We start from the raw sequence: 136,738 nt of genomic DNA on the forward strand, positions 1-136,738 counted from the left end.
AATTGCAAATATGCAAAATATCAATAGACATAGCACAAATGTAAAAAGCTCTTCAGGGTCCCCTACAATTTTCTTTTTTTTTTATTTTTAGAGACAAGGTCTTGCTCTGTTGCCCGAGCTGAAGTGCAGTGGTGCTATCATAGCTCACTGCAACCTTGAACTCTCAGGTTCAAGAAATCCTCCCATCTCAGCCTCCTGAGTAGCAAAGACCATAGGTGTGCACCATCATGCCCAGCTAGTATTTTAATTTTTTTTGTAAAGACGGAGTCTCAAACTCACGGCCTCAAATGACTGTCTCACCTTGGTCTCCCAAAGTGTTGGGATTACAAGTGTGAGCCACCAGCTCTTTACAATTAAGTGTATGGAGGGATCCTGCATTCAAAGGTTTAAATGCCGATGCTGTATGTCACAGAGTTAGTAAGATTTACCTAATTCCTCTAATGACTATGTAGTGGTCCATTGTAGAGAGGTAATTTATTTGAACAATACACTCATTTTAATTATGAATTTATTTATGTATTTATTCTTAATTTTTAATTTTTTTCTATCTCAAAAATTTTTTCTATTTCTATAATAAATTGATTAGTTTACTTGAGATGGAGTTTCACTCTTGTCACCCAGGCTAGAGTGCAATGGCACGATCTCTGCTCACTGCAACCTCCACCTCCCAGGTTTGAGTGATTCTCCTGTCTCAGCCTCCGGAGTAGCTGGGATTACAGGCGTGTGCTACCATGCCCGGCTCATTTTTATATTTTTAGTAGAGATGGGGTTTCGCCAAGTTGGCCAGGTTGGTCTCAAACTCCTGACCTCAGGTGATCTGCCCGCTTTGGCCTCCCAAAGTGCTGGGGTTACAGGAGTAACCATGCCTAGCCCTGAAATTTAATACTCAGTCATGATTTAAAAGTTTCAGCATCAGAGAAGGGTATAAAGAAAGTAGCTTTTGGCCGGGCATGGTGGCTCACGTCTGTAATCCCAGCACTTTGGGAGGCCAAGGCAGGTGGGTCATGAGGTCAGGAGTTTGAGATCAGCCTGACCAACATGGTGAAACCCTGTCTCTACTAAAAACACACACAAAAAATTAGCTGGGCATGGTGGCGGGCGCCTGTAACCCCAGCTACTTGGGAGGTTGTGGCAGGAGAATCATTTGAACCCAGGAGGTGGAGGTTGCAGTGAGCCAAGATCACGCCATTGTACTCCAGTCTGGGCAACAGGTCTAAAAAAACAAAACAAAAAAACCAAAACAAAAAAAACAGATATTTCCTTTTTTTTTCTTTTTTGCCTTAATTTTTATGGACACAAATGGGATTTTCCTAAATTGATTCATAAGCTATAATTCTTTTTTTAATTTTTATTTTGAGACAGGGTCTCTCTCTGTCTCTTGGACTAGATGGGGTGCAGTGGCACAGCCTTGGCTCACTGCAGCCTCAACCTCCTGAGCTCAGGGCGTCCTCCCACCTCAGCTTCCTGAGGAACTAGGACTACGCTCCTGGTTAATTTTTTAAGAATTATTTTTTGGCCAGGCATGGTGGCTCATGCCTGTAATCATAGCACTTTGGGAGGCCGAGGCAGGTGGATCACCTGAGGTCAGGAGTTTGAGACCAGCCTGGCCAACATGGTGAAACCCCGTCTCTACTAAAAATACAAAAAATTAGCCAGATATGGTGGCGGACACCTGTAATCCCAGCTACTCAGGAACCTGAGGCAGGAGAATCACTTGAACTCGGGAGGCGGAGGCTACAGTGAGCTGAGACTGCACTCCAGCCTGGGCAATAAGAGCGAAACTCCGTCTCAAAAAAAAAAAAAAAAAAAATTATTTTTTGTAGAGTCAGGGGTCTCACTATGTTGCCCAGGCTGGGCTCAGCTTCTTGAAGTGCTGGGATTACAGGCATGAGCCACCGCGCTCTGCCAGCTGTGATAATTTGCAGGAGAATAGGGACCTCTTTGAGAGACAGATAAAAGCTACGGACCCCCAGAAAAAAAACACTCATACTCACACTATTTTGTACATAATTTCAGGGGCTTCACTGACATCCCATTAGCTCTTCCAGAATGCCTTGGATTTGTGATTTGGAATCACAATCTCAACAATAGAGAGATCACTGTGTCCCTCCTCCCCTTCTACAGATGAGAGAATGAGAGAAGGAAGGTGCAGAGAGAACCAAGGTTTGGCTCCGGGTTCCTTGGGGAGGCAAAGAAGAGCCGGAACTGGAACTCGGGCCACCTGGCTCCCCAGCGTTGGAATATTTCCACTTCACCCTGAATGAGGACGTTTAAGAAACGCTGATCGACGCTTCCTGGTACAGCAGGAAGACATGCCACCACCACTCTGTTCCTCTTGAGGAAACACAAAGGCCCCAGCTGTTGTTGATGAGAAACACTCGAGCACCTGGGAAAAACCACACACTCAGGATATGAGGCAAGGAGAAGGGTTGGATAGGGACAAGAGGTTGGAACTGGCTGCATAGAGGGTGGAGACCCTAGAATATGTATCCACTCATTCTGTGACTCATTCATTTATTTGTTTATTCGTTCATTCGTTCATTCATTCATTTGTTCAGCAACCCTGGACCGAGGACTCCTGTCCATCAGAGCTAAGCTGGGATCTAGGGGACACGGAAGTAAATCAGACCCGTGCCTGCCCTTGAACAGCTCCTGCACTAGTGCGGAGAAGACCGACCGCGTGTCAATCACAAAGTAGCGTTGCTGTGGCTTAAGGGAGCCAGTGCAGGCAGGGTGGAAGCACTGATGGAGACCCTGATGCAGGCTTGGGAGGTCAGAGAGGGCTTCCTGGAGGAAGGAGTGTGTAAGTTGAATCTCAAGAGTGGATAGTGCCAGGTGCGGTGGCTCTGTAATCCCAGCACTTTGGGAGGCTGAGGTGGGAGGATCACTTGAGCTCAGGAGTTTGAGACCAGCCTGGGCAACATGATGAGACCCCGTCTCTACCAAAAATGCAAAAAAAATAGCTGGGCATGGTGGGGCTTGCCTGTGGTCTCAGCTACTGGGGAGACTGAGGTGGGAGGATGGCTTGAGCCTGGGAAGTCAAGGCTGCAGTGAACCAAGATTTTGGCACTACACTCCAGCCTGGGTGACAGAGCAAGACCCTGTCTCAGAAAAAAAGAGTGGATAGAGGGTTTGCCCTATGACTGAGAGATGGAAGGGAATTCAATGGAAGGAGACCACCCAGGAAACCCTCAGCACAGGAAGGAGCTGGGAATGGTAGGGAAGACGACTTCGGTCTGCTGGAGGCAGCAATGGGGGTGGCATACGATGAGACTGGTGCTCTTAGCAAAAGGACATAGGTGAGGAGCTTAGATTTGCTCCCAAGGGCAATAGGGAGACATAGGAGAATTTTATTTTATTTTATTATTATTTTTTGGGAGATGGAGTCTTGCTCTGTTGCCCAGGCTGGAATACAGTGGCACAATCCCAGCTCACTGCAACCTCCACCTCCCAGGTTTAAGTGATTCTTCTGCCTTAGCCTCCCAGGGAGCTGGGATTACAGGTGTGCGGCACCACGCCAGGCTAATTTTTGTATTTTTAGTAGAGACGGGGTTTCACCATGTTGACCAGGCTGGTCTCGAACCCCTGACCTCAAGTGATCCGCCTGCCTTGGCCTCCCAAAGTGGTGGGATTACAGGCGTGAGTCACTGCACCTGGCGAGCTCTGGGTCTCACAAGGCTGAATTTAAGATGCCGGCTGGCTGTGTCCTCTGCCGGGGATTTGGCTAGGGAGAGAACCACTTCTAACCTCCCACAGGTTGAGCCGAATTCCCTGTAGTTGTTTGACTGACGTCTTTGTTTTCTAGTTAGCAGTAGCCACTCACTCTCAGGTCTTTGCCATGATAAGACAGTTTGCTTCCTCAAGGTTCTCAGGAGAATCTCCCTTGCTTTGGTTCTTTCTGATGTCTTGATCCTTTCCTAAGAGATCACCTGATTAGGTCAGGTCCACCTGGGATAATTTCTTTATTAATTAAGTCAACTGATTAGGGACCTTAATTATATTTACAAAATCCCCATACCTTGCCATATAATGTCACATAATCACGGGAACAGCATCACCTCCTAGCGGCAGGTCTTGTCTACACTCAAGGGAAGGAGATTCTCTCAGGGCTGTACGCTAGGGGGTGGGAATCTTGGAGATTATTTTAAAATTCTGCCAATCACAGTTGTAAGTGAGGACTGAGGACCTTCTCAAGGGAAGGGATTAGCAAACCTATCTCTAAGTCTGCAGGCTCTAGGTCTCTGGGTCAAGCCCAGCAGAGGCCTTGGCTAATGTAAAATGAATACATGAGCAAATGTAGAAATGAGATATTATAAAAGCTCACAACCTGCTTCTTTTGTGACACCCCTTCTGAAGGGGCCTTCCATGAGGTGAAGGAGTGATCAGTGGGTTCAATACTCCCGTCTTCTCTTTTCCTTTCTTTCTTTTTTTTTTTTTTTGAGACAGAATTTCACTCTTGTTGCCCAGGCTAGAGTGCAGTGGTATGATCTTGGCCCACTGCAACCTCTGCCTCCCAGGTTCAAGCGATTCTCCTGCCTCAGCCTCCCACATAGCTGGGATTACAGGCAGGCACCACCGTGCCCAGCTAATTTTTACATTTTTAGTAGAGACAGGGTTTCACCATGTTGGCCAGCCTGGTCTCGAACTTGCGACCTCAGGTGATCCGCCTGCCTTGGCCTCCCAAAGTGCTGTGATTACAGGCGTGAGCCACCGCACCCAGCAATACTCCCATCTTTCAAAATGAAATCAAGAGATACTATCTCATTCCTTAAACTCATTCCACAAGTTCACTGCTAGGTATGTGCCCAAGAGATATGAAAACTTATGTCCACACAAAAATGTGCACACAAATGTGCACAGTAGCATTATTCATAGTAGCCAAAATGTGGAAAAAACTCAAATGTTCATTCACGAATGGATTAATAAAATGTGATATCTCCCTCTATACCATGGAATATTATTCTGCCATAAAATGGAATGAAGTACTGACTCATGCTACAACATGGATGAACCTTGAAGACATTACTTACTTAGCCTGAAAGCAGCCAGACACAAAGAACCATAGGTTGTATGATTCAATTTCTATGAAATGTCTAGAATAGGAAAATCTATACAGACAGAAAGTACATTAGTGATTGCCTAGAGCTGGGGTGTGGGTGCTTAGATTGGGGGCGAAGGCTAAGGAGTACGCAGTATCTCCTTGGACTAATGAAGATGTTCTAAAAGTGATCTGAAGTTGATGATTGCACAGCTCTGTACAACTAAAAGTCATTGAATTGTACACTTTAAGTGGGTGAATTGCATGATATGTGAATTCAATCTCATTAAAGCTGTGAAAAAAAGGGATATACTCTTTAGTTGTTGAAATAAATCATGATTTAATCATGCATGACTTAGTGTCACAAAATTACCAATAGAAGAACAAACACTTGGCCGGGCGTGGTGGCTCATGCCTGTAATCCCAGCACTATGGGAGGCCGAGGTGGGCAGATCACAAGGTCAGGAGATCGAGACCATCCTAGCTAACACGGTAAAACCCCATCTCTACTAAAAATACAAAAAAATTAGCCAGGCGTGGTGGTGGGCGCCTGTGGTCCCAGTTACTTGGGAGGCTGAGGCAGGAGAATGGCGTGGACCCGGGAGGCAGAGCTTGCAGTGAGCGGAGATGGTGCCACTGCGCTCCAGCCTGGGCGACAGAGCGAGACTCTGTCTCAAAAAAAAAAAAAAAAGAAGAAGAAGAAGAAGAACTAACACTTGAGGAAGAAGGGAAGGAAAAGTGAGGGCTGCATGAATCAATTTGTTATCTATTACAGAAAAAATATCTGTACATAATGTATAATTTTGATACATCCAAAAGAAAATCATTATTTAGGGATGTCAAGGCAAGTAAGATAAGAAATAGCTAAGAGTGTTAATAGACAACCGGGCACGGTGGCTCATGCCTGTAATCCCAACACTTTGGGAGGCCGAGGCTGGCGGATCACGAGGTCAGGAGTTCAAGACCATCCTGGCCAACATGGTGAAACCCTGTCTCTACTAAAAATGTAAAAATTAGCTGGGCATGTTGCTGCGTGCCTGTAATCCCAGCTACTCGGTAGGCTGAGGCACAAGAATTGCTTGAACCCGGGAGGCAGAGGTTGCAGTGAGCCGAGATTGCGCCATTGCACTCCAGCCTGGTGACAGAGTGAGACTCCGTCTCAAAAAACAAAAACAGAAACAAGAGTGTTAATAGACTTTTCCAATAAGGAACAGGATTTGAGGTGGAACAGGCTACATTATTTTTATTATAGTCCCTTGTGTACCATTTGATTTTTTTCTTTTTTCTTTTTTAAACCATGAGCCTATATTGATTTGACTAGGAAATATATTTTCATTTAAAATAAAATAAAGAAGTTCCCCCCCGTTGCTAATTCGTATAATTTAATAGTTCTCAACCAGGGGAGATTTTGTTCCCCAAGGGACATTGAGCAACGTTTGGAGACATTTTTGGTTGTCCCCAAATGCTATTTTTAGGGTGCTATTTGGAGGTGCTATTGGCATCTAGTGGATAGAGGCGAGGAGTACTGCTCAACGTTCCACAATGCACAGGACAGCCTCCACCACACAAAATTATCCATCCCAAATGTCGAGAATGTTGAGGTTGGGAAACCCTGGCTTTAAAAAATTATCTTCATAGTCATTCTTACCAGTGCAGTTATATCAGCACAGGCTCTGGAATTTGATGTTCTGACCAATTTCCTCCAATACAACTGACCCCCCAACCTCAGTTTTCACATTTTTAAAGTGGGGGCTGCTAAGAGAACCCACTTCTTTTGAAGATGGGACCAATGCCCTCAGGCTCCTTGGAGTCTGTAATATTAAATGTCCCGTTTATTTATTTTTATTTTTATTTTTATTTTTTTTGAGACAGAGTTTCACTCTTGTTGCTCAGGCTGGAGTGTAAGGGTTCGATCTCAGCTCACTGCAACCTCCACCCCCCCGCTTCAAGCGATTCTCCTGCCTCAGCCTCCCAAGTAGCTGGGATTACAGGCGTGCACCACCTTTCCCGGCTAATTTTGTACTTTCAGTAGAGGCGGGGTTTCACCATGTTGGTCAGGCTGGTCTTGAACTCCCAACATCAGGTGATCCACCTGCCTTGGCCTCCCAAAGTGCTGGGATTACAGGCGTGAGCCACTGCACCCGGCCTAAATGTCCAGTTTATATTGGTTATCACCATTGTTTGCTGATGTATCTCCCCCTCCCACTCTCCAGCAAAAGAGCAGAAAATAAACAACTTTCCTCAAACGAATTTCATTCCAGGCCTCTTCCCTTGGGGGCTGTTTCTTTGCTTCTAAACCAGGAGTGTTGGAATGCATGTCTAAACTTTCTCCCATGGGCGGGGTGAGAATTAAGTGAAATGACCTAAAGAAATTTCAGTAGGAATGTGAGATGCTGGGGACTGAAAGATATCACCCCTCCAAAGATATCACCCCTGCAGCAGGAGCAAACACTAGGTAAATAGATGTAGGGAATTTCTGTTTCTGCCAGCCCAGGAGGGAGCCGTAAAGGTGTGTTGGGTTACATGACTATGAATTTCACCTATTGTTGGCTGCCCTCCTCCCCCATAACCCCCTATTGTCTCAGAGCCTCAGGTTACTCATGGATCATATAGGAACATTGGTGTCCACACTGTAAAGATTCTGTAGGAATTCTGTAAGACAGTGAAGCTTGCCAACAGCCTCCAATCAGCCATGGGGCTAGTTCTTAGTTTCTGATAACATTTCTATGAAGATCGGTTCTTGAGTAAACGGCTTGCCTAGAGCCACATACAAGCCCACTTCCCTTCCGTGGTCGTACTTGATTGGAGGCAGCTTCTATGCCCTTTATAACCAAGAGCAACTGAGTTTAGAGGAGAAGAAGTGTTTTGTCCAAGGTCACACGATGCCTAGGGGGCATCCGTGAAATGTGGACCCAAGACCAAACTTTCAGACTCTCATCTCAGACTCTCCACCTCCAATTTTTCCACTCCCCCAACCTACTAGCTAGTTCTAGAAGGGACAGATCCATGCTTCTCAAAACTGTTGCATAGACCCCTACCCAGTCCCAGACGGGTTTCTTTAAGACATATTTGCACCCAAGCTTCTCGCATTCTACTCTCCTTCCCAGCCCCAGCCCCATCTCGGGGGCATCTGACTTCACCCCTTCTTCCCCATCAGGTTTGAACTAGGGGAGGGGAGGGGGATGAGAAGAGAAAAGAAAAAAAAAATTGTTGGTGAAAGTCAAAAGGCTTGTTAACGTTGTAAGTTTAATATTGTTTTATTTGGGGTGGTGGCAGGGAATCTTTGCCCTTGCCACTTGGAGGACGAGCGGTGGGAAGACCCCAGGAAGTTGTGCTTTCCCTTGGATTTTGGGAAAGGGGAGCATTCCTGGGGTCCTTTTGAAAAGGCCCTCCCCTCATTTCCGGCCGCCGCTGCCAGCCTTGGCTGGGCGCCTGGATCCTGTTGCTATGACGACAGGAAGAGGCGGTGGCGGCGGCAAGCGATGCTGAAGAGAGATGGAGGCTAGTGGGGGTGGGGGTGGTGGCATTGGAATGGGGGAGGGGGCAGGGATCCGGGGCTGGGGACGCGGGAAGGGGCGGGGGCAGGGGTATCCTTCATCTCTGACCTCCTCGGGGCATCTCAGCCTGACCCCTCTTCCGTTATTTTTTCCGGGCTTCCTTCGGGTGCTTCCCCAGTCTCTGTGTCTGCCTCTGTTTCTCTGGGTCTCTCTCTCTTCCTGTCTCAGTCCCTCTCCGTCTGTCTCTCTCTGGGTCTCCCTCTTCTTTTCCTGCACCTGCCTTTCTTTCCCCAGGTACCTTCTGCCATCCAGGCCTTTCTACCCTCAATTTCTTTCATTTACTATCTTGCTCCCCCGCTCCCTCTCCGCACCTTCTTCTCTCTTTAAAGCTTCCTTCTCTCTAGCAAGACCTTGCCCCTATCCCCAATTTCTCTCCCTCCCCGCTCTCCATTTCGTTCCCTCTCCCCCCGCTCTCCCCCATCCTCTCAGTCTCTCTCTTTCTGTCTGTCTCTCCCCATCTGTCCCTCCTCCCTCCTCTCTGGATGACTCTCTCCCTCTCTCTTCTTTCCTTCTGTTTCCCAGATCCTGACCCCCCCACCCACCAACTTACCCCAGCCCTCCCCCAGCCCCTCCCCCCAGCCCCTGGGTTTCTCTCTTTGGGTCTCTGTCCCTGTCCCCTTCTCTCTCTGGATATTTCTCTGTGTGTATCTCTCCAACTTCCTTCGGCGCCCAGCCGCTGCCTCCCCCAAATTTCTCCCTCCCCCATTTCTGTTTCGCGGTCTCTCTGTCTCTCTCTTTCTGTTTCTCCTCGTCTCTCTCTGTCTCTGTCCCTCCCTCTCTGGATCTCTCTCTTCTTCTCCGGCTTCCTTCTGCCACTCGACCCTGCCCCCCCTCTTTCCCTTCCCCCATCCATCTCCTCTCCGAGGCTCCCCATCCCTCAGCATCTCCCCTCCCCCTCCCTCCCTACTCCCTCCCTCTCGTCCTCCAGCTCCGCACTTTACCCAGCGACACGAGAACCAAATTGTCTCCTCACCTTTTTTTTTTTTTAAATATATATATATATATATATATATCCCGACCCTCACTCCCTTGGGGCCCAGGCTCAACGCTGCCCCTCAGCCCCAGCCTGGCCTCAGCACCCCCATTCCCCATACGCCTCCTCATCTCCACTCCCCCGAACCAGGTCGGACGCCTGGGTCCCTCACTGCTGGGGGAGGGGGAAGCAGCGAGAATTGGGAGCCTAAAGGTTTTTCTGGGGGGGGTGCCAACAGAGGGGGCTCGACGTCCCCTCCTCCGTGCATCGGAGAGTTGACCTGTCGTTAACAGAGGTGAGACAGATCTTTTTATTAATCGGAGGTGGGTGGAGGTAGAATTAATGTTCTGTGACCCCCCCCCCCCCACGAATTCTGGAGAAAAGAGCTGGTCCCCTTCCTAAGAAGAAAGGACAGTGACCCCCTCATACCCGGAAGCTTTAGAATTGGGGGTCCCCTGCTCTCTTCTCCCTGGCAGCTGCTGAGCGATGGACTAACAGTCCCTAAAACCAGACTGTCCCCCAAATTGACAAAATGAAAAGATCTTCAAATCTTTTTTTTTTTTTTTGGACGGAAGGAGAATTTCCCTCCTTTCCCTCCTCTTCCCTTCCTCTCTTATCCCAGGCTGTTAGGGGACTGGGGTCACGGGCTTACCCTCATTGAAAGCAGAAATCTGTTAAGACAGGGTAGGTGGCCGTGCTGGTGGTGAGGGGGCACCAATTCAGGGAGAAGAGGCCAAGAGATCAAGAAGAGAGGAAACTCGGCATGCGGACAGAAAAGAGAGGAAGGGGCCGGTGCCCAGGCCGGGAGGCTGGGGGATGCCCCGTCCAGTGAGCTGCTGAACTGTGGCCTGAGGAAGGGCTGTGTGTGTGGGCAGACGGGAGTTGAGGTGGGGGAGGGAACACAACGTGTGGGGCACTAGGCCCAGTTGCCATGGAGACACCCCCCATAGACAACCTTTTTCCGCAGCCCCTTCTCGGAGCAGCCCCAGTCTGAGGCCAGCTGGTGGGGGGCAGTGGAGACCGGGAAGCAACCAGGAGACCAAGGTCACCCTGTACTGGTACCTAGGTTCTGGTTTTTGTTTTGTTTTTTTTAATCCCCCCTTCGTCTAAGGTTTCCAGACTCTTAACTCTAGTGGGTTTGGGGGAAGAAGTTGAAGCAGCAGTGGTGGAAGCAAGTAAGGAGTACATCCCCCGGAGGACAGTTGAGGTCGGGGGAGACAGGCAGGGCTGGGGGCATGGTGGTCGGTGGAGAATGTGGAAGAGAGAAATGAAGGAGCCACGGGGCAGCGGGTGCAGGCTGGAAAAGTATTCCCAATTGAAAAGAGAGTTGTAGTCTTGTGGGTCACATTTTTCGGAGGGACACAGTCTACTGGGGGGCTCTTTCTGCATGTGGAAGAAGATGAGGGGCTCCGGTGTGTGTTCCTGTACAGGTGAAATCCTAGAGGGGAGTACTGGGGGGCGTTCCCAAGAAGGGAAGCCTGTGGGGGCCTGCGGAGGGGATTTTCCTGGGCAGAGGAGAACTAGCTCTACTGGTGGAGCAGGAGGAAGTGAGTCAAGGGAATTCTATATGATGGAAGAGAAGTTGGGGAGAATGCTTCCTGGTACGTTGAAGAGAGAGTGGGGTTCAATGTGAGTTGAGGGGGATCTCGAGTTGGGGGAAACTGTGGGAAGACCCTGTGTGATGGTGAAGGGCTGCCAGGAGGGGATCTGGAGGCAGTGGGAGCTGCTGTGAGTGCAGAGGGGCGGGTGGGTGGATGCTGGGCAGAGTGGGGGTACACTGTGCTCCCTGCTATGGGAACACAGGGCAGAGATTGCAATGCTCCTGAACGGAGAGACATTTGGGGTCTAGAGGAAGCCATTCTTGTGAGTAGAAAATGCCGTGAAACTCATGGAGGAAATTTTTCTTAATGGAGGAGAAAACGACGGTTATGACATGAGTTCGTTTAAGTTGTAGGGGGGAGGGTGGCGGGGGGGGGGGAGATTTGGAAGACTCTTCTAAAGCAAAAGAGAGAGTGGGGGTTTTCCTGGAGTAAACGCATAGTATGGGGTGGGGGGTGAGTGGCTTGTGGGGAAACAGTGGAGGCTGTGAGAGGGAATGGGTTGGAGATGGGGGGCCCTCTTGCAAACCAGTGGGTCTAATGTTGGGTGCATTAGCATTCCCCAGGGAGCTTTTATAAACTTAGATGCCCAGGCCACACTCCAGACCAATCATGTCGGACTTTCTCAGGTGGGACTCAAACATCCGCATTTCTAAGGTCCTCGGGTGATTTCGAGGTGTGCTGGAGGCTGCTGGAGTCAGGAAGGGGGCTTTCAGTGAGAGGAGACTGACTGAGGGTGGCTGCTTATTCTGAGTTGCACAAACTGTGAGGGTCAGCTGGGATTTTCTTTGTCTTTTTCTTCTTCTCCTTTAAATTTTTCCTTTTTAGTTGAAGACAGATTGAGAGATGTATTTTTCCTAAGGACAGGAAATTGTGGGGGACCATTTGGAGTGATGGCATGACAAAAGCCAGACCGGAGGGGGCTTGCGGAGGTTATTCCCACGGAAGTGGTGCTACTCGGGCTTCTTAAGTTGTGGAGACGCTCAGGGAAAAGTTGGGGAGACAGGGAAGGGTTCTAGCAGATGGAGAGGTGGGGCTGCAGGGGAAGAGTGGGGAGAACTGGTGGGAACCGAATGGTGATGGGGCGGGGGTCTCTAAGGAAGGAGGAACGCGACAGGGGCTCCTGGGGAGGAGGAGAGGTGGGGCTTGGCATCATGGGGGGCTGGTGGCTTCCCATGCGATGAGGACCGTGGAGCCCACTGGGGCGGAGCCAACGGGGGCTGGGGGCGAGGGCTGCGAGTGTGAGCGGTGGTGGGGATTCCTCTGAGTGGGGTTAGTGGGATGGTGGGATGACTTTCTTGGGCAGAAGACAAGAGTGGAGAGAGTTTTTTTGTTTTTTGTTTTATTTTTTTTTGAGAAAGGGGAGCAGTGGAGACCCAAGTGGAAGGAGTTTCTGGAGCTGAGGCAGGGATTTTAGGGGGGGCGGGGACTGGGGGAGGTACCTGTGCCTTCTCCTCTAATCCGAGATCTCGCTCCTTGCCCTCCACCAGCCGCCGACCATGGCCGCGCTCTGACCCCCTCCCCGGCCGCAGCCTCCTCCTCGCCGCCCCCTCCCCAGCCCCGCCGGCCCCGGGCCCCCCGCTTCTGCCTGCGCTGTGACCCCCCCCAGCCGCCGGCACGGCCCCGCCCCCGCTGCCCCGGTGGTGGCCCACGGCCCCCCGGCTGCCCGTGGTCAAACTGGAGTCACTGAAGCGCTGGAACGAAGAGCGGGGCCTCTGGTGCGAGAAGGGGGTGCAGGTGCTGCTGACGACGGTGGGCGCCTTCGCCGCCTTCGGCCTCATGACCATCGCCATCAGCACCGACTACTGGCTCTACACGCGCGCCCTCATCTGCAACACCACCAACCTCACGGCCGGCGACGACGGGACCCCCCACCGCGGGGGCAGCGGCGCCTCCGAGAAGAAGGACCCCGGCGGCCTCACGCACTCGGGCCTCTGGAGGATCTGCTGCCTGGAAGGTAGGGTGCGGGCGGCCCTCCCCGCAGCCCCCGCCGCTCCCCTCCGAGAGACCCTGAGCCTCCTGGGGTTGCCTCTCCCTGATCCTGGGGCCCCCATGGGCACCCCTTGTCCTCTGCCAGAGGCGCTTCTGCGGCTTCCCACTCGTGCCCCTGACCCCCTCTCCCTTCCTTCCCACTCCTCCCTGCGTCCTGGCACCCTGCGGAATTCCTCTGCCTAGTCCCTCTGCAGCCCCTTTGCCTTTACACTGAACCCCCTTATCCTATCTTCCCCTTGGCAGTGTCTCCTGCCCTGCCCCATCACACCCCTCCCTCTTCCCTCTCTCAAGCACCTGGGCTCCTCCTGTTTCATTTCTTCCACACTCTGCCCTGTGCCTTTTCTCCTTCCTTTTTTTTTTTTTTGACAAGGTCTCACTCTGTCGCCCAGGCTGGAGTACAGTGTACAATCACAGCTCACTGCAGCCTCCACCGCCTGGGCTCAAGCCATCCTCCCACCTCTGCCTCCTGAATAGCTGGTACCACAGGCATGAGCCACTGTGCCCAGCTAATTTTTTTCATTATTTGTAGAGATAGGGTCCCCCTTGTTGTTCAGGCTGGTCTCAAGCTCCTGAGCTCAAGAGATCCTCCTGCCTCAGCCTCCAAAGTGCTGGGATGACAGGCGTGAGCCTCTGCACTCAGCAGCCTGTTTCTCCCTCTTTGCCTTCAGTTCATCTTGACCCTGCTCCTCCTCTCCACCTGCCCCTTCATTTCCTCTCCCTAGGGTCGAGTGGCATCTTCTCTCTCCCGACATTCCCCCCAGGTCATCTGAATTCCCCTGCCTCTCCCACCCCCACTCATGGCCCAGGTTTCCGGTCTCCATCTCTTTCCCCTTCTCTTTGGCTGCTGCTCCCCTGAAACTTCTGCCTTAACTCGCCCTCACTCATGACCTTCTCTCTTTTCTGCCTTGTGCTTCTCCTCCTGTACATCTTTCCCCATCAGTGCCCCCTCCCACGTCTCTCCCACCAGGATGCCCTCCAACCTCCCATCCTGGTCCTTTCCTCCTTTTTCCTTTAGTGGGCTCCACTTCCTCTTCCTCCACTCATGCCTTCTTTGACGTCTTCCTGACCCGACGCCTCATGCCTTCACATTAAGGCTGCTCGCTCCTGCCCCTGCTACCTCCTCAGATCTTTGTCTTGGTTCTTTTCCTCTGTCCTGTTCTCCCTCTCACAGCTTCTCTCCTAGCTCGACTCCCTGGCTCTCGACTCCCCCACTTCTCCAAGACTCCTGCCCTCTGCTGCGCCGACCCCTTCTCTCTCCCACTTTTAGCATCAGTATTTCTTTCCTGAGTATCACCGAGCTGTGGGGCTGGGAAGCAGGAGTCCTGGGTGCCAGTCCTGCTGCGTATCTGCCCCGCTGTGTGACCACTATCTTCCCCCCTGCACCGCAGCCTCACAGCCCTTGTCTGCAACGTGAAGGAGCGGAACCAGCCGTTCTGATGCCCCCTTCCGCCAAAAGATTGAAATCTCTTGCTTCTCTTTTTCATCCCCCTCTATTTCTTCTGCCCCTTCTTCCTCTGTTTTGCTGAGTGCTCACGACAAGCCAGGAACGTTATCTTGTTTAATCCTATGAGGTGGGCACCACCTCCCTGTTGGGGATGGGTAAACTGAGGCTCAGAGAGGTGAAGTCACTTGCCCAAGGTCACCCAGCTGAGAAAGGGGCAGAGCCAAGCGCAGAACTCGAATCCCATGGATAGGATGCGCAGATGCGCTCTGTCTAGTGTACGAAGTGTTTAAAACTGAAAGCAAAATCTGAATCCATTGCCAACAGTTAAAAATAGGGAGGCTTCCCATTGTAGTTCTGATTTCCGGCTTCTTCTGAGCTAGCGGAAGATCTAACACAAGCCTGTGTTCTACCCTGACCACGATGGGCCGGATCTGAGCAGCAGCTGGCGGGGGGTCTCCATTTCCCCACAGTCACCTCCATCCGCCGGTATCGCCTCCCATTCCTCCCACGGCTTTCGTGATGTTCTTTTCCTCTCTTGTGGAAGTTTGAGTTCATGTTCATTCACCGGTCTGACCAAGTACCAGGCATAGAGCCAAGTGTGAGGGCTCACATCATGAAACCCCTAGGACAGCACGTGGCATCTAGTAGGGACGTCATTCATTCATTCATTCATTCAACGTCCCATTTTTATTGAGTTTATATTATGTGCCAGGCATTGTTCTGGATTCTGAGGCTGCAGCAGTGGAAAACAGACAAAACCTCCTTTCGTTATATATCTCGTGTTCTAAGGTAGAGACAGATAATGATGGAGGTAAATAAAGTCAACATTTAGGGTATTAGATAGAACTGAGTGCTAAGAAGGACAAGGAGTTGGGGGGTGGTGGGAGGTGTCAGGGATCCCCGTGGGAAGTAGATAAGGAATCTAGGAAAAGCTTCCCCCAGCAGGTGACATTTGAGTGCAGGTCTGAAGGAAGTAAGAGATGGAGGAAAGTGCTTCAGCCTGTAGGAACAGCAGGCGCAGAGGCCCTGAGGTGGGAGTGTGGCTGTGTGTTGATCAAGCCAGTAGGAGGTCAGCGTGGCCGGGGCAGAGTGAGTGGCGGGGAACAGGGCAGAGTGAGTGATGGGGAACAGGGCAGAGTGAGTGGCAGGGAATGTAGTAGAAGGAGGTGCAGTCGTAGGCATATCAGGGTCCCTATCTCACAGGTTCTGGTTTTTTAAAAAAATTATTATTTTATTTATTTACTTATTTATTTTTTATTTATTTATTTTTTGAGATGGAGTCTCCCTCTGTCGCCCAGGCTGGAGTGCAGTGGCACAATCTCACTGCAACCTCTACCTCCCGGTTTCACTCCATTCTCCTGCCTCAGCCTCCGGAGTAGCTGGGACTACAGGTGCCTACCACTACACCCAGCTAATTTTTTTGTATTTTTTAGTAGATATGGGGGGTTTCACCATGTTAGCCAGGATGGTCTCGATCTCCTGACCTGATCCGCCCACTTCGGCCTCCCAAAGTGCTGGGATTACAGGCATGAGCCACCGCACCCGGCCTTATTTATTTATTTATTGAAACAGAGTCTTGCTTTGTCTCCCAAGCTGTACTGCAGTGGTGTGATCTCGGCTTACTGCAACTTTGGCCTCCTGGGTTCAAGCGATTCTCATACCTCAGACTCCCGAGTAGCTGGAATCACAGGTGTGCGCCACCATGCCTGGCTAATTTTTGTATTTTTAGTAGAGATGGGGTTTCACCATGTTGGCTAGGCTGGTCTCGAACTTTTGACCTCAAGTGATTGGCCTGCCTAGGTCTCCCAAAGTGCTGGGATTAGAGATATGAGCTACCATGTCTATGTCTGGCCAGGTTCTGTTTTGTTTTGTTTTTTTTTTAAGCAGGGTTTTGCTCTGTCACCCAGGCTGGCATCCAGTGGTAAGACCATAGCTCACTGAAACCTTGAACTCCTGAACCCAAGCCGTCCTCTTGCCTCAGCCTCCCAAATAGCTAGAACTACAGGCACATGCCACCATTTTTTGTAGACACAGGGTCTCACTATATTGCCAAGGCTGGTCTCAAACTCCTGAGCTCAAGCAGTCCTCCTGCTTCAGCCTCCCGATGTGTTGGGATTACAGGTGTGAGCCACTGCACCCTGCCTCATAGCTTCTTATACATCCCAGAAAGCACTTTGCTTTAGATTCGGAGACGGGAGCCATTGAAGGTTCTTGAGCAGAGGAGTCACATGAGCTGACTTACATTTCTGCAGTATGGCTCTTGCTGCTGTGTTGACAAGTGACCAAAGGGAAGGCAAATGAGACAACGAGAAGCTCATCTAGGGTGAGGGCTGTAGTGTTTGGGAAGTTGTTTGAATTCTTAGTATATTCTGGAGCTACCGTGGGCAGGAATTGCTGATGGAGCAGTTGTAGGATATGAGAGAGAAGAGCCAGGGGCGCCTCCAAAGCAGGGTTTTTCCACCGCAGCACGGTTGATATTTTGGGGTGGATAATTCTGTGTGGAGGGGGCCGTCCTGTGCATTGTAGGATGCTGAGCAACAGCCTTGATCTCTCCCACTAGATGCCAGCAGCGCCCTTCCCAGTCGTGACAACCAAAATTGTAAATTGTGTCTAAACATTGTCGACTGTCTCCTGGGGGATAAAAATCGCCCTGAGTTGAGAATCACCGCTCTAACACTTTGGCCTGATCTCCTGAGAATAGGGGAGCCATTCCTAAGATGAAACAGCAGCTATTTTATTTATTTTCTCTTATCAAATTTATTATGAAGGAGAGGGATCAGGGGCTCAGTTCTGGGCATGTTAAACTTACGGTGCCCATTCACAGACAACATCTGGACAGAGGCCAGCACAGTGAAGGTCCTATAAAGTGCCATATAGGAAAGATTGCAGGCTTTGTGGAACAGTCTGTATCACAACAACTTGTGAAAATGACCGAGACAGTCTGTGAGTGAGTGTGGCTGTGTTCCAATGAGACTTCATTTATGGACACTAAAATTTGAATTTCGCCGGGGGCAGTGGCTCACGCCTATAATCCCAGCACTTTGGGAGGCCAAAGCAGGCGGATCACCTGAGGTCAGGAGTTCGAAACCAGCCTGGCCAACATGGTGAAAACCTGTCTCTACTAAAAATACAAAAATTAGCCAGGCGTGGTGGCAGGTGCCTGTAATCCCAGCTACTCAGGAGGCTGAGGCAGGAGAATCGCTTGAACCTGGGAGGCGGAGGTTGCAGTGAGCCGAGATCACGTCACCATACTCCAGCCTGGGCAACAGAGAGAGATTCTAAGAAAAAAAAAAGTTTTTTTTTGGAATTCCATGTCATTTTCACATGCCACAAAAATCGTCTTCTTCTTTGATATTTTCTCAATCATTAAAAACACATAAAACCCGTTCTTAGCTGGATTTGGCCTGTGAGCCGTAGTTTGCTGACCACTGATTTAAATTGTTAAAGATATGGTATATGAGGCCAGAGACTGGGCTGGAGATATCAGTTTGAGGGGCATCATCATATAGATGAATTAGATGGACGGAGTCAGTTAGAGAAGAGACAGCTGGGCGCAGTGGCGCACACCTATAATCCCAGCACTTTGGGAGGCCAAGGCAAGAAGATCGCTTGAGCCCAGGAGTTTGAGACCAGCCTGGGCAAAATAGCGAGACCTCGTCTCTACAAATAATTTAAAAATTAGCTGAAAGTGCTGGTGTGTGCCTGTGGTCCCAGCTACTCAGGAGGCTTAGGTGGGAGGATTGTTTACGCCCAGGAAGTCGAGGCTAAAGTGAGCCATGATTGTACCACTGCATTCCAGTCTGGGCGACAGGGCAAGATCCCATCTCAAAAAAAAAAAAAAAAAAAAAAAAGAGAGAGAGAGAAGAGATCAGAACAAATGATAAAATTTCATTAAAGGCTTAAGCCTTCAGCCAGTCCACTATTAAAATGTGAGGGAGATGGTCGGGCGTGGTGGCTTACGCCTGTAATCCCAGCACTTTGGGAGGCTGGGACAGGCGGATCACGAGGTCAGGAGCTCGAGACCAGCCTGACCGACATGGGGAAACCCTGTCTCTACTAAAAATACAAAACTTAGCTGGGCTTGGTGGCGTGTACCTGTAATCCCAGCTACTCAGGAGGCTGAGGCAGGAGAAGCCCTTGAACCCGGGTGGCGGAGGCTGCAGTGAGCTGAGATCGTGCCACTGCACTCCGGCTTGGGCAACAGAGTGAGACTCCGTCCAGAAAAAAAAAAAAAAGGGAGGGAGATGAGAAGTCATCAAAGGAGTGGAGAAAGGAGTGGCTACAGGTTTGGGGAAAAATGGATGTCCTGGAAGCCAACGGAAGTTAGTGTTTCAAGGAGAGGAGGAATGAAGGCTGACTCTGTTGTTCTTGTAATTGTCATTCATTTGTCACTGGATGCACACAATAACCCTGCTAAGTAGGTACTTTACTTATTTATTTTTATTAATTTTTTTTTGAGACAGATTCTTGCTCTGTTGCCCAGGCTGGAGTGCAAAGGCACAATCTCAACCCACTGCAACCTCCACCTCCCAGGTTCAAGCAATTCTCCCGCCTCAGCCTCCTGAGTAGCTGGGATTACAGGTGCCCATCATCACACCCAGCTAATTTTTGTACTTTTAGTAGAGACGGGGTTTCACCAGGTTGACCAGGTTGATCTCGAACTCCGGCGTCAGGTGATTTGCCTGCCTCAGTCTCCCAAAGTGCTGGGATTACAGGTATGAGCCACTGCGTCCGGCTGGTACTTTTATTATTCCCGTTCTAAAAGAAGAAGTGAAGGCTCAGAGAGGTGAAGTGAGTTGCCCAAGGTCACACAGTTAATATGCAGTAGGGTCTGGATTTGTTTTTGTTTCTGATTTGTTTGCTTGTTTTTTTTTTTTTTAGAGATGGGGTCTCCCCACATTGCCCAGCCTGGTCTAGAACTCCTGGGCTCAAGCAATTCTCTCACTCCCGGCCTCTCAAAGTATTGGGATAACAGGCGTGAGCCACCATGCCAGGCCCAGCATCTGGATTTGAATCCAGGTGTGTCTGGTTTTGTAGGAGAACAAAGCAACAAATCCACTTGCTTTCAGCCCACCAGGGCTGTAGAAACTGGGCCCCCCCGAGTCATTGCCTCCTGCAGTCACTGTGCCCTGGGAACTCTCAGGCTCAATCCCCATCTCCCTTTGGAGTGTGTCTGAGAGATGCAGTAGAATGTAATGATTAAAACAAGCTCAGAGGCTGCTCTGCCTAGGGACCGGCCATTCTTTGTTCCTTTATTGTCTTTAATAAACTTGATTTCAGCTGGGTGTGATGGCTCACACCTGTAATCCCAGCACTTTGTGAAGCCGAGGCAGGTGGATCACCTAAGGCCAGGAATTCAAGACCAGCCTGGCCAACATGGTGAAACCCCGTCTCTACTCAATATACAAAAAAGTTAGCCGGGGATGGTGGCAAGCGCGTGTAACCCCGGCTACTCGGGAGGCTGAGGCATGAGAATTGCTTGAACCTAGGCAGCAGAGGTTGCAGTGAGCCGAGATCGTGACACTCTACTCTAGCCTGGGCAACAGAGCAAGACTCCATCTCAATTGAAAAAACAAACAAACAAAAAAACTTGCTTTCACTTTCTCTCTCTCTCTCTCTTTTTTTTTTTTTGAGCTGGAGTCTCTCTCTATCACCTAACCTGGAGTGCAGTGGCATGATCTTGGCTCACTGCAGCAGCACGATCTTGGTTCACTGCAGCCTCCGCCTCCCAGGTTCAAGTGATTCTCCTGCCTCAGCCTCCCAAGTAGGTGGGGTTACAGGTGCCCACAATCATGCCTGGCTAATTTGTATGTTTTTGGTAGAGACGGGGTTTCACCATGTTGGCCAGGCTAGTCTCGAACTCCTGACCTCGAATGATCTGCCTGCCTTGGCCCACTTTACTCTTTTTTTTTTTTTTTAAATTTCTTTTTGAGACGAAGTCTTGTTCTGTTGCCCAGGCTGGAGTGCAGTGGCACGATCTCAGCTCACTGAAACCTCCGCCTCCCAGGTTCAAGCAATTCTCATGCCTCAGCCTCCTGAGTAGCTGGTACTACAGGCATGTGCCACCACACCCGGTTAATTTTTTGTATTTTTAGTAGAGACGGGGTTTCGCCATGTTGGCCAGGCTGGTCTTGAACTCCTGACCTCAAATGATCTGCCCGCTTCAGCCTCCTAAAGTGCTGGGATGACAGGCATAAGCCACCATGCCTGGCCCCACTTTACTCTTAAAGAAAAAGAAAAAGAAACAAACTCTGAGAAATAAGACTCATTGGGTTTATCTCCTGTCTGCCACGTCTAGCCTCGTGACCTTGGCTGTATATTTAACCTTGCTGTGCCTCTATTCCATCAACGGGGAAATGAGAATCCTAATAGTCCCTAACTCACAGGGCCAAGGAGGGATTCAATGAGCTAATATAAGAAAAGCATTTCAAAGACGAGCAGGCACAGAGGAAGAACTAGATCATAGCGTTGCATTTTGTTGTTGTTGCTCAGCTGTTCTTCTCATTATTATTAGGAATTCTAATGTGACCAAGCCCTGATCCCCTCCACCCTGATAACCCAGGAATTCTAGCCCTTCCCAATAGGAAGCACTTCCCAATCGGCCAGTGGCTCATGCCTTGTAATCCCAGCACTTTGGGAGGCCGAGGTGGATGGATCACTTGAGGTCAGGAGTTCGAGTCCAGCCTGGCCTATATGGTGAAACCCTGTCTCTATTAAAACTACAAAAATTAGTCAGGCATAGTAGTGGGTGCCTGTAGTCCCAGTTACTTGGGAGGCTGAGGCAGGAGAATCGCTTGAACCCAGGAGGCAGAGGTTGCAGTGAGCTGAGATGGTGCCACTGCACTACAGCCTGGGCAGCAGAGTGAGACACCATCTCAAATAAATAAATAAATAGATTAATTAAAAAAAAGAAAGGAAAAAGAAATATAACAAAAGAATGGGCCAGTGGCTCACCCCTGTAATCCCAGCATTTTGGGAGGCCAAGGTGAGAGGATCGCTTGAGTCCAGGAGTTCAAGGCCAGCCTGGGCAATATAGGGAGACCCCACCTCCGTAAAAAATTAAAAATTAGTTGGGCATGGTGGTACATGCCTCTAGTCCTCACTACTAGGGAGGCTGAGGTAGAAGGATTGCTTGAGTCCAGGAGGTCGAGGCTGCAGTGAGCTGTGATTGTGCCACTGCGCTCCAACCTGGGTGATAGAGCAAGACTCTATTAAAAAAAAAAAACAAAAAAAACCAAAAAAAAAACAAGCAAGCAAGAAAGAAATATAACACGGGTGACCATATATAGTTAAAATTTTTAAGCTGGGCACGGTGGCTCACGCCTGTAATCCCAGCACTTTGGGAGGCTGAGGCGGGTGGATCACCTGAGGTCGGGAGTTGGAGACCAGCCTGGCCAACATGGTGAAACCCCATCTCTACTGAAAAAACAAAATTTAGCCAGGTGTGGTGGTGGGCAACCATAATTCTAGCTACTCGGGAGGCTGAGTCAGGAGAATTGCTTGAACTCGGGAGGGGGAGGTTGCTGTGAGCCGAGATTGTGCCACTGCACTCCAGTCTAGGCAACAGAGCAAGGCCCTGTCAAAAAAGAAAAGAAAAGAAAAGAAAATTAAAATAGCTACATTAAAATAAATAAAAAGGAACAGGTACCCAGCATAGCCAAGATATTATCACTTGAATATGTAATCAACATAAAAATTATTAATGAAATATTATGTATTCTCTCTCTCTCTTTTTTCCCCACGCTGAGTCTGAAACCCAGTACATATTTTACCCTCACAGAACCTCTCCATTGCCACATTTCAAGCGTTGGGAGCTGGAGGAGTCTGCATGGGACAGCCCAGCTTGTGCCCCCTCCTCAGGGATTTCAGTCACACCCCCAAGTCTTCTCTCAGGACTCAAGAGTCTGGGCCCACAGCCCTATTTATTAGTGCTGACCACACAAAGGCCCTGTGCTAAAACTTTGCCTGGCTTATTATCTTATTGAACCCACGCCATTTTGCCAGGGGAATGTATTATTAGCAGGAATCTGATGGCCAGAAAGGGGAAGTGACTCAGACTGGACCACCCAGCATGAGGGGTAGAGCAGGTTGGATCCCAGTTCTCCACGTGTCTGCACTGCAAGAAAGCTGCCTCTTAACCCTCACATGCCCAGGTCTGCACTCGGCAGCCCCAGGGAGGAGACTCAGGGCCACGACATCACGACATCACGATCCATGCACAAGAAAAACTCCCAGCTTGATCGGTGGCGTTAGGCATAACTACTGTGTATTCTGTGCCTAGCTTTCTTTTTTCTCAGACGGAGTCTTGCTCTGTCTCCCAGGCTGGAGTGACCTGGCGTGATCTCCGTTCACTGCAAACTCCACTGCCTGGGTTCAAGCAATTCTCCTGCCTCAGCCTCCTGAGTAGCTGGGATTACAGGCGCCCATCACCACGCTGGGCTACTTTTTGTATTTTTTAGTAGAGACTGGGTTTCACCATGTTGGCCAGGATGGTCTTGAACTCCTGACCTCAGGTGATCCGCCCACCTCAGCCTGGCAAAGTGCTAGGATTACAGCTGTGAGCCACTGCACCTGGTCATCTGTGCCTGCCTGCCTGCCTGCCTGCCTTCCTTCCTTCCTTCCTTCCTTCCTTCCTTCCTTCCTTCCTTCCTTCCTTCATTCCTTCCTTCCTTCCTTCCTTCCTCCTTTCCTTTCCTTTTTCTTTCTTTCTTTTTTTTTTTTTTCGAGACAGAGTTTTGCTCTTGTTGTACAGGCTGGAGTGCAGTGGTGTGATCTCTGCTCATTGCAACCTCCGCCACTTGGGTTCAAGCGATTATCCTGCCTCAGCCTCCCAAGTAGTTGGGATTATAGGCACCTGCCACCATGCCTGGCTAATTTTTGTATTTTTAGTAGAGACGGGGTTTCACCACGTTGGCCATGCTGGTCTCGAACTCCTGACCTCGTGATCCACCCGCTTTGGCCTCCCAACGTGCTGGGATTACAGGCATGAGCCACCGCGCCCGGCCTTCTGTGTCTAACTTTCATTGAAATCTCACTGAAGCCCTCTAAAGTCACACTACCGTCCTCAATTTCCCCGTGAGAGAGGAGAGGCCCAGGGATGATCTGGTTCCAAAACCACGCAGCTGGGAAGTGGTGCATTGGGATGTGTGTCCGGAGAGTTGGATTCCAGAGCCCACAATCAATAACCCCCGTAGCCACCAGACTCTACTGTCTTAAATATGCCAACCTCCCAAACTGAGCTGTGCTGGAAGGAAACTCCTCCCCATCACTCACCTGCAACGGGACTTTGGGGAACTTCTTCAACTCCCTATGCCTCCGTTTCCTCATTTGTAAAGCAAGGATGCTGTCGCCACCTACCTCCGAGGGTTTGTCCGAGGGACTGAGCGAGTTATTAACCACCTGTCAAATGCTTGGAGCAGTACCTAGTGCATGGTTAGTGCTCAGTCAGAGCTAGTTATTATTACTGTCACCACTAACCTGTTCAGTGATTCAGTGTGCCATGTGGTTTACATGCTCAGTCTCATTTAATCGTCACAAATGTTTTGAGAGAATTACTATGATCCCATTCAAGAAAGGAGGAACCAGGCCAGGCGCGGTGGCTCACACCTGTAATCCCAGCACTTTGGGAAGCTGAAGTGGGTGGATCACCTGAGGCCAGGAGTTCGAGACTAGACTGGCCAACATGGTGAAACCCCATCTCTACTAAACATACAAAAATTAGCCAGGTGTGGTGGCGGGTGCCCGTAATCCCAGGTACTTGGGAGGCTGAGGCAGGAGAATCATTTGAACCTGGGAGGGGGAGGTTGCAGCGAGCCGAGATGGTGCCACTGCACTCCAGCCTGAGCAGCAGAGTGAGACTCCATCTCTAAAAAAAGAAAAAGAAAAAGAAAAAGTGGGCTGGGCGCGGTGGCTCAAGCCTGTAATCCCAGCACTTTGGGAGGCCGAGACGGGCGGATCACGAGGTCAGGAGATCGAGACCATCCTGGCTAACCCGGTGAAACCCCATCTCTACTAAAAAAATACAAAAAACTAGCTAGCCGGGCAAGGTGGCGGGCGCCTGTGGTCCCAGTTGCTTGGGAGGCTGAGGCATAGAATGGCGTGGACCCGGGAGGCGGAGCTTGCAGTGAGCTGAGATGCGGCCACTGCACTCCATCCAGCCTGGGCGACAGAGCGAGACTCCGTCTCAAAAAAAAAAAAAAAAAAAAGAAAAAGAAAAAGAAAGAAAGAAAAAAGAGGAAAAAAAAGCTGGACAAGGTGGCTCACCCCTGTACTTCCAGCAGTTTGGAAGTCCAAGGCAGGAGGATCACCTGAGGTCGGGAGATCGAGACCATCCTGGCTAACACAGTGAAACCCCGTCTCTACCAAAAATACAAATATTAGCTGGGCGTGGTGGCACACTCCTGTAACCCCAGCTACTCAGGAGGCTGAGGCAAGAGAATGGCTTGAAACCAGGAAGTGGAAGTTGCAGTGAGCCGAGATCAAGCCATTGCACTCCAACCTGGGCAACAGAATGAGACTCCGTCTCAAAAAAAATAAAAGAGAGAGAGAGAGAAGAGAGAGAGAGAGAGAAAAGAGAGAGAGAGAAAGGGAGGGAGGGAGGGAGGGAGGGAGGGAGGGAGGAAGGAACATTGAGCTTGTCATCTTACCTACCACACCACGGTGGAGGTGCTGATGGGTAAGAGTTTGTATGTGGGAGTTGTATATTCATTCACTCACTCATTCATTCATTCATTCATTCATTTTGAAAATTGTAGTAAATTATATATAACATAAATTTACCATTTTCATCATTTGTAAGTATGCATTTCAGTAGTGGTAAGTGCACCCACATTGTTGTGCAACCAATCTCCAGAACTCTTTTCATCTTGCAAAACGGAAACTCAGTACCCGTTAAATAACTCCACATCCTCCCACCCTCCAGCCCTGGCAACTACCATGATACTTTGTCTCTATGAATTTGATTATTCCAGGTATTTCATATAAGTGGAATGGTACAGTATTTGTCTTTTTGTTACTGGCTTATTTCATTGAGTATAATGTCTTCACGGTTTATCTATGTTTATAGCATGTATCACAATTGGCTTCCTTTTAAAGGCTGAATAATATTCCATTGTATGTATAGAGCACATGTTCCTCCATTCATCTGTCAACGCTCACTGGGGTGTTTCCACCTTTTGGCTATTGTGAACGATGCTACTATGAACACGAGTGTATGAATATCTATTTTTGAGTCCCTGCTTTTAATTCTTTTGGGTCTATCCCCAGTACTGACATTGCTGGATCATATGATGATTCTATTTTTAGTTTTTGAGGAACCTTGATAGTGTTTTCCATAGCCACTGCACCATTTTACATTTCTACCAGCAGTGCACAAGGCTTCGAATTTCTCCACATCCTTCACAACAAGTGTTATTTATTTATTTTATTTATTTATTTTTGTTTTTTGTTTTTTTTTTTTTGAGACGGAGTCTCGCTGTGCTCCCAGGCTGGAGTGCAGTGACACGGTCTCGGCTCACTGCAACCTCCACCTCCTGGGTTCAAGCGATTCTCCTGCCTCAGCCTCCCAAGTAGCTGGGACTACAGGCATATACCATCATGCCCAGCTAATTTTTGTATTTTTAGTAGAGACAGGATTTCACCATGTTGGCCAGGATGGTCTCGATCTCTTGACCTCATGATCCACCTGCCTTGGTCTCCAAAAGTGCTGGGATTACAGACGTGAGCTACCGTGCCCGGCCCATTTTTTGTTTATTTATTTATTTATTTATTTATTTATTTATTTATTTAGAGATGGAGTCTTACTCTGTCGCCAGGCTGGAGTGCAGTGGTGTGATCTTGGCTCACTGCAACCTCTGCCTCCCGGGTTCAAGCCATTCTCCTGCCTCAGCCTCCCGAGTAGCTGGGACTACAGGCGCACACCACCATGCCCAGCTAATTTTTGTGTTTTTAGTAGAGACAGGGTTTCACCATGTTGGCCAGGATGGTCTCGATCTCTTGACCTTGTGATCCGCCTGTTTCAGCTTCCCAAAGTGCTGGGATTACAGGCTTGAGCCACCGCGCCCGGCCTTGTGGACCCATTCAATCATTCTTTTTTTTTTTTCTTTTTTGAGACTGAGTCTCGCTCTCTCACCCAGGCTGGAATGCAATGGCAAGATCTCAGCTCACTGCAACCTCTGCCTCCCAGATTCAAGCAATTCACCTGCCTCAGCCTCCCAAGTAGCTGGGACTACAAACGTATGCCACCACAACCAGCTAACTTTTGTATTTTTAGTAGTGATGGAGTTTTAGCATGTTGGCCAGGCTGTTCTCAAACTCCTGACCTCAGGTGATCCACCCACCTTGGTCTCCCAAATTGCCAGGATTATAGATGTGAGCCACCACACCTGGCCCATTCAATCATTCTTTCATTAAAAATACTTATTAAGCACTCAGTATGCACTAGGCGCTGTTCTAGATGCTGGTAATACAGTGTTGAACAGCCCAGATGCTCACATACGTGATGTGTGTTTGACTTTTGTTGCCACCATCAGCTGTGAAATGATGACCCCTTTCTGTGCCTCAGTTTCCACGTTTGGGTAATGGGTGCCATATATCAGCTGCTATCAACTGAGCACTTAATTGTGTTCAAGGCAAAGTGCTAAATCTCCACCTAGACACAATCCCTCATATCAGTCCCATGAGGTAGGTCCTGTTCTCTTCATTTTATAGCTGGGGAAACTGAAGCAAGTTGGCCTATGTAACACCAGCAAGGACACAGAATAAGGAAGTGGTGGAGGCCAGCGCAGTGGCTCACGCCTGTAGTCCCAGCACTTTTGGAGGCTGAGGCAGACAGATCACTTGAAATCAGGAGTTCAAGACCAGCCTGGGCAAAATGGGCAACATGGAGAAACTCCGTCTCTACAAAAAATGCAAGAATTACCTGGGCATGGTGGCGCAAGCCTGTAGTCCCAGCTACTCAGGAGGCTGAGGCAGGAGGATCACTTGAGTCCAGGAGGCAGAGGTTGCAGTGAGCTGAGATTGTGCCACTGCACTCCAAACTTGGGCAAGAGAGGGAGACCCTGTCTCAAAAAATAAAAAATGAAAAATGAAAAAGATGGAGACACTCCAATACCTAACATTTGGCCACTGCAGGACACAAACCACATGATCTATTTCACAGGACTCTTAGGAGCATCAGATGAGTTGGCCCACCTAGGAAGCACCCAACACAGATTAGCTCTTGGCAGTATTACTCACTCCCTTATATTAATTCTTCCCAGTTCCTCCTCTGTCCCTATTCTTTCCCCTACTTTCCTTTGCTGGTCACGGTCTGCCTCTGATCTCACCTTCTGCTATGCTTATATTCATTCATTCATTCTTCATTCAACCCTCATTTCTTTCACTTTTTTTTTTTTCTTTTGAGACAGAGTCTTACTCTGTCACCCAGGCTGGAGTGTAATGGCACGGCCTTGGCTCACTGCAACCTCCACCTCCTGAGTTCAAGCAATTCTCCTGCCTCAGCCTCCCCAGCAGCTGCGATTACAGGCACCCGCCAACAAACCCAGCTAATTTTTATATTTTTAGTAGAGACAGGTTTTCACCATGTTGGCCAGGCTGGTCTTGAACTCGCGACCTCAAGTGATCCACCCGCCTTGGCCTCCCAAAGTGCAGGAATTACAGGTGTGAGTCACTGTGCCCGGCCTCAACCCTCATTTCTTGAGGTCTGCCGTGTTCCAGGCCTAGTGCCAAGAAATGCTGGGACACACAGAGGAATTGGACTCCCACGCCCTATCCCCTCCAGGAACTCCCAGCTTGCCGAGGACGAAGAAGATCATCTATCAACAAATGCATGTCCTACGGGGCACCTCAGAGCAGGAAACTGACCCAAGTTTGGTGGGAGGAATGAGTGTGCATATGTGTCTGTGTCTAGGAAAGCTTCCTCAAGAAAGTGCCTCCTGAGCTGCCCGCTGCAGGTAAAGTACTACATCAGCAAAGAATGTGAGCGAAATGTTCCACAGCATGGGCACAGGCCTGCAGAACTGGACAGAACTGAGCAGCTGAGGAAACTACATTACTTATATTTATATTTTTAATTTTTTCTCCAGCTATGTGCTAGAGGTAGTAAAATATTAACTGTTCCCAAAGGATGAGAAAATAGCTGAGGATGAGCATCTTAGGAGGGGAAGGAGATGAGGATGCATGACCCCTAGAGGCATACTCCACCCCTCACACACCTCTGCTTGCTTCAACCACTCCATCTCTCTCCAGAAGGTTCCAGGTTCCCTGCAGAAAGAGACTGGAAGCGCTCTCCCTCTCTCTCCCCTCCACCCCTACAGGACTGGAGACTACAACTCCCATGACCCACTGCGACTGCTCTTCTCACAACTGGACTCCAGACTTCACGGGGTCTCATGGGAAATGTAGTCCTCACCGGCTTCTGCATCCCTTTCCTTGTTTTTTTTTTCCCCACGCATTTCCAGACTTTTCAACCAATTGAGAGGTGGGAAGCGCCCTGCTATTATTGAAGCCAACAACACCCTCTTTCTTATAGAGGTGGGAGCAGGAAATCCAGAGTGCTGGAGCAACTTAGCCCAGCTTACAGGGCCAAGGTCCCATGGCCTTGCAGTGAGTGCTGGATGTTAGACTTTGGGTTTTTTCCTTGCTTTTCTTCTTTTCTTTAACAGGCGGGGAAACGGAGACCACAGAAGTTCCAAGTTTGTCCCATATCACGAGTCGGGCTCAGGAGCCGGGACTTGCTGTCTCCCAAGCTGCTCAGAGAGAGAAGGGATTTGGGGAAGGGCAGGGTCGGTTGTCAGTGGGGTTGCCCCGCCCCCAACCCTGAAGTATCCACCCCCACCACTGCCCTCCCCGCTCCTCCAGGGTTGAAAAGAGGCGTCTGCGTGAAGATCAATCATTTCCCGGAGGACACGGACTACGACCACGACAGCGCGGAGTATCTACTCCGTACGTGGGGGTCCGGGACAGAAGTGGGGAGTGGGTCAAATCGCGGGGCCTGAGGGCGTCGGGGTAGGCGCCGGGAGAAGGCACTTGGATCGACACGCCGAGGTTAGCCTCCCAGCCAATCCGAGTCCAGATAGTGAGATCCTCTGGTCCCCGATTGGCTGAGTGATCTCGCTCCCGCCCCCTCCTCTCACCTTGGGGCGGGCTGAGGGAGGATCCTGAGCGCTCATTGGCCGCCTTGCTCTCTCTGGCCCTCGCGGCGACTCTGCGCCGTGACTGGTTGTGGAATCCCGGGCTGGGATTGGCCACCGCGCCGCAGGGCTATGGGGCAATCTGCGGTGGGGACGGGCCACTCCCTGGAGCCGGTTGGGAAAGCCTGTGTTTCCATTGGTAGCTACCCCGAGAACGCGGCAAATCCTAAATGATGATTGGCTGCGGCCTCAGCCAGGCTCCGAAATCGCAAAATCTGGTTGCCTGGAGTTTTAAGAGTGGGTGGAAAGAAAGGACTGCAGAGAAAGAGACAAGGGGGGCGGAGCGGGAGGAGGGGAGAGAGAGAAGGGGAAGAAGGGAGGGAGGAAAAGAGAAAGACTCAGATAGATGAAGTCAGGCCTAAAAGGGGGTGGGGAGGGAGGGAAGGAGTAAGGGAGAGGAAGGGAGTGGAGAGAAAAAGAAATCTGGAAGATTGAGGAAGCCAGGCATTAAAGGAGGGGAGAGATCCAGGAGGCCAGAGGAGGCCAGGCGAAAAAAGGGGCGGGGTGAAGTGGGGAGAGACGTAGGAAGACAGATGAGGTCAGGCAGAAAAAAAAGACGGGGGAGAGACCTAGGAAGATAGGCGAAGCCAGACAGAAAAAGTTGGGGGCGGGGACTAGGAAGATAGATGAGGCCAGGCAGAAAAACCGGGGTGTTGGGGGGAAACCTATGAAGACATATGAGGCCCAGAAGATAAGAGGAGAGAGGGGAGACAGACCCAGAAAGATAGATGAAGCCAGGCAATAAAACGAGGGGGGTGGGGCGGGAGGAGAAGAAGGGAAGAGAAACTCAGAAGTAGATTCAGCCTGGCAGAAAAGGGAGGAGGAGGAGGGAGGAAGGAATGTAGAGAGAGAGAGAGAGAGAGAGAAACTCAGATGAAGCGAGGCAGAAAATGGGAGGGGTGTGGAGAGAGGTAGTAAGTGATTTGCGGGATATGGAGAAAGAAATTCGCAGACGAGAGGAAGGGAGGGATGAGAAAGGGAGAGGATCCATGGAGAAGTTGGGAGAAAAACAGGGAGAGTGATTTCGATAAACAAAGAGGGGAAAAGATATTCCGGGAGAGAGAAAAATAGTCCGAGGAAGAAAGAAAAAGACAAAGAAAAAGAGGGAGAGGGAATCAGACCGAGAAACAGAGAAATTTTAAAAACAGGAGAGAGAATGAGGCAACAGTAAAATAAACCAGAACACAGCCGGAGAGGAAGAATCACATAACTGGTGGGAGGCGCCGCGAGATGGGGGGCCGGGAGGGGGGCGCAGGGAGCCGCGTCTGACCGCCCTCGCTCTCCCTTCTTTTCCTTTCCTTCCTCCCCCGCAGGAGTTGTCCGGGCCTCCAGCATCTTCCCCATCCTTAGCGCCATCCTGCTGCTGCTTGGGGGCGTGTGCGTGGCGGCCTCCCGCGTCTACAAGTCCAAGAGGAACATCATTCTGGGCGCAGGGATCCTGTTCGTGGCAGCAGGTGAGAGGCAGAGGGAGGGGGCGACCGGGGCGGCCCACCTGCGCGCGCGAGTGCGTGTGTGCGCGCGCGCGTGTGTGTGAGTGCATGTGCGCGTGTGTGTGTCTGCAAAGCCACCCTGCCCCGAGCACCCCCGGGGGTCCGGAGCTTGGGGAGGCGGTCCCCAAGCTCCATCGCCACCCGCTGGGTAAGGTGGGTGTAGTCTTCGCTACGCCTTCGGAGGAGTGAAGCGGCAGAGACAGGTGTCTAGCGCGTAAGACGCCAGGCGCTTAGGATCCTTAGCCCGCCGTCCTGGAGACGGAAAGGGAGGAGCTGGGGGAGGGGGTGGGATCTTGAGACACAACTGGGCTCTTGAGGATAGAGAGGCGGGGCTGGGCCTTGGAGGGCGGGCCCAGGAGAGGTAGAAAGTGATCTGGGCGCGGATGAGGAGCCTGTTTTAAGGGGCTGGCCTTTGGAGACCTTGGTGGATCCAAGAGGGGGCTGGTCCTGGGAAACCGTCCAGGGCCGGGAAGTGGAAACTAAAGGGGCTGGTCGAGGGAGACTGAATCGGCCCTTGCCCGTTACCATTTGGAGAAGGAGAGGCTAGAAAAAAGAGGGTGATGCCTGGAAAAGCCAAAGGGGGAGGGGTTATGTCCTTAAGGACACAAAAAGTCAACCTGGCTGATTGAAGCAAGAGGCCGACCAAAGCCAGTCAGTACCTCGGATTGGCCGTCTCAAGAGCTAGGGCCTAGAGGAGCAGAGAGCTAGGACAGGAACACTTAAGAGGCACGTAATTAAGGGGTAAGACCCCCTTTCTACCCCATATGAGTAGCATTGGGAAATTCCAGGGGGCAGAGCTTTTTTGGAGGAGTAGAATACAGAGAAGAGGGAGGGCTTTGCATATTTGAAGAGCAGGGTGTGCTTTGGGGGTGGGTCTAGATCTGCAAAGGGTGGGGCTTGGAGGACCTGAAAATCCGGAGTAGCTGGACCTAGGACCGGGGAGGACCCTGGCCAAGATCCGCACGGGGTGGGGTTTGGTAAGCTGGAGGTGGGGCCTAGAGTAGAAGGCGGGGCCTGCTTTATTAAGGGCAAATTTTTGACCAGCAGGGGAGGGCCTAGAATGGATACTCCGCCAGGAATTATATGACGAAGAGAGGGTTTAGATAAGTGATAGCGCCTGGTCACAGCAGGATGACATCATTAACAGAGTTCAAAGGAGCAGAGGGACGGGGCTTGGGAAAAACCCAGGTTTATAACATTAAGGGTGGAGTTAGACTAACCAGGGCAGGGGCTGTAAACTCATCAAAGGTGGGTTTTAGACCAATCAGGGCAGGGCCTGGACTAGCTAGGGGTGGGGCTTAGGCCACCTAGGGGTGGGGCCTGGACCACTTGGGATGGAGTTACCACCAGAGAAGTTGGGGTTTAGACCAGCAGAGGTGGGACCTTAGCTAGAGGAGTGGGGTTTATGCCATGTGGGGGCAGCCCAGACCATCTGGGGGTGGGTGTTAGACCACGTAGGGCCGAGTTCAGACCAGCCAGGGCTGGATTAGACCAGCAGAGGTGGAGCTTGGGTTATCCGGGGGCAGAACCTGGACCATCCAGGGCCCTGTCTTGTACATTCAGGGCAGGGCCTGGACCACCTGGGGGTGGGGTTTAGACCATCTGAGATGGGACTTGAACCAGCCAGGGCCAGGACCATCTAGGGTGTTGCCTGGACCAGTTGGGGTCCTAGACCACCTAGGGGTGGAGTTTAGACTAGTCAGGGCTGGGTTAGACCAGCAGAGGTGGGCCCTGGGCTATCTGGGGGCAGGACCTGGACCAGCCAGGGCCGTGTCCGGACCATTCAGGGCAGGGCCTGGACCACCTTGGGGTGGAGTTTAGACTGTCTGAGGGGGTACTTGAGCCTGCGGGGCTAGGACCACGCATGATGCAGTTGGACCATTGGCGGCCCTGCACCACCAGGGGGATGGAGTTTAGGTCAGCCGGGGCTGGGTTAGACCAGCGGAGATGAGGCCTGGGCTAGCTAGGAGTGGGCCTGAGCCCCCTGGGTTGGAGCTTAGACCAGCAGGGCCGCGCCTAGAGTATCGGGCGGGGAGTTGTGTTCACTTCCGGCAGGACTTGGGTCAGCCAGATCCAGGATGGGGGTCTAGCCCACTCGGGGGTCTAGCCTGGGGGTGGCGCCTAGGCCCGCTGGCGCAGAGGGGCCGGGGCCGGGGACCGGGGAGGGGCCGGGGGTGGCCTCGAGGCTCCCGTCTGACCGTCCCCGCCCAGGCCTGAGCAACATCATCGGCGTGATCGTGTACATCTCGGCCAACGCCGGCGAGCCGGGCCCGAAGCGGGACGAGGAGAAGAAAAACCACTACTCGTACGGCTGGTCCTTCTACTTCGGCGGGCTGTCGTTCATCCTGGCCGAGGTGATCGGCGTGCTGGCCGTCAACATCTACATCGAGCGCAGCCGCGAGGCGCACTGCCAGTCTCGCTCGGACCTGCTCAAGGCCGGCGGGGGCGCGGGCGGCAGTGGCGGGAGCGGCCCCTCGGCCATCCTCCGTCTGCCCAGTTACCGCTTCCGCTACCGCCGCCGCTCCCGCTCTAGCTCCCGCTCCAGCGAGCCGTCGCCGTCGCGGGACGCGTCTCCCGGCGGCCCCGGGGGCCCGGGCTTCGCCTCCACGGACATCTCCATGTACACGCTCAGCCGCGACCCCTCCAAGGGCAGCGTGGCCGCGGGGCTGGCGGGGGCCGGCGGCGGCGGCAACGCCGATGGGGGCGTTCGGCGGCGCGGCCGGGGGCGGCGGCGGAGGCGGCGGCGGGGCGGGCGCCGAGCGGGACCGCGGGGGGGCGTCCGGCTTCCTCACGCTGCACAACGCCTTCCCCAAGGAGGCGGGCGGCGGCGTCACGGTCACGGTCACCGGGCCGCCCGCCGCGCCCGCGCCCGCGCCACCCGCGCCCGCCGCGCCCGCCCCCGGGACCCTGGCCAAGGAGGCCGCCGCCTCCAACACCAACACGCTCAACAGGAAAACCACGCCTGTGTAGGGCGCGGCGAGGGAGCCGAGGGGCGTGTCCGGGGCGCGTGCGCGGGCGCGCGTGCATCGAGGCTGCCGGGGTCGGGGGCGCCCCCGCTTTCCCCCGTGAGCGCGCTGGAGACTGCTGGGCCCGCCCCCCGCCCACCCTCCCCGCCCTCCTCCCCCTCCGAAGCAGGGACCCCGAGGGAGGGGGCAGGGGAGGGAGGGGGCTGCTGTGAGGGAGCGTCGTGTTTTATTTTTTTGTGGGCTCTATGGGGAGGGGGGAGGGCCATGGTGTTTTTTGCAGTTTCGAGATGTTTTCTTTTTCACGTTTTGCTGTGTGCATGGGGTGGCGGGGCGCGGGGAGGGGAGGGAGGGACTCCCAGCCCAGCCCAGCCCAACTCCTGGAGAGGAGCCCATAATACACACATACATAGTTACACCCACAAACTATATATATGCCCTATATAAAGAGACACAGCTAAGGGACGCAGAAAGGCAGAAAGAAGGGTTGGACGCGGGCATTCATTCATTTTTTTCATTCATTATTCTACAAAGGCTTATTAAGCACCTACTGTGTACCAGGCACAGGTACATGAGAAGGCATTGGAGCAGGGGACACGAACGAGGCACAGAAAGGGCCTCCTCGTTCATTCATTACCGGCAATTTATTTGTGTGCCTTAAAAAGCTAGGCATTGTGCTCCGTGCTCAGCGTGCAGGAGGCAGGAAAACAGCCAGGGGTCCCGACATCTCATAGAGTAAACATCTTGTGCATGAGACAGGCATTAATCGATCATGTACATACACGATAAATTACAGTTAGGCTATAGGAGAAATGAGATGCTATGAAATGCTCCATCAACGGAGCCTAACCCAGTTGTGAGGAAGAGATTTCAGTGGACAGTGAAAGGATGAGAAGAAGCCAGCAGGGCGGAGCTGGGGTGGAGTGTGGCAGGCAGAGCAGCACTTGCAAAGGCCCGGGGGGCAGGAAGGAGCTTGCAGCGAGGGCTGAAGGGTAGTGAGGCAGGTGAGCAGGGACCAAGGTGAGGCTGGAGACGCAGACAGGGCCAGATTGTGCAGGTACTCATAGGCCAGGAGTTTAGATTTTATTCTAGGGATGGTGAGGGCCATGGAATGGGTTTAAGCAGGACCCTAATGTGAATGGTGTACAAAGGGAAGACAGGAACTCGGAGACAAGAGTAAGAGGTGGAGATATGCTGAAATACAGCATAAAACATGGGCACTGGCCCTTGGAGCTCACACTCTTGTGGGAGGAAGCACATAATTACACAAATAGTGAAGCATAGACATGGTGTCTGGTGTGCAGGAGAAGCCCTGGGGCTTACAGACTCATGTGTCTGTCACTCATTCATTCAGCCACTGGCCCGTTGCCATTTTTGGCCATCTGCTAAGGTACTGGGAAGTGTTAGGATCCAGGTACCCAGGGGTGAAACAGACTCTAGCCCTGCTCTCAAGCAGTTTATTGTCATCAAACACCGCCATCCAGGCAGGGCAATTGGTGCTGGAATGGGAACCACAGTGGGTACCGTGGCACACAGTGGACAGAGTGACCAACTGCCAGGAGTGGGCAGCACTTGGAGGAGGCTTTGTGGAAAATATGATGCCCATTCTGGGTCTTAAAGAGATGAGTGGGCATCTTCCGGGTGATGAAGGGCGTGAAAAAGGCTTGTGGGGCCAAAGAACAACTTGGGTAAAAACCGGGGGAAGCGAACAAGCATGACGTATTGGGGTCAGTGCTGATAGTTCTGGGATGCTGATGTACAAGGTGGGGCTGGGAGATGAGGCCGGGAAAGTAGCCACAAGCCAGAGTGTAAAGGTACCAGTGTGGCCGGGTACGGTGACTCATGCCAAAATCCCAGCACTTTGGGAGGCTGAGGCTGGAGTATCACTTGAGCCCAGGAGTTTGAGACCAGCCTGGGCAACATGGCAAAACCCTGTCTCTACAAAACATTAAAAAAAAAAAAAAAAAAAAAAAGGCCGGGCGCGGTGGCTCAAGCCTGTAATCCCAGCACTTTGGGAGGCCGAGACGGGCGGATCACGAGGTCAGGAGATCGAGACCATCCCGGCTAACACGGTGAAACCCCGTCTCTACTAAAATACAAAAAAAATTAGCCGGGTGAGGTGGCGGGCGCCTGTACTCCCAGCTACTCGGGAGGCTGAGGCAGGAGAATGGCGTCAACCCGGGAGGCGGGGCTTGCAGTGAGCTGAGATCCGGCCACTGCACTCCAGCCTGGGCAACAGAGCCAGACTCCGTCTCAAAAAAAAAAAAAAAAAATAGCCGGGCGTGGTGGAGCACACCTGGGGTCACAGCTACTCGGGAGGCTGAGGGAGGAGGATCACTTGAATCCAAGAGTTCGAGGCTGCAGTGAGCTAGGATTGTGGCACTACACTCCAGCCTGAGCAACAGAGTGAGACCCTGTCTCAGAACAAAAGAGAAAAAGGTGCCTGAGTTCCAGGCAGAGGGATTGAGGCTTTATTCTAAGGATGGTGAGAGAGGATGATAGTTGAGCTGGGGCAAGGACTGGGGGGTGGAGAGGAGGGGATGAGTTTGAAGTTCACTGAGAAGGCAGAGGGGACAGTGCTCAGTGGGCTTCCCTTCCATAGTTGCTCAGCAAGTACTTCCTGAGGACTCCCCTGAGGCCTTGTGCTGGGCAGTGCTGGGAGTGTCGAGGTGGTTTTTATCTTGCCCTGCTCTCAAGGGGCTCCCAGTCTGGTGGGAAAACAGGCACAGACGCAGCATGAGGAGGGCATGGCAGCAGTGGTGCCGTGCTGCCAGGGGCTCTGCGTGCCCTTATCTTGAGCATATAGGGCTGCGGAAGGGTACAGATCACAGCTGAGTATTCAGAATTTCTCTCCGAGGCCTGTGTGGAAGGACCAGGAAGAGACACTGAAGGTCAAGGTCTCTAGGAAGAATTCTGCCAAGGCGGTTTCAGGAAGAGATGCTGGGAAACGTAGGAAAAGGAATACAAATTAGTGAGACGGAGAAGTGCTGAGTGAGAGAGAAGGATAGGTGGAGAGAAGAGGGATGCCGGAGCGGGTGTTAAAAGGGACAGATCTGGCTGGGTGCAGTGGCTCCTAATCCCAGCACTTTGGGAGGCTGAGGCAGGTGGATGAGGCAGGCGGATTAAGCTCAGGAGTTCCAGACCAGCCAACATATTGAGATCTTGTCTCCACAAAAATTAGCCGAGTGTAGTGGTGCACGCCTGTAGTCCCGGCTACTCAGGAGGCTGAGGCGAAAGGATCTCGCTTGGGCCTGGGAGGGTGAGACTGCAGTGACCCGTGATGGCACCACTGTACTCCAGCCTGGGCGAAAGAGCAAGACTGTCTCAAAAAAAAAAAAAAAAAAGGAAAGAAAAAAAGAGAGACAGCAAATATTTGCTGGAAGAGGGAGAGAGAACTGGTTAGGGGAGAGTGGGTTCTAGAGTCCCAAGGCCAAACAAAACAAGAATGAGGTGGAGGTTGGGCACGAGGAAGAGCAAGATGGGGAGGGAGGGGGACGGAAGGAGAGACCAAAACTAGTAGAGTCAAAGACAGAGAAAAAGTCAAAGCCAGGAAGGTGATACAGAGAAGAGAGAAGAGGAGAGAGACTGACAGGTGCACAAATCAGAGAAGTCCCAGAGGTGACAAAAACACGACCACAGAGATGGTGATGGAGATGGAGAGGTAAGCCGGAGATAGAGATTCGCACAAAAAGCAACACGGAGACTCAGAAGCAAGCACAGCGTCAAGGAATGCGCCATTTCTGGTGTGTTGTTTTCCCAGTATTCAACAAATATTTGAGTGCCAACCTGTTCTAGACCCAATCTAGGCCCAGGGGATGTGGTGACAAATAGACGGACAAGGGCCTGCTCTCCTGATACTCACCGGAGAGATAAACAATAAATAATATCATTTCAGTAACCAAAAAGTGCTTTAAAAATTAAGCAGAGGGCCGGGTGCAGCGGCTCACGCCTGTAATCCCAGCACTTTGGGAGGCCGAGGCTGGTGGATCACTTGAGGTCAGGAGTTCGAGACCAGCCTGGTCGACATGGTGAAACTTCATCTCTACTAGAAAATAAATAAATAAATAAATTAGCTGGGTGTGGTGGTGTGCCTGTAGTCCCAGCTACTTGGGAGGCTGAGAAAGAAGAATCACTTGAACCCGCGAGGCAGATGTTTCAGTAAGCTGAGATCGCACCACTGCACTCCAGCCTGGGCGACAGTGAGTGGTAACAGAATGACAGAGCAAGGACGATTTTAGATGAGGTACTTGGAGAAGACCTTGTGGCAGAGGTCACAGAGGCGTGGATTGTGAGAAGGAAAGAGAGGTAAGAAAGTCTGGGGTCCAGGCATTCTGTCCACCGGAAGCAGCCCCAAAGCCCCGAAGAGTAGCAGGTCTTCAAGGGGGCCAGTGCGGTGAGCAGATCCATGACAGGACAGAGGCCCAGGGTAGGGGCTGATCAGTTAGGGCCTTGGATGCCTGGGAAGAAATCTGAATTTTATTCTAGAGCTGATGGGAAGTCCTTGGAGGGTGTTGAGCACAGGCATGCCATGATCATATTTTTATTTATTTATTTATATTTATTTTGAAAAAGAGTCTTGCTCTGTCTCAGGCTGGAGTCCAGTGGGCCGATCTCGGCTCACTGCCAACCTCCGCCTCCCGAGTTCAAGTGATTCTCCTGCCTCAGCCTCCTGAGTGGCTGGGATTACAGGCATGTGCCACCACGCCCGGCTAATGTTTTTGTATTTTTAGTAGAGACGGGATTTCACCATGTTGGCCAAGCCAATCTCAAATTTCCAGCTTCAAACGATCCACCTGCCTCGGCCTCCCAAAATGCTGGGATTATAGGCGTGAGCCACTGCGCCTGGCCTCCTATTTTTATTGAAACAAGAACAGCAGAGTTACATTGCTGGGCTGAGCATACGTAGACTTCAGGAGTCAAAGTGGAAGGAAGGAGGTAGCCGGCTGTTGCTTTCCTCTGGTTAAGGCTGCTGGAGGCCTGGACCAAGGTGCAGTTAGTGGGATAGAGGAAGTGGAAGAAGGCATGGGATTTTGGAGGCAGAGCCTGCAGTGGTGGTGAACTGGATGTCATAGAGGAGGGAAGGAGAAGGAACCAGGAAGAGAAGAACTCTTGGAATTGGGCATGCGCATCTCTGATGGGCGCCGATGAGGATTGTTACCAGGAACGGGGAGACTGGGATCAGGAAAGCGGCTTTGGGAGGGAGAAACCAAGGCTTCTCTTTTGGATGTGTCAAGATAGAGATGCCTTTGAGAAATCCGAGTTGGGGTATCAAATAGCCGGTAGGATATGTGAGACTGGAGTCTGGGGGAAAGAGAGGTCATGGCTCAAAAATGTAAGTTTTGGAAACGTCAACATATAGGGGACATTTAAAGCCACAGGACTGGGTGATGTGGCCTAGCAGGTGGGTGGGGACAGAGAAATGACCCTGGCCAGAGCCTTGGGGACATCTACATCTTGAGGAGAAGGGGATGTAGCAAAGCGAGCTTAGGAGTGATCTCGAGGTGGGCTGAAACCAGGAGGGTCACAGAGGGCAAATGCACCTTTGTGTTTCAAGAAGGGACGGAGACAGCCGGCTGTGCCAAGGGCTGCTGAGAATTGGAGAAGGATCTAGAAAGCGGAGTGACCATGAGGTTTGATGACATGGATGGGGTTGGTGATCTTGACAAGATGTCAGTTCAGTGCAGTGGTGGGGACGGAAGCCCTGCTGGAGTGGAGGGGAGAGAGAATTTGGGGGAAAGACAGAAGGAACGGGAATTCAGGCAATTTTGTGTGTTTGTGTGTGTGTGTAACTGACACAAAGGCCAGGTGCGATGGCTCACGTGTGTAATCCCAGCACTTTGGGAGGCCGAAGTGGGTGGATCACTTGAGGTCAGGAGTTCGAGACCAGCCTGGTCAATATGGTGAAACCCGGTCTCTACTAAAAATACAGAAATTAACCAGGCGCGGTGGTGCACGCCTGTAATTCCAGCTACTTGAGAGGCCGAAGCAGGAGAATCGCTTGGGCCTGGGAGGTAGAGGTTGCAGTGAGCCAAGATCACACCACTGTACTCTAGCCTGGGTGACAGAGCAAGACTCTGTCTCAAAGAAAGAAAAAGAGCAAAAAAAAAAAAAAAAAAGACACTGAAAGGAAATAGGGAGACATGCAGACAGGGAGATGGCAGGCAGAAAAATGCACCCTGCAATTAGCTGTCGTAGCAGGCAGGAGCAAGAGAGATGGGGAGGCCCAGGGTCAGGAGGGGAAGATGAATTCAGGGGGCAGGGAAGAGGGGATGCTGTCAGCTAGCCTCTGGCAGATTCCCTAGCCAGGGCTGCTCTGCCCGGCTCCTGTCTCTTGCTGCTGTCAGCGCCGGGCACACTCTGGGATTCCCCCTGTAGACCCGGTCAAGACCTAGCGAGCTGAAGGGGAAGAACAGGCTTTCATCATTCATTTTCAGAAATAAACATTCATTCAGTTCTTGGAAATACTTCCTGGCGAGGCATGGTGGCTCATGCCTGTCATCCCAGCACTTTGGGAGGCGAAGACTGGAGGATTTTTTGAGGCTTGGCGTTTGAGACCAGCCTGGGCAATATAGTGAGGCCCCATCTCTACAAAAATAAAAAAATAGCTGCAGTGTGGTAGCTCACGCCTGTAGTCCTAAATACTCGGGAGGCTGAGGCGGGAGGATTGCTTGAGCCCAGGAGTTTAAGGTTGCAGTGAGCTATGATTGCACCATTGCACTTCAGGCTGGGCCACAGAGCAAGACCCTGTCTCAGAAAAAAAAAAAAAAAAAAGAGGAAGGAAGGAAGAAGGAGTCAAAGAAATAAAGTCAAAGACGAGAAGGTGATACAGAGAAGAGAGAAAAGGAGGAGGAGAGAGACTGACAGGTACACAAATCAGAGAAGTGCCAGAGGTAACAAAACACAATCACAGAGGCAGGGAGAGGTAAGCTGGAGAAAGACTCAGAGATTCGCACAAAAAGCAACGTGGAGACTCAGAAGCATACACAGTGTCAAGGGATGATCAATAAAAAGAAAAAAATATTTCCTGAGGACTTCCAAGTACCAGGCCCTGCGATCTCAGAGCCACTTCTGTCCCATCTCTGCCCTTGGAGGGGGAACAGGTAGTCCAGACAATTAGAGGACAGAGGGGGCTGTGTTCTGACGGGGCCACGCAGGCACTGAGGAAACACAGCGGGCCCCTCCCCTGGCTGGGATGGGGATGTCTGTGTGCCATCATCTCACTCCATCTGCTCATTCCTTTGCCCATTCATCTATCCATTCATTCGAGTCACCTCATGCACATTTTCCAAGGCTGCCTGTGGCCTGGCCCTGTGCCGGGTAGAGCTGAGGATGCCAAGGTGAAGGTGAATTCCTCCTGTGCCTGGCCCCGGCCCCAGTCTGCTGGAAGAACCAGACACAGACAATCACGTTGCGGGGAAACGCGTGCTCCATCGGAAACGCCCAGAGCAGGGGGTGGGCAGAGAGGCCCAGCGTGCACCAGGGCCTTGCTCAGGTCGGCACCAGGCCTGCCTGGAGCAGCCAACTGTGGGAGAAGGAGTTGGTGAAAGATGGGCCCCACCTGGGCCATGCACAGAAGGGCTGAGGGGTAGGGGGCGAGGGGTTGAAGATCAGGCCCTGCCGCCATGCCACACGGCTGTCCTCTGTCCCTGCCCCTGGGGGAGCTGAAACTGCATGGAAGGTCCTCCAGGGGTGCCCCGTCTAATAAACTCGATGAAGAGGAGTGCCGCCGTCATTCTGTGTCCCTGACAGCCGGTCCCCGCTGAGGCCTGTGCTTTCTCCAACATGGGAATCAGTCCTTCTATCCTTCAAGACCCAGGGTTCTGGCCTCAGTCTCCTCCTCCAGGTCCAGGAGTCTGGGTCTGCCAACCCCTTGACCAGGAGTCCAGGCCCCAGCCCCTCCTCCCTCAGACTCAGGAATCTAGGCCCCCAGACTCTCCTCCCTCTGACCCAGGAGTCCAGGCCCAGCCCCTCCTCCCTCAGACCCAGGAGTCCAGGCCCAGCCCCTCCTCCCTCAGACCCAGGAGCCCAGACTCCCAGTCCCTCCTCCCTCAGACCCAGGAGCCCAGGACCCAGGAGACCAGGTTCCTCTCCTCTCTGATCCAGGATTCTGGGTACTCAGGCCCCCTTCCTCTGCCACTCAGAAGTTAGAGTACCGAGGCTGCTTCTCCCTCAGAGACCCAAGACTCCTGGCCTCAGTCCCTCCTCCCTGAGACCCGGGGTCCTGCCTGACGCCTCTCCTCCCCGTAACCCCAGTCAGGCCTGCTGCCCCGTCCGTCTCCTGCTGCCCGGGAGATTGGGGAGCTGGGACTCAGCGCCGCTCTTGCCCCTTAGTGAAATGAAAGTCCCATCAGGCTCGTCCCCTTCCTCCCCGGGCGGCTTCCCTCCCCCCTTCCTCGTCCCCTTAAAATACCCGGGATCCCTATGGCAACAGGCGCCGGGCGACAGGTGCGGGTGTTATTTACGGGTCAAGCCCGAAATAGCCCTGAGGGTGGAGGGTAGAGGGTGCAGAGTGGGGGGTGGGCGGGTGGGGACGAGGCTGGGCGCGGGCGGAGGCGAGGCCGGTGGCGGTGGCGGGCACAGCCGGACGCTTCGGAGGCAGCGCGGAGCTGGGGTCGGCGCGGGGCCGAGGCAGGAGAGCGACAGGGGCCCCTGCTCGGGAGTCGGGGGTGGGAGCCCCGAGGGGGAGCCCTAGCCTGGAGCTGAGCCTGGCGCGGACCCGACCGGGAAGGCCGTGGGAGCCCGGGGGAGGGAGGCGGACTGATCCCGAAGGGGCGCAGCGTCTCTTTCGGGTCGCGGTTGGCCTTTGGACCCTGCGGGGACACAGTCCTGGTTTTCTGAGCCGCGGTGCGGACCACAGCCCCTTAGTGTGAGCCCCAGGGGGGACCCCGGGTCCCCTCCGCCCCAGCCCTCTTGGAGGCCCAGCAGCCTCCGTCTCTGGACTCCACTCTGTCTTCCAGCCACCGGCCCCTTTCCCAGGCTCGGTAGAGACCTCTAATCTTTTCTGAATGGCAGGGGACACCCCCATCCCCTTTTCCTGAATTCCAGCGGGGCCCAGTCCTCCTCTGAGCTCCAGCCGGGGCTCTGCTCTTCTCCTTCTGTGGGTGCCGGGGTCCCACCGCCTCTCTGAGACCAGGAGGGAATTCCGACCTCCCCTTAGGAGCTTCCCGGGACCCCAGGTCTTCCTTTTCCGAATCCCAGAGGGTCCCCAAGTCCTCTCTTCTCAAACTCTGAGCCCAAGGGTACCCCGGCCACCTCTCCTCCAAACACACAGAGGACTCCAGGTCCCTTCCTGAGTACCCCAAACTCTTAGCCCTACTGGGGTGCTCAGATCTCTCAGGAAAACCGGTTTCCCTTTTGTCAAGCCCCCCAGCGGGGACGCCAAAGCAGCGCCTCGGAGCTGCAGGGAGCTTCAGCGGACACCAGTTCTCATTCCTCTGGAGTTCTTGGGGGGGACCCCCTCCTGGGAACCCAGATTCTATCTCTAAGCCTCGGGGCGGGGGCCTTGCTTTTCCTCTGGGCCCCATCCTCTTTGCCAAGTTCTTGAGGGCAACCTAGACCCTCCTCTGAACCCCAGAGGCTTCCCCAGCCCCGGAGATCTTTTTTTTCTCTCTGAACCCCAGAAGCAATCTCGACTTTCCCATTTGAGGTTCCAGAGAGGACTCCCTCTTTCATACCCAGGGGAAACTGAGTCCCTCACCCCCTTCGAGACCCCAGGCCGCTCCTCGCTTCCGCCCCTCGAGGCCCCTCCTCGGCTCTGCCTCCTCCCTCTTCTCCACCCCACCGGCCATAAGATGATGATGTGGTCCAACTTCTTCCTGCAAGAGGAGAACCGGCGGCGGGGGGCCGCGGGCCGGCGGCGGGCGCACGGGCGGTGCAGGTCGGGGCTGACGCCTGAGCGCGAGGGGAAGGTGAAGCTGGCGCTGCTGCTGGCCGCCGTGGGCGCCACGCTGGCGGTGCTGTCCGTGGGCACCGAGTTCTGGGTGGAGCTCAACACCTACAAGGCCAACGGCAGCGCCGTGTGCGAAGCGGCCCACCTGGGGCTGTGGAAGGTGTGCACCAAGCGGCTGTGGCAGGCGGACGTGCCCGCGGACAGGGACACCTGCGGCCCCGCGGAGCTGCCCGGAGGTGAGCAGCCGCCGCCCCGAGCCCAGGGCTTGCGTCCCGTGGACAGGGAGGGAGAGGGGCCCGTGTCCGTGGAGAAAACCCGCCCCAGGGACGAAAGCCTGAGCCCGGAGGAGAGAGCTTGTATCTCTGTAAGCGCCAGTGCCCACATCGTCCTCTGCTCCCGGAAACTGCTGAGAGAGAGCCCCCAGACATGGCCTAGGTCCCTCACTGGCCTACCCCCAGAGAACCTGTGCCTTAGAGCTTGCTTTCCTGCTACAGACTGTACCCCAAGACCAGAATGTACCTCCAAAGAGTCTATGCCCCCAGGCCATCCTGTACCCCCAGACCAGACTGACCTGAGACCCCCCAGATGAGACTGTACCCCTATTCTACGCCTCTAAAGAGAGCTTGTGTCCCTGCCTACAGCCTGTGCCCCAAGACCATCCTGTACCCTGACTATCCTATACCCCCAGATCAGCCTGGGTCTCCAGCTACAGTTTCCACCCCAGACTAACGTGCACCCCTAGACCAGTCTATACCCCGAGACCAGCCTGCATCCTTACACCAGCCTGTGCCCTCAGATCAGCCTGCACCTCCACACCAGGCTATGGTCCCAGATCATTCTATGACCCCCAAAGCCCCTGACCCCACACAGCCAATGTTCTTAGGCATCGCTGGGTCCCCCAGACCAGCCTATAGCTCCAGAGAGAGCCTGTGTCCCTAGAAAAACCTTGCCTGTGTCCCCAGACCCAGCCTGTGATTCCAGACACAGCTGGTGTCCTCAGACAGCCTGTGCCCACCCCAGCCTGCACCCTCTGCAAATGCCTGCGCCCTGGAGACAGCCTGTGCCCACTCTGCATTGCCCACAGACAGCCTGTGCCCATGGAGAGACAGCCTGGGTTTCTGGTGTCAGCTTCCTCTTCCCAGCCTGGAGACAGCTTGCGCTCCCATCCTATGAGCCCTGGGGAGACAGACGCCCACCCCAAAGCAGGATCTATGCCTGTTCCCCACCTACTGCTTCCACCAAACCAAGCTCTCAGCAGACACCTCCCAACACCCAAGGGCAGACCTTGTTCCTTCCCTGCAATGTTCTTCACTTCCTGTCCTCTCGCCTCCAAATGCCCAGACTGTACATTTCAGCGTTTCTCATTTTCTCCGAGAGACACTCCCATACTCCCTCCTTTCCCAAATCATGGCTGTTTTATCCCTGGACATGGCAGAGAGCTGCCCCATACCTTCCTGACACGACAGGCCACGGCTTGTACTTATACCAGGGGGATATTCTATACCCCTGGGGAACTGGATGAAATCTCGTTCTACCTCCACTGACCCGTGGAAAATACCTGGCGCTCCTCGGAGTCTGTTTGGGCTGTCATATATTTGATCACCCATATGAGATCTCCAACACTCTTCAGTCTCCAAAGAAGGTGCTGTCATCCCAGTGCCCCTCAAAGAATATGGCCTATTTTTCTGTGTTCCATTTGAGATTTCTCTTGTCCCTTACTTCTCCAGATGTGATACCTTATATGTGTAGAGTGCAAAATAGGATGTCCCAAGCCCTCGATAGGACATGGGGATGCCTGTCTGAGCTACCCACGTGGTGTCCAGATGGGCTACCCTTAATCATTTTATTTCTGCAGATGGGCTATCCCTGGCCCCTCGGGGTCTCATCAAGGATGATCCCAAACTTTTGCAAAATGGGAGACCCCAGTAATAAGAATATTAGATGCTGATGTAATGCCTGGTTCTGATCTCAGTGTTTTATGTACATTAACTCATTAAGCGTCATAGCTAGCCTATGAGTCGTTATTAGCACTTCCATTCTAGGGAAGAGAAAAATGAGGAGCCAGAAATCTCGGTGGCTCGGTCTATGCACCCAGGCTAGTCAGATGGAATTTGAAGCTCGGTTGCCTCTCTTCTCAACAACTGCATTATATCACATCTCACTAGTCCAGCAAGAGATCCCAGAGGTCGTGGGGCAATGGAGGGGGTGACCCATCCCTTCTCACCACACTGTCTGGGGTTCCTCACATCCCTCGCCGTCCCCTCCATTGATCAGAAAGGACGTCAGTCTTCTAACAGGGCCATTAACATCATCTCATAAACCCAACCCCTCAGAGGACATCTCACAATCTTCATTATCTCAGAGAAATATCTCACACTTACCACTGCCCATCAAAAGCCATCCCCAGCTCCACTGGCTGCAAGTGCAGAATGTGGGGGCGACCCTCCCCTGTGCTTTTCCAGATGGTATATGTCATAGTTTGGAGTAGTCAAGAGTCGGGATGTTCTAAACTATTCGTAGCCAAAAGAGGATGCCAGGCACCCTACATTGTCCCAGAAGGGCCATCACACTTCCCTTGTGGATGTAGACCACCATGTTCCCTGCAATGACTGCTTCAGAGAGCACCTGCACCCTTTGCTCAGTGACGGGAAGCATCCTTTACCTTTTTTTTTTTTTTTTTGAGATGGAATTTTGCTCTTGTTGCCCCGGCTGGAGTGCAATGGCGCAATCTCGGCTCACTGCAACCTCTGCCTCCCAGGTTCAAGCAATTCTCCTGCCTCTGTCTCCCAAGTAGCTGAGATTACAGGCGTGTGCCACAACATCCGGCTAATTTTTGTATTCTTAGTAGAGGTGGGGTTTCACCATGTTGACCAGGCTGGTCTTGAACTCCTGACCTCAGGTGATCCGCCCACCTTGGCCTCCCAAAGTGCTGGAATTACAGGCGTGAGCCACCGCGCCCAGCCCAGCATCCTTTACCTCATGCTGCTGCGTAAGAACTCACACATCCCACTCCTCCTAGCCGGACATCTCACCCCTTCTCCTCCCCTCAGGGTACTTGGGGAGCTCCCACACCACCTCACCTGATGCAGGAATTGATTTCTTGTCCCTTCATATCCTTGTTCAAATTGAAAAGTTCATTTTTTCATGTTCATGGACTGCCTGGTCCCTCTTCTATGGCCTTTACTCCTATTATTCTCGACGTCTCTTCTCCCTTTCTGTGCCTCAGTTTCCCCATCTATAGAATAAGAGAGTAGGTCAGACTAGGTGAATTCTGAGAGAATTTCTAGGTCTAAAATGCACTTTAGAAAGTGCTCCCCTCCCTTCCTTTCTTCATTTCTCCTTTCTTCTCTCCCTTTCTTCCTTTTTCTGTCTTTTTTAACTTAAAATTTCTCTCTTTTTTTTTTGGAGATGTAGTCTTGCTCTGTCACCCACGTTGGATTGCAGTGGTGCCATCTCGGCTTACTACAACCTCTGCCTCCTGGGTTCAAGCGATTCTTCTGCCTCAACCTCCTGAGTAGCTGGGATTACAGGTGCACGCCACTACGCCCGGCTAATTTTTGTACTTTTAGTAGAGATGGGGTTTCACCATGTTGACCAGGCTGGTCTCGAACTCCTGACCTCAAGAGATCTGCCTGTCTTGGCCTCCCAATGCGTTGGGATTGCAGGCATGAACCATCGCGCCCGGCCCTGTGCTTTGTATTATATTATTTTTTTCCTCATTGTTTTCCAGCTCATCTCTTTAATGTGTGTGATATACACTCATAGATATGTATTTTGATTTGGGAAATATATAGTATTAGCTTATATGTGTGTTTTACATAAATGAGATCGTGCTATTGATTTTGTCTGATCTTTGGGATTTTTTTTTTTTTTTAGATGGGATCTCACTCTATCACCCAGACTGAAGTGCAGTGGTACAGTCTTGGCTCACTGCAACCTCTGCCTCCCAGGCTGAAGAGATCCTCCTACCTCAGCCTCCCGAGTAGCTGGGATTACAGGTGTGTGCTGCCACACCGAGCCAATTTTTTTTGTTTTTGGTACTGATGGGGTTTCACCGTGTTGGCCAGGCTGGTCTCGAACTCCTGAGCTCAAGTGATTCTCCTGCCTCGGCCTCCCAAAGTCCAGGGATTACAGGTGTGAGCCATCTTGCCTGGCCTCAATTTTTGGCTTTTTAAATTAAATTATTAGTATTAATTATTATTGTTGTTTTGGTCGACACTGTTTCTCAAAATCTCCCCATCTTGCTTTTTTTTTTTTTTTTTTTTTTTTTGAGACGGAGTCTCGCTCTGTCGCCCAGGCTGGAGTGCAGTGGCCGGATCTCAGCTCACTGCAAGCTCCACCTCCTGGGTTCACGCCATTCTCCTGCCTCAGCCTCCCGAGTAGCTGGGACTACAGGCGCCTGCCACCTCGCCCGGCTAGTTTTTTGTATTTTTTTAGTAGAGATGGGGTTTCACGGTGTTCGCCAGGATGGTCTCGATCTCCTGACCTCGTGATCCGCCCGTCTCGGCCTCCCAAAGTGCTGGGATTACAGGCTTGAGCCACCGCGCCCGGCCCCCATCTTGCTTTAGGTTATTCTAGTTCATGGCTATGTGTACTGGAGAGATTTTCACAAGGAACATTTACTTGTCTGTTCCCCTATTCGATGGACACCTGGCTTGATTCTGACTCCATGTTACTTATAAACAGTGCTGCTGTAAACATCTGCATATATGTTCCTGTCTGTTTGGTTTTTTTTTTCCTGGAGGTGTATCCTGCAATGAGATTGTTGAGCCACAGGCTATGAACATTCTTCATTTCATAAAGTACCTCAGAGTGCCTTCCCAAAAGACTAGGAGTACCCGTTCATACACGGTGTTTCCTCTTATCTTTTCAAATGCTTGACACGACCCTTTTAATGTTGGCCAATCTAATTGAGGGAAAGTGGTGGCTCCCTGCTGATTCCAGCTGCCTCGCTCTGATCCCTGGTGAAGTGGGGCATCTCTTCATGGACTTGTGAGTTACCCAGGCTTCCTCTTCTGTGAATGACTATTCATACCCTCGGCCCATTGGTCAATTGGGTTCTCTCTCTCTTCTTGCTAATCCGCGGGAGCCCTTTGTGTGTTCTAGGTAGGAATCCTTCCTGAAACAGGAATCATTTCTGAGTCTGTTAGCCTTCTGCTACTTGTATCTCGGTATCCTTTGTTGAATTAAGTAATTATTCATATGTAATCCCACTTGACCCTCAACAAACCCACACGAAGGGGCCAGGAAAGAGATTATTATCTCGTTTTAAAGAGGAAGAACTAGAGGCCCAGAGAGGCTAATGGCGCCCTCGGGGCCACAGGTCTGGGGCTCAGAGCCCTGGGTAGGAGTCCCAGCTCCTGGATGGCGCTGTGGTCGCAGGTGGCTTGCACACCTCTGGGCATCATTTTTCTCCTCTGTGCATCAGGGATGCTGACGTCCAAGTTTTAGGCTCCCGTGGGCTGTGTGAAGTGTCCAGCCCTGAGTTTACACAAAGGACCTCACATCCTCATGTCTTTTTTCTCTCTCCTGCTTCCACAGAAGCAAACTGCACCTATTTTAAATTCTTCACCACGGGGGAGAATGCACGCATCTTTCAGAGAACCACAAAGAAAGGTGAGAACTTTTCATCCCCTGGTGGGTGACAGGTGGGGGAAATGCTGAGCATGCTGGAGGAGGTCTAGATAGAATTATCCCCTCCTCTGCTTTACCCCAGGGCGGGCCTTATATCTATAATCTGTGGCTGTCTCCTGGGGAGTGCTGGCGGGAGAGTTAATGATGGGGACATGGTGCTCTAAAGAATCTAGAGAACTCTTTTTTTTTTTTTTTTTTGTGAGATGATGTCTTGCTCTGTTGCCCAGGCTGGAGTGCAGTGGCACAATCTTGGCTCACCGCAACCTCTGCCTCCCGGGTTCAAGTGATTCTCCTACCTCAGCCTCCCAAGTAGCTGGGACTACAGGTGCACGCCACCACGCCAGGCTAATTTTTGTATTTTTCGTAGAGACGGGGTTTCACCATGTTGACCAGGCTGGTCTCGAACTCCTGACCTCAGGTGATCCCTCTCCTCGGCCTCCCAAAGTGCTGGGATTACAGGTGTGAGCCACCGCCCCCGGCCATGCCTAGAGCTCTTACCCCATCTCTGGCTATGCCACATGCTGTGTCATCCTGGGCAAGTCACAGTCCCTCTCTGTGGGTAGCACTTGGACGTCTCACAAACGTGCATGCATCACGTGCTAACCACAGTGCTGGGCACTCCATCCGTAAGATCTCCAGTCCTCGCAGTAGCCCTGCAGGGCAGGGGGCTTTATCCTCCATCCTCCGGAAGGCCAGGAATGGCTACAATTATGTTTCCCAGGAAGTGGTAGAGGCGAAATCAGGATTCAAACCCAAATAATTCTGACTCTCAGGGAGCATGCTACTAAAGAATCTTCTGAGGAAAGGTGCGGTGGCTCACGCTGGTAATCCCAGCACTGTGGAGGCGGGCAGATCACTGATGGTCAGGAGTTCGAGACCAGCCCGGCCAACATGGTGAAACCCTGTCTCTACTAAAAATACAAAAATTAGGTCGGGCACAGTGCCTCACGCCTGTAATCCCAGCACTTTGGGAGGCCGAGGCAGGCGGATCATGAGGTCAGGAGATCGAGACCACCCTGGCTAACACGGTGAAACCTCTGCTCTACTAAAAATACAAAAAATTAGCTGGGCATGGTGGCAGGCGCCTATAGTCCCAGCTACTCAGGAGGCTGAGGCAGGAGAATGGTGTGAATCCGGGAGGTGGAGCTTGCAGTGAGCCGAGATGGCACCACTGCACTCCAGCCTGGGTGACAGAGCCTTGCTCTGTCACAAAAAAAAAAAAAAAAAAAAATTACCTGGGCATGGTGGCAGGCACCTATAATCCCAGCTACATGGGAGGCTGAGGCAGAAGAATCGCTTGAATGTGGGGAAGCAGAGGTTGCAGTGAGCTGAGATTGTACCACTGCACTCCAGCCTGGGCCACAGAGAGCAAGACTCATCTCAAAAAGAAAAAAAAAAAAAAAGAATCTTCTGACAAGATGGAAATGATGGAAATACTCTGTTTCTGTGCTGACCCATATGGTGGCCATGGCCCCATGTGACTCCAGCATGCTTGGAATGTTGCTGGTGTGACGCAGAACTGAGTTTCTAATTGTGTTTAATTTAAATTGATTTAGCATGGAGGCCACATCTGGCTAGCAGTGAATATACTGGACAGTGTTGCTCTAAACACTGTGCCCTTTCTTTTTATTCATTTTGTATTTGTATTTGTATTTATTTATTTCTTTATTTTAGTTTAGTTTAGTTTATTTTTGAGATGGAGTCTCGGTCTTTCACCCAGGCTGGAGTGCAGTGGCGTGATCTCAGCTCACTGCAACCTCCATCTCCTAGGTTCAAGCAATTCTCCTGCCTCAGCCTCCCTAGTAGCTAGGATTACAGGTGCGCACCACCACACCGGGCTAATTTTTCTATTTTTTAGTAGAGACAGGTTTCACCATGTTGGCCAGGCTGGTCTTGAACTCTCCTAACCTCAAGAGATTCACCCACCTTCGCCTCCCAAAGTGCTGGGATTATAGGTGTGAGCCACTGCACCTGGTCCACAGGAGGAAATTTAGGCTGAGAAGGGTTCAGCCTAAATTCCCACTGGAATCTGGAAAATCCTAGCAGAATCTTCCATGTAGGAAGTAGTTAGCGAGATTTCCATCCTGGATCATTCCACTGTAGCACGCTGCCTTTGCCATCGTCTCCCACACACCCGACTACCTCAGCTTCCTCACCTATAAACCGGTGGTAACCAGATCCTCAGTAATAATTGGTAATTCTCAACTCTTTCGAATCCTGGCCCTCTCCTCCCCTTGCTTGGTGACTTGAGAGAACTAACTGACTCTTTCTGAGTCTTAATTCCTTCAACAGTGTAAGTAAAATGTTGGGCTGGATGATATTCTACTTGAAAATATAGAATTCTTGTCCTGAATCTTACATCTTCCTGGTTTTGGGTTCCTACAGGTGAATCCTCTTCATTCCCTACATCCCATTTTCTCTGCTTCTTTCCTCTCTCCTCCTCGCAGAGGTGAATCTGGCAGCTGCGGTGATAGCAGTGCTGGGCCTAGTAGTCATGGCCTTGGGGTGCCTCTGTATCATCATGGTGCTCACTAAAGGTGCAGAGTTCCTGCTCCGAGTTGGAGCCGTCTGCTTTGGCCTCTCAGGTGAGGGTTCAGAGCCTGGAGGCTGAGGACATTGCATGCTGGGAGGATCTCCAGGCACTGTTGCATGCTGGGAGATGGGATCTCTATGCACTATTGCATGCTGAGAGTAGGGTCTCCACACACTGTTGCATGCTGGGAGGTGGGATCTCTAAGCCCTGTTGCATGCCTGGAGTTGAGGGGAAGCCCAAGGGCTATAGTAGGTTCAAAGATGGGAGAACCCCAACAGCCGGGCTAAGGATTGGAGGGTGTCCAAACATTGTTTTAGATTTGGACCTGGGATCTCCAAGAATTGTTGCATGCTGGGAGATGGGATTTGCAATCACTGTTGCATGCTAGGAGTTGGAGAAAGCTCAAGGACTATAGAAGTCTCAAAAATTGGAGAGTTCTAAGCCCTGTTGTTGGCTGGGAATTGGAAGCTATCCAAATACTTTTTAAGGTTTGGACATGGCGTCCCTAAACACTGTTTCATGCTGAGATGTTTTGAGCATTATAGCCTGTTGAGAGGTCAGGGAACCCCAGGGGCTGTAGTAGGCTCGAAGGTGGAAGAGTTCCAAGCCCTATTGTTGGCTCAGAATTTGATGGTCTCTAAATGCTCTTTTAGATTTGAGATGTGAGGTCTGCAAGGACTGTTGCATTCTTAGAGCTGAAGGTCTAAATAAAATGCTGCATCTTATGAAATGTAGCCCTCAGGAATGAACAACAATTCAGTTTATTGTACTTCCAGTTCAAATCCTTGCAACAGCTCTATTAGACAGGACTTACTATCCCCCATTTTATTTATTTATTTATTTATTTATTTATTTATTTATTTATTTATTTTTGAGACAGAGTCTCCCTCTGTCGCCCAGGCTGGAGTGCAATGGCATGATCTGGGCTCACTGCAACCTCTGCCTGCTGGGTTCAAGTGATTCTTCTGCCTCAGTTTCCCAAGTAGCTGGGATTACAAGCAGGCACCACCACACCTGGCTAATTTTTGTATTTTTCAGTAGAGACGGGGTTTCGCCATGTGAGCCAGGCTGGTCTCGAACTCCTGACCTCAAGTGATCTGCCCGTCTTGGCCTCTCAAAGTGCTGGGATTATAGGCATGAGCCACCACACCCAGCCTCCCCCATTTTATAGATGGGGAACTTGAGGCTTAGAGAAGTCGGATGAATTACTCATGGCCACACCATCAATGATGGCATGATGGCAGAGGTGGGATTTTAAACTTGGCTTTCTTTCTTTCCTTTTTGAGATGGTCTCATTCTGTCACCCAGGCTGGAGTGCAGTGGCACGATTTCAGCTCACTGCAACCTCTGCCTCTAGGTTCCAGCCCAAGTTGTGCCCTGAATCACTGTGTGACCTTGGAAGGTTCATTTTATTTTCTGGGCCTTGGTTTTCTTATTGGATCAAATGTTTTTTCTTTTCTTTTCTTTTTTTCTTTTTTTTTTTTTTTTTGAGACAGAGTTTCGCTCTTGTTGCCCAGGCTGGAGTGCAGTTGTGCAATCTCAGCTCACTGCAACCTCCACCCCTCAGGTTCAAGCGATTCTCCTGCCTCAGCCTCCCAAGTAGCTAGGATTACAGGTGTGTGCCACCACGCCTGGCTAATTTTTGTATTTTTAGTAGAGACGGGGTTTCACCATGTTGGCCAGGCTGGTCTCGAACTCCTGACCTCAAGTGATCCGCCAGCCTCAGCCTCCCAAAATGCTGGGATTACAGGTGTGAGCCACCACGCCCAGCTAAGACTTTCATAAAACACTTTTATGTCAGCACCTTCCCGTGCACCCCTACGGGTAATGCAGGTGTTAATTTAATCATAACACCAGCACCAAATTCCTACCAAGCTACGAATTCCATGAAAACAGGCATCATCTTGATCTTTTTCATCGTTCAGTCCTCAGGGAGTTAGAGAGGGCCTCTCTGGGGAGGTGACGTTGACGATGTCAAAGTATGGACAGACAAGCTGGGAGAGTTTGCTGCGTTGCAGATCTTGAAAGCAAGCCAGTGTGACAGGAGTGTGGACAGAGATAGGGAGACTGGTGCAAAAGGTGTCACTGCATTAATGTGAGATAAATGTCACTGGCCCTGTGACATTAACAGGGAATCAAGAAGATCTAGATTGGAGTCCCAACTTCTTAACAGCTGTGTAATTGGGGCAAACCTTTTTCTATCTCTGAGCTTAAATCTCCTTATAGCCACGAACTCACTCATCCAGGTACCTGTTGATATTGTGTCCATCCTATCCAGCCATCCATTTATCCTTCCATTGATGGATCAGTTTCCTCCTTGTCTCCCCTTCCTTCCTTTCTCTCTCTTTCCCTATCTCTCTCTCTCCTTTTTTTTTTGTTTTGTTTTGTTTTGTTTTTGAGACCGGGTCTCGCTCTCTCATCCAGGCTGGGGTGCAGTGGCACGATCTCATCTCACTGCAACCTCAGCTTCCAGGGCTCAGGTGATTGTCTTCCTACCTTTCAGCCTCCTGAGTAGCTGGAAATACAGGCGCACGCCGCCATGCCCGGCTAATTTTTGTATTTTTTTTTTTTTTTTTTTGTAGAGATAGGGTTTCGCTATGTTGCCCAGGCTGGTCTCCAACTCCTGAGCTCAAGTGATCTGCCCACCTCGGCCTCCCAAAAGTGCTGGGATTATAGGTGTGAGCCACCACACCTGGCCCCTCTCTCTTTTCTTTCTTTTCTACCCACTTTCCCTTCCTGTCTCCCTTCAGTCATCTATTTCTCCATTTTTTTTTCACTTGTCCATTCATTTAACAAGTATTTCTTTAATATCCAGTGAGTCCTAGATGCTGTGCTAGGAGCTGCTGAGGATGCAACGATGAATCAGATAAAGATGATGTTTGGGCCGGGCGTGGTGGATCACTCCTGTAATCCCAGCACTCTGGGAGGCTGAGGCGGGCGTATCACGAGGTCAAGAGATCGAGACTATCCTGGCTAACATGGTGAAACTCTGTCTCTACTAAAAATACAGAAAAAATTAGCCGGGCATGGTGGTGAGTGCCTGTAGTCCCAGCTACCCGGGAGGCTGAGGCAGAAGAATGGCGGGAACCCGGGAGATGGAGCTTGCAGTGAGCCGAGATCGCGCCACTGCACTCCAGCCTGGGTGACAGAGTGAGACTCCATCTCAAAAAACAAAAAAACAAAACAAAACAAAAGATGATGTTTGTTCTCACGGAATTTGTAGCTTGGTAGGAATTCGGTGCTGGCGTTATTATTGAACTCACACCTGCATTACTCCTGGGGGTGCACAGGAAGCCGTTGATATAAAAGTGTTTTATGAAAGTCTTGGGCACAAAAGTGTTCTGCAGATTTTACCACCAACTGAAAGTGAAGGAGGATTTGATGTGGTAATTACTGTGGTTAGATTGGGTGTCAGGGACTGGGGTGGGTTGAGATTTTGAGGTCTCCCTAGATAAAGGGACATGTTCAGGTTGTCTTGTTTCTTTGATATATATATGTATCAGCTGTTGTTCTATGTTTTAGAGGTATGACACAGAGAAGTCTGCTGCCCTCGTGGACTTACAGTGCAGTGGGAGAGACAAATGAGATTAAGAGACATTGCTCATATAAATCAATATATATTCATAACTACCAACTGTGATGAATGCTATAGATAAAAAGTACAGAGTATGAGAAAAGTGTACGACAAGAGACCCACTGTAGATTTAGGTGGCAGTGGTTAGTGAAGGCGTCCCTTCGAAACATGTAATTCATACAGAGATGTGAAGAATAAGGACATCTAAGGCAGGCTCAGGGAAGGGGAAGCGGAAAATTACTCCAAGCAGTATAAAGGTCTTCAAGCCTGAACAAATCTGGTGCATTGAAAGTCCTGCTCCAAGCTGCGAGAGTGTGGGAGGAGCAGCTTGAGAGGAGGCTGGAGAAGCCGCAGGAGCCAGACCCGTGTGCCTCTTTATTTAATGTATTTTTTATTTTTGACACAGAGTTGTGCTCTGTTGCCCAGGCTGGAGTGCAGCAGTGTGATCTCGGCTCACTGCAACCTCAGTCTCCTGGGTTCCAGCGATTATCTTGCCTCAGCCTCTGGAGTAGCTGGGATTGCAGGCGTCCGCTGCCACACCCGGCTAATTTTTGTATTTTTCGTAGAGACAGGGTTTCCCCATGTTGGCCAGGCTGGTCTCGAACTCCTGACCTCAGGTGATCTGACCACCTCGGCCTCCCAAAGTGCTGGGATTACAGGCGTGAGCCACCGTGCCTGGCCATCCACCAGCAAATTCTATTGGCACTGCCTCCAAAACGTATTTTGAATGCAAACTCATACCTCCATTTCACCATGACACTAACCCAAGCCATGGCTATATTTCCCCGAGATAATTTCTATGGCCTCCTCACTGTTCTCTATGCTTCTCCTTTTAACCTCCTCAAGCCCATTCTCCACAGAGCAGCTAGAATGGTACTTCTACTTTTTAAATTTTAATTTTTTTAAGACAGGGTCTGGCTCTGTAGCCCAGGCTGAAGTACAGTGGCACTATCACAGCTCACTGCAGCCTCAACCTCCTGGGCTCAAGCAATCCTCCCACCTCAGCCTCCCGAGTAGCTGGGACCACAGGCACACACACCACACTGGGTTAATTTTTAACATTATTTGTGGAGACAAGGTTTCACTGTGTTGCCCAGACTGATCTTGAATTCCTGGGCTCAAGCAATCCTCTCCCTTCAGCATCCCGAAGTGTTGGGATGACAGGCGTAAGCCAAATGATAGTTTTTTCTTTCTTTCTTTCTTTTTTTTTTTAGATGGAGTTTGGCTCTGGTTGCCCAGGCTGGAGTGCAATGGCACGATCTGGGCTCACCGCAACCTGACTCCCAGGTTCAAGCAATTCTCCTGCCTCAGCCTCCTGAGTAGCTGGGATTACAGGCACCCGCCACCATGCCTAGTTAGTTTTCTATTTCTAGTAGAAACGGGGTTTCTCCATGTTGGCCAGGCTGTTCTTGAACTCCCGACCTCAGGTGATCTGCCCACCTCGGCCTCCCAAAGTGTTGGGATTACAGGTGTGAGCCACCACGCCTGGCCCCCAAGTGATACTTTTATATCAGAAGTCAGATCATGGATCCTCCCCAGAATAAAAGCCACCTAAATTCCTACTACCAGAATAACATGGTGGCAAGGCCTCGTGTGGGCTGACTGCTGGCGCCCTGTGACTCCATCTCCTGCCGTCTGCTCTCCCTGCTCCAGCCACGCTGGCCTCTGCTGTTCCCTAGACGCTCTAAGCTCATTCCCCCCTCAGCGTGCTTTGCCCGGCTGCCTCCTCAGCCTGGAACATTCTTCCACCGGCGCTTCAATTAAATAATTTCCTCATATTATTTAAGTCTCTGGTCAAATATCACCATCTCAGAGAGAACAGCACTGACCATCGTGTCTAAAGCGGACTCATTTGGTATCCAAGAAAATGTTAAAAAAAAAAAAAATAATAATAAAAGAGCTGGGCGCGGTGGCTCAGGCCTGTAATCCCAGCATTTTGGGAGGCCGAGGCAGGTGGATCACAAGGTCAGGAGTTTGAGACCAGCCTGGCCAACATGGTGAAACCCCGACTCTACTAAAAATACAAAAATTAGCCGGGCGTGGTGGCGGGCGTCTGTGGTCCCAGCTACGCAGGAGTCTGAGGCAGGAGAATCGCTTGAACCCAGGAGGCGGAGGTTGCAGTGAGCCGGTTCTTGCCACTGCACTCCAGCCTGGGCAACACAGCGAGACTGTGTCTAAAAATAAATAAATAAATAAATAAATAAAAATAAATAATAATAAAAGATAAAGAAGGCGTGTAAGAGAAACTGGGTGTGGGGGCTCACGCCTGTAATCTCAGCACTTTGGAAGGCCAAGGTGGGCGATGTCTTGAGCCCAGGAGTTCGAGACCAGCAACATAGTGAAACCCCATCTCTACCAAAAATAAAAAATCTAGCTAGTCTCATAACCTGATCTCAAAAAAATAAATAGATAAAAATTTAAAAATAAAATAAACTGGCCAGGTGCAGTGGCTCACGCCTGTAATCCCAGCACTTTGGGAGGCCGAGGTGGGCAGATCACAAGGTCAGGAGTTTGAGGCCAGCCTGGCCAACATGGTAAAACCCCGTCTTTACTAAAATATAAAAAATTAGCTGGGCATGGTGGTGCGTGCCTGTAGTCCCAGCTGCTCGGGAGGCTGAGGCAGGGAAATTGCTTGAACCTAAGAGGCGGAGAGTGCAGTGAGCCAAGATCACGCCATTGCTCTCCAGCCTGGGTGACAGAGTGAGACTCCATCTTAAAATTAAATTAAATTAAATTAAATTTAAATTAAATTAAATTAAATTAAATTAAATTAAATTAAAAACCAGTCGCGGTAGCTCACTCCTGTAATCCCAGAACTTTGGGAGCCGAGGCTGACAGATCACTTAAGACCAGGAGTTCAAGACCAGCTTGACCAACATGGTAACACCCTGTCTCTACTAAAAATACAAAAATTAGCTGGGCGTGGTGGCAGGTGCCTGTAATCCCGGCAACTCGGGAGGCTGAGCGGGGAGGATCATTTGAACCTGGGAGGTGGAGGTAGAAGTGAGCTGAGATCCTGCCACTACACTCCACCCTGGGTGACAGAGCAAGACTCTGATCTCATTAAATAAATAAATAAATAAATAAATAAATAAATAAATAAATAAATGAAATAAGAAAGAAAGAAGACTCATGTCCAGCTGGGACTTTATCTGCCTTATTTTTCTTTACAGAATTGATCACTACCTGACATTCTCTATTTATTTATGCCCGTATTCATTTGCCAGGGTCCCCATAAGAAAGTACCGCAGCCTGCGTGGCTGTGGTGCAACAGAGATTGATTTCCTCGCCGTTCTGGAGGCTGGAAGTCTGAGACCAAGGTGTCGGCAGGGACGGTTTTCTCCAAGGCTTCTCTTCTTGTCTTATAAATGGCCAACTTATCCATGTGTCTTCACATGGTCTTCCCTCTGTACCTGTCTGTGTCCACAGTTCCTTTTTTCTTTCTTTTTTTTTTTTTTTTTTTGTTGTTGTTGAGTCAGAGTCTGGCTCTGTCACCCAGGTTGGAGTGCAGTGGTGTGATCTCTGCTCACTGCAACCTCCCCCTCCCAGGTTCATGTGATTCTTCTGCTTCAGCCTCCCGAGTAGCTGGCATTACAGGTGCCCATCACAACATCCAGCTAATTTTTGTATGTTTTAGTAGAGACGGGGTTTCTCTATGTTGGCCAGGCTGGTCTCAAACTCTTGACCTCAGGTGATCCACCCTCCTCTGCCTCCCAGAGTGTTGGGATTACAGCCATGACCCACTGCGCCTGGCCTTCTTTTTTTCTTTTTGTGTTTTTTATGTTTTGTAGAGACAGGGTCTCACTATGTTGCCCAGGCTGATCTTGAATTCCTGGCCTCAAGAGATCCTACTGCCAGAAACTTTTTTATCTCATAAGGACACCAGTCGCATTGGATTAGGGTTCCTTCTGAGGACCTTGCTTTAACTTAATTATCTGGTTTTTGTTTGTTTTGTTTTGTTTTTTGAGACAGAGTCTCACTCTGTTGCCCATGCTGGGGTGCAGTGGCTCAATCTCAGCTTGCTGCAGACTCTGCCTCCAGGATTCAAGCGATTCTCCTGCCTCAGCCTCCCGAGTAGCTGGGATCACAGGCGTGCACTACCACACCCGGCTAATTTTGTATTTTTAGTAGAGACGGGCTTTCTCCATGTTGGCCAAGCTGGTCTCAAACTCCTGAGATCCACTTGCCTTGGCCTCCCAAAGTGCTAAGATGACAGGCATGAGCCACTGCACTTGGCCTTAATTATGTCTTTAAGGACTCTATGTCCAAATACAGTCACATTCTGAGGTACTTGGGGTCAGGACCCCAAAGCCTGAACTTTTTGTGGAGGACACAATTCAGCCCTCAACAATGCATTTAACTGATTATTGCCCATCTCTCCTTCTTGGATGAAACTCTAGAAGGTCAGGGACTTACAGTATCATTTATGTATTATATTTTCTGTATTTTGTAATAAGAGCTCAATGAACATCTGTTCAATGAATCAAAGAATGCGTGAATCAAGTCTGCTGTGGTGGTTCACACCTGGAATCCCAACATTTTGGGAGGCTGAGGCGGGAGGATTGTTTGAGGCCAGGAGTTTGAGACCAGCCTGGGCAATGTAGAAAGATCCTGTCTCTACAAAATAAATGAAATAATTAGCTATGGTGGCTTGCCGCCGTAGTCCCAGCTACTCAGGAGGTTGAGGAGGGAGGAGGGCTTGGGCCTGGGAGGTCAAGTTTGCAGTGAGCTGAGATCGCGCCACTGCACTCCAGCCTGGGTGGCTGAGACCTTGTCACTAAAAAAAGAGGAAAAGAAAAAAAAAGGAATGAATTAGGAGAGGAATGAAGGGGAGTTCTTGTCTCAATGCTTTCCCACCTCCCGTTCTATAATGTTGGGCTGCGTGGAGCAAAGAAGGGGCTTTTAAATCACAGCATCTGGGCCGCATTATCCAGCCCCTAATCAAAATCACAGTGAATGGCCGGGCGCGGGGGCTCAGGCCTATAATCCCAGCACTTTGGGAGGTGGACGGATCACCTGACGTCAGGAGTTCCAGACCAGCCTGGCCAACATGGTGAATGCCCATCTCTACTCAAAATACAAACATTAGCCGGGCGTGGTGGCACGAGCCTGTAGTCCCAGCTACTTGGTAGGCTGAGGTAGGAGAGTCTCTTGAACCCGGGAGACAGAGGCTGCAGTGAGCCGAGATTGCACCATTGCACTCCAGCCTGGATGACAGAGTGAGATTCTGTCTCAAAACAAACCAAAAACAGTAAACAAACAAACAGAAAATAAACCACCAGAGTGGGGCTGGGGTGCAGGGAGGAAGCAGGGTCAGGCGCTGGGGTTGGGACTCCAGGACTGGAGAGAAGCAGGACTCCAGGGTCTGGAGAGAAGGCGACTGGGATCCATGACTCATGCGTGACTCTCAGACGGTCCTGCATGACCAGGCCCCTGCCTGCCTCTGCAATCCCATTAACACCTCTCTCCCCCACCCCAACTCTCCTTGCTCCGACCACACTCAGCTTTTCTCTTTTCTCCAAACACTCTGTGCTGCGTCCTACACAGGGCCTTCGCGTCAACCCCTCCTTCTGCTCAAAACAGCCGTTATTTCGTTTTGAGCATGACTGACTTCTTTTCATGCTTCAAGTCCCAGCTCAAATGGCTTTTCTCGACATCATCCAAAGTCCCTGCTCCACCTCTGGGTGCCACTCTCTCTGTTTCTATTTCCTTCCTCTCATGCATCACCCTCTGAGATTATCTTGCCTCCTCATTTGTTTATTTTGGACATTGCAACCTGGAAGCCTGCAAGCCCTCGACGGCCAGGGGATGTGCTTTGTTTGCCAGGCAGTGTGTAAAGATTTCTCTGAGTTGACGTTTAAAGGTTGGAGGAATTCCCATAAAAATAATAATCATTTAAGCAATTATAGGCCTGGTGCGGTGGTTCACCCCGGTAATCCCAGCACTACGGGAGGCCAAGGTGAGTGGATCACTTGAGGTCAGGAGTTCTAGACCAGCCTGGCCAACATGGTGAAACCATGACTGCTAAAAATACAAAAATTGCCGGGCGCGGTGGCTCAGTCCTGTAATCCCAGCACTTTGGGAGGCCGAGGCAGGTGGATCACAAGGTCAGGAGTTCGGGACCAGCCTGACCAATATGGTGAAACCCTGTCTCTACTAAAACCACAAAAATTAGCCAAGCGTGGTGGCGTGTGCCTGTAATCCCAGCTACTCAGAAGGCTGAGGCACGAGAATCGCTTGAACCGGGCAGGTAGAGGTTGCAGTGAGCCGAGATCACGTCACTGCACTCTAGCCTGGGCGACAGAGCGAGACTCCATCTCAAAAAAAAAAAAAAAAAAATTAGCCAGGCGTAGTGGAGGATGCCTGTAGTCCCAGGCACTCAGGAGGCTGAGGCATGAGAATGGCTTGAACCTGGGAGGCGGAAGCTGCAGTGAGCTGAGATCATGCTGTTGAAGGGCTGCAGCTGGCTTCTGCCGTCATTTCCACCTCACTTTCTGCCCTGTGCTTACACTTTCTCATGCCCCCTGCAGGCATTTGAGTTTTGCAGACTTTGGTTGATTTGCTTACTGTCTATCTCCAAGTAATACATAAGCTCCGCAAAGGTAGGACCTTTCTCTATCATGTTCTTTCTTTTTCACTCCTTTTTTAAAAAAAATCAGCCTGCAATCCCAGCTACTCAGATATTTATATGTGTATATATGTAATACTCATATATTTATATGTGTGTGTATATATATACACGCACACACACACACACACATTAGCCAGGCGTGGTGGCACACGTCTGTAATCCCAGCTACTTGGGAGACTGAGGCAGGAGAATCGGGAGGCAGAGTTTGCAATGAGCTGAGATTGCACCACTGCACTCCAGCCTGGGCAACAGAGCAAGACTCCGTCAAAAAAAAAAAAAAAAAAAAAAATCTAATGAACCATATTCACCCTACAGTGCTGCGAACACCAGAATGCCTTTCTACCCGTCTAGCTGTGATTCTATATCCGCCTTTTAATCATTTTCCAGCATACAGTTCTGTGGCGTCAATTCCGTTCACGTTGTTATGCAACTATCACCCCCATCCACCTTCAGAACGATTTTCATCTTCCCTGGCTGAAATTCTATACCCGTTAAACACCAACTCCCCTTTTTCCTCTTCCCTCCGGCCCTTGGCAACCACCCTTCTACTTTCTGTCTCTACGACTTTGTGTCTTTTTTTTTTTTTTTCTTTATTTCCAGCTTCCCAATTGCGCCTGCTATATAGTAGGTGTTTAGTAAGTATTTGTTGAGTGCATGTGTGGGAAGGTGCCAGGGTGGGCGGGAGGGCTGGGAGAGGATGGCAGAGATGTTCAGACACAGCTGAGGTCCCGGGGGCCTGATGGCGTGCTGTCCTCTCTCCCGCAGGCCTGCTGCTCTTGGTGAGCCTGGAGGTGTTCCGGCATTCCGTGAGGGCCCTGCTGCAGGGAGTCAGCCCGGAGCCTCCCCCGGCCCCACGCCTCACCTACGAGTACTCCTGGTCCCTGGGCTGCGGCGTGGGGGCCGGCCTGATCCTGCTGTTGGGGGCCGGCTGCTTTCTGCTGCTCACACTGCCTTCCTGGCCCTGGGGGTCCCTCTGTCCCAAGCGAGGGCACCGGGCCACCTAGAGCCACGCCTGAGACTTCTCTAAGCAACCACCAAGCCCTTTGACCTTCTCCATTGTACCCCCAAGATCTTTTTGCTCCATCTCCTGAGGAAACTGTGTTCTCCCTGCTCGGGGGCCCATGTTTTTTTACACGCCTGCGTCCTGTCCCCTTACCCTTTCTCTGTAAATACGCTTCTCTCGGTGGCTGTATGTGGTTTGCTTGGGGTTGGGATGGGAAGAGGCTCTTTGCAAACGAGGGTCCCCAGGGAAGACTGGCGGGGACCTGATGGGGTAGCTGGGGTGTGGGGCGGGGGTATGAGGTCAGGGGTCTTGGATGGGAGTTGGGGGCCCCTTCATTTCCCAGGTGTGGATCGATTCACTTGCCGGGAGAGACTTTTTACAACTCATCTGCAGCTCAGGGTGGGGGTGGGGGGAGATAGGGAAGGGTCTGACCTGGCTGTGATCTGATTTGGGATTAAAGGTTTGGAAATTTAACAGCTTTGGTTTGGAGTCTATTTGTGACGTGATTGTGCATTAGGGGGTAAAGAAAAGAGACCCCGTATACCGTCCAGAAACGTGCCACTCATAAGCCCAGAAGTCACGTGGAAATGAACCCATATACAATGGTTCAGAGTGTGGAAAGCACAATATACTTTTTATTTTTATTTTTATTTTGAGACGGAGTCTCGCTGTGTCTCCCAGGTTGAAGTGTAGTGGCACAACCTTGGCTCACCGAAACTTCCGCCTCCTGGGTTCAAGTGATTCTCCTGCCTCAGCCTCCAAAGTAGCTGAGATTACAGGCACGAGCCACCATGCCCAACTAACTTTTGTATTTCTTTATTTTGAAGAGACGGAGTTTTACCATGTTAACCAGGCTGGTCTTGAACTCTTGATCTCAAGTGATCCACCCGCCTCAGCCTCCCAAAGTGCTGGGATTACAGGCGTGAGTCACCGTGCCCCGCCCAGATTTCCCCTTTACACATGACTCCTATCATACTTGATTAGGATTTACCCCAGTGACCTCATTTTAACTTGATTACCTCTGTAAAGACCCGATCTCCAAATGAGGTCACATTCTGAGGTACTGGAGGTTGGGGCCAACATATATACACACACACACACACACACACACACACATATATATGTGTGTGTGTGTGTGTGTGTATATATATATATATTTTTTTTTTTGTGGGGGAGAACATTCAACCTTTAACAATGCATATATTTAAATTATGTTTTCTGGTCAGGTGTGGTAGCTCACGCCTGTAATCCCAGCACCTTGGGAAATGCCTGTTCTAATTTAGGTCCATGGGCACAGGCCCCAGGGTGGAGCCCTCGCCAGAGACCCCGCCCTTTTCTACCCAGCAGTTCTCTGCCCCCCTCCACTATCAAAATGCTTTTTCTGCATCTATTGAGACGATCATGTGATTTTATTTTTATTTGTTATTTTACGGTCTCACTCTGTCACCCAGGCTGGAGTGCAGCTGTACGATCTCGGCTCACTGCAACCTCCGCCTCCCAGGTTCAAGCAATTCTTGTGCCTCAGCCTCCCCAGTACCTGGGATTACAGGTGTGCACCACCAGACCCAGCTAATTGTTGTATTTTTAGTAGAGATGGGGTGTCACCATGTTGGCCAGGGTGGCCTTGAAAGCCTGACCTCAAATGATCCACCCACCTCGGCCTCCCAAAGTGCTGGGGTTACAGGCGTGAGCCACTGCACCTGGCTGACTATGCGATTTTTGTTTCTAATTCTGCGTTCCTCCATTCAACAAGTAGAAGTGTCCTGCAGTGCCTGGCCACCTGGGAGCCAGGCTGGTGTGAAACCCCAGCTCCCCGACTTACAGCTGGAGCAACAGCTTCACCTCTTTCTGTCTTGGTTTCTTCATTCCTAAAGACGGTGCATGAGCTCAACCCTGCACCTGCTCCCAGGAGTCACCGTCGGGAGTAAACGCCATCATAAGCCCTGTAAAGCTCCCAGGAGACCGCCTGGCGTGTGGTCGCAGCTTGATCTGCCTTTGCTGTTATTTTTCATCAAGTGGCACTTAGAGAGTAAACAGGGACCCCTGGCGAGCTGACAGCCTGCTGCTGGAAACAGATACTAATCACATCACTGAAGTAATGAGCGTGCAATTAGAAACCAAGGTAAGCGCCAGGAGACAAGATAGTCCGCAATTCTTTTTTGTTGTAGTTGTTTGACTTTGTTCCCAGCCAGGTCAGGGAAGCCTCAAGAGACGTCTGCCATGGGGGTGGTGGGGATGGCTGGTCTTGGGGGAATGGCTCTTTCTTTTCTTTCTTTTCTTTCTTTCTTTCTCTTTCTTTCTTTCTTTCTTTCTTCTTTCCTCCCTCCCTCCCTCCCTCCCTCTCTTTCTTTCTTTCTTGAGATGGAGTCTCACTTGGTCCCCCAGGCTGGAGTGCAATGGCACAATCACGGCTCACTGCAGCCTCAACTTCCCAGGTTCAAGCGTTTCTCGTGCCTCAGCCCCAAAAATACCTGGGACCACCGGCACACACAGCCACACCCGGCTAACTTTTTGTATTTTTTGTAGAGATGGGGATCTCCCAACGTTGCCCAGGTTGGTCTTGAACTTCTGGTCTCAAGCAATCCACTCACCCTGGCCTCCCAAAATGCTGGGATTACAGGCATGAGCTACCATACCTGGCCACTCTTTATTAAAAATAAATAAATAGAGACGGGGTCTCACTGTGTTGCCCAGGCTGGTCTCAAACACCAGGGCTCATATGATCCTCCTGCCTGGGGTTCCCAGGTGCATGAACCACCGCACCTGGCAGGAATGGCTCTTTGTCCAGTGGGGTCTTCATTCTGAAAACTCTTACCTGGGGTCAGGGCAGGGAAGGTTCAAAGCCAGAGACTCAAGAGAAAAGGGAGCTGGCAATTGTCCCCTAAACCCTCCCTGACCACACTCCGAGTGGTACCCCAAAGCCAGTTCCGGCTTCAGTTCTGGGTGGGGAGAGACTGGAGAGAGGAGAAGGCAGAGATATAACGTAGACTTATCAGAAGCGGGAGAAGGAAGACCTGCAAAGACAGATGACTGGAATCACATCATCCTATGAAACAATGCATTGTTGGGGCTCAGAAAACAATACTCCCGAAATAATTATGACATTTGTCAGGTGGAGTATTTGAACTAAAGGAGATTAGAAGGTCTCAGAGGAGGCCGGGCACGGTGGCTCACGCCTGTAATCCCAGCACTTTGGGAGGCCAAGGAGGGTGGATCACATGAGGTCTGGAGTTCAAGACCAGCCTGGCCATCGTCTCTACAAAAAATACAAAAAACTAGCTGGGTATGGTGGTATGTGCCTGTAATCCCAGTTACTCGGGAGGCTGAGGCAGGAGAATCACTTGAACCCAGGAGGTGCAGTTTGCAGTGAGCCGAGATCATGCCACTGCACTCCAGCCTGGGTGACAGAGTCAGACTCTGTCTCCAAAAAAAAAAAAAAAAAAAAAATTAGCCGCTGCTGATTCGGATGCACAGTGCTAAGTATGAGTGTTCAAACAGCAAGCTATTTTAATTAAATTAATTAACTTTTTTGAGACAGGGTCTCACTCTTTCACCCAGGCTGGAGTTCAGTGGTATGATCTCCGCTCACTGCAACCTCTGCTTCCCAGAATCAAGTGATTCTCCTGCCTCAGCCTCCTGAGTAACTGGGATTACAGACACATACCACCACACCAGGCTAATTTTAAATTTTTTTATAGAGATGAGATTATACCATGTTTCCCAAGCTAGTCTTGAACTCCCGAGCTCAAGCGATCTGCCCACCTCGACCTCCCAAAGTGCTGCAATTACAGACATGAGCCACCACATCCAGCCTATTTTAATTTTATAACCTCTCATGACATCTCTCCTTCCTCAATTTGTCTTCTGAGGGTTCTGGCTTTAGCCAGAATTGGAAAGAGGCCCAATGCTTCATGAAGGTTGACAGCTGGAGAAGTAGTAGAAGGTTGCCTGGCAACAGTGGTGTTAGGGCAGACAGGAGCAAGTCCCTGGGTGGTTTCCTAGCAGAAGGAATGTGGGCAGGGCTGAGCCTAGGAGGCAAGATAGGAGATGACAAGGGTGCCCAGATTGTCGGCTTCTGAGGAATTTCTCATCCCTGCTCCCCAGAGCCTCTGGACACAGCCCATCTCTCTCTCTCTCTCTCTCTCTCTCTCTCTCTCTCTCTCTCTCTCGTCTCTCTCTCTCTTTCTCCCCTCCCTTCTGTTTCTCATCTTTTCCTCCTCTTTTTTCTTTTTTCGCTTTCCCTCTCATCCTTCCCTCCTCCTCCTTTTACTTCTCATTCTTCCTTTTCTTCTTCCTCTTCCTCCTTCTCCTATTACTATTACTACTGATAATAACAACAGCGAACATTTGTTAAATGCCTCATCTGAGAGATTTTCTTTTGGAGTGATTAAAAATTTCTGACACTAGGCCAAGCGCTGGGGCTCACACGTGTAATCCCAGCACTTTGGGAGGCCAAGGTAGGCAGATCACTTGAGCTCAGGAGTTCAAGACCAGCCTGGGCAACATGGTGAAAGCCAGTTCCCTAAAAAAAAAAAAAAAAAAAAATTAACTAGGCATGGTGGTGCATGCCTGTGGTCTCAGCTACTTGGGAGGCTGAGGTGGGAGGATCATTTGAGCCCGGAAGGTCAAGGCTGCAGTGAGCTGTGATTGCAGTCCAGCCTGGGAGACAGAGTGAGACCCTGTCTCAAACAAACAACCAAAAAAAAGCCAGGCGCAGTGGCTCACACCTGTAATACCAGCACTTTGGAAGGCTGAGGCAGGCAGATCACAAGGTCAGGAGATCAAGACCATCCTGGCTAACATGGTGAAACTCCATCTCTACTAAAAAAAAGTACAAAACATTAGCCGGGCGTGGTGGTGGGCGCCTGTAGTCCCAGCTGCTCTGGAGGCTGAGGCAGGAGAATGGTGTGAAGCCAGGAGGTGGAGGTTGCAGTGAGCCAAGATCGTGCCACTGCACTCCAGCCTGAGCAACAGTGCAAGACTCCATCTCAAAAAAAATTTTTTTCTTTTCTAATACTAGATAGTGGTAATGCTTACACAACATTGTGGATGTACTTATGTACTTAGTATCAGCAAGTATTGTACATTTTTAAAATAGTTAGAATGGTAAAATTTTGCTTTATGTAATGGTAAAATTTTACCACAGTAAAAATAAAGTCTAGGCATGGGTAAAGAATAGTTTAGGACCACTACAAAACGAAGAGAAGTCAGCAAGAGGAGGTTCTCAAATGGGTATCACTCCCTGATAAGAAGATAGAAGGAGGCCAGGTGCAGTGGCTCACGCCTGTAGCCCCAATACTTTGGGAAGCCGAAGTGGGTGGATCACGAGGTCAGGAGTTCAAGACCAGCCTGGCCAATATGGTGAAACCCCATCTCTACTAAAAATACAAAAATTAGCTGGGCATGTTGGCGGGTGCCTATAAGTTCAGCTACTTGGGAGGCTGAGGCAGGAGAATCGCTTGAACCTGGGAGGCAGAGCGAGATTGCACCACTGCACTCCAGCCTGGGCAACAGAGAGAGACCCCGTCTTCAAAAACAAAACAAGGAAGATAGAAGGGGAGAAGGGAGCTGTTGAGCTGTTGCCTCATCCTTGAGCATTGTCTGGACAGGACACGATGAGTGAAGCTGCCCCGGGTCATCAGTGACCAGGAGGCAACAGGCCAAACATTGAAGACATGAGTGGGAAAACAGAAAGGGCTTGGCTCTTAACAACATGCTCGAGTTTTTGCACGAAATCTTCCTGTTACGCAAGGTAACTAAATATCTTTTTTGTTTAGGTAATCAGTTCTTCAAAACTGAGCCCATCTTGATAAGTTACTCCACCAAGGGGTGGAGTGCAGTAAAGAACTGATGCTTGTGGTTATAGATGAAGCAATGTCTTTGAGAAAGGCCCTTCTTTGCCACAGTCACTTTTTTCTTTTTCTTTTGAGACAGGGTCTCACTGTCACCCAGGCTGGAGCGCAGTGGCGTGATCTTGGCTCACTGCAACCTCTGCCTCCCTGGTTCAAGCGATTCTCCTGCCTTAGCCTCCTGAGAAGCTGTGATTACAGGCGCGCACCACCATGCCCAGCTAATTTTTGTACTTTTAGTAGAGATGGGATTTCGCTATGTTGGCCAGGCTGGTCTTGAACTCCTGACCTCAGGTGATCTGCCTGCCTTGGCCTCCCAAAGTGCTAGGATTATAGGCCTATATAAGCCATTTTAACTGGGATGAGAGGATAGATATTCCATTGCAGTTTAGCCAGGCATCGTGGTGCACACCTGTAGTCCCGGCTACTCAGGAGGCTGAGATGGGAGGATGACTTGAGCCTGGAGGGTGCAGTGAGCCATGATCGCACCCCTGCATTCCAGCCTGGGCAACAGACCCTGCCTTAAAAAAAATAAATAAAATAAAAATTAAACTAAAATAAGTCTAAGTACGGCCCCCAAACTGCAGGAGATATACTTATATTCAAATTTTTATTTTGTTTATCTAAAACTTTACATTTAACTGGGCATCCTGTATTTTAATTTCCCACGTCTAGCAATTCTATTTTAAAAGAATCCCTCTGTCTGCTACGTTGAGAGCAGATGGTCAAGGCGGGAAATGAAGGTAGAAGCAGGGAAATGGTTTAGGACGCTATTGTGATCATCTAGGTGAGAAACAATGAGTCAGACGAGAGGGTGCCAGCGAGCCTGAGGACCCGCCCCGTTCCCAGCCCCACCCCTCCTGCTGCCCTTAACTGATGTGACACAATCCTTGTGAGGTCTGTAGACCGAGCAGGGGAACTGCACAGAATCTGACAATATCAACCTAAAAATTATTCACTGCCTACTCATTTGCCTTGCAAGGACAAACAAGAGCGTTGAAATGTGAGGCTTGCAAAGCCACAAGATAGGGAGGGCTTAATCCCTTATCAGTGTTACGAAGGCATTTTCTACCTTGCACTTCCTTTTCCATTTGGATAAAAATTCAAACTTTTAGGCCAGGCACGGTGGCTCACCCCTGTAATCCCAGCACTTTGGGAGGCCAAGGCGGACTGATCACTTGAGGTCAGCAGTTGGAGACCAGCATGGCCAACATGGTGAAACCCTGTCTCTATTAAAAATACAAAAATTAGCTGGGCGTGGTGGTGCATGACTGTAATCACAGCTACTCTGGAGGCTGAGGCTGGAGAATCGCTTGAACCCAGGAGGCGGGGGTTGCAGTGAGCTGAGATTGTGCTACCGCACTCTAGAGCCTGGGCAACAGAGTGAGACTCAGTCTCAAAAAAAAAAGAAAAACAAAAAAAAACCCAACCCACACACACACTCAAACTTCTTTTATTTTTTTTTTGAGACAGAGTTTCGCTCTTGTTGCCCAGGCTGGAGTACAATGGCATGAGCTTGGTTCACCGCCACCTCCGCCTCTCAGATTCGTGTCTGCAGCCTCTCTCGGGGGCTTCATGGACTCGAGCAAAAGGCTTGAGGCTGGAAACGAGGGTATGAGTGTGTGGAGAGGTAGGGTGAGGTTGGGTTTCTGCAAGGAAATAATAATCGTCGTGCTTGACTGATGTACTAGGCACCAAGCTGAAGGCCAAGGCAGCTGGCGAGGCTGGGAGAGAAATTAACTTCCCCTCTTGCTGCCCCGCCTGTGGCTGGAAACAGTCATGAGCCGCCACCTAGGGGCGAAAATGACAGCAGCAACTTGGACCTAGAGCTGGGGCCACAGAACAAAGGCGTCATCCCTTTAAATTAGGACAATTGCCCTCTGCCAAGGCAGCTTCTCTGTTCTGGTTACCTACTGACTTATAGCCAGTCACCCCAAACTTAGTGGCAAAAAACAACTGCTATTTATAATTTCCTTCTTTCTTGCTTGCTTGCTTTTTTTTTTTTTTTTTTTTGAGGCAGAGTCTCACTTTGTCGTCCAGACTCAAGCGAGATCCTCCTGCCTCAGCCTCCTGGCTAGCTAGGATTACAGGCACGCACCACCACGCCCAGCTAATTTTTGTATTTTTGGTACAGATGGGGTTTTACCTTGTTGGCCAGACTGGCCTCGAACTCCTGACCTCAGGTGACCCACCTGCCTTGGCCTCCCAAAGTGCTGGGATTACAGGCATGAGCCACCATGCCCGACTATAGTTTATTTATATTTGTAGATTCTAGCAGTCAGGAATTTGGACAGAGTACAGCAGGAGTGGTTTTATCTGCAGCCTCAGCTGGGAAGACTGGAATGGAGGGTGCTTGAATTATCTGGAAGATCTGGGAGCTTCTTCATTCACAGGTTCAGTGTCTGGGCTGGATGACTCCAAGACTGTGCGCAGCCGGAGGACAGCTGACCCGAGTGCCCACACGTGGCCTCTCTGTGTGACTTGGGCTTCCTCACAGCATGGCGGCCTCAGGACAGGCAGACTTCCTGCATGATGTTTGGTTCAGCAAAGAAGGCAGAAGGCAAATCACCTTTTATGATCTAGACTCATAAGTTGCCTCTAGGCTGGAGTGCAGTGGTGTGCTTATAGCTCACTGCAGCCTTGACCTCCTGGACTCAAGAGATCCTCCTGCTTCCGCCTCCCAAATAGTTGGGACTACAGGCACATGCCACCATGCCCAGATGATTTTTATTTTTACTTTTAATGTAGAGACGGTGTCTATTCTGACTCTATCAGTCGAAGCAGTCAGGGACTCACCAATATTTGAGAGGAAGGAGCTATGGACTGCACCTGGAGAAGGGAGAATGTCAGCCGGGTGCGGTGGCTCACGCCTGTAATCCCAGCTGTTTCGGAGGCCGAGGCAGGTGGATTACCTGAGGTCAGGAGTTTGAGACCAGCCTGGCTAACATGATGAAACCCTGTTTCTACTAAAAATACAAAAAAAAAAATAAAAAAAGTTAGCCAGGCATGGTGGCGCGTACCTGTAATCTCAGCTACTCTGGAGGCTGAGTCAGAAGAATCGCCTGAACCTGGGAGGTAGAGGTTGCAGTGAGCCGAGATCGCGCCATTGCACTCCAGCTTGGACAACAGGAGCAAAACTCCATCTCAAAAAAAAAAAAAAAAAAAAAGAAGGGAGAATGTCTAACAACTTGCAGCCATGTTTTAAAACTGGATGTTCTCCCTGAGGATTTGAATATAAAGCTTTGTCAGTTGCTTGGTGTGGTGAAGCAATGAGAGGTTTTTTTGCGGGGGAGGAGGTGTCAGATAGTTCAAGAATTTATAATAAGCATCAGAAATGTACTTCTCAAAAAAGCCAGCCTGGGCAACATAGCGAGATTCCCATCTCTACCAAAAAAAAAACCCAAAAAATTAGCCCACCGTGGTGGTGCACACATGTGGCCCCAGCTACTTGGGAGGCTGAGGCAGGAGGATTGCTTGAGCCTGGGAGGTTAAGGCTGCAGTGAGCTATGATTGCGCCACTGCACTCCAGTCTGGGTGACAGTGCAAGACCCTGTCTCAAAAAATAAAAAGAAAATAAACATACTAAAAAAGATAAGGACACATGTTAGCAATGTGAAATAAGAACAATTAACCATAAAGCAAGGGGCTTATGGAAATAAAAAGTATAAAAATATATGATGGTAAAAAATATATAACAGTATCCTCTGATAGAATAGGCAGTAGGGTGGGTGCCGTGGCTCACGCCTGTAATCCCAGCACTTTGAGTGGCTGAGGTGGGACGATCACTTGAGACCAGGAATTTGAGACCAGTCTGGGCAACATGGTGAGACTGTGTCTCTTTAAAAAAAAAAAAAAAGGGGGGGGGGCAGTAGAACTGATACAGCTGAAGAAAAATGAACAAGTAAGAAGATGTGGTGGAGGAACTTCTCCAGGAAGCTGATAAAATTATATTAATATCAGAAAGAATAGGAGAAAAGCCATCGTAAGATATAAGGGACAGCTGTTTCTGAAAATCCAAACTCTTCTCTGCTAAGAGAATCCTGATTTTGTTTTTGTTTTTGTTTCTTGAGATGCAGTCTTGCTCTGTCGCCCAGGCTGGAGTGCAGTGGTACAATCTCGACTCATGGCAACCTTCACCTCCCAGATTCAAGCGATTCTCCTGCCTCAGCCTCCCAAGTACCTGGGATTATAGGCACTCACAACCACACCCAGGTAATTTTTGAATTTTTAGTAGAGACGGGGTTTCACCATATTGGTCAGGCTGGTCTCAAACTCCTGACCTTGTGATTCGCCCACCTCAGCCTCCCAATGTGCTGAGATTACTGGCATGAGCCACCACGCCTGGCCGAGAACCCTGATTTTGTTCAGGTGTCAACTGGCCACCCTTGTTCCTTGGAGACTTGGCCCTTTTCTAGTTTCAGGTATGAATCTTGATTAGTCTAAGGCTTAGTGACGTGCTGGTTCTGAAAGTGTGGTACCTGAACCAGCAGCATCGGCATTACCCGGGAGCAAATTCTTGAGCCCTACCCACGCCAGCCCTACTGAATCAGAAACTCTGAAGGCGAGCTTCTCCTTTTTCCTCCTCTCCACCCTATGGTTTGACAAGTCCTCCAGGTGATTCTGATGCACGCTAAAGTTTAAACACTGTTCGCCCAGTTCGGTAACCTCACACCCAGTGCTAGTGATCACTTAAGGAGGGGGCTGGATGCAAGCGTGTTTCTTGAGATGTGAGTGGAAATCTCATGGGAGGCTTCCTCATGTTAGAAAGGGACGCCTTGGAAAGACCATGCCCGTCGTCTGCTTTTTATCTCATCCTTTCCAAAAAATTAACTTTTTATGTCTTTATTTTTTTGAGATGAAGTCATGCTGTGTTGCCCAGGCTGGAGTGCAGGGGCACGATCTTGGCTCACTGCAACCTCCACCTCCTGGGTTCCAGCAATTCTTCTGCCTCAACCTCCCGAGTAGCTGGGACTACAGGCAACTGCTACTATGCCCAGCTAATTTTTGTATTTTTAGTAGAGACAGGACTTCACCATGTTGGCCAGGCTGGTCTCAAACCCCTGACCTCAAGTGATCTGCCCACCTGTGCCTCCCAAAGTGCTGGGATTACAGGAGCAAGCTACCTCACCTGGCTTAACTTTTTATTTTAAAACCGTTCTGGAGGCCAGGTGTGGCGGCTCATGCCTATAATCCCAGCTCTTTGGGAGTCTGAGGCAGAAGGATCACTGAGCCCAGGTATTCAAGACCAACCTGGGCAACATGGCAAAATCCCATCTCTACAAAAAATTTTTTAAAAATTAGCATTCGCCTGTACATCCAGCTACTTGGGAAGCTGAGGTGGGAGGATCACTTGAGCCTGGGAGGTCAAGGCTGCAGTGAGACACCATGCTGGGAATATAGGCATGAGACACTACTCCAGGTCTGGGGGTTCTCTCTCTCTCTTTTTTTTTTTTTTTTTTTTGAGACAGTCTCCCTCTTTCGCCCAAGCTGGAGTGAAGTGGCGTGATCTTGGCTCACTGCAACCTCCACCCCCCAGATTCAAGTGATTCTCCTGCCTCAGCCTCCTGAGCAGCTAGGATTATAGGCGCCCACCACCAAACCTGGCTAATTTTTATATTTTAGAGACGCGGTTTTGCCACGTTAGCCAGGCTGGCCTCAAACTCAAACTCCTGACCTCAAGTGATCCGCCCGCCTCTGCCTCGGAAAGTGCTGGGATTACAGGCGTGAGCCACCGCGCCCCGACGGTTCTGTTTTTGTAATCAGCGCACAGGTTCATTTTTCTGGGTAAGTATCACCTTACACTTCCCTGTTTTCGATTTGTTTGTGGAAAGTTTCTTTGTGGAGGGAACTTCAAGTTCCTGATTGTTAATCTTTCTCTGCTAGAAGTTTAGGGCAACCTGATTTCATTAGACAGGTTCGAATTAGGACAGGGGTGAGAGAGAGAGGAGAGAGAGGAGGGAGAGAGGGGAGAGAGAGGAGAGAGAGGAGAGAGAGGAGAGAGGAGAGAGGAGAGAGAGCACCCGGGCGTGGTGACTCACACCTGTGAGTCCACCTGAAGGTAGGAGTGCTGAAATTAGAAGATTTTTTTTCCCATAGGTTATTGAGATACAGGTGGTGTTTGGTTGCATGAGTAAGTTCTTTAGTGTGAGATTTTGGTGCACCCATCACCCAAGCAGTATACACTGCACCTTATTTGTAGTCTTTTATCCCTCGCCCCCCTTCCACCTTTTACCCCAAGTCCCCAAAGTCCATTGTATCATTCTTATGCCTTTGCGTCCTCATAGTTTAGCTCCCACTTATCAGTGAGAACATACGATGTTTGGTTTTCCATTCCTGAGTGCTACTTCACTTAGAATAATAGTCCCAAGGCCGCATGTGGCCTGCCTGTAATCCCAGCACTTTGGGGAGGCCGAGACGGGTGGATCACGAGGTCAGGAGATCGAGACCATCCTGGCTACACGTGAAACTTGCTCCTACTTAAAAAAATGAAAACTAGCTGGCGAGGTGGCGGGCGCCTGTAGTCCCAGCTACTGAGCTGGAGCTTGTGAGACGATGGGTTCTGGGAGGCGGAGCTTGCAGTGGCCCAGATCGCCACTGCACTCCAGCCTGGGCGACAGAGCCAGACCTGGGTCTCAAAAAAAAAAAAAAAAAAAAAAAAAAAGAATAACAGTGTCCAGATTAGAAGCTGCTTCTTTGTTTCTTGGTTTGTTTCTGTGTGTTTCTTTACCTTAAGCTGTTGGTGTGTTGTGAGTCCCATCCTCTGGCCACTACAGGCGGTGATGGAGGATGACAGTCTCTCCAACTGGACGACTAGAGAAGTTATGTGGGGTGAGGGCACCCAGAGGAAGCCAGGGTCTGATATGGTTTGGCTTCAGGTCCTACCCAAATCATCTTGAACAAATCCCAGGTGCTGGGGAGGAACCTGCGGGAGGTGATTGGATCATGGAGGTGGCGTCCACCATGCTGTTCTCATGATAGCAGGTGAGTTCCCCAGGAGATCTGATGGTTTTATAAGTAAGCTCTATGAGCCCTTTGTTTGCTCTTCCTCGCCCTGCTGCCTTGTGAAGAAGATATCACTTCCTCTCTGCTGAGCCTGTAAGTTTCCTGAGGCCTCCCAGCCATGCAGAACTGTGAGTCAATTAAACTCCTCTTTCTTTTTGTTTTTGTTTTGTTTTGTTTTTGAGATCGAGCCTCACTGTCATGCAGGCTGGGATTGCAGTGGTGCAACTTGTCCTCACTGCAACCTCCACCTCCCGGGTTCAAGCTGCATTCTTCTGCCTCAGCCTCTACTGAGTAGCTGGGACAACAGGCAGCGCCCACCACCAGGCTAATTTTGTATTTTTAGTAGAGATGGAGTTTCACTGCTGACTACAGGCTAGTCTCGAACTCCTGACTCAAGAGATCCAAGCCCACCCCAGCCTCCCGTGCTGCTCAGGATTACAGCCAGCTACCACACCTCGGCTCCCAGACACCACAGGCAGTGCCAGAAGAGACTAACACAGTGGGTCCCCATCAAACATAAAATGACATGATAAAGATGATGGAGATGTGACAAAAAAAGATGAGACATATTATGATGATGATGAAAATGATGATGACATAAATGCAAGGTTTGAGGCAAAGATGACATTATGATGATATCGAGGAGGAGAGAGAGGAGACAGGAGGAGGAGAAGGAGATGAGAGAGGATGGAGGAGGAGATGGGAGGAGGGAGGACAGAGGGAGAGAGAGGAGAATGAGAGAGGGAGGGAGGGGACGGAGAATGGAATGGACCACCTGGAGGTAGGAGGTGAAGTCTGCAGAGAGAAGCTGGAAATGTACTGATGGATCCCCAAGGATTCAGTAATGTGACCAAGCAGAGGAGCTGCGTTTACAGGCATCAGGGGAACTGCAGGTGAGAGATCTGCAGCCTTGCAAGAGAGTGGGGGAAGCGGGAGAAGCTCCACATGGGGAGATAAAGGAAAAGCTGACCACGCTCCCTCCACGTTGCAGGCAACCTGCCAAAAGGATTTTAATTACTGAGCTGACACTATACTTTTTTCTTGTATGGGACTTTTTTAAGAAGCAGCTGGAAGTCTTTATGACCTAAGATGACTATAAAAATTATGAGAAAGCCAGGCGCGGTGGCTCACGCCTATAATCCCAGCACTTTGGGAGGCCAAGGTGGGCGGATCACTTAAGGTCAGGAGTTCGAGACCAGCCTGGCCAACATGGCAAAACCCTGTCTCTACTAAAAATACAAAAATTAGCTGGGTGTGGTAGCACATGCCTGTAATCCCAGCTGCTCGGGAGACTGAGGCAGGAGAATCACTTGAACCTGCAAGCAGAGTGAGCCATGACTGCACCACTGCACTGCAGCCTGGGCGACAGAGCAAGACTGTCTCAAAAAAAACCAAAAAAACAACAAAAAAAAAAATTTATGAGACTTGCTTTAGATGTCGCCCAAGGGCACAGGTAAAGAATTAGATCTAGGAGTTGGGTGTGATAGGGCAATGGGGGAAAAGAAAAACATTGTTTACTGAAATCAAGGGAATAATCACACCTGCATCTTTACAACTCATGTGCTTACAACTAGGGCAACCAAATTGTTCTGGTTCGCCCAGGATTTTCTCTGGTTTAGCCCTGAAATGTCTGTGTCCTGGGAAATTCCTCATTTCTATTTTAAAACCGAAAGTCCCACATCCTAAGACACACACACACACACACGCCCCAGCATACACCAATCCTGGTAAAGCAGAGACAGTTGGTCATACTATCCACAACAACCCTATTCGAGATCTGTGTCTCCCACCATGAGGAAAGGCATGGGAGTTCTGGAGATTTTAACACATGTTCCCAAGGTCATATCACCTGCCCTTATATCCGACATGGAAAGCAGACGACTCTCCTCTTTCCACAATTCTAAGCCTCTTCCCCCAGCATGTCCCATGTGGAAGATGAAAGTTAAGAAAATGAAACTGGCCAAAACTTGCTACTGCATTTGTGATTTTAGAAAGTGAATGATCAGACAGTATTAACATTATCAATGCAAAAAGAAAGTGAGACTGAACAGATTGTTTACCTTAACGTGATCAAGTTAAACTTGTATAGGGCTTAAATATAATGCTGCTTAAAAGCTCAAGTTTATGGGGGGCAGTTTTGGTGGAAGAAACTCAGGCAGTCCCTCTGGTGGTCGTTAGGGATGTGGCAGTGGAAGTGATGGATACAGTAACAGAAGGTTCTAAACACAACAGAAAAGGGCTATAGTTCTTAGCAGGAGAGACAGTGAGGAGTTGTGAGGAAAGCTGCAGGTTACTTGGAGACAGTCGTCCCAAATGCATGAGAGGAACTGTAAAAATCTGCCACAGAAGGAACGATGATCCATAGTCAGAAAAGTTACTGCCGCTGAAGCAGGAAACCCTTCTTGTGCAGGACTGTCATAGCCACAGTTTGCAAAAAGTGCAGCTGTTGATTAATGTGATGTAGTGTCAATTAGATGTACATCCCTGAGGTCTTAAACAAAAACAACAACAACAACAACAAAAACTCATCCAGGCACGGTGGCTCACGCCTGTAATCCCAGCGCTTTGGGAGGCCGAGGGGGGCAGATCACCTGAGGCTGGGAGTTGGAGACCAGCCTCGCTAACATGGTGAAACCCTGTCTCTACTAAAAATACAAAAATTAGTCGGGCGTGGTGGCGGGCACCTGAAATCCCAGCTAGCTACTCAGGAGGCTGAGGCAGGAGAATTGCTTGAACCCAGGAGGTGGAGGTTTCAGTGAGCCGAGATCGTGCCACTGCACTCCGGCATGGATGACAAGAGTGAAACTCCATCTCAAAAAATAAATTAAATAAATAAAGATTTAGCTGGCCGTGGTGGCAGGCACCTGTAATCCCAGCTACTCGGGAAGCTGAAGCAGGAGAATCACTTGAGCCCAGGAGGTGGAGGTTGCAGTGACCTGAGATCGTGCCACTGAACTCCAGCCTGGGCAACAGAGCAAGACTCTGTCTCAAAAAAACAAAAACAAAAGCAAAAAAAGGCTCAAGTTTATGAATGAACTGTTCATATCAGGTACTCTTTCAAAATAATGACCGTTTTTTGTACCAACTATTGTGCTCACGTGATTGGATGAACGGTGCTTCCAAAGAATTTGAAACAGTAAGTCAAAGAAACCTAATGTCCATAACAGAAAAAAACAATAGATGTATAGCACTAGAATTTTTTTTTTTTTTTTTTGAGACAGGGTCTTACTCTATCACCCAGGCTGGAGTGCAGTGAGTGGTGCAATGATGGCTCACTGCAGCCTCCACCTCCTGGGCTCCAGCGATCCTCCTGCCTCAGCCTTCTAGAGTAGCCCAGACTACAAGCGTGCACCACCACGCCCAGCTAATTTTTGTATTTTTAGTAGAGACAAGGTTTTGCCATTTTCCCCAGGCTGGTCTCGAACTCCTAGGCTCAAGCAATCTACCTGCCTCAGTCTCCCAAAGTGCTGGGATTACAGGCGTGAACCACTGCGCCTGGTGTGGTACTAGAAAAATCCTTTTTTTTTTTTTTTTTAACTTTTAAGTTCAGGGGTACATGTGCAGGATGTGCAGATTTGTTACACAGGTAAACGTGTGTCATGGGGGTTTGTTGTATAGATTATTTCTTTTTTTTTTTTTCTAGTGTAGTTACTACTTCCTGATATACAGATTATTTTATCACCCAGGTATTAAGCCTAGTACCCACTAGTTATTTTTTTTTTTATTTTTATTTTTTTTGGAGACAGAGTCTCGCTCTGTCACCCAGGCTGGAGTGCAGTGGCCGGATCTCAGCTCACTGCAAGCTCCGCCTCCCGGGTTCACGCCATTCTCCGGCCTCAGCCTCCCGAGTAGCTGGGACTACAGGCGCCCACTACCTCGCCCGGCTAGTTTTTGTATTTTTAGTAGAGACGGGTTTCACCATGTTAGCCAGGATGTGGACCTGATCTCTCCTCTGACCTCGTGGATCCGCCTCTATCGCCGACTCTCCCTAAAAGTGCTGGGATTACAGGTTTGAGCCACTGCGCTCCAGCCTAGAAAATATATTTCTTTGAATTTTTTTTTTAACAAAATGATCACTTTGCTTTATGTTTACTTTCTTTATTTTATTTTTTTGAGATGGAGGCCCTGCCTGTCACCCAGGCTGGAGTGTACCTAAAAGCATCTCGGCTCACTGCAACCTCCACCTCCTGGTTCACGCCATTCTCCTGCCTCAGCCTCCTGAGCAGCTGGGACTACAGGCGCCCGCCATCACGCATGGCTTTTTTTTTTTTTTTTTTTTTAATTGTATTTTTAGTAGAGACGGGGTTTCACCATGTTAGACAAGATGGTCTCAATCTCCTGACCTCGTGATCCCCCCGCCTTGGCCTCCCAAAGTGCTGGGATTACAGGTGTAAGCCACCGCGCCCGGCTTCACTATTATGTTTAAAATATGTTTACCACCTGCAGTACTGTGCTAGGGAAGCCATAACAAAATACCCCCCACGGGGGGGCTTATGGTACAAAAATGGATTTTCTCACAGTTCTGCAGGCTGGAAATCCAAGATGGAGGTGCCAGTAGGGTCAGTTTCTCCTGAGCCCTCTCTGCTTTGTATGCAGCTGGCCACCTTCTTGCTGTGTCTCCACGTGGTCTTTCCTCTGGATGTACACATCCTAGTGTCTCTTTTTTTTTTTTTTTGAGATGGAATCTTGCTCTGTTGCCCAGGCTGGAGTGCAATGGCATGATCTCAGCTCACTGCAGCCTCTGCCTCCTGAGTTCAAGCGATTCTCCTGCCTCAGCCTCTTAAGTAGCCAGGATTACAGGTGCACACCACCACGCCCAGTTAATTTTTGTATTTTTAGTAGAGATGGGGCTTGGCCATGTTGGCCAGGCTGGTCTCGAATTCCTGACCTTAGGAGATCCGCCCACCTGGGCTTCTCAAAGTGCTGAGATCACAGGCGTGAGCCACCGCACGTAGCCCCTAGTGTCTTTTTTATGTCCAAATTTCCTTTTTTCACAAGGGCCTCTTGTCTCCAAATACAGTCACATTCTGAGTTACTGGGCGTTAGGATTTAGCACACGAATTTTGAGATGTAATTCAGCCCATAATTAAGCTCTATCCTCGTCAGACTGATGATCTGTACTTTCTCTGAACTAACGGGGATTTATATATTCCTTTTTGATGGCAAAGAACTCAGGTTCTCCATGGCCCCTTTATGAAGTTGCTCCTGCTGGTACATGACCCTCAGTTAGTTTCCTGAAGTCACTTACAAAGCCACCTCCACATGTGTTGAGCCTCTTCAGTTTACTTTCAAATCCTGGGCCTGTGCTGCATGGCTGTGCTTCCCACAGATTCACATGTTAGATCTTTTCTATTTTTTTTGAGATGGAGTTTTGCTCTGTCGCTCAGGCTGGAGTGCAATGGCATGATCTTGGCTCGCTGCAACCTCCGCCTCCTGGGTTCAAGCGATTCTCCTGCCTCAGTCTCCTGAGTAGCTGGAATTACAGATGAGCGCTACCACGCCCAGCTAATTTTTGTATATTTAGTAGAGACAGCTTTTCACCATATTGGCCAGGATGGTCTCGATCTCTTGACCTCGTGATCCTCCCGCTTCAACCTCCCAAAGTGTTGGGATTACAGGTGTGAGCCACCGCGTGCAGCCACATGTTAAATCTTTTTTTTTTTTTTTTTTTTCTTTTTTTTTGAGACAGAGTCTCCCTCTGTCACCCTAACTGGAGTGCAATGAGGGATCTGGGCTCACTGCAAGCTCCGCCTCCCAGGTTCACGCCATTCTCCTGGCTCAGCCTCCTGAGTAGCTGGGACTACAGGCGCCCGCCACCACGTCCGGCTAATTTTTTGTATTTGTAGTAGAGACAGGGTTTCACCGTGTTAGCCAGGATGGTCTCGATCCCTTGACCTCATGATCCACCTGCCTTGGCCTCCCAAAGTGCTGGAATGACAGGAATGAGCCACCGCGCCCGGCCACATGTTAAATCTTTTTTTTTTTTTTTTTTTTTTGGAGACTGAGTCTGGCTCTGTCGCCCAGGCTGGAGTGCAGTGGCCGGATCTCAGCTCACTGCAAGCTCCGCCTCCCGGGTTTACGCCATTCTCCTGCCTCAGCCTCCGGAGTAGCTGGGACCACAGGCGCCCGCCACCTCGCCCGGCTAGTTTTTTGTATTTTTTAGTAGAGACGGGGTTTCACCGTGTTAGCCAGGATGGTCTCGATCTCCTGACCTTGTGATCCGCCCGTCTCGGCCTCCCAAAGTGCTGGGATTACAGGCTTGAGCCACCGCGCCCGGCTACACATGTTAAATCTTAACACCCAATGTGATCGTAGAGGTTGGGCCTTTGGTGATGGCAGCAGCCACTCCAGATGGCTTGGCGCTGCCATGACGCCAACTGTCACAGGGAGGCCCGGCTGGGACTATACACTCAATGGAGCCGCAGGGAGTCCTGCCCCTTCTGAGTTGGGGCAGGAGCTCCCAGGGTGCTGCTTCAGCTGTGCAAACCCCAGCTGTGGATCCGAGCCTCCCTGTGCTCTTGGGGCTCTGGAAGCAGGCCGAAGCCCTACCCTCCTGGGTGCAGCTGCAGCCACCCCAACCGCGACTCATTCTCCATGGAGGCCCAGGCCTCCTGCTCCATGGAGCAGGCAAAAGCTCCCTGGCAGCTGCAGCTGCCCAAACCACATCTTCAGACTCAGGCATCCCTGCACTCTTAGGGGCCTGGGAAGGCTCGTGAAGGCTGGGAAGTTCCTCCTCCTGCTGCCTGGCTTCTACCTGTTGTTTGGTGACTGCTCCTCTCTCAAGTTAGGGCCTGAGCCTGGGCACCATTAATGGCAACAGGAGGCAGACAGGTTCCTGGGCAGAAGGGGGTGGGTTCCCAATAAGGCCCCACCTTCAGGCCAGGGAGAGCCTGAAGGCTGGGGGCTGGGCTGCCGGTTCCAGTTCCGCAGACCTGGAGTAGGGACTTTTGGTGCCTTTTCTGGGACCACCTATGGCTGCCCATAGCTACTTAGGAGGTGAGGCAGGAGAATCGCTTGAACCCGGGAGGTGGAGGTTGTGGTGAGTCAAGATCTTAACATCGCACTCCAGCCTGGGCAACAAGAGTGAAACTCCATCTCAAAAAAAAGAAAAAAATCCAAAACAGTGACAAAAGAGTAAAGCAGCCCAAAGGAAAAAGACAGATAACATTCAAAGAAATAGCAGTTATATAGAGCAGGGTTACCCGTCCCTGGCCTGTTAGGAACCAGGATGCACAGCAGGAGGTGAGTGGGGGGGTGAGTGAGCGAAGCTTCATCTATATTTACAGCCACTCCCCATTGCTCACATTACCACCTGAGCTCTGCCTCCTGTCAGATCAGTGGCAGCATTAGATTCTCATAGGAGCGTGAACCCTACTGTGAACTGTACATGCAAGGGATCTAGTTTGTGCACTCCTTATGAGACTCTGATGCCTGATGATCTGAGATGGAACCATTTTATCCCTAAAACATCCACGCACCCCTCCACATCTTCCACAAAATCAGCCCCTGGTGCCAAAAAGTTTGGGGACCGCAGATCCAGAGCATCAAAATAACCACCAAAAATAGTAAACAGTGTATTATGGCTTCGATATACGGAAAGGAAACAACTTCCCAACCTAGAATGTTGTACTCATTGAAAATAACAAATATTATATGTGAATGAACTAAAGGATCAGGTTAGAAGAAAACGTTTGGTTGAACTAAAAAAATTAATGTTTTGTTTCCAAGAGATACAAATGCGTGGAAAGGTTGAAAGTAAATGAATAGGCAGGGCGTGGTGGCTTATGCTTGTAATCCCAGCACTTTGGGAGGCTGAGGCAGGTGGGTCGCTTGAGGTCAGGAGTTCAAGACCAGCCTCGCCAACATGGTGAAACCCCATCTCTACTAAAAATACAAAACTTAGCTGGGCATGGTGGTGCATGCCTGTAATCCCAGCTACTCAGGAGACTGAGGCAGGAGAATTGCTTGAACCTGGAAGGCAGAGGTTGCAGTGAGCTGAGATCATGCCACTGTACTCCAGCCTGGGCAACAGAGTGAGACTCTATCTCAAAAAAAAAAAAAAAGAAAAGAAAAGAAAGAAAGAAAGAAAGAAAATGAACACAGAAAAGATACATAATACAAATATTAACCAAAAGAAAACAATCACATATCAAGACTTACTCTTGTCGACAGGAAGAATCAAACTCTATAAAACATTTGAAGAGATTTATTCTGAGCCAAATATGATAATGACCGTGGCCCGTGACACAGCCCTCAGGAGGTCCTGAGAACATGTACCCAAGGTGGTCGGGGGGCATCTTGGTTTTATACATTTTAGGGAGGCATGAGACATCAATCAAACACATTTGAGAAATACATTGGTTTGGTCCAGAAAGCCTGGACAATTTGAAGGAGGCAGGGGCTTCCAGGCTTTAGGTAAATTAAAACATTGTCTGGTTGACAATTGGTTGAGTTTGTCTAAAGACCTGGGATTAATAGACAGGAAATATTCAAGGTAAGATAAAAGACTGTGGAGACCAAGGTTCTGTTGAAGTCTTATAGCGGCTGCCCTTAGAGACAATAGATGACAAATGTTTCCTACTCAGACCTTCCAAAGGTGCTAGATTCTCAGTTAATCTCCTCAGGATTGGGAGGTCCTGGAGGAAAAAGATCTAGCTAGGTTAACAGAGATCCTTTACATATGCAAATGTTCCCCCCAACAAAGGACAGCTTTGTAGGGTCATTTAAAAATATGGCAAAGAAACATGGTTTGGGGTAAAATATTTTTATTTTCTTCTTTGTTAGGTAATGTTATGCCAGAGTCAGATTGGAAAGCACATCGCGATATATAGGGCTAAATAAACCCCATCTGATGAGAATTTATGGTTTGTAGGGCATGAGTCCCCAGACCCCTTAGAGAAGAATCTGGGCGAGATTAAAAAAAAAAAAAATCAGAGCTGAGTCCTCACTATGGTAATTCAATGAGTGTGACTCCCAGCATAGGTGTCCATAAAGGATATCCATTAGGGTCACCCATTTTAATACTGTTTGCCAGGACTCTTCAATCAAAACAAAATCCATTCTCAGAATAGCTGAGAATCAAAGGAGGACTTTTTGGTTTTCTGTTTTGTTTTTTTTTTTTTTTTTTTTTTGGTTCAAGAATGATTGAGCAAGAACACTGCAGGGAGTGAGGGAATGCTGAGCTTTGGAAGCAATTAGAACCAAGAAAACAAAAGCTGAAAGCCTTGTTACTCACTCCCGCTTCCCGGATGCTCCCTGAATCATCTTTGTGTTTCTCCATAAAGACTGGCTTCCTCCACATGGCGAGACAGATGGTCACCAAGAACTCCCAAGCTTTAAAAAGAATGACTCTCTGTGGCAAGAAAACAGAGAGACTCCTCCCCCACCTTGCTACTCCCCATGTGGCTTCCACACGGCAACCTGGGGCTGTGTAGTGAGGGGAGGGGAGCAAAGAGGTTTGCATTAGTCCGTGTTCACACCGCTGATAAAGACATACCTGAGACTGGATAATTTATTTTTTTAAAAAAAGAGTATAATGGACTCAGTTCCACATGGCTGGGGAGGCCTCACAATCATGGCGGAAGGTGAAAGGCACATCTTACATGGTGGCAGACGAGAGAGAAACGAGAGAGCCATGCAAAAGGGGAAACCCCTTAGAGAGATGTCAGCTCTCGTGAGACTTGTTCACTACCGCGAGAATAGCATGGGGGAATCTGGGGGCGGAGGGTGGCCCAGGTGCCCAGGCAAGAGACTGAAGGCACAAACTGTTTCAGTATAATAAAGAAAATAGTTAGAATAAGAGTAGTCATAATACAAATTAGATATAGAGGTGATCGTGGACATTAGCAATCATTATTATAAGCATTATTAATCATTAGCTTTTAATATTACTCTTTGTTGCGTTACTAATATAACCTAGGAATAACGGGTGGGTATAGGGTCAGGTGCTGAAGGGACATTGTGAGAAGTGACCTAGAAGGCAAGAGGTGAGCCCTCTGTCACACCTGCATAAGGGCCATTTGAGGGCTCCTTGGTGAAGTGGTAGCGCCAGTGTCTGGGAAGGCACCTGTTACTTAGCAGACCCCGAAAGGGAGTCTCCTTTCCTTGGAGGAGTCAGGGAACACTCTGCTCCACCAGCTTCTTGTGGAAGGCTGGATATTATTCAGGCCTGCCTGCAGTCGTCCGGAGGCCTAAACCCCTCTGTGTGGTGCTGTGCTTCAGTGGTCACGCTCCTTGTCCACTTTCATGCTCCTCCCGTACTCCTGGTTCCTCTTTGAAGTTCGTAGTAGACAGCGGTAGAAGTGAGAGTCTTAAAGTCTTTGATCTTTCTTATAAGTGCATAGAAGAAAATATTGACGTATGCTGCCTGCTCTCTCTGCTTCGGCTACCTGTAAGGGAAGGGCCCCCTGTCCCATGATCACGTGATTTGCTTCACCTTATCAATCACCTGGACAACTCACCCTCCTTACCCTGCCCCCTTGTCTTGTATGCGATAAACATCAGCATGTCCAGCCATTCGGGGCCACTACCAGTCTCCGCGTCTTGTTGGTAGTGGTCCCCACGGCCCAGCGTCTCTCTCTTTATCTCTTTGTTTGTGTCTTTATTTCTTACAATCTCTGGTCTCCGCACATGGGGAGAACACCTGCAAAGCCCCGTAGGGCTGGACCCTACAGGAATCCGCCCCCATGATTGAATTATCTCCCACTGGGTCCATCCCACAACACATGGGAATTATGGGAGCTACCATTGAAGATGAGATTTGGGTGGGGACGCAGACACAAGCCTTATCAAAGTTGTTCCTTCAGATGCAATATTCCTGGGAGCTTCTGGTTAGGACAAGATACAAGCGGAGACAGCTTCATGGGTATTGTAAATTCAATGTTTGTGTCCCGACAAAATTCAGCTGTTGGAACTTAACCCCAAGGTGATGGTATTTGTAATACGGGAGCTAAAAAGAAATGCTTTAGGCAGACAGTGAGGGTAAGAGAGTCCTCCGTAAGGTTTCCTGTGAATAAAGAGCAGTCCCCAAATCATTTCTTTTCTAACAGAAAGCAGCCCGAAACATCAAGGTGCAGGCCTAGACAAGCAAGCTAAAAGCTTGCATAGGTAAATGCTGGCAGCTGTGCCAATAGAAAAGGGATGGCTGGAGGCCGGGTATATTCAACATGGAGGTTCCCTCTTCCCTTTTGTTTGTCCCCACATGTGCAGTAAAAAAACAGGCACCGTGGCCCCAGCCAGGCAGAGACCCCACCTACGTAATAAAACATTAGGGTGGGATAGCCAGCTTCTTCATGGGTTATGCAAACGTCACACCTGGTCCGGCTAATCTCTCAGGCCCTATGTAAATCAGACACCACCTGCTCAAGCTTGCCTATTAAACCCCATGCATTTCACCACGAAACCAGGCGTCCCACTCGGGAGCCCCTCTCTATCTGTACGAGAGAGAGAGCTATTCTCTTTTCTCTTTCTTTTGTTTATTAAGCCTTCACTTTTTTTAAATTTTATTTTTGAGCAGGAGTCTCTGTCATTCAGGCTGGAACTCCTGACCTCAGTTGATCCTCCCCGCCTCGACCTCCCAAATTGCTGAGATTACAGGCGTGAGCCACTGCGCCCTGCCCAGTCTCTTTCACTACGTGAGGACACAGCAAGAAGGTGCCAGCCATGAACCAGGAAAAAGCCCTCAGCAGTCTGAATCTACCAGCGCTTTGGTCTTGGACTTGAAGGCTTCAGAACGGTGAGAAATAACTATGTGTTGTCTGGAAGCTGCCTGGTCTTTGGTACGTTGATAGCAGCCTGGATGGACTAAGACGCTCCCTCCTCCCTCTCATGCCCTGGACCCTCATCAGGGCCAGAAGTGGTTGGGGTGATGGCCCAAGCAGACTTTTAAAAGCACTGGCCTCGCACAAGGGTTGGAACACTACAGCCCACAGCTTGTTTTTGAAAACAAAATGTTTTGTTTTTAAAACAACTTTCTGGGCTGGGCGCAGTGGCTCACACCTGTAATCCCAGCTCTTTGGGAGGCTGAGGTGGGTGGATCACTTGAGGTCAGGAGCTCGAGACCAGCCTGGCCAACATGGTGAAACCCCATCTCTACTAAAAATACAAAAAAAATTAGCTGGGTGTGGTGGCAGGCGCCTGTAATCCCAGCTACTCAGAAGGCTGAGACAGGAGAATCATTTGAACCTGCCGGGGGAGGTTGCAGCGAGCTGAGATCACGCCACTGCACTCTGGCGCCTGGGCGACAGAGCAAGACTCCATCTAAAAAAAAAAACTTTCTATAGATACATAATATTTATGCATATTTATGACATACATGTGACAGTTTGATACATGCACAGAATGTATAATACTCAAATCAGGGTATTTAGGATATTCTGCTACCTCAAACATTTATCTTTCTTTTTTTTCCTTTCGAGACAGAGTCTCTGTTGCCCAGGTTGGAGTGCAGTGGTGTCATCTCGGCTCACTGCAACCTCTGCCTCCTGGGTTCAAGCGATTCTCTTGCCTCAGCCTCCCAAGTAGCTGGGATTACAGGCGCCCACCACCATGTCCCACTAATTTTGTATTTTTAGTAGAGATGGGATTTCACCATGTTGGTCAGGCTGGTCATGAACTCTGACCTCAGATGATCCACCCGCCTCGGCCTCCCAAAGTGCCGGGATGACAGGCATGAGCCTGGCCGTTTTCTTTTTCGCTTGTTGTGCTTCCAGGAGATGCTCCATAATTCTTACATTCTTTGCTGGATAGCTGATCAATAATTATTTATTATTTCCTTGAATTGTTCTAGGAGGAAATGTGGGGTAGAAAGAGTATGGTGGGGTTCTTGGGCATGAATAATCCATAAATCAGATTTCTTTTTAAGATGAGAAACTTAATTTTATTGATACGGATGAGGAGCAAGGGACACAGAGTCATCCGCATCTCCACGTTTCTGATAACCTTGGCCAGCACTATCCCCCCTCCTTTAGTGGCCCGGGCTGTCTTCTTGCTACACTTTCACTGCCGCATATTCATGAGATCCTGGGGGCTCCTGGGTGGTGTCAGAAGCTGCCTCAGACAGGGCATTGATGTTTAGCTCAGCATACGTCACTCCTTGGGGGTCCGCCGTCTTTGGAGAAAATAGATGAATATTAGAACTGAGTGGTCAATATGGCAGCCACTAGCTACATGTGGCTATTGACATTTAAATTAATTACAATTAAATTAAATTAAAAATCCAGGTCCTCGGTCACACCACATGCATTTCTTTTTCTTTTCTGTTTTTATAGCCCTTTATGTGTGTGACATCAATGGATCGGCGTAAGACTTTTATTTTTTTATTTTTATTTATTTTTATTTATTTATTTGAGACAGAATCTCGCTCTGTTGCCCAGGCTGGAGTGCAGTGCCGTGATCTCGGCTCACTGTAACCTCCGCCTCCCGGGTTCAAGTCATTTTCCTGGCTCGGAATCCCAAGCAGCTGGGATTACAGGCGCCCGCCACCACGCCCAGCTAATTTTTTGTATCTTTAGTAGAGATGAGGTTTCACTGTGTTAGCCAGGGTGGTCTCGATCTCCTGACCTTGTGATCTGCCTGCCTCGGCCTCCCAAAGTGCTGGGATTACAGGCGTGAGCCACTGCACCCAGCCCCGTGCATATGCCTTTTAAATAGAGATTTTGGTTCCCCTTTGGGGAGTTGTCTAAGACCACACAGGTGATAAATAGTAGACGTTTCTGTATGGGCTTAACCAGGAGGCAGACACGACCAGCCCGTTGTGGTGAGGGAGCTCTTGTGGGATTCCTAAGCGGGAGGACTCACCGAGACAGATACCCTTTCCATCCTGGATAAATCTGCCTCTGAGTGAGAGAGAAAAAAAAGAAAATCAGTTTTCAGCTGTAGGAGTCAGAACTTAAGTCTTTCTATACGGTGATTCCCTTACATTTTCCCTGTCCCTTACCAGCAGCCTCCTGCTCCGAAAGTTTGGAATCGCTGATTCTGAGAGAGAGAGAGACACGTGAAAAAGGATGGGATATGAAGATTTCGGGGAGAGGGTGAGGGCAATGGAGGGGAGAGGAGGGGAGTGGAGGGAGGTCACAGAATGGGCTGGGGTGGGGGCTCAGGGTACCAATCCCAAATGTGCCAATGGGTTCCCTGGAGAATGACATGGGAATTAAGGGGAGCATGAGCTATGCCAAGCATCTACCTTTTGGTGGATTCTTCAGGCGACGAACCTACAAAAAATGCAGGAGGAATTTACCTACCGAGAAAATCCTTCACTCTCCCTCTCTCCCTTTGCGTTCTCTGAGCTCACCGTGCTGGCTGCATCTGTAGATGATGAAGACTGAGAGGAAGAGAAGAAGGATGGAGATGCAGCTGAAGATGGCGACAAAGATGGTTCTGGTGTCTGGAGGGGGAAGAGTAGGTCAGGGAATCAGCCTGGCTCCTGAAATCCACCGATAGGGGTGAGCAGAAAAGCTAAGAGGAGCCAGACAGACGGCCCGGCTTCCAAGCCTGGATCTCCCACCTTGAGCTGAAACTTCCTATTGCTTTGGGGAATTTCCTTAATCTTCTCCAAGCTTCTGTTTCCCCATCTGTAAAGTGAGGACAGCAGCAGTACCTATTTTGTTGGCTGGTGGGTCAGTACCTATAGAGAGGGCTGGAACACTGCTTGGCGCATAGGAAATTCCCAGGGAATGTTTGGTGCATAGCAATGAAATTGATCATTTATTGTGAGCCAGTGCTTTACATACGTGTGTATGTGTGTATATGTGTGTGTGTGTGTGTGTGTATATATATATATATATATTTTTTTTTTTTTTTTTTTTTTGAGACGGAGCCTCGCTCTGTCACCCAGGCTGGAGTGTGATCTTGGCTCACTGCAACCTCCACCTCTCTGGTTCAACCAATTCTCCCCACTCAGCCTCCTGAGTAGCTGGGATTACAGGTGTGCACCATCATGCCCAGCTAATTTTTGTATTTTTAGTGGAGACGGGGTTTCACTACATTGGCCAGGCTGGTTTCAAACTCCTGACTTCAAGGGATCCTCCCGCCTTGGCCTCCCAAAGTGCTGGGATTACAGGTGTGAGCCACCACGTCTGTCCGTGTAATCACTGTCTGAAATGCACTGATAGGGGTGAGCAGAAATGCTAAGAGGAGCCAGACAGCTTGGCTTCCAAGCCTGGGTCTCCCACCTGGGAGCTGGACATTTCAACCAATAGACTTTGAGTAAAGCAGATGACCCACTGTCATATGGGTGGGCCTCATCCAATCAGTTGAAGGCTTAGAGAAAAGACTGAGGTACCCCAAGGTGGAAGGAATTGGGCCTCCAGACTCAAGCTGCAGTATCAAGTCTCCCTTGGATCTCCTGCCTGCCCTGCAGATTTCAGACTTACCAGCCCCCGACAATCACATGAACCAATCCATTAAAATAAATCTCTCTCTCTCTCTGTCTCTCTCTCTCTCTCTCTCTCTCTCTCTATCTATCTATCTATCTATATATACACACACACACATGTGTATGTGGGTTTTTTTGTTTGTTTGTTTTTTGAGACAAAGTTTCACTCTTGTCGTCCAGGCTGGAGTGCAATAGCGCAATCTTGGCTCGCTGCAAGCTCTGCCTCCTGGGTTCAAGCAATTCTCCTGCCTCAGCCTCCTGAGTAGCTGGGATTACAGGTGCCCACCACCACGCCCGACTGATTTTTGTATTTTTAGTAGAGATGGGGTTTCACCATGTTGACCAGGCTGGTCTTGAACTCCTGACCTCAGGTAATCCACCCACATCGGCCTCCCAAAGTGCTAGGATTACAGGCGTGAGCCACCACACCCAGTTTATATATATATATGTTCTATTGGTTCTGTTTTTTCTGGAAAACCCTGGCTAATACAGACACGATCTCAGCTCTTCAAACACATTTCTTTTTCTTTTTTTTTTTTTAAAGAGACAGAGTCTCACTCTTGCCCAGGCTGGAGTGCAGTGGTGCAATCATACTCGAATTCCTGGGCTCAAGCGGTCCTCCTCACTCGGCCTCCAGGGGTAGCTGGGAGTACAGATCACCACGCCCAGCCAACTTCAAACACACTCCAATGAGCTCGTTGACACCAGGTAACGAACAGCAGTGACATGGGCATGGAAGGCGTTTAGAGTGGGGAGGGGTGGGGTTCTCTGAAGGAGACATGATTCTCCGAGACACCAGAACGAGGGATCTGTAGATGATAGATCTACATCTATTTTATCTACTATATCTAGTTATCTATCATCTAGCTAGCTAGCTAATCATCTGTATCTATCTACCTACTTACCTATTATCCATTTATCTATCTAACCTATCATATCTAGTTATCTATCTATTGTATCTAATTATCTATCTACCTACTTAACTATCATCTGTCTCTCTATCTAATCCGTCTATCATATCTAGCTACCTACCTAGCTATCATCTAGTATCTATCTTATCTATCATGTCTAGTTATCTATTTATCTACCTACTTACCTATCATCTGTCTATCATATCTAATTATCTATTTATCTCCCTTCCTGAAATAAGGCTCTTTCTGAGCTGATCATCAGGGAGCAGCAAAAGGAGTGGAGAGTTTGAAACAAGACATACTTGAGTTCTAGTAGTAGGTCTCCCATCTCCCGACTTTGTAAATGTTCCCTTCCCTTTCTGGAATACATTATTTTTTGGTTAAATATAAGGAGGGGGCAGAGAGCCAATAATACCTAACTTGAAGAGTTAGGTAATGATGAAAAATCCTGGCTTTAAAGCACTCAGTCTAGAAACTGACTCATTGTGTAGGATAATGGGATTGTAGGTATAATGATGATTTTTTTTCACCCAATATTCCACCCACGCCCATCTCTCTCTGTAACAGATTCTGTCAATGTTCCTCAACCCATGTTCCCCAGATCCTTTTCCCATTTTTATGCATTCTAGATTGTGGCTTCTTTCCCTTTCCAAAGTGAACATTTGCATCTCTTCTTTGGGGGACTGCCTGGGAGAGCTCCAAATGCCTTGGAATTTACATGCCCGGAACAAACTGCCACTGACTGCTGTCAAAACCCCAGCTCCCTAGCCTCCGGTCTTTGACCTTCCCTGTCTCCACTGCTTTTCTGTAGGATTGAGCCAAAGATACCATCTGAGGGACACGGATATCCCACCCTTGTTTAATCTCTTTTCCTCCTGGCCCTTCTTCCCCACTCCCTAAAATGTCATTTTCACGCCGGGCATGGTGGCTCACTCCTATAATCTCAGCACTGTGGGAGGCCAAGGTGGGCGGATCACCTGAGGTCGGGAGTTCGAGACCAGCCTGACCAACACGGAGAAACCCCATCTCTACTAAAAATACAAAATTAGCCAGGCGTAGTGGTGCATGCCTGTAATCCCAGCTACTCGGGAGGCTGAGGCAGGAGAATCGCTTGAACCCAGGAGGCGGAGGTTGCAGTGAGCCAAGATCGCGCCACTGCACTCCAGCCTGGGCAACAAGAGCGAAATTCTGTCTCAAAAATAAATAAATAATAAAATAAAATAAAATATCACTTTCACACTAATGCTTTCTAAGGGCCTGCTTCTGGTGGAGCTGAATCAGAGAACCCCTCAAAAGCAACAATTCTTTTTTTTTTTTTTTTTTTTTTGGAGACAGTGTCTTACTCTGTCACCCTGGCTGGAGTGCAGTGGCTCAATCTTGGCTTTGCAATCTCCGCCTCCGGGGTTCAGGCAATTCTCCTGCCTCAGCCTCCCAAGGAGCTGGGATTACAGGTGCCCACCACCACGCTCTGCTAATTTTTTATATTTCTAGTAGAGATGAGGTTTCACCATGTTGGCCAGGCTGGTCTCGAACTCCTGAGCTCAGGTGATCGCCCACCTTGGCCTCCCAAAGTGCTGGGATTATAGGCATGAGCCACCATGCCTGGCCATAAGCAACAATTCTATCAGTGCATTTCCAAGGACTGATGAAAACAGGTCAGGAACAGCTGCTCCTGGACTCTTCCGTTTCCCCAGATGGAAGCAGAGAAACAGCAGCCTTGCCTCATCCTTTCTGTTCTCCCCTTTTCCAGCCTACAGTATCTTTCATGCAGCAATTCACTAGAAATGAGAAGTACATTATTGCAAAATTCTGGTCTTCACATGACCCCCATAATCAGCTGGACTGGGTTCACCCTGAGATGTCCACATATCCTGGCCAAAATTTCACATCAGTATTTACAAATTGCCAGAATAAATTATAAGTTGCTATGCTACTAGAATCAGACCGAGCAACAAGATACAGCCTGACACGGGGCACAAATGGAGCCACAGGCACCAGAAAGAAAGTCGAGTCTTGTGTGATAAAATTCATCTTCATTCTCTACAGAGCAATTGAATATAGGGTCCTTTTCTGGTGTGTTCAAGGCATATAAATACAGGCTGGGGACATTATACCTGTGCTTAAAGATATTTTACTTTTATTTTATTTATTGAGACAGGGTCTCGCTCTGTCACTCAGGCTGGAGTGCTGTGACACAATCACAGTTCACTGAAGCCTCAACCTCCTGGGCTCAAATGGTCTTCCTGCCTGAGCCTCCCAAGCAGCTGGGACTAAAGGCGCACACCACCATGCCTGGCTAATTTTGGTATTTTTTGTAGAGATGGGGTCTCACCAGGTTGCCCAGGCTGGTCTTGAACTCCTGGGCTCAAGTGATCCTCCTGCCTCATCTTCCCGAAGTCCTGGGATTACAGACGTGAGCCACTGCACCCGGCAAAGATATTTTATTCTGTTTGGAATTGTGATGATACAAATTTGAACTCAAAAAATAAATTTTAAGAAATTATATAATACCCACTGGGATGGCTATAATTTAAAAAAAGAAAAGTAAGTGTTGACAAGGATGTGGAGATATTGGAACCCACATAGATTACTGGAAGGAATATAACATGATACAGCCATAATGGAAAATGATTTGGCAGTTCCTCAAAAAGTTGAACATAATAGTCACCATATGTCCTAGCAAATCCACTTCTAGGTACATACCCAAGATAATTTACAGCAGGGAGGCAAACAGATACTCCTACCACAGTGTTCAAGCACCATTACTCACTTTAGCCAAGAGGTGCAGACAACACAAATGTCCATCAAAAGAAGAATGGGGCCAGGCACAGTAGCTCAAGTCTGTAATCCCAGCACTTTGGGAAGCTGAGGCAAGTGGATCACTTGAGGTCAGGAGTTTGAGACCAGCCTGACCAACATGGTGAAACCCCTTCTCTACTAAAAATACAAAAATTAGTTGGGCATGGTGGCGGGCGCCTGTAGTTCCAGCTACTCAAGAGGATGAGGCAGAAGAATCACTTGAACCTAGGAGGCGGAGGTTGCAGTGAGCTGAGATCATGCCACTGCACTCCAGCCTGGGTGACAGAGCAAGACTCCATCTCAAAGAAAAAAAAAAAAAAGGAATGGATAAGCAAAATGTGGTCTGTCCATACAGTATGATGCTTTTCACCATGACAAGAAATGAAACATTGATACATGCTATAGTACGGATAAACTTTGAAAACATCATGCTAAAGTGAAAGGAGCTAGTCACAAAGGACCACATAGTATATGAATCCACTGACACAAAATGTCCAGAATAGACGAAATCATAGACACAAAGAAGCATATGAATGGTTGGCAGGGCCTGGTGGGAGAGTGGGAAATGAAGAGTGACTGCTTAATGGGTACAAGATTTTCTTTCAGGGTGATGAGAATGGTCTGGAATTATGTAGTGGTGATGGTTATACTACCTTGTGAATATACAAAATGCCAGTGAATTGCACACTTCACAAGGGTGAATTTTCGGAATGTGAATTATATATCAATAAAAAAAGAAGGAAAATAAATGACACAAGAGCTCAAAATAGAAAAGTTTCTCTTCCTCCTCCCCCTCACACCTCACTAGATCTCCCACCTCCTTTCTGATACTTCTGTATTCCTCTCTCCCGTTAGATTTCACATCTTTCTTAGAAAACGTTCCTGACGTGAATTGTGTTCACAGTCCTAGGGTAGCAGTCATTTCCCAAGCCTACTATCATGGAATAAAAACATTTCAAATAGTTATCTTGCAAGAACACTTCGGAGGATACCTTTTCAAAAACCGATTATACCAGCACAGACTGCTAGCAACAACTTTCAGCAACTTTGGCTCTTTGGAGTAGGTTGCAGGAAGATTGTGACTTGCTGAAAGGAAGGATGATTAAGCATCTAGATGCCAATTTATATTCTGAATTTGGCCCTTAAAGTCTGGATGAGCTTCTGTTTCAGCCGAATGCTGCCAAAAGCTCTAACTTTTTTTTAATTTTTTTTTTTTTTTTTTTTTTTAGACAGAGTCTCACTCGGCTCACTGCAACCTCTACCTCCCAGGTTCAAGCAATTCTCCTGCTTCAGTCACTTGAGTAGCTGGGAGTACAGGCGCCCACCACAATGCCTGGCAAATTTTTGTATTTTTAGTAGAGACAGGGTTTCACCATGTTGGCCAGGCTGGTCTCGAACTCCTGACCTCAGGTTATCTGCCCACCTCGGCCTCCCAAAGTGCTGGGATTATAGGCGTGAGCCACCTCACCTCGGGAGCTCTAATTTTTATGAGAACCTCTGAGGACAGAATCTTAGTCAATTGTTAATGAATAAGCAACATTAGGGGAAAAAATTCAATATTCATCTATGGTTGAGAATTTTAGAGTTATAACAAACTCTTGATTATACATATTCCTGAAGTACCTACTCTGCGTAGGTCCTGGTCCTACTCCCCAAATGGGTCACCCAAAAATTCACCCCCATTATTCCCCAAATCCCACCCTAGTTTTTCATCACGTAATATGGCAAACGACGCACTCTGTGCTGTTTTACACGCCAACTTCTTCAGAAACCGGAAGCACTTGAGAGGTTATCTCCCCTCATGCCCTACCCCCGAAAACACAGCAGTTTCCCCAATAACATTGAGAAAATGGCCATTAAAGTTCTTCTTGTAGGCCGGGTGCGGTGGCTCACACCTGTAACCCCAACATTTTGAGAGGCCAAGGCAGGGGAATTGCTTGAGGTCAGGAGTTTGATACCAGCCTGGCCAACATGGTGAAACTCCATCTCTACTTAAAAAAAAAAAAAAAAATGAGCTGGGTTTAGTGGTGGGTTCCTGTAATCCCAGTTATTCAGGAGGAATATCTCTACTAAAAATACAAAAATTAGCTGGGCATGGTGGTGTGTGCCTGTAGTCCCAGCTACTCGGGAGGCTAAGGCAGGAGAATCGCCTGAACCCGGGAGGCAAAGGTTGCAGTGAGCAAAGGTCGCACCACTACACTCCAGCCTGGGCGACAGAGTGAGACTCTGTCTCAAAATAAATAAATAAAAATAAAGTATCACCTACTCACCAGTCCCTGGCAACCACCAGTAGACTCTCTGCTTCTGTGAGTTTGGCTTTTTCAGGCCACACATGTGAGTGAGATCATGCAGAATTTGTCTTTCTGAGTCTGGCTTATTTTTTTGTTGAACATAATGTATGGGGAGATGTTGATGAAAGGTATAAATTTCCAGTTCTTTTTTTTTTTTTTTTTTTTTTTTGAGACAGAATCTGGCTGTGTCGCCCAGGCTGGAGTGCAGTGGCTTGATCTTGGCTCACTGCAAGCTCTGCCTCCCGGGTTCACGCCATTCTCCTGCCTCAGCCTCCTGAGTAGCTGTGACTATAGGCGCCCGCCACCACGCCCGGGTAATTTTTTGTATTTTTAGTAGAGACGGGGTTTCACCATGTTAGCCAGGATGGTCTCGATCTCCTGACCTCGTGATCCACCTGCCTCGGCCTCCCAAAGTGCTGGGATTACAGGCGTGAGCCACCATGCCCAGCCCTAAATTTCCAGTTCTAAGATGAAGAAGTTCAGGTGCACAGCATGGTGGCAATGGATGTGCTAATTAATCTGCCTGTGATCATCATTACATAATGTACAGATGGATCAAATCATCAGATTGTATATCTTGAATATATACAATCTTCATTTGTCAATTTGATATTTTTAAATTTAAAAAGTCATATTGCCTGAAATGTACCAACTCTTACCACATCTAATCCCTTATTTTCCAAAAGCATCCAGAGGCCAGGCATGATGGCATGTGCCTGTAATCTCAGCTGCTTGGGAGGCTGAGGTGGGAGGATTACCTGGGCCTGGGAGGTCAATGCTGCAGTGAGCTGTGATCGCACCATTGCACTCCAGCCTGGGCAACAGAGTGAGACCCTGTCTCGGAAAAAAAAAAAAAAAAAAGCAGCCAGTGACCCTTCAAGCATATAAATAAAATCATGCCATTCTCCAGTTCAACTTCATCAGTGGGTTCCTGTTTTTTCAAAGCAGACTCTAGGACCAGTTCAAACACCCACAAGACCCTAGATGCTCTAGGCCCTGCCTTCTATCCACACCTTTTATTCTGCTGTTCTTTTCTCTGTCCTCCTTTCTGTGTCTCAATCATTCCAGGAACACTCACACTTCTGGGACTTTGCTTTTGCTGCTGTCTCTCCCTGAAGGGCTCTTCTCCAGATATTGATGTGGTTGGGTCATTCTCATATTTCATGCCTGTGACAGATAGACCTTAAGGGGGCACTCAGGAGACTCAGGAGCCCTGCTTTCTGGTGTTCATACCCTTGTCTAATCCCCTCACCTTGAGTGTGGAGACCTGTGACTTTCTTCTCACCAATAGATATGGCAAAGGTGATGGGATGTTATGCTCTTGATTATGCTACATTACATAAAACTCTGTTTGCTAGGGCATTTACTCTCTCTCTCCTCTCTCTCTCAATCTCTCTTCTTGCAAGTGCTGCAGAATCAGTCTAACATGAATCCTAAAGCTGCAAAGAACCAGATATTGCTAGCAACCACAGGAGTGGAGAAATGGACCCTTCCCCAATCAAGCCCCAGATGAGAACCCAGCCCTGGTTGACAACTTGATTGCATCCTTATGAGAACCAAAGCAGAGGACTCAGCTAAGCTGTGCCTGGACTCCTGACCCACATCAACTGTGAGGTAATAAATAGGTGTTTCAGGCTGCTAAATTAGTGGTAATTTGTTATGCAGCCATAGATCACTAATACAATGCCTCTCACAGTTATTCTCCATCTATAATGTGTTTTTTAATTACTCTGATATCTTTCTGCTATTTATTTCTTTCTTCCAAAGAAGAATGTGAGCTCCTGTTGGCCAGAGACCTGGTCTGTCTCAGTTCCTACAATATGCTCAGGATCTACCAAAGTATCTGAATTTGTAGGCTGAATGGGCAGCTATTTTTGTGCCAGGTATTTTGCATTAAATTTTTTTTTGTAATAGAAGCATTTATATGCCCATTTTGTAATAAGTAAAAAGTAGTATAATCAAGTGATTTGTAAAGCAGCAAACAGATTGTATATGGAAGGCTGACCTGGAAAATCAACCACTTTAAATTGATACTATAGCCTGTCTTGTGATGTAATGGTATAGCTGCGATAGAGGTGAAGAAATCAGGAAATAGTAGATGATCTGCCAGAGCACATAATTGGGAAATGGCAAATAATCGCCAGGCTTTTAGGGCTAAAGTGTGGGAATGAAAATTCTTTTTTTTTTTTTTTTTTTTTTTGAGACGGAGTCTCGCTCTGTCGCCCAGGCTGGAGTGCAGTGGCCCGATCTCGGCTCACTACAAGCTCCGCCCCCCGGGTTCCCGCCATTCTCCTGCCTCAGCCTCCCGAGTAGCTGGGACTACAGGCGCCCGCCACCTCACCCGGCTAGTTTTTGTATTTTTTAGTAGAGACGGGGTTTCACCGTGTTAGCCAGGGTGGTCTCGATCTCCTGACCTTGTGATCTGCCCGCCTCGGCCTCCCAAAGTGCTGGGATTACAGGTGTGAGCCACCGTGTCGGGCCCGCTTTTCCATTTTCTACTGCACTTGGGGACTATCTCGTCCACCTCTCTGTATTAACCACCATGTCTTTCATTTTCTGCATTTGATGCTTTGACATCTTGGGGCCTTGCTGCCCTTGGTGGGACCACCCCTCCCAGGGTTAGTTAGTTTCTAGAGCCAGTAAACCACTTGTCCTCAATATGTCCCTCAAATGCAAGCCAATAGATCCAGAGCCCTCACTCCCAACCACCTTCATGATGAGGCTCTCACACTCAAGGTGAAAGTTGTCCTCTCCTAATCACCCCAGGTCCAAGAACTAGACAACCAGGGACAGTCTCTATACCCCAAAGCCCATTCTTTTTTTTTTTTCTTTTTTCTTTCTTTCTTTCTTTTTTCTTTCTTTTCTTTTCTTTTTTTTTTTGAGACAGGTTCTCATTCTATCACCCAGGCTTGAATGCAGTGGCACAATCTTGGCTCACCGCAGCCTCTGCCTCCCGGGTTCAAGCAGTTCTCGTGCCTCAGTCTCCCAAGTAGCTGGAAGCACAAGTGCACACCACCACACCCAGGTAATTATTGTATTTTTGTAGAGATGGAATTTCGCCATGTTACCCAGGCTGATGTCAAACTCCTGACCTCAGGTGATCCACCCTCCTCGGCTTCCCAAAGTGCTAGGATTACAGGCATGAACCACCACACCTGGCCAACTCTAATCTTGTTCTCCCCACAAAATACAATCAAAGCTCTGGCCCACAGTTCTTCCTCCTTCCTCTGCCCCTGATTGACCCTGGTGCTTCCCCCATACCCCCACCCCCATAGTATAGCCTTCCCCCTCCTCTTGGGAACTGTAACAGACCATCTTTTCCATGGCAATTATCGCTTGGTTTGTCAGTCTTACCGTACCCTAATTTTCTATTAACCATATTCTACACCACTCTCCCACATCCACATCATTAGGACCCTCTCAGAATCCCTGTCCCTGATGAGAATCTTGCCCCACGTTCGGGTTCCCATTTCCACACTGAAGGTATTCCATCTATCCCTTTTTTTTTGAGACGGAGTCTTGCTCTTTCATCCAGGCTGGAGTGCAGTGACACAATCTCGGCTCATTACAACCTCTGCCTACTGGGTTCAAGTGATTCTCCTCCTGCCTCAGCCTCCCTAGTAGCTGGGATTACAGGTGCCCACCACCACACCCAGCTAATTTTTGTATTTTTAGTAGAGTTGAGGTTTCACCATGTTGGCCAGACTGGTCTCGAACTCCTGACCTCAAGTGATTCGCCCACCTCTGCCTCCCAAAGTGCTGGGATTACAGGCGTGAGCCACCGCACCGTGCCCAGCCTGCATCTATCTTTTTGTCTCCTGGGTTCCTTCTTCCCCAGCCATGTCCCACAACAGGAAAAGAAATACGTGCATCAGGCAGGCTTTGGTGACTCACGCCTGTAATCCCAGCACTTTGGGAGGCCAAGGCAGGAGGATCACCTGAGCTCAGGAGTTCAAGACCAGCCTGGGCAACATCGATCCTGTCTCAACAAATACTTTAAAAATTAGCCAGGCGTGGTGGTGCTTGCCTGTACTCCCAGCTGCTTGGGAGGCTGATGTGGGAAAATTGCTTGAGCCTGGGAGGTTGAGGCTGCAGTGAATTGTGTTCATGCCACTGTACTCCTGCCTGGGCGACAGAACGAGATTCTGTCAAAAAAAAAAAAAGCAGCCAAGCGCAGTGGCTTACTCCCGTAATCCCAGCACTTTGGGAGGCTGAGGTGGGCAGATCACTTGAGGTCAGCAGTTTGAGATCAGCCTGACCAACATGGTAAAACCCTGTCTCTACTAAAATACAAAAATTAGCCCGGTGTGGTGGTCCACCCCTGTAGTTTCAGCTACTCGGGAGGCTGAGGCAGGTGAATTACATGAACCCAGGAGGCGGAGATTGCAATGAGCTGAGATCACGCCACTGCACTCCAGCCTAGGCGACAGAGCAAGACTGCCTCTCAAAAAAACAAAAAACAAAAAACACGCCGGGCACTGTGGTTCACGTTTGTAATCCTAGCCCTTTGGGAGGCCAAGGCAGATGGATCACCTGAGATCAGGAGTTTGAGATCAACCTCACCAGTATGGTACAACCACGTCTTTATTAAAAATACAAAAATTAGGCCAGGCACGGTGGCTCACACCTGTAATCCCAGCACTTTGGAAGGCCAAGGCAGGCGGATCACGAGGTCAGGAGATGGAGACCATCCTGGCTAACACGGTGAAACCCCATCTCTACTAAAAACACAAAAAGTAGCCGGGCATGGTGGCGGGAGCCTGTAGTCCCAGCTACTCGGGAGGCTGCGGAGGAAGAACTGCTTGAACCCAGGAGGCAGAGGTTGCAGTGAGCCGAGATTGTGCCACTGCACTCCAGCCTGGGCGACAGAGCAAGACTCTGTCTTGAAACAAAAAAAGGAAAAAAAAGCAAAGCAAAACCGAAGAAATGTGTGCATCAAGGAGCACATCTGAGGCTACCCTTCTCACCTGTGGTCACCAGCTGCAAGTGTTCACTGCTTTCTGACCACTCATGGGAGGCTGTTGTCTTGTAGGCACAAAAGTAGCTCCCAGCATCCTTAAGCTTCAGGTCCGTGAAGTGGAATTCAGCTTCGTCTTCTGTCGAGAACCGTTCCTGCTTGTACCCAGAATCATTCACCTTGCGCAGAATGAATGTCACATTCTTGGAAGGAGCCTGACACTTCAGGGTCACGTTGCTCCGGGCTTCAACCACTGAGCTAGGCCGGGCGTGGAGGGAGGGCTTGGGCAGTTTCTCTGGAAAGAATTCAGAGATAATTTGAGTCTAGAATTCAGACGATTAAAGGAAAAGGTCATGAAGTGTGGGATGCAGGAATAAATAAAGTTTAAATGGGAGAAAACTCACCATTCTTTTTCTCATCTTCGTAGCCCAGACACAGTCCTGGAAGAGAAATCTCAATGAGAGAAAAATTATGTGCTTGTCTTTGAGTACAAATCCAGCAGAGAACAATGACTAGCTCATTATAGGTCTAATATATAGATATGTATTATGTATATATGTATTATGTATATATGTGTACATATAGTTACACATATGTATATATGTATTATATATGTATATATGTATTATACATAATACATATGTATATATGTATTATACATAATACATATATTAACTATATGTACACATATTACATATAATACATATATAAATATATCTATTAAATGTATGTATTACATGTATGTATATATTTTTGGCAGCTATCTCCCCAGACTTACCTCTTACTTTTGTTCCATTGTTTGTCATTCAGAAGCTATGTGTATATAGAAAATTCCAGCAACTTTTTTTTTTTTTTTTTCTTTTTGAGATGTAGTCTTACTCTGTTGCCCAGGCTGGAGTGCAATGGCACGATCTCAGTTCACTGCAACCTCCGCCTCCCAGGTTTAAGTGATTCTCCTGCCTTAGCCTCCCGAGTAGCTGGGACTACAGGCGCCCGCCACCATGCCTGGCTAATTTTTGTATTTTTAGTAGAGACAAGAGTCTCACCATATTGGCCAGGCTGATCTTGAACTCCTGGCCTCAGGTGATCCGCCTGCCTTGGCCTCTCGAAGTTCTGGGATTACAGGTACGAGCTACCGCACCTGGCCTGATGTATTGAATTGCTTTCACGAGTAATCATTCTTTCACCATCTAGAAATTGTTCAACATTCACCTATGCTTTTTTCTTGTATTTTCTGTGATTGCAGTATTTTGTTTGCTTTGTTTCGTTTTGAGACAGAGTCTCGCTGTGTCACCCAGGCTGGAGTGCGGTGGTGCAATCTCAGCTCACTGCAACCTCCTACACCCCCTGGGTTCAAGTGATTCTCGTACCTCAGTCTCCAGAGTAGCTGGGACTACAGGTGTGCACCACGATGCCCAACTAATTGTTGTTGTTGTTGTTTTTGAGATGGGGTTTCGCCATATTGCCCAGGCTGGTCTCAAACTCCTGACCTCAAGTGATCCGTCTGCCTCAGCCTCCCAAAGTGCTGAGATTACAGGCATGAGCCACCGTGCCCGACCTGATTGCAGTTTTTACCCTTGCCACTTAAATAATGCAAACGTTATTTTCCCGTGGAAAGGGGAGGGTTTTCTTGCTCAATTCCAATAGAGAGAATCTGCTCCCCCTTCCCCATGTCTTCTGGTTCCAAGTACTCCCCTCACTTTAGCTTTGGTTTCCACTTACATCATCCCCTCCCTCTTCTATGTTCTGTTCTCTATATTCCCTGTGGGGAAGGGAGCGTCATAAACTTGCGTGGAAAATGGGACGTCAGTCATGGGGCTTGTTTCAGGGTGAAGTTAGGTAGAATTTAGGTAGAATTTCTCTAGAGCCACGAGAGTGTCTCAGGACATTGGTTCCTTGTTGACGCAGGTACCGACGCAGAACGTGACCCCACACCAAGCTTCACCGCAAAGGAATGAGGTGGAGCCTCACGATGGACCGAGGCTGCGTTGGCAGCGAAATTGGCTGGGATTGGCAGGTAGGAAACAGCCTCTGGATGGCAGGGCATCCCAGGACTCAGGCTCTCTTTTGAGACCCTCCCCAAATCCCGCTTTTAGACTCATGTCATCTCATCTCTGCTATCCATCCATCGTCTGTTCAAACAGTGATTCCTATATTCTTTTTCTTTTTGAGATAGGATCTCACTCTGTGGCCCAGGCTGGAGTGCTGGAGTGCAGTCACAGCTCGCTGCAGCCTCGACCTCCTGGGCTCAAGTGATCTGCCTGTCTCAGCCTCCCAAATAACTGGGACTACAGGCATGTGCCACCAGGCCTGGCTAATTTTTAATTTTTTTTTTTTTTTTTTGTAGAGATGAGGACTCACTGTGTTGCTCAGGCTGGTCTGGAACACCTGAGCTCAAGCGATTCTCCCACCTCGGCCTCCCAACATGCTGGGATTACAGTCATGAGCTACCTGCAACCAGCCCAATTCCCATATTCTTTTTCTTTTTTTGACATGGAATCTCCCCCTGTCACCCATGCTGGAGTGCTGTGGTGTTCTGTCAGCTCACTGTAACCTCTGCCTCTCAGGTTCCAGCGATTTTCCTGCCTCAGCCTCCCGAGTAGCTGGGATTACAGGCACCTGCCACCATGCCCAGCTGATTTTTTGTATTTTTAGTAGAGATGGGGTTTCGCCATGTTGGCCAGGCTGATCTCAAACTCCTGACCTTGAGAGATCTGCCCACCTGGGCCTCCCAAAGTCCTGAGATTACAGGTGTGAGCCACCACACCCAGCTGATTTGCGTTTCTTGAAAAGAGAAGCTCAAGTTGTAACTCCCAGGACCTCTGAATGTGACCTTATTTGGAAATACCATTATCTGATCTTTGCAGATGTAATTAGTTAAGCTAAGATGAGGTCATACTGGAGTAGGCGGGGCATCTAGTCCAATATAACTTACGAGAAGAGAAAAAGAGAGACACGCAGAAAGAAGGTGGCCATGCAAAGACAGAGGCAGAGAGGCCAGGCTGCAATCACAGTGCTTTGGGAGGCTGAGATAGGAGAATTGCTTGAGCTCACGACTTGGAGACTAGCCTGGGCAATATAGAAAGACCCCATCTCTGCAAAAAAAAGAAAATTATTTTAATTAGCCCAATGTGGTGGTGTGCACCTGTAGTTGTAGCTGCTCAGAAGGCTAACGGGGAGGATTGCTTGAACCCAGGAGCTGAAGACTAGCCTGGGCAATATAGCAAGACCCCATCTCTAAAAAAGAAATTATTTTACTTAGCCCAAGATGGTGGTGCACACTTGTAGTTCTAGCTACTCAGAAGGCTAGTGGGGAGGATTGCTCGAGTCCAGGAATTGGAGACTAGCCTGGGCAATCTAGCAAGACTCCATCTCTAAAACAGAAATTACTTTAATTAGTCCAACATGGTGGTGTGCACCTGTAGTTCTCGCGGCTCAGAAGGCTGCGGGGAGGATTGCTTGAGCTCAGGAGGTTGAGGCTGCAGTGAGCTATGGTGGTACCACTGCACTCCAGCCTGCGTGACTGAGTGAGACCCTGTCTTAAAAAAAAAAAAAAAGACAGAGCCAGCAATTTGAGTGATGGATCTACAAGTTAAAGAATGCCAAGAGGGCAGGCATGGTGGCTCAAGCCTGTAATCTCAACACTTTAGGAGGCTGCGGGGAGGGGGTGGATCACCTGAGGTCAGGAGTTCGAGACCAGCCTGGCCAACACGGTGAAACCCCGTCTCTACTAAAAATACAAAAATTAGCTAGGCGAGGTGGCCCATGCCTGTAATCCAGGCTACTCGGGAGGCTAAGGCAGGAGAATTGCTTGAACCTGGGAGGTGGAGGTTGCAGTGAGCCAAGATCATGCCACTGCACTCTAGCCTGGGTGACAGACAGAGACTCTGCCTCAAAAAAAAAAAAAAAAAAAAAAAGAATGCCAAGAATTGTCAGCCACCACTAGAAGAGGGGCATAAAACAGATTCTCCCTCATAGCCCTCAGAAGGAATCAACATTGCCAACACTTTAGTTTCAGACTTCTCATCTCCCCAACTGCGAGAGAGTGCATTTTAGTTGCTTTAAGCCATCAGGCTTGTAGTACTTTGGTATGGCAGCCACTGGGGGATTAGGTCAGCTTCCTGGTTGCCCAGCTTACTGTGCTCAGCAGCTGGAGGTTTGGGTATGAGCCCGATGGTCATCTCTAAGGCACAAATAGCCGGGTGTAGTGGCTCACGCCTGTAATCCCAACACTTTAGGAGGTTGAAGTGGGTGGATCACCTGAGGTCAGGAGTTTGAGACCAGCCTGGCCAACATGGTGAAACCCCGTCTCTACTAAAAATACAAAAAATTAGCCAGGCATGGTGGTGCGCACCTGTAATCCCAGCTTCTTGGGAGGCTGAGGTGGGAGAATCGCTTGAACCCAGGAGGTGGAGGTTGCAGTGAGCCGAGATCACACCATTGCACTCCAGCCTGGGAGACAAAGCAAGACTCTGTCTCAAAAAAAAAAAAAAGCAAAAAAAAAAAAAGCTCATCTAAGGTGCAAATGTGTGTGCGAGAGGAGCATTACCCCACAGGGAAGGGCTGCACCCAGAAAAGGGGGAAGGAACTGAGGCAAATGAAGCGCATTGATGACCACCACACCCCCCATGCACCAGGGAGGAACTGGGGCCTTAGGGAGGTGGAGCTCTGCTGGGTCAAGCCTAGAGTTCCTAGGTAGTGAAGCCCACATTGTAACCCAGGTCTTCCTTTTCACAGTGTGAGCTCTGTCTGAATACATCAGGTTCAATTTGAGGATGGTTAAAATCAGCCTAAGAATCGGACTGGTCAGAAAATTGTCTTCTTGGGGCCAGGCGTGGTGGTTTATGCCTGTAATCCCAGCACTTTGGGAGGCTGAAGCGGGCGGATCACCTGAGTTCAGGGGCTTGAGAGCAGCATGACCAACATGGTGAAACCCTGTCTCTACTTAAAATAGAAAAGTTAGCCGGGTGTGGTGGCATGCACCTGTAGTCCCAGCTACTCAGGAGGCTGAGGCAGGAGGATCGCTTGAACCTGGGAGGTGGAGGTTGCAGTGAGCCGAGATCACACCATTGCACTCCAGCCTGGGCCATAGAGTGAGACTCTGTCTCATAAATAAATAGAGAGAGAGAGAGAGAGAGAGAGAGAGAGAAGGAAGGAAAGGAAGGAAGGAAGGAAGGAGGGAGGGAGGGAGGGAGGGAAGGAAGGAAGGAAGGAAGGAGGGAGGGAGGGAAGGAAGGAAGGAAGAAAGGAGGGAGGGAGGGAGGGAAGGAGGGAGGGAGGGAAGGAAGGAAAGAAGGAAAGAAGGAAGGAAAGGAAATTGTCTTTTTGCCCACAGCCTTGCACCCTGTAGATCCTTAAGCCCAGCCCTCCTCTATTCCAACGGAGGATGCATGGCAATACTGCGGTATTTAGCGGGTGCAGACTCGGAGACCCCAGCGGAGTAAGCAGAGGCCTCCCCGTGTCTCTGCAGCGCGGCCTCCTGGTCGCTTGCATGTGGGCGGCAGAACTCATGCAGGGGACGCCCCCAGCCCAGACCCACCCACCGCAGGTGTGCAACGCGTGGAAGTTATTACTTCCACACACCGCGTCTCCACCCGGACTTCCACTCCCCCATGAGTTTTTCGCACCAGCCCAAGCCCATTCGTCCCGGTCCTGGAGACTCACCGAGGCAAAGCAGGGAGAGGAATTCTGTGGTCATAGCGTCCCTTGGGCCAGAACCAAGGCCCCACCTTCGGTTTTACCACTTCAAAGGCGGAGCGGGACTGGGGCGGCCGCAGCTCTCTGGCTGCCCGATTCCTCCCCAGGATGTGCAGATGGAGGAGGTTTTACCCTGACGCTCTGGTTCTCTGCCCCACTCTTGCAGTTTCCTTCTCAAACCGACTCAGGAAACAAGAAGCCGTCGATGACAACTTCTTCCTCATGAATCCTGTGTGTGGCCCCACCCGCCTGAGCTCTGTCCTACCTTCTCTGAAGTTCTGCCAAGACTTCTGCAAATGTAATGTTTTATTTTAAAGCATTAATACCTATGGCTTCCTGTGTACCCACTAGTCAGCTCCCCACAAGGTTAATCTCTTTCTCTCTCTCTCTCTTTTTTTTTTTTTTTTTTTTTTGAGACAGAGTCTCGCTCTGTCGCCCAGGCTGGAGTGCAGTGGCGCGATCTCAGCTCACTGCAACCTCCACCTCCCAGGTTTACGCCATTCTTCTGCCTCAGCCTCCCGAGTAGCTACAGGCGCCTGCACCACGCCCGGCTAATTTTTTGTATTTTTAGTAGAGAGGGGGTTTCACCGTGTTAGCCAGGATGGTCTCAATCTCCTGACCTCATGATCTGCCCGCCTCTGCCTCCCAAAGTGCTGGGATTACAGGCGTGAGTCACCGCACGCAGCCAGTAGTGGCTTTTTTTCTTGTGTCACAATAATTGGGTCTTCAACAGGTGTTCAATGGGAAAGGAAGTATTAGCAATGTCGAGTTATGTGTTCCTATAATGGACAAGACAGTCTCACATGGTGAAGAACTATTGCACTTTAAACACGATTTGTGGTCAGGCGCAGTGGCGCATGCCTGTAATCCCAGCACTTTGGGAGGCTGAGGCAGGTGGATCACTTGAGGCCAGGAGGTCGAGACCAGCCTGGCCAATGCGGCGAAACTCCGTCTCTACTAAAAATACAAAAAAATGGCTGAATGGTGGCAGGTGCCTGTAGTTGCAGCTACTCAGGAGGCTGAGGCAGGAGAATCACTTGAACCCAGGAGGCGGAGGTTGCAATGAGCCGAGATCGTGCCACTGCACTCTGGCCTGGGCGACAGAGTGAGAGTCTGTCTCAAAACAAACAAACAAAAAATACCATTTGTGCCCATGTGGAGAAACGTGTGAAGTCCCCATGGCAGAGTCTGATGTTTAAAGAACCCCATATGGATTGAATGCACAGCAAGGGCGGATACAGATCACAAGGCTGCACTGGGTAATTGCAATTTGCTAAGAAGGTGGATCCTAAACAGAAAGGTCCATAAGCTAGATTGAGATAATCACGTTACAATTAGTGAAATTTCTTCCTTGGTACACAATTCATTACTTCGTTAGTAGGAAAGTTCCCAGAAGGTGGATCTTAAACAGAAAGGTCCATTAGCTACATTGTGATCATCATGTCACAATTAGTGAAATTTCTTCCTTGGTGCAAAATAAATTATTTAGTAGGAAAGGTCCCAGAAGGTGGATCTTAAAGAGAAAAGTCCATTAGTTACATTGTGATAATCACATCACAATTAGTGAAATTTCTTCCTTGGCACACAATAAATTACTTAGCAGGAGGGTTCCCCACTTGTAGGTTTATGGGGGTATAATTGACAAATCAAAATGGAATATATCAAAACATCACGTTGTACACAAATATAATTCCATTTTTATTTGTCGATTAGATCTCAATACATCTAGAGCAGAAGAGAATTCCCTATCTCTACAGCAGCCCATGAAAGTGAGAGGGGCTCCGTGTTTTAACTTGGATCTGTTATTGGAAAGGGGTCCCAGTCCAGACCCCAAGAGAGGGTTCTCGGATCTCAGACAAGAAAGAACTCAGGGCGAGTCCACGGAGTAAAGTGAAAGCAAGTTTATTAAGAAAGTCAAAGACGATGGCTGCTCCATAGGCAGAGCAGTCCAGAGGGCTGTCGGTCGGCTATTTTTGTGGTTATTTCTCGATCATATGCTAAGCAAGGGGTGGACTGTTCATGAGTTTTCCAGGAAAGGGGAGGGGATTTCCCTGGAACTGAGAGTTCCTCCCCCTATTAGCTTCTGGAAGTTGCCATGGCATCTGTAAGCCGCCTTGGTGGTGGTGGGAGTGTCTTTTAGCATGCAAATGCATTATAATTAGCAAATAATGTGCAGTGAGGACAACCAGAAGTCACTATTGTTGCCATCTTGGTTTTGGCAGGTTTTGGCTGGCTTCTTTATTGCATCTCTCTTTTTTTTTTAATCAGTGGGGTCTTTGTGATCTGTATGTTGTGACCTGTCTCATCCTGTGACTTAGAAAGTCTTAACCCCCTGGGAATGCAGTCCAGCAGGTTGCAGCCTCAGTTTACCCAGCCCCGGTTCAAGATGGAGTCACTCTGGTTTGAAGGTCTCTGACAGATCCACCTGGAGACACCTTTCTGCTGTGCCAGGCCTCCACCAGGAAAGCTCCCATGATAACCAAAATCATGGCAGCCAAACCCAGTCGTATGAAATTACCCAGGGTGTAGTTGCTTGACGTGGTACCTGGGGGAACTGAAAGAGAGAAGGGGCTCAGCACTGACCCTCAGAGGGTATCCCTCCTTCTCAAATGGCCCCGTCAAATCTGACTGTCATCACCCACTTAATGTTTTTGGTTTTGGGGTTTTTTTGAGACGGAGTTTTGCTCTTGTTGCCCAGGCTGGAGTGCAATGGTGCAATCTCGGCTCACCGCAACCTCTGCCTCCCGGGTTCAAGCAATTCTCCTGCTTCAGCCTCCCAAGTAGCTGGGATTACAGGCATGTGCCACCAAGCCCAGCTAATTTTATATTTTTAGTAGAGACAGGGTTTTGCCATGTTGGTCAGGCTGATCTCAAACTCCCAACCTCAGGTGATCCGCCCGCCTCAGCCTCCCAAAGTGCTGGGATTACAGGTGTGAGCCACCACACCCGGCCACCCACTTAATGTTTTCTAGCCAGTCGTCCACTGTACTTTAAAGTTTTAATTGAACTTTGTTTTTTCTTGAGATGGAGTTTTGCTCTTGTTGCCCAGACTAGACTACAGTGGCACAATCTCAGCTCACTGCAACCTCTGCCTCCCGGGTTCAAGCGATTCTCCTGCCTCAACCTCCCGAGTAGCTGGGATTACAGGCATGAGCCACCATGCCCGGCTAATTTCTGTATTTTTAGTAGAGAGGGGGGTTTCTCCATGTTGGTTGGGCTGGTCTTGAACTCCTGACCTCAGGTGATCTGCCCACCCTGGCCTCCCAAAGTGCATGAGCCACCATGCCCAGCCATAATTGAACTCTTTAAAATTTTAATCCCTGAAAACAAAAGATGGAATCTTTGTTGTTGTTTTTGAGACCAAGTCTCGCTCTGTTGCTCAGGCTGGAGTGCAGTGGCACAATCTTGGCTTACTGCAACCTCCACCTCCCGGGTTCAAGCAATTCTCCTGCCTCAGCCTCCTGAATAGCTGGGATTACAGGCACCTGTCACCACGCCCGGCTAATTTTGGTATTTTTAGTAGAGATGGGTTTTCTTCATGTTGGCCAAACTGATTTCGAACTCCTGGCCTTAAGTGATTCGCCGGCCTCGGCCTCCCAAAGTGCTGGGATGACAGGCATGAGCCACCGCACCTGGCCAAAACATGGAATCCTAATGAGTTGTAGTGGGAGTTCCTTTATCTTCCTTCCTTGACATTCACTCCACCTTAGCTCTCTTCCTTCGTTTATTTGCTCTTTATCCCATTTCCACCTTCCCACATTGCCTTTTCTCCTTCCCCATCCTTATATTAAGGAATAGTCTTGGGGGCAGCACATGAGACAGAAGGAGCTCCACAGAGCCCCGAATTCCGTGGCTGGATCAGCATCCTTGCAGCACACACTGCTGTGCAGGCAGAGCACTTGAGAAAGTTTGAGTTGAGGCCAGGCACAGTGGCTCACACCTGTAATCCCAGCACTGTGGGAGGCTGAAGTGGGAGGATTGCTTGAGGCCAGGAGTTCGAGAGCAGCCTGGGCAACATAGCAAAACCCCATGTCTACTAAAAATACAAAAAAAGTAGCCGGGTGTGGTGGCGGGTGCCTATAATCCCAGCTACTCCGGAGGCTGAGGCAGGAGAATCGCTTGACCTGGGCCTGGGGTTGGGGGGTGGAGGCTGCAGTGAGCCCAGATTGTGCCACTACACTCCAGCTCAGGTGATAGAGTGAGACTCCATCTCAAAGAAAAACAAACAAACAAAACCCTAGCCTGCAGATTTTCAGGGAGGCTGATTTGAGTAATAATAAAACTCTGATTGGCCAGGCGCGGTGGCTCACGCCTGTAATCTCAGCACTTTGGGAGGCCGAGGCGGGCAGATCACGAGGTCAGGAGTCGGAGACCAGTCTGGCCAATATGGTAAAACCCCATCTCTACTAAAAACATAAAAATTAGCTGGGCATGGTGGCGCGCATGTAGTCCCAGCTACTCGGGAGGCTGAGGCAGAAGAATCGCTTGAACCCGGGAGGCAGTGGTTTCAGTGAGCCGAGATCACGCCACTGCACTCCAGCCTGGGCGACAGAGTAAGACTCCATCTCAAAAAAAAGAAACAAAACAAAACTCTGGTCTCCCGCTTACCTGACTCAATGTGTGTTGAACTCCTTCTTGCAATTCCTCTGTCCTGATGAATGGGCTTCATCCAGGCAGCCAGCAAGAGGAACTCGTTACAACAGTTACAACAGATGAAAAATAATTTACAGAGTTGAGGAAGTGGAGTGCTAGCACCCAGTAAGGCAGAACTCTGGCAGGAAACAAGATACTTTCAGAAGAATTCTAGCAGTCAGTGTTAAAAGACATGGGTAGACCTCGCATCCATGGCACAGAAGCAGGAGGCTGTGCAAACACCATGTTCTGAGGATGAGATAATTTTTTAAATTTGAAACTGGGTCTCACTATGTTGCCCGGGATGGTCTCAAACTCCTGGGCTCAAGCAATCCTCCAGCCTCAGCCTTCCAAAGTGCTGGGATTACAGGCCTGAGCCACCACGCATGACTGAGAAAGAATTATTGAGAGTGAAATCATTAACACCAAGGAAAAAAAAAAACAAAAAACACGCCAGGCACAGTGGTTCACACCTGCAATCCCAGCACTTTGGGAGGCCAAGGTGAGCGAATCACCTGAGGCCAGGGGTTCGAGACCAGCCTGGTCAACGTGGTGAGAACCCCATCTCTACTAAAAATACAAAAATTAGCCGGGCACGGTAATCCCAGCTACTCAGGAGGCTGAGGCAGGAGAATTGCTTAACCTCGGGAGGCAGAGGTTGCAGTGAGCTGAGATCGCACCACTGCACTCCAGCCTGGGCAACAGAGCGAGACTCTGTCTCAAAAACAAAATGAAACAAAGCAAAAAACCAAAACGCTAAGAGATGCAAAGAATGGTAGAAGGAATCTGGTGCTGGTGGATTCATAATTTTCAAAAACAGCCTAGAAATTATCCAAGGATGTAGTACAACAAAAAGGCAAAGGAGGGCCGGGCACGGTGGCTCACGCCTGTAATCCCAGCACTTTGGGAGGCCGAGGTGGGTAGATCATGATGTCAGGAGTTCAAGACCAGCCTGGTCAACATGGCAAAACATTCATCTCTACTAAAAATAGAAAAATAACCCAGATGGGTGGTGCAGGCCTGTAATCCTAGCTACTCGGGAGGTTGAGGTAGGAGAATCACTTGAACCAGGAGGTGGAGGTGGCAGTGAGTCGAGACCGCACCATTGCGCTCCATCCTGACAACAGAGTGAGACGCCATTTCAAAAAAAAAAAAAAAAAAGGCAAAGGAGTAGAAATTGTAAAAGGGAAGTTTTTTTGTTTTTTGTTTTTTTTTTTTTTGGAGACAGAGCGTCACTCTATCACCCAGGTTGGAGTGCAATGGCGCGATCTTGGCTCACTGCAACCTTCGCCTCCCATGTTCAAGCAATTCTCCTGCCTCAGCCTCCCAAGGAGCTGGGCCTACAGGTTCATCCCGCCATACCTGGCTAATTTTTTACTTTTAGTAGAGACGGGGTTTCACCATGTTGGCCAGGCTGGTCTCGAATTCTCGACCTCAGGTGATCCGCCTGCCTCGGCCTCCCAAAGCACCGGGATTACAGGCGTGAGCCACCGCGCCCGGCCACAAAGGGAAGATTTTTTTTAAGAGCGATGATATTGCGAGTAATGAGGAAATAAGATTCACAGAAGAACAAAACAACCTCTGATTAAAAACAACACACACCGTTCTTCAAAATCATACACATCCTTACCTGTCACCAATATCTCAAGCCAATCACTGCGTTCTGAGGCCCAGAAGGGAGACTTTGTCTGGTAGTACACGCAGCTGTAGTTCCCAGCGTTGCCGGCTGTCACGTCCTCCAGGGTGAAGTCCGTCTCCTTCCCCGCTGGACTCCTCAGCTGGATGGCAGATGACGTCCCTGCCTTCAGTAGAGCAAACATGATAGGCAGAAACAGTTGGTTTGGCTGCCGGCACTGCAGAGTCACCCTTCCACCTGCGGTCACCGTACCCCTTTGGTGGGTTTGGAGGAAAGGTTTAGATAAATGTCCTGTAAGAGAAGTCAGGCTCTGAGGTCCTGGGGAGAAGTCTGGAATCCCCTACTCACCCCTGTTCTCCTGGCCAGAGGCTCTCATGGAGTGTGGGAAATCAGAGATTCCTGATCTCTTCCACCTTCCTCCACTTTCTACTCCGACCCCAGGACGGAGATTCTCCCTCCTGCAAGACCTGTATAAGGCCAGGCGTGGTGGCTCACACCTGTAATCCCAGCACTGAGGTCAGGAGTTTGAGACCAGCCTGGCCAACATGGTGAAACCCTGTCTCTACTAAAAATACAAAAATTAGCCGGGCATGGTGGCACACACCTGTAATCCCAGCTACTCAGGAGGCTGAGGCAGGAGAATCAGTTGAGCCCAGGAGGCGGAGGTTGCAGTGAGTCAAGATGGCACCACTGCACTCCGGCCTGGGTGACAGAGTATAAAACCAAGGTATGCAATTTCATTCCTGTCTCTCTCCCTCTCCCACCACCCCCAGCTACCCTGGAGGTGGGACTCCTTTTCTCCCTCTGTCCTCTGCTTCCTCCCTCATCCCCTGCCCCCCGCATGTCATCGGCAGGCACCCTATCCACACCTGTCACCAACAGCAGAAGGACGTCACTGCGCTGCGAAGGGATGTGGGGGGACGCTTTTCTGTGGTATTCGCAGGTGTACTCGCCAGCATTTCTGATTTTTAGATTCTTGAGGTGAAATTCGGCCGGGCCCTCTGTTGAATCAAGGGGCTTCGGAGACTCCAGAATAATTCCTCCCTTCCTGAGAACAAAGCTCATGCCTCTGGTAGGCGTCCAGCATCGCAGCGTCACATTGCTGTCGGCAGGGACCACCGAGCTGGGCCAGGCACTGAGGGACGGCTTGGGCAGTGACCCTGGAAGGAAGCAGAGCCCAGTGCTGGGCCTGACGCCCTTCCCTGCTCTCAGAAAGCCCTTTTTAAAATTTATTATTATTATTTGTTATTATTATTATTATTTCCTGCGCCCAACCAGGAAGCCTATTTTACGAAGGGAAACGGGCCAGGCGCGGTGGCTCACGCCTGTCATCCCAACACTTTGGGAGGCCGAGGCGGGAAGATCACGAGGTCGTAAGATTGAGACCATCCTGGCCAACATGGTGAAACTCCGTATCTACTACAAATACAAAAATTAGCCGGGCGTGGTGGCGGGCGCCTGTAGTCCCAGCTACTCGGGAGGTTGAGGCATGGTGTGAACCCAGGAGGCGGAGCTTGCTGTAAGCTGAGATCGCACCACCACACTCCAGCCTGGCGAAAGAGTGAGACTCCATCAAAAAAAAAAAAAAAAAAGAAGGGGAAGGGAACAGGAGGGAATTTGGGACAACGGGCCAAGGAGGGTGTGATTGAAGAAACACTCACCATCTCCCCTTGTGTCTCCTTGGCCCATGCACAGTCCTGAAAGACAATCCTCCGTGAGACAGAAGCCCCTGCCTAGAGCCACATCACCCCCTACCCTGGCCCCTGGAGACAGGTCCCAGAGTCTCCTGCTGAGTGCAGACCCTTGGAGGTCATGCGCTCAGGAGTTTTCATTCTCCCCACACTGGACTGTGGCTTCCGCTTGACTTCCAGCTCCCCCGTCGTTTCCCAGAGATTCTCCTTGACTGTCCTGTGCGGCTCTCACCTCCCCCTGTTCCAGGCCTTTCCTGGTTCCACATGATCCACATATCCTTCTATTCTCATCTTCTGTTTCAGTACGGCACTCATTCTTACCATTTCTTACTTACTTTCTTTTTTTTTCCCCCTGAGGTAGAGTCTCGCTCTGTCGTCCAGGCTGGAGTAGAGTGACGCAATCTCGGCTCACTGCAACCTCCGCCTCTCCGGTTCAAGTGATTCTCCTGCCTCAGCCTCCCAAACAGCTGGGATCACAGGCATGTGTCACCACGCCCGGCTGAGTTTTGTGTTATTATTAGAGACAGGGTTTCACCATGTTGGCCCAGACTGGTCTCAAACTCCTGACCTCAGGTGATCCGCCCACCTCAGCCTCCCAAAGTGCCGGGACTACAGGCATGAGCCTTGCACCTGGCCTCTTCTTTTTATTTTTTAATTTTTTATTTTATTATTGTGTTTTGAGACAGGGTCTCTCTCTGTTGCCCAGGTTGGAGTGCAGTGGCTCCATCATGGCTCACTGTAGCCTCCTGGGCTCAAGTGATCCTCCCACCTCAGCCTCCCGAGTAGCTGGAATCACAGGTGTGCACCACCACACCTGGCTGATTTTTTAGTCTTTTGCAGAGACAGAGTCTCCCTATGTTGCCCAGGCTCATGATCTCTTTTCATCCCTTCATGACTCCAAACAGGACAAAATTTATTGTTTGGTGTCCTGTAACAAGCTTCAAAACATCCAAATGGTCATTCCAGAGAGGAGAAAGCATACATTCATCCCTGTTCCACACACAGCTGCGTTTATTCTTCTTCCTTTTTAATTTTTTTTTTTTTTAATAGAGACAGGGCCAGGCTGGTTAAGAACTCTTGACCATGCCAGGCGCGGTGGCTCACGCCCGTAATCCCAGCACTTTGGGAGGCCCAGATGGGCGGGTCACCCTAGGTCAGGAGTTCGAGACCAGCCTGGCCAACATGGTGAAACACCATCTCTACTAAAAATACAAAACGTTAGCCAGGTGTGGTGGCACAAACCTGTGATCCCAGCTACTCGGGAGGCTGAGGCAGGAGAATCGCTTGAACCCAGGAGGCAGAGGCTGCAGTGAGCCGAGATTGTGCCACTGCACTCCAGCCTGAGTGACAGAGTAGGACTTCATCTCAAAAAAAAAAAAAAACAAAAAAACTCCTGACTTCAGGTGACCCACCCATCTCGGCCTCCCAAAGTTCTAGGATTATAGGCGTGAGCCAGGACACCCAGCCTGAACTCAGTTGTCCTTAATCTTGGCTATGCCCTGGGCTCCCCTGGAGAGCTGGTAAAAGTTCAGTTCACAGAACCAAGCACTGAAGCACTGAGTCAGAATGGCTTGCAACGGGGCTCCGGTGTCATTCCTTTTCAGAGCTCTAAGACGAGAATGTAGCCAAGGTGTAGGACCACTGCTCTGAGTGAGCCCGGGCAAACATTTCTCAAGGCTACAACACAGATATTCAAAGTCAACTGGCACTGGGCACGGTGGCTCATGCCTGTAATCCCAGCACTTTGGGAGGCTGAGGCTGGGGTGGATCACCTGAGGTCAGGAGTTTGAGAGCAGCCTGACCAACAAGGTGAAACCCCATCTCCACCAAAAATACAGAAATTAGCTGGGTGTGGTGGTGCACATCTGTAATCCCAGCTACTCAGGAGGCTGAGGCAGGAGAATCGCTTGAACCCTGGTGGCGGAGGTTGCAGTGAGCCGAGATCGCGCCATTGCACTCCAGCCTTGGTGACAGAGGTAGACTCTGTCTAAAAAAAAAAAAAAAATCAATTGTCTTAATAATCCAGCAATCCCACCACTGGGTGTACACCCAAAACAAAGGAAGTCAGTATATGGATAAGATCTCTGCACTCCCTGTGTATTGCAGCCCTGTTCACAACAGCCAGGATTTGGAAGCAGCCTAAGGGTCCATCAATAGAAGAATGGATGAAGAGAAAGTGGCACATATACACAATGGAGTACTATTCCGCCCTAAAAAAGAACGCACTTCTAGGCCAGGCGCAGTGGCTCACACCTGTAATCCCAGCACTTTGGGAGGCCCAGGCGAGCGGCTCCTAAGGTCAGAAGTTTGAGACCAGCCTGGCCAATATGGTGAAACCCCATCTCTACAAAAAATACAAAAAATTAGCCAGGCGTGGTGGAGCACACCTGTAATCCCCACTACCTGGGAGGCTGAGGTGAGAGGATTGCTTGAGCCCAGGAGGTGAAGGTTGCAGTGATCTATGATCACGTCACTGCACTCCAGCCTGGGCGACAGAACAAGACCCTGTCTCAACAAGAAAAGAAACCTGGGCGCAGTGGCTCACACCTGTAATCCCAGCACTTTGGGAGGCCGAGGCAGGTGGATCACGAGATCAGGAGCTCAAGACCAGCCTGGCCAACATGGTGAAACCCTGTCTCTACTAAAAATACGAAAATTAGCCAGGTGTGGTGATGGGCGCCTGTCGTTCCAGCTACTCGGGAGGCTAAAGCAGAGAATCACTTGAACCCGGGAGGCAGAGGTTGCAGTGAGCCAAGATCATGCCAGTGCACTCTAGCCTGGCAACAAAGCGAGACTCAGTCTCAGAAAGAAAAAAAAAGAAAGAAGAGAAAAAACATAATATCAAGCCTGTTTATGAACATTATCATAATAATGACATTGATCTAACTCAAAGAAAGTTAGTTAGGCCTGTGTCTCTGAGAGATTTCCTCTTTTTCCCCTGTATGAACAGTTTTATGTTTCAGTAGGAAGGAGGGGAAGTTACCAGGCGTTTGTGCTACTATTGCATCCACGAGCCAGTGCATAAACTGACATTTCAAGTTTTGCAAAAGGAAACTGTGAACACCCAAAAGGTTCAAACATAAGTGTCCATCCATGGAAGAATGGATAAACATAGTGTGCTCCATATATTCAATGAGATTTTTTTTTCTTTTCTTTTCTTTTTTTTTTTTTTTCTGAGACAGAGTTTCGCTCTTGTTGTCCAGGCTGGAGGGCAATGGCGCGATCTTGGCTCACTGCAACCTCCGCCTCGCGGGTTCAAGTGATTCTCCTGCCTCAGCCTCCTGAGTAGCTGGGATTACAGGCATGTGCCAACACAGCCAGCTAATTTTGTGGGTTTTTTGTATTTTTTGTTTTTGTTTTTTTTTGAGACGGAGTCTTGCTCTGTCGCCCAGGCTGGAGTGCAGTGGCGTGATCTCCACTCACTGCAAACTCCACCGCCTCCCGGGTTCACGCCATTCTCCTGCCTCAGCCTCCCTAGAAACTGGGACTACAGGCGCCCACCACCACACCTGGCTAATTTTTGTGGGTGTTTTTAGTAGAGACGGGGTTTCACCGTTTTTGCCAGGATGGTCTCGATCTCCTGACCTCGTGATCCGCCCGCCTTGGCCTCCCGAAGTGCTGGGATTACAGGTGTGAGCCACCGCACCCGGCCTAATTTTATATTTTTTAGTAGAGACAGGGTTTCACCATGTTGGTCAGGCTGGTCTCGAACTCCCCACCTCAGGTGATCAGCCCACCTCAGCCTCCCAAAGTGCTGGGATTACAGCTGTAAGCCACCGCACCCGGCCTTTTTTCTTTTTCTTTTCTTTCTTTCTTTTTATTTTTTGAGACAGGGTCTCACTCTGCTGCCCAGGCTGGAGTGCAATGATGTGATCCTAGTTCACTCCAGCCTCAACTCCCTGGGCTCAAGTGATCCTTCCACCTCAGCCTCCCAATTAGCTGGGACGACAGGTGCACACCACCATGCCCAGCTCATTTTTTTGTTTGTTTGTTTTTAATATTTATTTATTTAGAGATGGAGTTTCGCTCTTGTTGCCCAGGCTGGAGAGCAATGGCACGATCTCGGCTCACTGCAACCTCTGCCTCCCACATTCAAGCGATTCTCCTGCCTCAGCCTTCCGAGTAGCTGGGATTACAGGCACCCGCCTCCACGCCTGGCTAATTTTTGTATTTTTAGTAGAGATGGGGTTTCACCCTACAGACTGGTCTCAAACTCCTTACATCAGGTCATTGCAAAAAAGTGCTGGGATTACAGGCGTGAGTCACCGTGCCCAGTCTCATTTTTGTATTTTTTGTAGAGACAGGGTTTCGCCATGTTTCCCAGACTAGTCTCGAGCTCCTGGGCTCAGGCGATCTGCCTGCCTCAGTCTCTCAATGTGCTGGGATTACAGGTGTGAGACACTGTGCCCGGCTTACAATGGGATTTTAGCCATAAAAAAGAAAGGAAATCTGACATATCCTACAATATAGATGTAACTCAAGGATATTATGCTGAGTAAAATAAGCCAGGCACAAAAGAACAAGTATTATATGATTCCACTCATACATCCTAGAATAAGCAAATTCATAGAGATAAAAATTAGAATGGGCTGGACACGATGGCTCACGCCTGTAATCCCAGCACTTTGGGAGGCCGAGGCAGGCAGATCACAAGATCAGGAGTTTGAGACCAGCCTGGCCAACATGGTAAAACACTGTCTCTACTAAAAAAAAAAAAAAAAAAAAAAACTTAGCCTGGCGTGGTGGTGAGCGCTAGTGATCCCAGCTACTCGGGAGGCTGAGGTAGGAGAATTGCTTGAACCCAGGAGGCGGAGCTCGCAGTGAGCTGAGTTTAGGCCACTCTACTCCAGCCTGGGTGACAAACCAAGACTCCATCTCGGGGAAAAAAAAAAAAGAAAGAAAGAAATGAGAATGGAGGTAAACAGGGGCTGGGAGGACAGCAGCATTATTGGTTAGAGGGTACAGAGTTCATGTCAGGAATGGTGATTGTTAATTTTACTTATCAGCTAGACCGGGCCACAGGATGCCAGGATATCTGGTGAAACATTATTTCTGGTGTGTCTGTGAGGGTGATTTTAGAGAGATCAGCATTTGAATCTAATGCTGAGTCAGGCAGGTTGCCTTCCTAATGGAGGTGGGCATTCTGCTGAGGGCCAGGATGGGAGAAAAAGGTGGAAATGCCAGCATGGTGGCTCACGCCTGTAATCCCAGCACTTTGGGAGGCCAAGGCAGAAGGATTGCTTGAGGCCAGGATTTGGAGACCAGTCTGAGTAACATAATGAGATCCCATCTCTACAAAAAATTTAAAAATTGCACGGGGCACTGTAGCTCACGCCTGTAATCCCAGCACTTTGGGAGGCCGAGGCGGGCGGATCACCTGAGGTCGGAAGCCCGAGACCAGCCTGGCCAACATGATGGCCAGGTCTCTACTAAAAAGTACAAAAAATCAGCTGGGTGTGTGGCGGGCACCTGTAATCCCAGCTACCCAGGAGGCTGAGGCAGGAGAATCGCTTGAACCCGGGAGGTGGAGGCTGCAGTGAGCTGAGATCACGCCATTGCGCTCCAGTCTGGGTAGCAAGAGTGAAACTCCATATCATTTTGTTTGCTTACAAAAAAGTGCACACCTGTAGCCCTAGCTATTTAGGAGGCTGAGGTGGGACAACTGCTTGAGCCAGGAAGGTGGACGCTGCAGTGAGCCGAGATCATGCCACTGCACTCCCAGCCTGGGCGACAGAGCAAGATCCTGTCTCAAAAAAAAAAAAAAAAATGTTTTTTTAAAGATAGAAGAAGGTTGAATTGTCTATCTCTGCCTAATTGTCTGAGCTGACATATTGGTCTTCTGCCCTTGAACTGGAATTTATAACCACTGGCTTTCCTAGGTCTCCTGCTTACAGACAGCAGAGTCTGGTTTTTCAACCTCTGTAACTGTGTGAGCCAATTCCTTAGAACAAATCTCATTTCAGATCTAGATCTATATCTGCATTTATATATCTGTATCTATCACATATGTATACAGAGATGCATGTTGTATTGGTTCTGTCTCTCTGGAGAATTGTAACTAATAGTGGGTGAAGAAAAATGTTTTGGTGGGGCATGGGGGACCTGTAATCAACACTGAAGAGAGAACAAAACAGATGGATCCACTCGCCAGGAGTTCGATCGCCGACAAGATCGCTCGAACATAAATGCTTATAATAGGGACAAGGATGCAAAGACAGAGGTAAACTTCAGTGAGGCAGATCCATTGCTCGATTGGCTCGGTGGATCTTTTGAAAGAAAGAAAGAAAGAAAGAAAGGAAAGAAAGAAAGAAAAAAAAGAAAAAGGTTTTAGTGTAGATAGTGGTGATGGTTACACAACAACCTCAATTTACGTTATAGTTATCTATTTGGCACTAAATTTTTATTTATGGTGTTAAGGTTTCTGGGCCAGGCACAGTGGCTCACGCCTGTAATCCCAGTACTTTGGGAGGCTGAGGCTGGCAGATCACCTGAGGTCTGGAGTTCGAGACCAGACTGGCCAACATGGTGAAACCCCATCTCTACTAAAAATACAAAAATTAACCAGACATGGTGGCACACCCCTTTAATCCAGTTACTCAGGAGGCTGAAGCAGGAGAATCTCTTGAACCCGGGAGGCGGGGGTTGCAGTGAGTCGAGATCACGCCATTGCACTCCAGCCTGGGCAAGAAGAGTGAAACCCTGCCTCAAAAAAAAAAAAAAAAAAAAAAGATAAGGTTTCTATTCTGAATACTTTTACTTACACACAAAAAGTCAGAGTTTATCCTGAGAAAAGGGGTAAGCCAATGAAGCCAGGTGGTGGAGGCATTCAGCAAAACTCACGAAGTTGAAACCAGAGGAGTTGAAGCTTGCAGAGCACTTGTTTCCAGGGAATGTCTGCAGTGCACTCAGCAGGACGTCTCACTCCTCCCGTGTTCTCAGTAAGCCAAAGCTGATGTTATTTTTTCCATCCCCAGCCCAACTATCCCACCAGTTCCGTGATATTCTGCAGTCCCAGTGGACAGCCCTGTGAGACTTACTGAAACAGAGGAGGGAAAGCAGCTTAGAGATCATGATGGCTTCTCAGCCCTCCCAGGGTCCGTCTTGGGTTCTGCAGTCCACAGATGGGAGAAGAGCTGGAGTCGTCGCTGCCTCTCTCCCACCCCGGAGTGGAAGCAGTAACAGCCTTGTCCTAGCCTTTCAGTTCCCCTCCCATATCCACATTCAGGAAACGTGTTGACGTTGCTGATTGCAACATGCTCCTTACACACACCAGTGTTTGAGCACTTGGCTCACAGGAAATGCTCCTCTGTCTCAGGTAGATTTCAGGCATCAAATAGGTAACCCTGAAAATGCTTCAGACTTGGCCCTGAAGGGTTCGTATTGAAGAGATGAAAGCACTCCGCTCTTTTTTTTTTTTTTTTTTTTTGAGATGGAGTCTGGTCCTGTCACCTGGACTGGAGTCCAGTGGTGCAATCTCGGCTCATTGCAACCTCAGCCTCCTGGGTTCAAGTGATTCTCCTGCCTCAGCCTCCCAAGGAGCTGGGATTACAGGTGCATGCCACCACACCTGGCTGTTTGTATTTTTAGTTAAGATGAGGTTTCACCAAGTTGGTCGGGCTGGTCTCGAACTCCTGGCCTCAAGTGATCCACCTGCCTCGGCCTCCCCAACTGCTGGGATTACAGGTGTGAGCCACCGCGCCAGGCCTTCATCACCACTTTTTTTTTTTTTTTTTTTTTGAGATGGAGTTCTACTCTTTCGCCCAGGCTGGAGTGAAGTGGCGTAAGCTCAGCTCACTGCAACCTCCACCCCCCAGGTTCAAGTAATTCTCCTGCCTCAGCCTCCCGAGTAGCTGGGATTACAGGTGCCCTCCAACATGCCCAGTTAATTTTTGTATTTTTTAGTAGAGACGAGGTTTCACCATGTTGGCCAGGGTAGTCTCGAACTCCTGACCTCAAGTGATCCACCCACCTCAGCCTCCCAAAGTGTTGCGATTACAGGCGTGAGCCACTGTGCCCAGCCAGTCATGAGTTCATTTTTTTAAGTTCAGAATATTTCAGTATATATATATCTTTATCAAATAAGAACCATTTTAAAAATAATATAAACACCATAGCACTGTCACATCAGGAAAGTTAAGAGTACTTCCTTGATACTAGCTAATACCCATTCAGTATTCAAATTTCCCTGATTGTCTCAAAAATGTCATTTCTATCAGGCTTTTAAAAAATAAAGCAGAATCCAATTAAAGTCTGCAGATTGAATTTGATAATTATGTTAATTTAGCCTGGCGCAGTGGCTCATGCCTGTAATCCCAACACTTTGGGAGACCAAAGCAGGTAGATCACCTAAGGTCAGGAGTTCGAGACCAGCCTGGCCAACATGGTGAAACCTCGTCTCTACTAAAAATACAAAAATTAGCTGGGCATGGTGGTGCACACCTGTAATCCCAGCTAGTCATGAGGCTGAGGCAGAAGAACTGCTTGAACCTGGGAGGCGAAGGTTGCAGTGGGCTGAGATCGCACCATTGCACCCCAGCCTGGGCAACAGAGAGAGACTCCGTCTCAAAAAAAAAAAAAAAAAAAAAAAAGATATGTTAATTTAAATCAGACAAAATTTTTGATTTGTTTGTTAAAATAAGAAATCAAGCAAGTTGGTTTTTAACCATGTTTTTTTCATCATGCATTTGGAAGAAGAGCAAAATGACCCCAAGGCTTGTTTTGGTTTTCGGATTTTTTGTCTTGATAGCACCTACTCTTCTTACTGTTTTGGAACATAGAAAAGCCAACAAGGCAACAAATTATAAGGAATAAAACCAACTATAATTACAGGTGTTTCTTTGAAAGTTATTTTCACAAGATGTGGCAATGATTTTTAAAGGCTTGGGACTCTTACAAGACCCTTTTGTTCAAATAACAGTTTTGTGTATGAATTTATTTCAACAGAGAACAATTTAGTAACAGTTATGAATATTCATTTAATTCTCCATATTGTACCAGAAAACAAGATTGATATCCTTGGGAATCTTCTCAATTCAACACTTTATCAAATCAGATTCCTTAAATTAGTGTTGTGACTCAGAAAAAAATCTTTCTCCTTATGCAGTATCAGGAAAAAGAGGATATCTCCTATATCTCTTCTTAACATCTCTTTTGCTAACAATGAAGATGCATATTTTAAAACTAGGCTCTGGAATTTTATCAGTCAACAGGAAAAATCTGGTAAAGTTCTATTTCACCTAGAAATGAAGAAAGGAGACCCTGATTCAAAAAACAAAAAAAGAAAGAATAATGAATAGCTTAGGGCCAGGTAAAGTGGATCATACCTGTAATCCTAACATTTTGGGAGGTGAGGTAGGTGGATGGCTTGATCCCAGGAGTTCAACACTAGCCTGGGCAACATGGCCTAACCCCATCTCTACAAAAAATACAAAAATTAGCCAGGCATGGTGGTGCAAACCTGTAATCCCAGCTACTCAGGAGGCTGAGGTGGGAGAATCGCTTGAACCTGGGATGTGGAGGTTGCAGTGAGCCGAGATTGCACCGTTGCACTCCAGCCTGGGCAACAAGAGTGAAACTCCATCTCAAAAAATAATAAATAAATAAATAAATAGTCATTCACTTTGTTAGGTGTTTATCACACCTAACCTTAAGAATATCTTACTAGACCATCCTGGCTAACACGGTGAAACCCTGCCTCTACTAAAAAACACACACAAAAAAACTAGCCAGGTGAGGTGGTCGGCGCCTGTAGTCCCAGCTACTCGGGAGGCTGAGGCAGGAGAATGGTGTAAACCCGGGAGGCGGAGCTTGCAGTGAGCTGAGATCCGGCCACTGCACTTCAGCCTGGGTGGCAGAGCAAGACTCCGTCTCAAAAAAAAAAAAAAAAAGAATATCTTACTAAAATAAAAAGTCTTGTAGATGAAATCATATTATATCTGAGGTTTACTCTAAAATAATCCAGGAGAAAATTTAAAATAGACTTGGGGGAGGGGACTTACCTGTAGTTATCTGCACATAATCTACATGATTACCTCAAAGCCATCCTTTTGCTCTTGAGAATTCTGATTTTTAGCTGGGCCCATTGCTACCCAGGTAAAAAAGCTACTTTCTTCAATGTCACTTACAGATAGATGTAGCTGTAAGTCTTCATCTAGGACAATGATATATAAGCATAAATATTGTAGACAGCTTCCAAAAGGTTCTTTAATGAAGTACACTTTCCTTCCTTCACTTAACTGCCTAAAATGCGGATGTGATGACTGATACTCTAGCATGATCTTGGACCATGAAGATGAGGTTCAAGATGGTGGAGGGTGAGCCACAAGTAACTTAGGTCCGTAATGCTTTTTAGAGTCATCGTGCCAGCCCTGGACCACTAGATTTATTCTACATAGGGGAGAAATCAATTGGTATTGGTTTTAAGTCATCATTATTTAATTCTCTCTTGGGTATAGATTATCAATTACTGTGTAACAAACCACCCCAAAACTGAGTGACTTAGGGTAACAATCTTTTTTTTTTTTTTTTTAAATCATTCCTGATCTGGTGAGATGACTGCAGGGCTCAGTTGAGCGGTTCTTCGGCTCAATGTGATATCTTCCTGGGCTTCAGTCATCAGTGGGGCTCAACTGAGCTGGAATCTCCAAGATGGCTGGCTGTTGATGCTGGATGTTGGTTGAGAGCTCAACTAGGACTGTTGAATGATGTACCTGCACATGGCCTCTCCATTTGATTCAGACTTCTTGGAGGGTAGCATCTGGGTTTCAAGAGGGGATGTCACAAGAGAGCTTTCTAAAATAGAGAAGGCGGCCGGGCATGGTGGCTCATGCCTGTAATCCCAGCACTTTGGGAGGCCAGGTGGATCTCCGCATGAGGTCAGGGTCCAGCATCAGCCTGGCCAACATGAAACATCATCTCTACAAAAATTGCCAGGCGGAACCCTGTCTCTACTAAAATTAAAAATAAAAATTAGCTGGGCATGTTGGTGCACACCTGTAATCCCAGCTACTCGGGAGGCCGAGGCAGGAGTATTGCTTAAACCTGGGAGGCAGAGGTTGCAGTAAGCCGAGATAACACCACTGCACTCCAGCCTGGGCAACAGAAAGAGACTCTGTCTGAAAAAAAAAAAAAAAGAGAGAGAGAGAAGGCAAAAGTTGTTTGTCCCTTTAAAGACTAAGCCTGGAACTGACACAGTGTCTCTTCTTCTACAGTCTTAAGGAAAGGCCAGATTCAAGGGGAGGGAAAATAAACTCTACCTCTCTATAGGGACAGTGACAAAGAATTGGGGGCCATCTTTAGTCTGCCATGTGTTACGGTCAATGGAAATAGATATATGTATATTTACTGAGTGCCTGAGTCCACCCCCAGAGATTTAAAATTTTTTTTTTTTTTAGATGGAGTTTTGCTCTTGTTGCCCAGGTTGGAGTGCAATGGCATAATCTCAGCTCACCACAACATCCACCTCCCAGGCTCAAGCGATTTTCCTGCCTCAGCCTCCCGAGTAGCTGGGATTACAGGCGTGTGCCACCGCACCCGGCTAATGTTGTATTTTTTAGTAGAGATGGGGTTTCTCCATGTTGGTCAGGCTGGTCTTGAACTCCTGACCTCAGGTGATCCGCCTGTGTTGGCCTCCCAAAGTGCTGGGATTACAGGTGTGAGCCACCGTGCCCGGCTGATTTTAATTTTTATAATGGGTACAGGATGAGGCCTAGGTGTCTCATTCTGTGTTTTAAATGTTCCTGGGAGATTCTTATGTGCCGTCAAATTTGAGAACCACTCGGTTGGAACACATAACCTCCTTCCCATCTCAGGCCCTGAAACAATGCTATTTCCTGTATCTGGAGTTTTTCCCCCATTTTTGCTTGGCTAACTTGGACTCTTCCCTCAGAAACCAGCTTCAGAATCCTTTCTTTAGCAAAGACTTCCCTGCATGTTCTTTAAGAGCACTTATCTCAGCTACAACAAAATCATCAGTTGTGTAATTGTGTCTTTTTAACGTCTTTTCCCCCTTTCTTCATAATAGTCAAAGTAAAGGATGGCTCTTATCTCAGTCAGAACTATTAATAGATATTGTAATGGAAATGAAACAAGACCTTCAGACTCATTCTTAAAGTAAGAAGTCTAGCAGAGTCTTGGGCTTTAAATTTTTTTTTTCCGATCATAAATGTGGGATAAAGATAATTTAACCTGCTGCTAAGGTTTAAATATTTGTTCCCTTGAAAACTCATGTTGAACCAGCCTGGGCAACATCAGGAGACCTGTCTCTACAAATAATTTAAAAATTAGCCAGGTGAGGTGGCACATGCCTGTGATCCCAGCTACTCAGGAGGCTGAAGTGGGAGGATCACCTGAGCCCAGAAAGCTGACGATGCAGTGAGCCGTGACTGCACCACTGAACTCCAGCCTGTGCAACACAGTGAGACCCTGTCTCAAAAAATAAATAGATAAATAAGCTGAGTGCGGTGGCTCACACCTGTAATCTCAGCACTTTGGGAGGCCAAGGTGGGCAGATCACATGAGGTCAGGAGTTTGAGACCAACCGGCCAACATGATGGAACCCCGTCTCTACTAAAACTACAAAAATTACCTGGGCATGGTGGCACGTGCCTGTAATACGAACTACTCAGGAGGCTGAGGCAGGAAAATCACTTGAACCTGGGAGGTGGAGGTTACAGTGAGCTGAGATCATGCCACTGCTCTCCAGCCTGGGTGACATAGCAAGACGTTGTCTCAAAAAATACATAAATAAATGAACTTATGGTGAAATTGAATCCCCAATGTGGCAGTATTGAGAGGTGGGGACTTTAAGAGGTGATTGGGTCATGAGGACTCTTTTCTCATGAATGAACTAATCCATTCATGGATTAATGGATTAGTGAGTTAATGGATTAATGGGTTACCCTGGGAGTGAGACTGGTGGCTTTATCAGAAGAGGAAGAGAGACTTGAGTAGCACGCTCAGCTCCTTTGCCCTGTGATGCCCTGTGCCACCTCGGGACCCTCCAGAGAGTCCCGAGTCTTCTTGCCCCAACAGCAAGAAGGCCCTCACCAGATGCAGCCCCTCCAGCTTGGACTTCCCAACCTCCACAACTACAGGAAATAAATTCCTTTTCTTTACAACGTTTCAAGTATTCTGTTCTAAGCAACGGAATACGGACTAAGACACACACACCAATGCACAGCTTCTCATTTAACAGAATCGGTTTTACAAGCATTTATTCTGCTTGGAAATTCAGATGTCAGTCATAAGATTGTTACTAGGGCAACAAAATATTAAGTAAGACCACCAAATGGCACCAAGGTTTCTCCTTCATAATAATGATTGCAATACTGGCAATAATTTCTAATGTCTTCGGACTCCTACAAGGTTATTTTGTGCAAATTACACTTCAAAGGACAGATTTATGCAACCAGAGAATGGAACACTGGCTGCTGTAATAAATATCCATAGATCTCCATACTACACAAGACTATAAAACAGATTTAGAGCCTTTTGAATATTCTCAGTTTATTACCTTATCAAACCACATTCTGTTTGTTTGTTTTACTTTAAGTTCTAGTGTACATGTGTACAACGTGCAGGTTTGATATATGTGCCATGCTGGTTTGCTGCATCCATCAACTTATCATTTACATTAGGTATTTCTCCTAATGCTATCCCTCCCCCAGCCCCCCGCCCCCCACTGTGTGTGTGTGTGTGTGTGTGTGTGTGTGTGTTTTTTAAGACGATCTCACTGTCACCCAGGCTGGAGTGCAGTGGTGTGATCTCAACTCACTGCAACCTCTGCCTCCTGGGTTCAAGTGATTCTCCTGCCCCAGCCCCCTCAAGTACCTGGAATTACAGGGTTGTGCCACCATGCCTGGTTAATTTTTGTATTTTTAGTAGAGACAACATTTCACCATGTTGGCCAGGCTGGTCGCAAACTTCTGAGCTCAAGTGATCCGCCCACCTCAGCCTCCCAAAATTCTGGGATTACAGGTGTGAACCACCATGCCTGGCCTAAACTACATTCTTGAATTAGTTTTATGGCATGGAATATCTTTTTCTCCTCTCTCAATCCTCTCTCTCTCTCTAGCTCCCTTTCCTCCCCTACAGCTGCAAAGAAGAGATCTTCTTAATCCATTTCTTAAACTTCTTTTGATTAATTATAAAGAATTTTTTTTTTTTTTTTAGATGGAGTCTCCCTCTGTCACCCAGGCTGGAGGGCAACGGCAAAATCTCAGCTCACTGCAACCTCTGCCTCCCGGGTTCAAGTGATTCTCCTGCCTCAGCCTCCCGAGTAGCTGGGACTACAGATGTGTGCCACTACCCCTGGCTTTTTTTGTTTGTTTCTTTGTATTTTCAGTAGCGATGGGGTTTCTCACCATGTTAGCCAGGATGGTCTTGATCTCCTGACCTCATGATCTGCCTGCCTCAGCCTCCCAAAGTGCTGGTATTACAGGCGTGAGCCACCGCACCTGGCCAATTATAAATAATTTTTAAGGATAAACTCTGGAATTTTGCTAGTTAGCCTTAAAAGCACAAAGCAGGCCTATAAAATTCAATTTTACTGGTAGAAAGCAAGAAATGGACGAATAGGATGTTAGCTGACAACCATGCAATTGAAACCTCCTTGCAAAACTATATGAGTAAGAAACAATGGCAGTAGCAGACCACAGCTCTTTACCTTGTTCTCTTGACTGCTGCCCCAGCTATTCCTAGTTTTAGGCTAATCTGACTTGTCTCTTTGGGAGATATTTTATCTTATTTTATTTTATTTTATATTTTATTTCTATATTTTTAAAAATTTTATTTTATTTTTATATTTTATTTTATATTTTAAAATTTTATTTCATTTTATTTTATATTTTATATTTTTAATTTTAATTTTATATTTTATTTTATTTTTTAAATTTTATTTTATTTTATTTTATTTTATATTTATTTTATATTTTTTAAATTTTTATTTTATTTTATTTTACATTTTTAAATTTTATTTTATTTATTTATTTTTATTTATTTTCCTTGAGATGGAGCCTCACTCTGTAGCCCAGGCTGGAGTGTGCAGTGGTGCAATCTCAGTCTACTCCCCACCCTGCCTCCTAGTTCGCTTTCATTCTCCTGCCTCAGCCCAGAGTAGCTGCTGGAACCATGGTGCCTGCCACCATGCCCGACTAATTTTTGTATTTTTAGTAGAGACGAGGTTTCACCATGCTACTGGTGACTGGTCTGAAACTCCTGACCTCACATTCTGCCTAATCTTGGCCTCCCAAAGTGCTGGGGATTGAGGATGCAACAGCGAAAGTGGAAGAAGTGCTGAAAAAGAAAGGAAAGGGAAAGGAGGGGAGGAGGGGAGGGGAGGGAAGGGAGAGAAAGGAAAGGAAAGGGAGAAAGGAATAGTGAGAGAAAGAAGAAAAGAGAGAAAGAATGAGAGAAAGAATAAAAAGAGAGAGCAGCAGGCGAAGGAAGAGCAAAGAAAGAGAGAGAGAGAAAGAAAGAAAGAAAGAAAGAGAAAGAAAAAGAAAGAAAGAAAGAAAGAAAGAAAGAAAGAAAGAAAGAGAAAAGAAAAAGAAAGAGAAAGAAAGAGAGGAAGGAAGGGAAGGAAAGGAAAGGAAAAGGAGGAAGGAAGGAAGGAGGGAAGGAAGGGAGAAAAGAGGTTCCTTATAATAATAAAAAGACACCCTTCTCACCAAGGGTTTTGGAAATTCCAGAGTGATGGGGTGAGAAGGGTGTCTTTGGAACCAGAGCCGAAGACCAAATACATATTTTACTATATCACGATGTTCCAGCAGCTCCTCCCCAGCCCCCAACTCTTGTGCCTCGGGTGATCGCAAAGAGGTCCTGCCAAGACTCAGCTACGTGGTTCAAGCCTCTGATTGCGTGGGATAAATACCAGGTTTCCAGAGTGCCAGGGCAGAGCTGCCCCTTGAGGTGGCATTAACTTTCCATGGCTATTTAAAATCAGCAGATGACACACGATCTTCAGATAGGTCCTGTTTCAACTGAACATTTTTACTTCCATATTTCCCTGGAGAGAAGCAAGAAAAATCATTAAACGTTTCTTTTGGTTTTTGTGACAGAGCTCACTCTGTCGCCCAGCCTGGAGTGCAATGGCTAATATCAGCTCACTGGGCAACTTGCCTCCTGGGTTCAAGTGATTTCTCCTGCCTTAGCCTCCCGAGTAGCTGGGATTACAGGCGCTCACTACCATGCCCAGCAAATTTTTGCATTTTTAGTAGAGTCAGGGTTTTCACTATATTGGCCAGGCTGGGACTTCCAACTCCTGACCTCAGGTGATCTGCCTGCCTTGGCCTCCCAAAGTGCTGGGATTATAGGCATGAGCCACCGGGCCTCAGCCTATTTTGCTTTTTGTTTCTTTTACTTAGAGAAGGGAGTCTCAAACTCCTGGCCTCAAGCTATCCTCCTGCCTCAGCCTGCTGGGATTGTTAAGAGTGAGCCACTGCACCTATCCCACCCCCTCCCACCCTCATTTTTAGAAGGGCACAGGCTAGAGACCATATTTCCATAGTGGCTAGGCCTGGCCATGAGACTAAGTTCCACCACAATTACTTTTGCACCAGCCTAATGAATTTCACTGGCAAGAGGTCTGTTAGGCCAAGCACAGTGGCTTACTTGTAATCCTAGTGCACTTTTGGGAGGCCGAGGTGGGATCGGAGGTCGGGAGTTCGAGACCAGCCTGATCAACATGGGAGAAACCCCTGCCTCTACTACAAATGAATTAGCTGGGCATGGTGGCGATGCCTGTAATCCCAGCTACTCGGGAGGCTGAGGCAGAAGAATCGCTGAACCCGGGAGGCAGAGGTTGTAGAGCCGAGATGTGCCATGGCACCCAGCCTGGGCAACGAGAGCAAACTCTGTCTCAAAAAAAAAAAAAAAAAAAAGATCTGAGTTAGTTTAGTCTCTGAAACAAAAGAGCACACCAACAAATACTGCTTATTCCTCCCCAAATCATTTACGTGTGTTAGGCAGAAAGATCATTAAATCCACGAAGTGAGTCAAGACAAGCATTTTTAATAAGATAAAATATATCAATGTGCATCCACATAGAAGTGAATATTGCTTCAGGCCGGGCGTGGTGGCTCACGCCTGTAGTCCCAGCACTTTGGGAGGCAGAGGCGGGCAGATCACTTGAGATTAGGAGTTCCAGACCAGCCTGGACTGCATGGTGAAACCCCATCTCTACTAAAAATACAAAAAATTAGCCAGGCGTGGTGGCAGGCGCCTGTAATCCCAGCTGCTTGGGGAGGCCGAGGCAGGAGAATCCTTGAACCCAGGAGGCAGAGGTTGCAGTGAGCCAAGATTGTGCCACTGCCCTCCAGCCTGGGAGAAAGAGGGAAACTCCATCTCAAAAATAACAAAAAACAAAAAGGGGTTGGGGTCAGAGGAGTTATAGCCGCTGATCTAAGGTTTTCTAATTTTTCTTCCTGTGTTGGGGACAAGTTGCTTGGTTCCTCTCTAGAACGGACAAGGTAGATATTTGTGGTGTTCCCTTTCTTGGATGGAAACTCAGAAGGGTCGGTACACTGCTCCAGTTTGCCCAGCATGGTACAGCTGGGCTGTCCAAGCATTAGAAGTCACTGTCTTCTCCATAAAGTGGGAAAAGGGGAAGGGGAAGTTGAAAAACAATACAAATAGAAGAAGGTGTGTGCTCCACCAAAATGGGGGCACAAGTCAAGAAAAGGGGAAATGAACCTGTCTGGATGGCTCATGCCTATAATCCCCACACTTCAGGAGGCAGAGGCAGGAGGATCATTTGACCTCAGGAGTTGGAAATCAGCCTGGCCAACATAGAGAGACCTCTACTGCTGCTACTACTACTACTACTACTACTACTACTAATAAATCAGCCAGGTATGGTGGCCTGCACCTGTGGTTCTAGCTACTTGGGAGGCTGAGGTGGAGAGATCACTTAAGCCTGGGAGGTCGATACAGCAGCGAGCCATGATCATGCCACTGCAATCTAGCCTGGGCAAAAGAGTAAGGCCCAGTCAAGGCAAGGAAAGGCAAAGTGAAGGGGCGCGGTGGCTCAGGCCTGTAATCCCAGCACTTTGGGAGACCGAGGCCGGTGGATCACTTGAGGTCAGGAGTTTGAAACAACCCTGACCAATATGGCTAAATTCCATCTCTATTAAAAATACAAAACTTAGCTGGGCGTGGTGGTGCACACCCATAATCCCAGCTACTCAGGAGGCTGCGGCACGAGAATCACTTGTACCCGGGATGTGGAGGTTGCAGTGAACCGAGATCGCACCACTGCACTCCAGCCTGGGTGATGGAGTGAGATCTTCTCTCAAAAAAAAAAAAAAGTTGTGCTTGATTATGCTTGATGGAAAAAAGGTGAGACCTTCTTTTCGGCAATGAGTCTGGTAGAAATCGGTGTAATAGGGTAGCTCACATTCATTGAGCACTTACTACGGGCCAGTTACTGTTTTAAATGTTTTATATGTATTACCCACTGAATCCTACAACAATCCTATGAAATGGGTTTTATCAGTGCATCCATTTCACCGTCCAGGCGAGAGAGAGTTGGGAAGGGCGCTTTCTCAATGCTGCCACCGCCTCGGGAGTTGGTTCCTTCCAGTGGGTTTGTGGTCTGGCTGACTTCAAGAATGCAGCCGCAGACCTTCGCGGTGAGTGTCACAGCTCTTAAAGATGGCATGGACCCAAGAGTGAGCAGCAGCAAAATTTATTGTGAAGAGCAAGAGAACACAGCTTCCACAGCCTGGAAGGGGACCCAAGCAGGTTGCCGCTGCTGGCTAGTTTTTATTCCCTTATTTGTCCCCGCCCATGTCCTGCTGATTGGTCCACTTTACAGAGCGCTGATTGGTCCATTTTACAATCCTCTTGTAAGACAGAAAAGTTCTCCAAGCTTCCACTCGACCCAGGAGGTCCAGCTGGCTTCCCCTCTCACTGCTACCTCTCTGTAGCTGCTACTACTACCACAGTGAGTAGACGGCAGCGCTGGGATTCAAACCCTCTGTCTTCTGGCTTGGAAGTCTTAACCGCTGATTGCGTCTTCCACTCAGCTACTCCTTGGGAAAGACCCGGAAAGAAGCCACAGCACAGGGCACAGGGGTGTCAAAGGGCAGTTCCTCGGGGCTCAGCCAGCAGGGCTGTCGGGCTGCAGGAAAGGACGTCCAGCCCGGGGTCCCAGCCTCTCCATCACTCAGGTTGGAAGTCTTCTCGCGTTGCAGTGCCCCTGGGGCTCAAGGGCGGACACCAGCAGGAGCGCGGCTCTGGCTGCGCCAGTCAAAAGTGACCAGTGCGCCCAGGGAGATGAGGACCAGACCGGCCAGCCCCAGGCGGACAAGGTTCCCCCGAGTGTAGTCGGAGGAGCTAGAGTCTGCGGGCGGAGCCGGGAGAGACGGGCCGTCAGCTCCCGGACCCCAAAGTCTGGGCCCTGAACTCCAGGTTTCCAGCCCTGGGGTGGACTTGGGGACCTGACTCCTCAGTCTCAAAGTTGAGGGGGAGTCGATGGAGGTTTCAACTCCTGGGTCCAGGAAGGAGGGACTGGGGGCCTGGACTCCTGGGTCTGAGGGAGGAGGGGCTGGGGTCTGGACTCCTGGGTGGGGAGGAGGGGCTGGGGCCTGGACTCCTGGGTCTGGGAAGGAGGACTGGGGCTGGGGCTCGAGGCTGAGGATGAAAAAGTGCTGAGGGACCTGGACTCCCGGGTCTGAGGAGGAGGGCTGGGGAGTCCTGGACTCCTGGGTCTGAGGAGGAGGAAGGCTGCTGTCTGGGACTCTGGGTCTGAGGAAGGGAGGGCTGAGGTGTCCTGGACTCCTGGGTCTGAGGGAGGAGGGAGCTGGGGGCCTGGACTCTGGGCCTGAGGGAGGGAGGGGCTGGGGACCCTGGACTCCCGGGTCACGAGGAGGAGGGACACAGGGTCTGGACTCCTGGGTCTGAGGAAAGGAGGAGCTGGTGTCTGGACTCCTGGGTCTGTGAGGGAGGGAGGGAGCTGGGGGCCTGGACTCCTGGGTCTGAGGGAGGAGGGGCTGCAGGGACCTGGAACTCCCGGGTCTGTGAGGGAGGAGGACTGGGGTCTGGACTCCCGGGTCTGAGGGAGAAGGGGGCGGCTGGGGGCCTGGGGCTCCTGGAGCTGAGGAGGAGGGCTGGGACCTGGGCTCCCTGGGTCTGGAGGAGGGGCTGGGGGTCTGGACTCCTGGGTCTGAGGAGGAAGGGCTGGAGGGCTGGGCCTCGGGTCTGAGGAGGAGGAGCTGGGCTTGGACTCGGGTCTGAGGAGGAGGGGCTGGGCCTGGACTCCTGGGTCTGGGGAGGGAGGACTGGGGCCTGGACTCCCGGGTCTGAGGGAGGAGGGGCTGGGGTTCTGGACCTGGGGTCTGAGGGAGGAGGGGCTGGAGGACTGGGCAGGTGTGAAGGAGGGCTGGGCGGAT

General features: G+C 49.3%; 4 protein-coding genes and 1 pseudogene across 8 annotated transcripts; 3 read left to right on the forward strand and 2 right to left on the reverse strand.

Annotated features, from left to right (window-relative positions):
- Positions 1 to 12,765: 12,765 nt before the first annotated feature.
- Positions 12,766 to 34,323, forward strand: CACNG8 (calcium voltage-gated channel auxiliary subunit gamma 8; the record flags this gene model as incomplete). Its single annotated transcript, XM_009195270.4, is given in 5 exon segments — positions 12,766 to 13,123; positions 29,462 to 29,545; positions 31,107 to 31,247; positions 33,495 to 33,978; positions 33,980 to 34,323. Coding segments are annotated over 5 exon segments (1,341 nt in total), but the record flags the coding sequence as incomplete, so codon positions are not given.
- A 2,659-nt stretch (positions 34,324 to 36,982) lies between these two features.
- Positions 36,983 to 41,966, forward strand: LOC101026787 (annotated as a pseudogene). Its single transcript, XR_004180506.1, has 2 exons — positions 36,983 to 37,064; positions 41,276 to 41,966. The product of XR_004180506.1 is annotated as an uncharacterized LOC101026787 (transcript).
- A 942-nt stretch (positions 41,967 to 42,908) lies between these two features.
- Positions 42,909 to 63,984, forward strand: CACNG6 (calcium voltage-gated channel auxiliary subunit gamma 6). 2 transcript variants are annotated; one of them, XM_009195265.4, is made up of 4 exons: positions 42,909 to 44,371; positions 49,680 to 49,751; positions 52,217 to 52,354; positions 63,273 to 63,984. In XM_009195265.4, the coding sequence occupies exons 1-4, from the start codon at positions 44,038 to 44,040 to the stop codon at positions 63,509 to 63,511; spliced, it is 783 nt and encodes a 260-aa protein (XP_009193529.1). In that variant the 5' UTR covers positions 42,909 to 44,037; the 3' UTR covers positions 63,512 to 63,984. The 2 variants fall into 2 exon arrangements, with proteins under 2 accessions (XP_009193529.1, XP_003916125.1); XM_003916076.5 differs by having other exon boundaries at positions 42,910 to 44,371; positions 49,677 to 49,751.
- Positions 63,985 to 89,211: 25,227 nt separating this feature from the next.
- Positions 89,212 to 108,746, reverse strand: VSTM1 (V-set and transmembrane domain containing 1). Of its 3 annotated transcripts, none has more exons than XM_003916078.5 (8): positions 108,357 to 108,746; positions 103,097 to 103,132; positions 102,703 to 102,987; positions 90,652 to 90,744; positions 90,544 to 90,571; positions 90,298 to 90,335; positions 90,171 to 90,196; positions 89,212 to 89,469 (listed from the first exon to the last, which is right to left on the reverse strand). In XM_003916078.5, the coding sequence occupies exons 1-8, from the start codon at positions 108,388 to 108,390 to the stop codon at positions 89,350 to 89,352; spliced, it is 660 nt and encodes a 219-aa protein (XP_003916127.2). In that variant the 5' UTR covers positions 108,391 to 108,746; the 3' UTR covers positions 89,212 to 89,349. The 3 variants fall into 3 exon arrangements, with proteins under 3 accessions (XP_003916127.2, XP_009193530.2, XP_009193531.2); XM_009195266.4 differs by having other exon boundaries at positions 90,159 to 90,196; positions 108,357 to 108,743; XM_009195267.4 differs by lacking the exon at positions 90,171 to 90,196 and having other exon boundaries at positions 89,322 to 89,469.
- A 1,531-nt stretch (positions 108,747 to 110,277) lies between these two features.
- TARM1 (T cell-interacting, activating receptor on myeloid cells 1) lies at positions 110,278 to 123,514 on the reverse strand. The gene is given in 6 exon segments (XM_003916079.5): positions 110,278 to 110,805; positions 110,807 to 110,943; positions 114,652 to 114,948; positions 115,527 to 115,817; positions 116,319 to 116,354; positions 123,386 to 123,514. Coding segments are annotated over 6 exon segments (819 nt in total). The 5' UTR covers positions 123,420 to 123,514; the 3' UTR covers positions 110,278 to 110,781.
- Positions 123,515 to 136,738: the final 13,224 nt, after the last annotated feature.

This window comes from Papio anubis, chromosome 20 (genome assembly GCF_008728515.1).
Source record: "Papio anubis isolate 15944 chromosome 20, Panubis1.0, whole genome shotgun sequence".
NCBI classification, from domain to species: Eukaryota; Metazoa; Chordata; class Mammalia; order Primates; family Cercopithecidae; genus Papio; species Papio anubis.

Bases quoted from the DNA above. Each gene is read 5' to 3' on its own strand.
- CACNG6 (XM_003916076.5), top strand. From the start codon at position 44,038: ATGATGATGTGGTCCAACTTCTTCCTGCAAGAGGAGAACCGGCGGCGG. The intron at 44,372-49,676 runs GTGAGCAGCCGC...CTGCTTCCACAG, and splicing joins CCCCGCGGAGCTGCCCGGAG to AAGCAAACTGCACCTATTTT. The intron at 49,752-52,216 runs GTGAGAACTTTT...TCCTCCTCGCAG, and splicing joins TCAGAGAACCACAAAGAAAG to AGGTGAATCTGGCAGCTGCG.
- VSTM1 (XM_009195266.4), bottom strand. From the start codon at position 108,390: ATGACCACAGAATTCCTCTCCCTGCTTTGCCTCG. The intron at 102,988-103,096 runs GTGAGTTTTCTC...AATTCTTTCCAG, and splicing joins CGAAGATGAGAAAAAGAATG to AGAAACTGCCCAAGCCCTCC. The intron at 90,336-90,543 runs GTAGATGCTTGG...TCTCTCTCTCAG, and splicing joins CCTGAAGAATCCACCAAAAG to AATCAGCGATTCCAAACTTT.